Source organism: Rhamphochromis sp. 'chilingali' (genome assembly GCF_963969265.1).
Source record: "Rhamphochromis sp. 'chilingali' genome assembly, chromosome: 7".
In the NCBI taxonomy this organism is placed as follows: Eukaryota; Metazoa; Chordata; class Actinopteri; order Cichliformes; family Cichlidae; genus Rhamphochromis; species Rhamphochromis sp. 'chilingali'.
In genome coordinates this window covers 17,832,540-17,960,348 of record NC_137934.1, presented here as the reverse complement: position 1 = coordinate 17,960,348, position 127,809 = coordinate 17,832,540, and the positions used below count along the sequence as shown (strand labels likewise).

Below are 127,809 nucleotides of genomic sequence, written 5' to 3'. Positions count from 1 at the left end.
CCAAAGCTTTCAATTAGGAAGTGAACAGCACTATAGCTGCACACACTGACAGAGGCCAGAGCAGAAACCAGGACCAGCTGGACAGAGAGGCAGCTTTTCAGTCCGACTCCAGACACAACACGGATCAGGTTCTGGGCTGCTACAAAGCAGCATAAATCTCCTGGCCTTAATTGCATTACAGGGCATATAGTGGAAAGCACTGTGGAAACAATGGACCCTATCAATTCCACAAATAAGAGTTCACCAGTGTGTGTGTGTTTGTAAGCCCGGAACAGCCTTCTATCTGTATTTGCAATCAAAGCTCATTATGTAGAGTGCGTCTTGTGCTTCGGGCTTTTCATCTTCAGGTTTGTTGTGCAGGAAAATCCTAGTAAACAATTTCTTGGTGTAATATTAACAAGGGGAGGTGGCCAAGGGAGAAGTAGTGAGTGTTTTCCATGGTGACCGGACCAAACATTTACAATAGTGACACCATCAGCCACCTCTGCACAACCAGTTTCTGCTGAAATAAAATAAATAAGTACGTAAAAAGAACAGCTTTTGCACCTGTTTTAGTTCCTCATTTTGTGACATTTGTTCTTTCATTCAGGGACTAAAATGAGTGCTTTATTTAAATGCTTTCAGAATAAGGATTTTGCTGTAACATAGTCTGAGCACAACTTGTAACATGAGCTAAAGCTTCTTGAGACCGTTTGAGATCAAGACCTCTCCTTTACATTTCCCTTCATAAAGCAACGCCTCCCTGAGATCCCTCTCTGTTCAGCCCTGTGGGGAACCTGCAGTGCACTTTGGGTAATCCACATCCCACAATACCAGCTGCTAAGACACTGTAATAAAATTACTCGTGTCAGAGGAAGCTGTAAGTATTTTTGTGGAATGTGTGGCTTTTCTACTAAAAGAAACTGCACATAAAACTGGTATTCTCGTGATCTGCTGTTTCATCTCTTTTCTCTCCTACAGACTTTATACAAGATGTTTTTATGTATAATTCAATGGTGAATATGATAATCAGTTATGTAAAACTACTTGTCCACTACTGAAAATGTAAATATTCTTCCATTCATCATTCTGGCCCACTTGAAAATTCTTTGCAGTATTGTTTGAATTCAGCCACATTAGAGGGTTTTCAAACATGAACGGCCTGTTTGAGGTCATGCCAAAAGATCTTGATCTGACTTAAGTCCATTCCTTGACTAGGCCACTCCAAAACCTTTGGGTTTTTTGAGACATTCACCAGTGGACTTGCTGGTGTTTTTCAGATCGTTGTTCTGGTAGATAACCAAAGCTTAATGGCATGAACTCATGGTCGGCTGTTCACCTTAAGAATTTTCTTGTTGAGAGCAGAATTCATGGTTTCATCAATTACAGCAAGTCGTCCTAAAGCAGCAAAGCAAAAAGTTCAGCTTTTGTCTCATCAGTCCATAGACTATGTTTTTGGCAAAACTGGGACAAGCCTTTATCTTCCTTTTGCTTAGCAGTGGTTTTCGTCATGGATCGCATTTTGCAGAGTGTCTTTCTTATTGTTGAATCATGAACTCTGACCTTAGTTGAGGCAAGTGAGGCCTGAAGTTCTTTAGATGTTGTTCTGGGTTCTTTTGTGACCTCCTAGATGAGTTGTTGATGAGCTCTTGGAGTAATTTTGGTAGGCACTCCTACGAAAGTTTGCCACTGTTCCAATTTTTCTCCATTTGTGGATAAAGGCTCTCAGCGTGGTTCACTGGAGGCCCAAAGCCTTAGAAATGTCTTTATAAGCCTTTCAAGACTGATAGATGTCAATGACTTTGTTTTCCAGCTTTTGCTTGATCTGCCAATGATTTTCAGGATTCAGTAAGTGGTTTGTCTCTCTGGTGGCAACCATACAGTAGAAGGAAGCCTACTGACTTAATAAGTAAAGCATCTGACTGTCAAAAATGTATTCGTTTTCTGGTATCTGACAATTATACCAGATACCCCCCCCCCACCTCTCGGAGCTACTACAACCATATACACCTCCCCGTTCCCTTAGGTCCGCCAATCAGCAGCTCCTTAAGGTACCAAAAACTAAGTATAAATCTAAAGGTGATCGTGCTTTTGCTGTAGTTGCTCCAAAGTTGTGGAATGATCTACCCTTGCATGTTAGGCAGGCCTCTTCTCTCTCTGAATTTAAAAGTCTTCTTAAAACATATTTATTCGCTGAAGCCTTTGGCATTGATTAGAGGGGTTGACTCAATTTGTTTTGACATGTTTCAATTTATTTTAGTTTTTTAGTTATTTATTTTATCTTATCTCATTTTAATTTTCTTTACTTATGCTTTTAGCATGTACAGCACTTTGTGAACTCTGGTTTTATGTTAAAGTGCTTTATAAATAAAGGTGGTATGGTATGGTAATTAGGTGAAATATCTCACATTTTATCCAAATACTACTCTACTTCCCAGAGCTACATGGAGCTACTGTAGCTAATTATAAATGCCTGCCATGTGGTGTTTGTTAAGTATATCATACTGTAGGATTTTAGAGCTTTTGATTTGCTGAAACCAGCTGGTCCCGGTCCAAAATATATGCTCTGACAATGAAGCAAAAAACACTAAGCTGAAAAGAATAGTCATGTTTTCCACTAATAACATAAAAGTAATTTTTTTTTTCTAGTATGCTAAATAAAACTTAAAAGAAACGTGGGACTCTTAGGCTTTTAGAAGTACACACTTGACTTAACTTGGATTTTGCAGGACTGCAAAGGCATACACACACTCACACAAATAAACACATACATCAGCACACAAAGGCTGACAAAGACTCTCACAAAACACATAAAAATACCATTACAAGGGGCTTTCATGCTGTTCTAAGGAAAGCAGCCCTGCCCACTGCGTGCTGCCCTTTGTGGGCTGTGGGACCCAGAATCAAAGAGCGGTGACCTGCACAGGCTGTGGCCCGCAGGCCTGCAGGGAGTCCTGCACTGACTCCAAACCCTGGTTGCCACACCATGCTGAGATCCTCCTCTCCTCTCCCTCCCCCCTGGTTGGCTCCGTTATTTCCTCATCTCATCAATCTGTCAGCTAAGCCCTTTGACACCACAAAACAATATGGTCCCAGTATTTTTTAGTGTGTGCCCTCTCTTTCAATATGGTGCCAGTATTTCAAGATTAGTCAGCTCACCCACGAGGTCTGCTCCCCAGTGCCTCAGGATCCAGGGTGAGTCAGCATGACGGCCTGAAAAGCAGTTTGAATTTTCCAATTTTTCCTGCAAAACCAACACATTTGCAAGTTCCAAACAGATCATGGGCTCTGTCCTAACATGGAATGCATACATTTTATAGCCTTGTTTAAGCTGGCTCATGTTTGCGTTCTGAACACGGGTGTGTTTGAGGCTTTGTGCAGATATGGCACCCCTGCAAACTGATTTATGCCAATATAATTCGATTCACATAAGAAAAACTGCAATTGCAGAAAGATAAACTAAAACATAACGAGACATGTAGTGATCAAGCAGCTGGCAACAGTGGGGAGGAAGAAACCTCCAGCAGCACCAGGGAGGGTGGGCATCTGCCTCAACCAGGCGAGGTTAAACCAAAAACAGTAATAAGAGTAACCAGAAATCAGGACGGGGGAGAGGACAGACAGGAAGAAGCACAGAACCACAGAAAAAAGGTTCACATTTTTTGCACGTAAAAGATTTTAGTTGCACTTTCTTAAAAAACTTAAACAACAGCTTAAGTTTTAAACGTTCATCGTACGGGTGGGTTTAGGGATTTGACTGCTAGAAAGTTCAACTGAGTTGGTCCCAGAAATGCTAATTAGTTAAACAAATTATTAACATTTTATTAATGTACAACGGCAGTTAAATGTTCCCTCTCATAGCACCAGCATTTCCAGCTCGAGTATGTTTCCCCAGATTTCAGTAAGATTCTAGTTTTAAGCTCCCTTTTCTGACTTTGTGTTTTTGCTTTTGGGATATCTGCCTTCAGCCAAATAAACAGCCTGTTTTCCATTACCTCTACCTGCCTTTGCATCCTAGATGTGGGTCCCCAGGCTCAGCTCATAACAATCAGAGCCTATAACTACAACAACAGTACAGCACAACAAATTATATTTGAAAATTATGAAAAAAAATAAGAAAAAGACAAGAGACAAGACAAAGTAAATTACATTAAGAGACAGTTAAGTAGATAAAACTAAGAAGTAATAAGCGAGACTTCTTTTCTGGCTACTCCCTTTAGGGGTCGCCACAGCAAATCAACTTCTTCCATCTCACTCTATTCCTGGCATCCTCCTCTGTCACACCAACCCTCTGCATCGCCTTCATCACTACATCCAGTAACCTCCCCTGTGGTCTTCCGCTTTTCCTCCTGCCTGGCAGCTCGATTTTCATCCACCATCCCTGCTCTTTCACACATCCAAACCATCTCATCTTTCCTTTTCTAACTTTATCTTCAAATCAATAAGCCAAAACAATCAAAAAGAATAAAACTAAACATTAGTTTGCTCAGGAGGTAGCCTCTGATGCATCCATCAGGGTATGAATGTGTGCGAATGCGGGTTAGTAAGCACTTAAAAGCATTGAAGTATACAAGAATCAGTTAATTTACCAAATGAAAAATATGGTAAGTAATGGGCTCCAGTTCCAGGGAGCTCCTAAAATACATTCAGTGAAGAGAGGTTTCACATTTACATTTAAAACTTCTTGATCAGGGGAAGCTCAAACAAACTTCCCTGATCTCTGCTTTCTACAAACTTTATTTCTAAAAGTCTAAAGCATGAATCTGATGAGGAAAATATACAGTGGAAGACTTATTGGTCACCTGTGCATGTGGCTAACACTTCTATGAAATAAGAGAGCCCAGTTTTGAGATCACGCCTGCTGGACTATACTCACTCGAGAACAGACCATTCAGTTTATTTTCAAGTAAGGATGAAAGGACGACTCCAAACTATGCATGTCGCCTATTCACTGGTGATGCTTTTTAAAGGAAAAAGGAAAAAAAAGACAGCAGAAAGAGTTGGAAAAGGGTGGAGGGGTGGAGCGCTGCATACATTTTACATACACAAGGCAGCAGACAAAGTGATTGTTGCTTCCCTGAAACTTTTTTTTCGCCCCTTCAGAAAACACTTTCCCTGCTGAATAGGCACCTATTAGTGACTCCATTATGGGCACAGGGCTCTTGAATGGCTCCTCACTGTGTGTCTTTATCATAGTCAGGCTGTGAATACAGCTGGCCCCCTCCTCCTGCGGCCCAACCAAGCTCCTTACAGCCTGTATTGATAGGTGCTGCCGTGCTGGTGATGACGGGTGAGGCAGCCATTCTCGCCCCCGTTGTGAGCTCCAGGTGTGGTGGTTAAGCGTATTGTGCTGCAGACGTTTTTTCTTTACCACTTGCTCCAATAAAAAAAAGAGAGAAGAAAAAATGGATGCAATGTTTTACATGTATTAGCTGATCTCCATAATGCCATTCCACCGCCGGCCCCTCCCCTCCTACCGCTGCACCCCAAAACAAGTCAGGCCTCTGGCGAATCGCTGCACACCGCCTCAGAGCCCTGTATTGTTGCTGGATTATTGAGGAGTTAGCTGAAAGAAAGAGGCAGCAAGAGTGGGGTGTTTGTACTTTATCTCCAGGGGAGACAGGGGCTAAAGAAGGAGCTTCTTTAGAGGAGTGAGTTACTGCGGCAAAAAGCCCAAAAACACCTGCAGGAGACAAGCACAGGAAGGTCGAGGCAAGAAAAAATGCTTGCCTTCTTGCCTCCTCTCTGAGATACTGTAAACCAGCCCCCTCTGAATGGAGGCGCTTTCATTTATTGAGCCCTGTCACAACATTTTCACCTTGCTCGGTCTCTGCAAACGCCAACTTTGAAGTTATGTGTACGCATGTACTCGAAGGAGGGAGACGCCGAGAGTTAGCAGGACTTTATGATGAATATGGAAGCATTGTTCAGCCATGCTTACCTCCACAGGGAACCATCTGCTCCCTGTCAATGCATCACCTGCTCGTCTGAGCCGTCTCCAGGGCAACGAGGGGTGGGAGGGGGGATTAGGAGAGGTTATGGCTTTGATAGGAGGGGCCGTCGATGGGGACGAGGAGGAGGAGGTCACTGGTGAGGTGGGGGCCGATTGGAAAGAGGTTACTCGGCGAATGTCGTCCTCTGCTGGAGGTGAGTGTTAGAGCAGGGGGTTTACAGTACTGCACATGGACTGCAGAGACAAACCACGCTGAAACACTTGTTGAACGAATTATTTAAAAGACAAAAAAAGTCCTGGAGCATTTATGAAGCTGACAGAAAAGCTCAGGTCCATTAAAATGAGGAAAAAAGCAAAAGTTTATGTTTCTCAGTTTGCAGGCTTTTGCTCAGAGCAGCTCTGCATGATTTACAGCTCAAAATAATCCTTATTTATCAGTTCATCTTATGCTGAGCTGTGCTACAGCCCTCTTAGTGCACCCTCTCTGACCTCTTTTAGTTCCTTTCTTTTTATGTCAGCTTTCTTCTCATCACAAACAGAAGGTTTGAAGAGCAGGTGGGTGGGGCTTCTGTCATTATAGTTATAGCTGTGTAACCTCAGACAAACTGACATGAATTTGTGCAACAGAAGCGAACCTGTATTTATGCAAGTTAAATGTATCGAATTGGGGAAAAAGTTTTTATACACATATCGTCAGGATTCGTCTGAAAATGAAAAACAAGCTAAGTGACGCTGTGTGAGAGCAGCTGGGGCTGTAGGGTTCAACTTCTCTTATATATAAAGATAAGGAGATGTAATTGCAAATGTAGGACTTCGGTTCTCTAAAATAATGTGCAAATTTTAGTATCGATCTGATAGTTAAATACAGGGCCAGTATTGCAGACACCTATACTGATACTAGTATCAATGTGTATCGATAACCGCATCGGTATCAATACTATCGATATCACTCATCGATTTCAAGCTTATGGCTGGTTGCTTGTGGGCGTTCCAACATCAAGTTACCTAGGTAACCAACTAATATATTCACCCAACACGTCACGTTCTCCCTCCCAAAGGGTAACATATTACGCTATGTGATGAATCGTCATTATGTTACGCTTTCGGCCACCCAACACGTTCCTATGTTACGCGTTCAGAAACAGGAGAACCATTTGGACTGAATCTACACATGTACATTTATTTTACTTTCTCATCACGAGCTTTGAAAAATACTATCTAACACGATTAATGTTATGGTTAGGGTTAAGGTTAAGGTTAGGGCTCGAATACATGGCTGGAACGTGTGTTGCCGCTGGGAGCGTCATTCTATTGGATTCCATCCACAATCGCACGCGTATCACAGTTATCTTTTGCATTCCAATGGGATGCCTCAGGATGTGACAAATCGTCGGTATGTTACGCGTCGGGAATGAGAATGCTCTGCAACACTAGCTTTGCCAATAAATGGTATCCTGCACTCTCACTGGCAGTTACTTTAGTTGCAATCCTGGAAGGTAAGACAGTTTCATCTGCTCTCTGGTTGACACGTCGCTTCCACTGAGGATGCAGTGCAAGTTCTGAAAACATGTTACAGTAACTTGACTCAAGCTCTGGGTACTTCCCCTCCTCGTGCCATTGGCTGTTACTGCCAAGTATTCATATATTTCCAAAAAGACTGCCTTCAGGTATTTGATGTGAACGCACAGACTGAAAAGGGTTAAAAAGACTGAAACCGAGCATTTAGATCTAGATGAAGTCCGAGCATTTGGTTCACAGGGATTACTTGTACATATTCTGATGTCATTATTTGAAACTCAGTTAATCCGAGTACCTGTTCTACCAGTGCAACAATATAAATATATGATGAGAATTATGGAAAAGCTAAGTAGATACCATTTAATTCTTACTTTTATCGTACATTACGCTACATCACTTATTTTTTCTTTGAAAACAGAATAAATTTAGAGAAAAGTTAGTGAGATTTAGGTCAGTATGTTGGATGTCTTCAGAGCTCTTCAAGTCCCATAAAGTGAAGTTATCTCTAAAAGTCATAAATGGGCTACATAATGCATTAATTTCTGCAGCAGATAATTGCCGCTGATGACAGTTATTAATAATTTTTGTTAATTAAAAATGTCATTTTAGGATGTTTCAAGGTGAAACTGTAACTTGAATAGCTGAGCTCTTCATTGTAACGGTGACTGTGATATTCAGAGACAGCAAATAATATTTGGGTTTGCAAGTGCTTATCATTTTTATTCTTTCTTGGGGCACATGTAAAGTTGGTGGGCTGTCATGGTTTGGTTTATTTAGAGGACCGACGTGTTGATTGTTGGGGGGGAAAGCATAACTTTAAAAAGTACTGATTTGGTTAACAGAAAAACATTTCCTTTTATTTCATAAGTTTACATACATATTCTTAATATGAATAGCAAATTGTCAAATTAAAGTATCCTACATCTTGCATGATTCACATCCCACTTTCTGTTCATAAAAATCCCAGTATCAATCCACAGGAAATGTTCCATTTTAACTGATGGTTAAAGGTGCACTAGGCAGTACGGATTTAGAGTCTTGATAAAGAATATTTTGGAGTCTGAACAGCAGCCTCTTTTCCATTAAGGATTAAGGTTACAAAATCATTATCATCACAATGATCTATTAATATCAAGTGACACCAGGTCCCAAATAATCGCAAAGGTTACTGTATAGGTATTACTATTATTGGCGAAAATAAATAATTTCTGAATAATGTGGCAAATATTAGACATTTTTGCTTATAATCAACAAGTGTTTATGTTGTGATGTCTCTGAAAGAAGGCGCTCTGATACCTACATTTGTTGCTCGATTAAGTGTGGACACTTATACTTTATTTGATATGTGTAATGTAAACAACATCTTTTCACTTCCATCTCTTTAAAAAAATCATACCATACATCATACAGAGTGAGGAAATTACTTGTCATATGTGAGCCTGATTAGCAGCTGCAGAGTGACTTTCCCTTTGTGTGTGTTGATGCAGGTATTATGACAGGCTGCATGAATGCAGATCAATCACAGGTTTCTCATTTAAACCACTGTCACCCGCCAAGTACAGCACGCTGCTGGCTCTGCCCGTGACAGCTGGGTAAACACAGACCTGAGGGCACCTCGAAAGGCAAACACGTAAGAGCTGATGCCTGGCTGATGAACGCGTCAGCCAGCAGTACTTGGAAATGTTTGGGACGTCACATTTGGGACTGTAATATGAACCTTAGGTCAGATAGTGTTTTTATTACAGGAAACCTACGCCAAGGAAATCTAAAATCCCCTGACAGATATCTATTTACTCACTCCATTATTCAGGATTCATTTAAACACTATGGATTTAGCGACATCTGATTACTCCAGGGGATTAAATTACATTATGAAAACATGCCTGTTGAGACTGAGAGAACATATGTACAGACCTGTTTGAACATGAAAAAATCCACTCTTACTGTAGCTCCTCACTGTTTCATTTAACTGTCTAGCAGCATGCACACATACATAAAAATATTTAAATATTACTCCTTTTCTAACTTAAATTTGAGGTTATGTCTGAGTACCTAGCATCATTTAGACTTACATCATTAATCAGGATTTTTAATGGCTATAAAGAGGGACTATGTATGTAAGTGTGATTGGTCTGTGAGTCTGATGAACCTTACTTAAAGTCTCTGTAGTTTGTCATTTTCAAGAATTTAAAGGAATTGTGAAAAACCTCTTATTTACTTCTCAGCTATATTGTTCAGCCTGCCTTTGCACAGGTGGAGACATAATATTATCATATTTTTACTAAAAGTCATCATAAAGCTTGTGCTTGCTTTGTTGATTTGTGATGGTCATATTAAACATTTTGATGCAAACTAAGCAGAAAGCACTGTAAGTGCTGTGATGAGATTGAGAGCTGTTATTCGTCTTCCCCCCTCCTATCGGTTATGATCTGCATGTTGACCTATGGCTTCTGGTGGTATCTTCTTTGGCTTAACAAACTGAGAACCAATAAAAAGAGGAGTACAGAGGTCCACATTTGAGTGGTTTTATTGTCTGGGTCAGTGACCCAGCGTTTTGTGTTATTTTGTATTGTTGATTTCTTACGTTTCTAACGTCAAGCTTGTCCCACTTCATGCCTCTCCATGCTTCCTGTTTTATTTTGAAAGTCTTGTTTATATGTTTCTAAGTTCATTGTGCTTGGTTCTACTTTTCCCTGTGGTGTCATGATTATTTGAGCCAGCTGTTTCCCCAAGTGCTTCCACTTCCCCTGATCACCTCCTGTGTGTACTTAGTCTGTGTGTTTTCATTCAGTCTTTGTCAGGTCGTCTGTGTTCCTTTCTACCTCGTCAAGTTTCCAGGTTTTTCATGATTTTGGGCATGTTCATGTTTCTAGTTTATGTTTCTCTATCTCATAGTTGCTCTCATACTCCTGCACAAAATCAGTCCTAGTTTTTCCAGTTTTGTTTTTGTTTCGTTTTTGCCACTGTTCATGTTTCTTTGCTTTTGCATTCATGCAATCAGGATAAAGGATCACCTTTTGTTTAAACCTCAGTTCATCTCTCCTGTCTCCGCCCTTGGGTCCATTTCATAAATGCACTGTCCCGCCATGACACTTTGACAGTTTAGACAAGTTTTCATTTGGTCCAGAGGCAACTATTTACAGATTATGTACTTGGAATGACAAGGCACGCAGATGTTTTTGATGTTTTGATGTTTTTTCTCAATCTTGTGATTGTTTGCAATGCTAAGGATTTTCCTTTGGCTTCGGCTGAATCCTCTTTGGAAGACAGCAGAAATCCATGTATGGAGAAAAAACCTTCATTAGTTTTGCTGCGTGCTAATCATAAATTAAAGAGCTTGAAAAATAACAACTGCCTCATGATGTGCTAAGAAAACTTCGAGGCTCTTCATACCTGTGTGGATTGATGCACAGAGAAGCTAAAGTCTGAAATCCAGAATTTAGCTCCAACTGATCAGGTTTTGATCCACTTAAGATAACATCAGGACTCTTTGTGCAACCAACTCTCTTAATAACCTAACTACATTCTTCCAACATCATTCCAACTGCTATCGTGGCACAAATGTATAACAATAAACCACTAAGAATCAGTTTTAAGTTGATAAACCTGGGTTTGTGCCTGGGACTCCCAGGTGACGTGAGGAGAGGACAGGAGCTATTATCCACGCTTGAATGCTCACCTGGAGCCGCCCTCCCTGGACGCTGGTTCACTCAGAGAGAGTCTGAGTGACAGGTGAAAGTGACCACAACTGACAGAAGGAAACCACCTTTTGTGTTTGGTCACAGAGCCAGGGGAAGGCGGTGACCCGGGTCCCCCTCCCAACTTGCTTATCAGCCTAAGGCTAAGGAGGAAGGGTCTGGATGGATCACTCTTCACAACATCAATATGTCGAAGCCATATCTCCTCTGTTAGGCACCTCAGGTCTGCTCCTTAAAACAAACTTAATCTAATCTCAATCTTTACTATATTTGTTAAACAAGATGGCTTAAAAAGCCATTACAACACAGCAGCCACCTGTAGGTAATATTATCCCTCTCTGTTTTCTGCTGCGTGTTCTGCAGAGGTGACAAAACAGTTGTCAAGCCCATTACAAGCTTTGTCAGCACAGATATTGGTAGACTCAAGAATAAAGTGATAAAGTTTTCAATATATCTTTTAGCCTCAATTTCTCTTGGCATACACAGATGAATTGCAAAGCAGAAGATGTCACTAAAGAGAAGCAGATGAGTCAGGTTGGCATTTTGCAGCTAACACGCATACATACATTATGCAACAATACTTTCTAGTCAATATCAAAAAGATGTTCCTATTTTTTGGTCATGAGAAGACAGCACACTCAACCTGAAAATGCTGCAATGCTAATGCCAAGCAAGGGCCTGTTTTAACATTTTGCTTTAATCGCCTGTAAAGTCAGGCAGTACAAACACGTGCTCTGGATTATATTTTCATGGTTGTTCTAAACTTGGTTGCTTAGTTCTCGACTGATGTTCATCAGGGAAAGACAAACCTATACGCACTCCTGCTACCTATGCACTAAGGTCAACAGGCTTTTCCCATGAGTTTTCAGAGAACTGATTGGTCAGTATGTGTTTATCTTTTATATCTGAAACATAACCTGCTGCAAAATGGGTTAGGTTTTCCAGTATAAGTTAATATGGTGATTGACCCAAGAACTTGATAATAATGACTTCCTAGAGATAAACCTTATCTTATGGGTTATGTTACAGAAGGCAGCAGTGTGAAGCCAAGGTACGCCAATGAAACTGGATGCTGTAGACTGACAGATGTTAATGTTGTTTCTTAAAGAAAGAAGAAGAAATATTAATCACTTTATTGCAATAAAGAAAGTAATTGAAAATGTCTTTGTTATTTTTTGTTTTGTTTTCTTGTTCAAATAATCTGGTCACTAAATGGTGATCAGACACCCACATAGGAACAGGCCGCACAAGTATTTAAATAAATATAATAGTTAAGGTTTTCTTATATATAAAATCACGTTTCTGTCACTTAGATTTCTTCTTGTGCAAATTTTGCATAATTCTTTTTGTTGCACTGTGAACTTTCTTCTCTGGACCAGCATGACCTTTGATGCATTATAACCCTGTAGTGTGGTTAGCCCAGTGTCTCGATCAGTTAGCTCCCACACATGTGCATGTGCATTATACACACCAAAAATATGCCGTCTCTGACATCTCCTTTCTCTCAGGTCAAAGTCCTCCACTTAACCTATTGTGTCACCACTGCTTCCTTACTACATGGTCTTTTTTGCTCTTTGTACTACTTCTCCTGCTCACCTCATGACTTAACCAGACCTGAGATTGGCCCCATCATGGTCTAGACTTTCTAAAACACTGTGAGGTGGTACTGGAGTGAGGCCTCTTCAAGTATAATATGCTGAAGAGTTACAATGGATTTGTTTGCCCAAGATGGCGAGAAACAGGTTTCCTACCCCAGTTTCAAATGGTCACCAAACTTACAAGTCAGTCTGTCAACCATGCAAGAAGTGTCCCAAATACACAGTGATATCAGCCATTTGTTTCTACCGACTGTAACACACAAGTCCCCTTCCAAAAGGTGACAAAATCTGCATTAGGAACTAAGCTGGGTTGGAGGGAATACAGAGACTGAGTCTCACCTGAGTCTATTTTTAAATTTAGTTCATTTTAGGTACCACGCCCACTTGTTCAGAGATAGTTTGCTGAGTCTTTTCCAACATAAAACACATTAGAAAGCTCATTTTCAAAGTTTTTAGTTCTGCCTCATCTAAAGGAACTTGTTCACACTGGCACCAAGGGTCTGAAACATACACTATTAACTGTTATAACCACTTATAGTTAAGGGGCTGTTAGAAATAAGCTAAAAGTACCACCACTCAATTGACCATTTGTTTCACTTAAAACTACCAAATTTCATGGCAATCCAGCCAATAGTATTTGGGATTTTTCAGCTGTCCACTGAATCACACTGCTAACTTGCCTCTCAGTATATTCATCAGACTTTCTCATTGGATAAAAAGTTGATCCTGGGAGAGTTCCTGTCAGGGCCACGTGTAACAGGGGACATGACCAGGGAAAGGGATGACTTTCTTGGGTGTAAAATTCAATTATCCAGCGGGTGAGCGTGGCTGAGCGTGTCTGTTGTGAGCGGCGGGCGGACGGCTGCCCGTTCCCAGCATGCGACAAGGGGGTTAAGAGCCACAGAAAGGCTCCCATTATTCCGAGTGAGAACTGCCCATGTGGCTGGCTGCACGGCCCCTGCTCTCATTCACTCTCCTTTACAACAGCGCTGCCGAAAGCCTCCAAGTTTCATTCTCTTTTCCCTGCTCCCACTCCTTTTTTCCCCTCCCCTCCCTCTCTAGCTCTCCTCCTCTCAGAAAAGAGTCTCCACAATGCTGCTGGAAGGCTGAAGTGGATTCTTCAGCACCCCTGTGGACTGTGCACATGTGGACAACATTCACAGGATGTCTGTCAACTAGTCCATTAATCAGCAACGTCTTATGAAAGCACAATTAGGAGCCTCACAACTCTATAACCGATTATCATCTCTAAGCACCCCTGCTACTCCTCCTGCACAGCAATGCTCTGTGCTGAAGTCGGCCTTCCTTGTTTAACTGCACTTTTCCACTTATAAAAAAACATGGAGTTGTATAATCAGGAGAAAAACTCAAATTATTATTTTTTTAGAGTGTAGACAGCTGCAGCATGTTCAGAAGCTCATTCCTAACATGTTAAACCTATCAGACATTAACTCTGACTTGCATCTGTCTAATCATCAGTGTGAGAATGGATCTTCAGTGTGTGAATAAGGCTGAGGCCCTATGGAGAAGGCCATTGTAGACACACACTGCACCACTTCTTGTGATAAATGAGCAATTGTGTCCATCACCATTAATGACAGTAAATGACGCAGTAGGGAGCTCTCCATCTACTGTACAGTGTGAGGACAACACTGAGAAACCTTTTGGATTTCATGTGACATCACGTCCCAGATGGGTTCATGGGCAAATTGCTAACCAGAGGAGACAAGCACATACAGAGGTCCATTGTGGGTCCTAATTGGCAGAGAAACTGTATGTTGATGTGCATTTAAATGAGGCCAGTAGGGTGTGCAAAAAAAAAAAGCATATTCAAAGCCTTGTTTGGCCTTAACTGCTAAAATTGCTTGGTACATGAAGTTTAAACGTCTGCTGAAAGTTCATATTTAGTTCAATTCAATTTTATTTATATAACGCCAAATCACAACAACAGTTGCCTCAAGGCTCTTTATATTGTAAGGTAAAGACTCTACAATAATACATTTACAACATTAGCTTCTCTTAAACATTCTCTAGTGGTTTTAGCGTCTTCTGGAAATGTACTATTTACTAGGGCTGAGCCATATCATACGGTAATAGAATATGGGTAAAACGCGCATGCGCAGTGCCTTTGTTTTCATACACACATGGCGGAAAAAGCATGGCGGCAACGGAGAATGAGGAGGGCGAAAGCGGACTGTTAAATGAAACGGATGAACCCGAATTGGTTTGTAAAAATGCTGCAACTTCAGTGGTGTGCAACTGGTTTAGCTTCCGTCCGTCAGATACACAACAAAGCACTATTTTTGGTAGAGCATGCTAGCGGGCCGTCGTTATTACCGCGTTTTTTGGAAAATACGGCACACTTTGATTTTTCTGAAAATCGACAGTGTCCCTTATAATCCCGTGTGCCTTATGTATGAATTCTGGTTGTGTTTACTGACCTCGAAGCGATTTTATGTGGTACACGGTGCTCGAAAATCTGTCAAATGTTTTAGTACGACTTTGCTAAGCTACAAACCTGCACCGCTTGATGGATTGTCGGAGCATTACAGCTATCGTAGGCAGGAGCCTCGCGGAGTGATACATACTGTGCTTCAACATAATGGTCGTGTCCAAATTCATGGGCTGCATCCTCCTGAGGCCGCATTTGTAGACCGATTACGTCACAGCGACGCGCCGAAGGCTGTCCAAATTCGTAGACTCCTCCGAATGCAGCCGACAAATGCGTCCTCCTTTTCCCCGAATTTGAAAGATAGGTCGGGTGTGTCCTTTGTCGCCTACCATATCCCAGAATTCATAGCGCAGCCCAGCCAAACTCCAGTTTCCAACAATGGTAGCCGTTACTAAGTTTTAGAATTACTCTTACTAATCTTTCTGGGTCACAAAATAAACTTTTAACATATTTTCAGGCGAGAAAGTAGCTGTGTAAACATCAAATATCTGCTCGGTTTATCAAGATATCGCATATTTGCTAAAGTGCTTCGACGTTTTCGGAGACGTCTGCTACCCACCAGCTCAATAGCTAGCCGGAAGCTCGATGGTCACTGATGCCGCCGAGAACGGCACAACTCCCGGCACATCATTTTCAGATCACTGCGGAGTTTCGCTACTCAGGTTAAACGTAATATATAAGTCACTTAGACAACCTAAAAATGTTATTGTTGGGCTTTTTTCAGTGTTTTGTTTGTTCGTGAGTAAATCGGTTTGGCTGAGATTAAAGTTATTAGATTAGATTAGATAAAATAAAACTTTATTAATCCCCCTGGTGGGTTCCTCCTTGGTTTTTACACAGCTGACTAAACGTCAAACAGAAAACAGATTAAACAGAAGTATGAGACAGTCGAGAATTTACGCCAGTGTCCTGTTATGTTTTAGATAGCAAGGAGCAGACGGCTGAGTTTATTAAACTCCACCGAGATAGCAGTGACGCTAATCAGAAGGCTAGACCGTCCAATTTCCCCAGCCGTTTACTTCCGGCCTACCTGACCTTCTGAGGACCCGGCCCACGTAGACCGCGAAGGCCGGGTCCTCAGGAGGATGCAGCCTTGAATTTGGACAAAACCAATATTACCGTATAGACCCTGTGCACGAGAAAATGCTAACTTCATGGTTTGAGACCGGATGTAGGGTTGTACATTTCCAGTAGCTTTACTTTGCGGCCAATCACTACTGCGAAGATATACTCCAAAATCATGTCCAAAACTCGAAAATGAGAAAGATCGCGTTAAGTTACAAAGAGCAGAAGGTGGGAACACTCACCACTGTTGTGTCATAAAAAATCTAATGATCAATTTTGACGTTTAAAGAGTTTAGATCAATCAGTTGTTTACATCACTCAACACAAGCAGAACTGCATTACAAAATCAGAAGACACATTGTCCACATTCAGAAGCACATCTCTGTATACTGGTCTTATGATTTAAACAGGCAAATGTTCAGCATTCAAATTACAGGTGAACAATAGTCAAACCAGATGTTTCCCCGTTATGTCGATATCAGCTAGTCAAGTACACACTTACACAGCATGTTAACAAACCGTGAAAAAAAGCCACACAAAAAATGAATGATTGCTGGTAACGGTTTCTATACATTAGTATTTACGAAGGGTATGTTGTGACTTACCTTCAAAATTACAGTGGTCCCTCGCTATAACGCGAACACATCGGACTACAAACACGCACATTACCAACTCCGGAAGACGATCAAAGCAGCCAAACGTGAGTACAGGGACAGGGTGGAGCAACAGTTTGACAACCCTCGGAGTATGTGGCAGGGACTAAACACGATCACAGACTTTAGAGGGAAAACCAGCACACCGCAGACCACGGCCTCTCTGTGTGAGGATCTAAACGTATTCTACGCTATATTCGACACAGCGAACACCATGAGACCGGACAGTGTGCGCACCGCGGATGACGTCAGTGCGCACACTGTGTCTGAGGAGGATGTGCGGAAGTGCTTCAGGAAGGTGAACGCACGCAAAGCTACTGGTCCGGACGGGATTCCCGGCCGCGTCCTCAGGTCATGCGCGGCTCAGCTGGCTGGAGTGTTCACGCACATCTTCAACCTTTCCCTCTCTCTGTCTGTAGTCCCAGCCTGCTTCAAAATGGCCACCATCGTCCCTGTACCCAAATCCTCCACCATCTCCTCATTGAACGACTGGCGACCTGTAGCCCTGACCCCCATCGTAAGCAAATGCTTCGAGAAGCTGGTCAGGGACTTCATCTGCTCTGCACTACCCGACTCACTGGACCCTCTACAGTTTGCATACCGCCACAACAGGTCCACTGATGATGCCATAGCCCTGACACTACACACTGCCCTGTCACACCTGGAGAAGAGAGACACGTATGTGAGGATGCTGTTTGTAGATTACAGCTCAGCATTCAATACCATCGTTCCCTCGAAGCTGGACAGGAAACTGCAGGATCTAGGACTGAGCAGCTCCCTCTGCAGCTGGATCCTTAGCTTCCTGTCTGACAGACGCCAGGTGGTCAGACTGGGCAGCATCACCTCATCCCCCATCACACTGAACACTGGTGCTCCACAGGGGTGTGTACTGAGCCCTCTCCTGTACTCACTCTACACCTACGACTGCACAGCCACTAACAGCTCCAACATCATTGTGAAGTTTGCGGACGACACTACAGTGGTGGGTCTTATCACCAACGGTGATGAGACGGCTTACAGGGAGGAGGTCAGCGCCCTGACCCACTGGTGTCAAGACAACCATCTCACCCTCAACGTCGCAAAGACAAAGGAGTTGATAGTGGACTTCCGGAGGTGCAGAGAAGTACACACCCCCATCACCATCAACGGCGCTGCTGTGGAGAGAGTGAGCAGCTTCCGGTTCCTTGGAGTACACCTGGCTGAGGATCTTACGTGGTCAGTACACACAAACAAAACAGTGAAGAAGGCGCAGCAGCGCCTCTTCTTTCTCAGGAGACTGAAAAGATTCGGCATGAGCCCCCGCATCCTCAGGACCTTCTATCACTGTGCCATTGAGAGCATCCTCACTGGATGCATCACCACCTGGTATGGCAACAGCACCGCCTACAACTGCAAAGCTCTCCAGCGAGTAGTGCGGTGCTCTGAACGGATAATTGGAGGTGAGCTTCCCTCCCTCCAAGACATCTACAGGAAGCGCTGCCTGAGGAAAGCGGGGAGGATCATCAAGGACTCCAGTCACCCCAGCCATAAACTGTTCAGACTGCTTCCATCAGGAAGGAGGTTCTGCAGCATCCGGTCCCGTACCAGCAGACTGAGAGACAGCTTTTTCCATCAGGCCATCAGACTGCTGAACACGTCATAGACACCTCAGCTTCACTACTGGAACTTCAACATTATGCACTCCACACTGTATATAAATGCCACTTGTTTTGCACATATTCAACTCTGTATATTTTATATATTTTATTATTATTATTATTATTATTATTATTTATTTATTTTTTTACTATTTAATTTGTAAAAATGTGTATACACACACACACACACACACACACACACACACACACACACACACACACACACACACACGTAGGAAAATATTTAGTATACACATCCAGAAATGCATACACTATTATATATTGTACATATATTTATTAGTTTCAGGTTGGCCATTCTTGTATTTTGCTCGTTTGTGTTGTTGTATTTGCACATCTCTGTTCTTGTGGGGCTCGCACACAAGAATTTCACTCGCATGTGCTGTGCCAGTGTGCCTGCACATGTGATGTGACAATAAAAGTGATTTGATTTGATTTGATTTGATTTTGATTTGACCTTTCACCTCGCTGTTTCGCGGATTTTTTAGTGCAAGTTTGCATGCTTATTTTTTTTACATCACATTGTGTCCTGCGCCCTGATCACTGCAGACGATCTCCTCCATGACGTCTCTCCTGTACAGTGCAGAATCGCTGCATTGATCGCTAGCAGTGTGACTCTGAAGTGCAGTACTGTATGTCCACGATGTCCACGAAACGTTTTGCACCGTCAAAAAATAAAATTGGCTACTTGGTTATTTTTAGAACATAACACCCGCAATAAACGAGGGACCTCTGTTTACAGATACTGAGAAATATAACATTTGAATCCCTTTTCTCTTTTCCTCTGAGGCGCGGGGGAAAAATATCGACAAGTTGATGAACATCATTTACAGATATATTGGGTAAATGCTCAAGACATCTATAGAAATGTAAATCGCTGCTTGATTCATTCATTTGCTTAACTTGTTTTGGACCGTAAACAAGGCGCGAATAGGAAACCGGAAACAAAGCTCCCCACAGGAGTTTTCGCACCAGAAGTGGCATATGCTAACATGCACATAGTCTATTGTGTGTGTGTATTACCTCTTTTTAAGTTTTGTGGATATTATACATGGTTATGCTGAGGATATGTCGGCCAATTTCCACTGGAAATGCCTTTTGGTTAAACTGTCAGCAAGGATTTGCATTTGCACTGTAAAATTTTTATATAGCCTTAATGCACATAAAAAACAGCTGCTTGTTCAAGTGAAAATACATTGTTGGGGTTTTTTTGCACTAATAAAGTTATGGAGTTGTAAAGTGATCTAGTGTCAATTATATCGTCAGTTATATCGTTATCGCAAATTTTCAAATGTATATCGTGATAAATATTTTTGGTCATATCGCCCTGCTCTACTATTTACTTTTCTTAGATGTCACAGCAGAACTTCAGAAGAAAGGTTTAGGGAATATCATACAACGATCACAGCACCAGCAATGGCCCGCCGGACCATGTAAAGAACATCCAGGTCTATTTGAATCTACTGTTGAGGAGAAATCACTCAAAGGCTAAGATCTGACAGACTTGGGAAAAACCCTTCCAAGGGAAAAAAAAATGGCTTGGACTGGGAATACCTTTTTAGTCCCTACATATAAACCATATTGGTTGGACCAGGCTGGTTTCCTGCTCGCTTTCTCTGTAAGGAGTTACCGCATCAAAAAAAGAGAATATAACTATTATACAACAGAAAAAATCAGGTCTGCAGATGACCTGCAATATCTTTTGGGGGAGCGGTCACACTTACAACACCAAATCCAAGTCCTTGAGGAGGATCAATTTGAATACCATAATGATTCAATATTTTTTTAACTCCAAATTGAAATTTATTCAAAGAGGGTTTCAGAGGCAACATCAATGCTGAAAACAGAATGGAAAAAAAATTATCTGACCTTTGAGTTTTCCATATCGGTGGAGGTTGATTGCTCTTTTGTTACATTATACCGAAATTGTGGTGAAATCCCAGGCCAGCTAACGGCTCAGGATGAATATTTATCAGTTTAAACTACTTTTGGCTGTGAGATAAGACAGCCATTGAGTGGAAAAAGCTGCAGCTAACCCTCCAACAAAGGTCGACTAGATTGTAAAGGTCAATTAAATAAACTCAATGGAGAATCTGACCTTTACCTCAAGACTGCAATAAGATTAAGATATAATACTGGGCACTTTACATAGCACATGGAACTGCCAATCTCTTTTGTCCTTGAATTTAAGTGTTGCTCACGTCTCTTTTTGCTTTTATGTGTCAAAAAAAGGAAATTTCAGTTTGATTTTATGTGAACTGATGTTAGCATTTAGTTCAAAGCTCTTCTGCTGCAGTTTGGGCCTCTGATGGATAAGGAATATTTTACATAACAAATGGAGAAAGTACTGGACACGGACCAACTGTGCCCATAGTTTCCCTCCAAAGATGCAATTTAAGCCATAAAATCTCCTGAAATTTGCAATAAGTGACAATAAAATGACAGTAAAACACAATACATGCTGGCTGCAAAACATGAGAGAGCAGCTTTTTTAATTATAACTTAAACAACTGTAATGCTTTAATTTATGAGATACCCATACTGGCCGTATGGTTTGGAGGTAAAACAAAGTTTAAGACTGCACCAACCTAGGTTGAAACTTCTGGCTCATTGGAATGGGTCAAATTATGACTTGGCTTAAAGTTAATCAAATTACCCTCTGCCAATCAGGCTCAGTCAGCTGATCTATTATAGCCTACAGAATGAAGAGACCTAGTTTTGTAAAAGTTGTTTTGCCAATATTATTTGAAGGTAACTGAGAACGTAAACATTATTTGACTAAAATATATTTTGCTCAAGAAACATTTAATTTAAATATCAGAGGGTAGTTAATTAGCACCCCTTTCACACCTCCTTATTTTACTTGGTTCATGTTCTAAAATTTTGTATGTAAAGCACTGAAACAGTCACAGATTACAGTGTTGTCCCAAAACCTTTAAAGACTCAGTCACAGTTTTGGGATAGATCAGAAATTTCATTTTGAAATTACATGGAATTAGTGCTAAAACAAACACAAGACACTTTAGATGAAGATTGTGTAGCTTAGAGACTGAACTTAAATGACAACATTTAAGAGCTTCAGTTTGAAATATTACACATAAAAACCATTACTCCTTGTGTTACTGGTGTCCTGCACACATTACCAAACCTATACTGCCCTCATGTGGTACCTGTGGATCACCTCAGCATCAGGTGTGATGGTGTGACCAGCTATTCATTACAGTTTGTAGATTAGAGCGTGCAATCTATAGTGGATTACATGTAGTATCTCAGTACTAATATGTACAATTGAAAGGCTATCTGCACCAGGGCATTGGAAGCACGGGCCTGCATGTTTTGAATAGCTTCATTTATTAAAAAATAATAATAATAATAATACGTATAAAATTATTTTATCTTAAGGCATTGATTAATCTAGTCTTAAAAAGTGTATTATGATATTTACCTCTGTTCTTTAACCTGAAAGAGCATCCTTCCCTGTAAGACCTAGCTGAAGTCATTACTGTAGACAAAACTTCTTAAGATCTGATGATGTTGTTTTTCAAGCTACCAACAGCAGCTAGCATTTGTCTTCTCCTGAGTGTTCTCCTCATGACGGAACAGAAGTAAAAGAGGCTTACTTTTAATTCAGATCTAACTTAAACTAATTGCTGTAAAATAGTGCAAATGTTTACAATTTAACATTATAAAATGCAAAAGTATCAGTTATAAAGGATCACTTTTATTAAGTATCAATTGAGAGATCTCCATCTTTGGAATACTTAGAATGTACTTAGAATGTACTTAGAATCAGGAAGCACACAGCCCCACTCCCCCCCCCATCATCCTGACTGACACCCCCATCACCTCTGTGGACTCATTCCGCTTCCTGGGTACCACCATCACCCAGGACCTGAAGTGGGAGCCCACCATCACCTCCGTCATCAAGAAAGCCCAGCAGAGGATGTACTTCCTGAGGCAGCTGAAGAAATTCAACCTGCCAACACGGACGATGATGCAATTCTACACTGCAATCATCGAGTCCATCCTCACCTCCTCCATCACCGTGTGGTACGCTGGAGCCACTATCAGGGATAAACAGAGACTGCAGCGTGTTGTGCGCTCTGCTGAGAAGGTGATTGGCTGCAGACTCCCATCTCTGCAGGACCTGTACACCTCCAGGACACTGCGGCGTGCAGCCCGGATCTCAGCTGACCCTTCTCACCCTGGACACAGTCTGTTTGACCTGCTCCCCTCAGGCAGGAGGCTCTGGTCCATTCGCACCAGAACCTCTCGCCACAAGAACAGTTTCTTCCCCTCTGCTGTTGGACACATGAACAATAACCACATGATTGTCCCCGCCAATAACACATGACCCTACGCTGTGTCACTGCATCATTTCATGTTTGGCACTGATCACCACCTGCACTCATGTATATATCTTTCTACGTAGCACTCACAATTCTTATTCTCATGTATATATCTCATGTATATCTCATGCACATATCTTTCTTTCTACATAGCACTTTAATTCTTATTGTCTGCACTGAAGCACCGCAGCAATTTCCTAATGTTGTAAACCTCAACATCTGGCAATAAACCCATTCTGATTCTGATTCTGATTCTGATTCTGATAAGCAATTTGCAGTTTTGTGAAAAAGAATTTACCCCTTTCCTGATGTATTAGTTTTTCATATTTGTTATTCAAACCTACCTGGTCCTGTGTGAAAAAACAATTTCCTTCCTTGTTGAGTCAAGAATTAACTGTGATTAACCACATTGTTTTTACACTAGCCACAACCAGGTCTGATTACTGCCAGACACAGTGACTGTATGACTAATCCAGAGAGTTCCTGGATAAATCATTTTAACAATTACCTTAATTTCTTCACAATGTCCATTTATCTAAAAGCGCAGCCCCTGCATGGCAGTAGATCAGACCATCTGAGGGAGTTCTCCCCTTGCAAATGTTTGAGTTGTTTGGCCTCGAGGGTCACAAAGAGCAATATGGTAAATGGCCTGTATTTGTATAGTGCTTTTACTAGTCCCTAAGGACCCCAAAGCGCTTTACACAACCAGTCATCCACTCATTCACACTGGTGATGGCAAGCTACGTTGTATCCACAGCCACCCTGGGGCACACTGACAGAGGCGAGGCTGCCAGACACTAGCACCACCGGGCCCTCTGATCAACACCAGTAGGTAACGGGTGAAGTGTCTCACCCAAGGACACAACGATCGAGACTTTCATAAACGAACATTACACCAACAGCCAACCATGGTGGTGGTAGTGTTATGATCTAGGGCTGCTTTGTTGGACCTGATACTGGATTATCTGCCATAATTGATGGAAACAAGAATTCTGATTTCTGTCGATAAATCGTAAAGGACGATGTCCACCCACCAGTTCATGCCCTGAAACTCAATTTCAGTTATCTAGGGGGTGATCCAAAAGACACCAGCAAGTCCACCTCTGAATGCGTAAAACAAAAACAAAATTAAGGTTTTGGAGTGGCCTAGTCAAAGTCTGAGTTTCTATCACATTGGAATGAAAATTGGGATCTTAAACAGCCCATTCATGCTTGAAAACCATCCAGTGTGGCTGAGTTACCACAATTCTGAAAAGAAGAGTGGATCAAAATTCCTCCACAACGATATGAAAGATTTATAGCCAGTTATCATAAACGATTGATTACAATTCAAGTTGCCAAGGGTGGGACAACCAGTTTTTATCCTAGTTATTAGTTCATACAGTGCCATATGGCAGGAGCACTAATCCCTTATCAGTCATGAGGTTAGTTTCCACTGCAGGTCACATCCTCAGTGTTTGCACTGTGCAGTTACACAAATTACACCTTACACCAGGGGTGCCCAATCCCGGTCCTCGAGAGCTACTATCCTGCAGCTTTTAGATGCATCCCTACTCCAACACAGCTGAATCAAATGGTTTGATCTCTTCAGCATGCCATCATGTTTGGCAAATGCCTGATAACAAGCCATTCATTTGATTCAGGTGTGTGGGAACAAGGATGCATCTAAAAGCTGCAGGACGGTAGCTCTCGAGGACCGGGATTGGGCACCCCTGCCTTACACAGTCGTGTTTGTACAGATATTTCTTCTAAAAGATTATATTCAGAATTATATCTTAAGTGTGGAGGTTTGGGAACGGCCCGATTAAGACATTCACACCATGCCTTGAAAATTATATCAGCACCATTTTTCCCTTTAACATAACTATGATTACATAATGTGTCTAAATGGATAAAAACAAGTTTTTCACTGGTTATTTCTACCTGTTCTCAAAACGACCAGGCTGCGCAGAAACTGACAAAGTTGCTGCACAAAATCCAGCAAACTCTGCCCACAGGCACACAACAAGAACCAGATGTGCCACTTTAGTTCTGTTTCACAACAACCATCCCATGACATATCGATGCAGAGGGGGTGTGGTGTCACGTGGACCGGTGTTAACCAGGAATGGTTTTTAAAGGAGCGCTCACAGAGGAGCTTTCCCGAGATCTCAGCCCAGCATTAGCATACACACAACTACACACTTCCTACCTGGAGGACGGAGAGGATGGACGCTGCATACAAGAGGGTTAATGGAAACTACAGCCCAGAAGCAGAAACAGGGGACCAAGTCCCAGGGGTAAATCTGACTTATAGCTGACTTAAAAGCCATTTGTGTTTTCTTTCTTTTAGCACTACATTCAATTTTGTCTGTTTATTTGTGTTCTTTTTGTGGAGGTTATGCAAAACAAACAGCCTTAAATAGCGATTCAAACCAGTGCGTTTTTATTAAAACAACAGTATGGCTGGGCAGAGCTAGAAAATTCGGGGTACAAGAGCAAACAAAGCAGAGAATTACAGTGAATAGAGGTGAAAAACAGCTGACGATAATGGAAAAAGTCAGAGTGCTAAACAAATGCAAGAAATGTCCCTACTCTGCAGGCTTCTGTTTTTGTTTCTGAATGACAAAAGCACCCTTTAAGTTCTTTTTTATAATCAAATAATTAAAGCTACAGGTAACTTTTTGCCAGATGGACCACGAAGTTAATATCTTTAATATCAGTTTGAGCTCTGTGTATCCATTTATTTAACTGACATCAGATTTCATAAGCAACATATTAGAAATCTTTAACTGGAGCCTGAATAAAAGCCATACAAAAGATGTAGAAATTCAGTCACCTGTTGAACTCTTGCAGTCAAAACTGTCCTTTAAAAGCTTAATTTTATGTGGGTTCCTTTTAAAAAAGCATGGGACATGTTCAGTTTAATAAATAATTAACTAGGTTGTTATTTCTTCATCTGTATTTACTCATCTGTAAAACATCTGTAGAAGAAATGAGGGGATGTGTTGGGTTTTTGTTTGTGTTTATCTGAAACCCTCTTTGAATATGGCTGAGTGTGAAGCTTTGAACTTTACGCGCTGCCCTGGATGGCTTTAAACTACATAACATGCTCTCTAACAGCATATGGCAGGCAGACAAAAGGAGAGCCAAACACTATTCTAACAATTTTTAAATTCATGATTCACATCCCCGCACTAAAAGTGAATCTGTTGCATTTTTGTAATAGCTTTGCATTAACAACACTGTATGCACGACTTCATCCATGTTGTATTTTTATATAAAATCTGTATATTTATCTTAAATACGTCTCTCAGCAGAAGAGAAGGGGCTCCATGTACCTGGAGGAGGAGACCAACAATAAGTCAGAGGTGATCTCCTGCATCTTCTCCTTAAAAGAAGAGGTCGGAGCTTTAGCCAAAGCCCTGAGGCTGTTTGAGGTAAACTTTTTATATCAGTGGACAGCCCTGGGTCCTAATGGGGTTCAGTGACAAACTGAATGCTAATGATATTCATGTACCTTTCAATATCATTAGGATTTCTAACTTGTTCATTTAGTCATGGAAAGCAAAATTACAAGCAGCTCTTCCAGTAATAAACCATAGGTTGTTAAATTAATGTGTGAATGGTTCGGTATATTAATCTTTATTTATGACAGTGTCTGACTATTGTGAAATGCATTCAAGAAGAATAATTTATTTTAAAAAAATATTCCATCCATCCATCCATTCGCTTCCGCTTATCCTTTTCAGGGTCGCGGGGGGGCGCTGGAGCCTATCCCAGCTGTCATAGGGCGAAAGGCAGGGTACACCCTGGACAGGTCGCCAGTCTGTCGCAGGGCTAACACACAGGGACAGACAACCATTCACACTCACATTCACTCGCACATTCACACCTAGTGACAATTTGGATTAATCAATTAACCTATCCCCACAAGCTGCATGTCTTTGGACGGTGGGAGGAAGCCGGAGTACCCGGAGAGAACCCACGCAAACACGGGGAGAACATGCAAAATCCACACAGAAAGACCCCGGCCTGATGGTGTAATTGAACTCAGGACCTTCTTGCTGTGCGGCAACAGTGCTAACCACCATGCCACCGTGCTGAAAAATATTAAAATGTGTTTAGCATTGTCAGTACTTTGAACATTGTGCCTCTTGGCTTTCTTGCAGAAAATTAGATTCATAGGGGACCATTAAATGAAGAGCTATAGCCAGCCACTGGTTGCTGGTTAGGTTCCGAAGAGCGGTTCTGACTGGACTAGATATAAATAAAACGCTTCAAGCAGCAGCTATAACTAAATAACATTCCATCCATCTATATATCCATATTCCTCATTTCTGGTTTTTATATCTCACATTTATATCTTATTTGTTTCATCTGTGTCACCAGTGTTTCTAAGAAGCTAAGCTTCAATGTGTGCTTTAATCTTACTAATTAGCATTTTATATTTCATTTGTATTTTCTATAGCACCTTAATTCAAAGTTTTTGTGAGAAGCTAAGATAATATAATAGTATATAATATAATACAATAGTTCTGATCTCACTAAGAATTTATACTATTTGTTTAATCTATATTACTTGATTCCACTCTTTGTGGCTGTGAGCTGGCTAAGCTAAGTCTAAGCTAAGCTATAACCATAAGCTACTTACCTTGTTAGACTAACAGGAACACACCCTGGATGCAGCCCACACAGGAACACCCCCAATCTCTCTAAGCAACATTTTACCATCAAATGGGTGTCTCCTGATTCAAGGTTTTGTAAACAGCTAAATATATGGTAAGCTAAGGTACATCCAGTAGCTAGTTTGTGTTAAGTAGAAACAATTTGGCTGGTCTAACTGAAACAAACTAATAATGACACTGATTGAAATAAATTCACATTTCTATATTATATTTGTTAAATTTTTAAGTTTTATTTTTAAGCTAAGATTTATTATATAGGAAAGTACAATGCAAAGTGGGGGGAGCTAAGCTACCTTGTAAAATGCTAACTCATGCAACAGCTAAGCTAATGCTTAGCTAAACTACATTCACTATTTAGTTAGCTTATTTTAGCATTAGAGTAATCAGTTTAGCTTAATCGAACAAAGTCATGCTAGTAATACCTACAATTTCACCACATTAAAATTCTATGTCTGATATATTTAATCTATATGATTCAATTTCTACTCTTTGTAAGAATGTAAGCTAAGTGACAGGTAAACTAATCCTGCAATAAGCTACCTTGCAGGGCTCTAGACTAACTTTTTGCCATGGGCATACGGCACAAAAGTTAGGCGTACACAAATTTTATAATAATTTATATAATATAAATGTGTTTTTCTGGATACACTGTGCTTTTTCAGCATTCAAAGATTGATGACACCGTGTCAGAGCACTGGCTATGAATTTCAGAAGGATCAGGCCTTAACTTAACAGAAAAGTTAGCAATAGTTATTTTCCTATTACAGCTACATCCACGTCTGTCGTGCCTAGGCTGCTCACTAGGGCTGGGTATCATCACTGATTTCTATAATCCATTCGATTCCGGTTTTCAAAGTCCCGATTCGATTCAACTTAGCCTCAGACAGTCAGAAATATTATAATTCTGATCATTTATCAGTACTGACTACATCAGAATTGTGAACATCACAGCAGATGCCTTTGTGTGAAAGTAAGTGAGAATAAAACACAGAAAAACATGAATGAGATTTTCCTGGTCTGGCTTTTTATAGCAGATAACCTTAAAAATATTCTACAATGTTCTGCATATAAAGTTTAAATTTCTTCAGTATTGAACAACAGAAAAAATAGGCTTTCTTGTCCGAGGTCATTTAAGTGAAAAAAAGAAAAGAAAAAGACAGCAGCCGACAGCGCTGTAAACAACGGTAGACTGGTGGGTAATAAGCGAATGAATAATACAGAAAACAGAGATTGGAGACGGGAAACTGTTCTTGAAGTACAGAGTGAGAGAGTATAGAGAGTATAGAGAGAGAGAGAGCTAGCTGTGCATGAAGTGTGATTTTAATAGTCGTGGAAGCAAACAGCAAAATTCATGACCACATTGATCAAATGTGAAGCGCAGTTTGCTGCTTCTTTTGCTGCTGGCTCTGTGAATTTTGGTTGGAGAGAGACAAAACCTACAGCTCAGAATCAACGCAAAAAGACGTAATCACAGCGCAGACTGGACGCATCAGAATCGCTAAGCTCCGATAGCGTGTCCGTCTACAGGCCGTCGGGTGAGAAAGCCGAGAAAGACAAAGTTGATTCTGAGTTCTGTGATTACGTCTTTGTGTGGAATCCGTGTACCTGCTCTCATTTGCTGTTTGGTTGTTGTTTAAATGGTTTTGTGAGCTTTAATCTGAGAATCTGCCGTTTCTGGCAAAACACAGTTATATTTAAAAGTCGATTCAGGATCTAATGAATTGATATCGCTTTATTCAAGCTACCAAAGGTGGGACCAAGTCATTGTTTTGCAAGTCTCAAGTAAGTCTCAAGTCTTTATCCTCAAGTCAAGTCTCAAGTAATGTCAGGCAAGTCAGAGTCGAGTCTCAAGTCACTGGTGTAAAAGTCCAAGTAAAGTCACAAGTCTGAAATTTTGAATTTCAAGTCCTTTCGAGTCTTTAAAAAAAAACGAAAAAAGAATGTTGCAGTTATGCTAAATGTAAATATTAGACCATGTAATTTTTAAATCTGTGTTTTTCTCAACACATGACAAAATAGTGAACTTGGAAAATATACACAAATTGTGAAATTGCACCTCTTTAAAATGCAGCTCAATTAAACCTAGCTCCAAGAATAATTTTCACCGACAGTTCTGAGATAAGCTGCATGTTATTCTTGGATGCGCTTGTAGGACCGGCTTTAAAATCGCATGACAAAAATATCATACACATTAAAAAAAACTGCATCACCAACGTAGCCTGGACAACATTTGCTAGTTAGATGAAGTCAGCTATCTCATCGTAGCATATTTATATGCATATTTATAATCATACGGTTCTTGGAGTGAGTGCACACACTCATGAAGTTTAGTAACTTCAGGTCACTGCAACAAGCCCAGGTACAGTTTACCGACGGATGGGTGCAGGACCTTGAAATGCACCGTGTAGAACGAAAGACCATCGTACGTATCATAAGTTTACCAGTCTCACAAATCGTCGTCATAAATACACATTCCTTAACCGTTTATTAATATAACCTTTGAGCTCAACGGTAATTAATTAGTAGTGGAAATAATTTCTGGTACGCGTTACAGAAATGTAGCAGTGACAATAATACTGTATGCTGTAATCGTACTGGGCAATTAGTGATACAAAACAACTGTTTTATCCTGTGAATAAAAGTATGTTTTTGTCAATGTACCATAATAACAGAAGCGAAACACAATATTGTGTCAGGACAATTCACTATTTATGCACAATAAACAAAGGAGCATAGCGCGACAATTTCTGTTCAGCGTCAGACTTGCTTGTAACCTATATCACCAATTATGTTATGAAAATGACGCATTAACTACAACAGAAGACTGACCTTTGTGGAAATGCTTGGAGCAGACTAACATGTGAGCTGGAGTGTTCTGGGACGTTATATTTGGTCTTTGAATGGCTGCGATCCAGGCCATCCGTCGCGTCTTTGTTACTTCGGAAACATGGCTCGAACAATTTCTCTTCAACGACGTAATCCGATAACAACCGATTTCTTTACCCGTCGGCTTCCCGTGGCTGTCATGTGACCGGCTATTGCAGTTAATAATACAACAGCTTCTTGCCATTTTTTGTGTTTCTTTTTATCGCTGTATAACTGATTTCAATTAAAAGCCTGCGTGCGCTAGTACCTCTTGCCACGAGTTCCCAGAATCCTTTGTGGTTCTACCCCAGAATGACATCACATTTTCAATCTCTATATGCATGTTACATTTTATATTTGGGGTGAAATATCAAGTCTTTTCAAGTAAACCGGTTCAAGTCCAATTCAAGTCCCAGGTCATTGGTGTAAAAGTCTAAGTCAAGTCACAAGTCTTACAACATTTTTTCAAGTCAAGTCTAAAGTCATAAAATTAATGACTCGAGTCTGACTCGAGTCCAAGTCATGTGACTCGAGTCCACACCTCTGATAGAAGCCACTAGAAACAAACTATTCCAGCCTAATTGATGACATTTATGGCATTTGTTTTCTGTGCTGACTGATATGCTGCTCAGTGCTTTGCTGCCTGCTTTTAAATCAGGTGTCACTCTGAACATAAACACAAGCTACATGTGATATCTCTGATGTGTATCTGTTTCTACCCGTGCTGATGCTAGCATGACTAAAGCTAGCCAAGCAGCAGTAAATATGTGAAGCAAGGCAGAAGGATATACTCATCAAACAAACAGGATCATAAGAATATAAAACCACGAGCACTACAAATGTAACAGAAATATGTTGACATAAAATGGCATGTTATTTGAAATCTACACGAAACAATGACACAACTACCGTACTTTTTTTCAATTTTTTCAATTTATTTATTTTTTACCAATTGTCCAAATTAGTCTGTGATTGGCCTTAGTGTGACAGAAATCATATTTATATACAACTAAGTATGACTCAGCAAACATGTTTTAAATGGATGATTCCTCACTTGATGACGAATGATCCATTTCCATATTTGCTGAGTCTTAAATTTGATGTCAGTGAACTTTTCAGTGGTTGGTGTTAAAAAAAAAGCCCCCAAATCCCCTATGAGCAAGCACTTGGCGACAGTGGAGAGGAAAAACTCCCTCTTAATAGGGAGAAACCTCTGACAGAACCGGGCTCAGGAAGGGGTGGCCTTCTGTCTTGACCGAGAGGGGTTCAAATGTTCACTGACAATTTAGTTGTATATAAATATGATTTTTAGGACTTGATGTTGACACCAATTATGTGAAATTGGGGACGCGCACAGTTCCGCTTCTTCTTGTTCTTCTTCTTACTTGGCGGAATCTCTGGCAGGCTCTTGACTTCAGTCTTGAGTTCAGCCACCTTGACATTGAGCATTTTCTGTTTGTCTTGTAGACTTTGCAAAGATTCCTGTACAGAAAATGCAGCTGACTCTTCTTTTTCTATCTTCTGTTGTTCTGTGGTGTCTTTTTCTTTCTGAGGCTCCTGCAGAGACCTTGCAGTGGATGGCAGTGAGTCCTCTTTTTCCATCTTCTCCTGTTGTCCAGTCTCGTTTTCTTTCGGAAGCTCAAATTTGTGCATTTCATTTGCAGCAGTGGAATTTTGTTCTTTGTGCTGCTGTGGGATTTTAAGTGAGGAAGCTTTGGCCCCTTTCAGCTCTCGCTCCAGAGACTCTAGCTTCAAATCATGAAGGGCCTTGTTGGGGCAGAGCTGGGATTTCAGGTCACTGATTTCCAGGTTGAGTGTCTCCTGCTCCTGCCTATGTTTAACGGCCTGCTCTTCAAGCTGATTTTGAGCTGCTAGGAGCTGTTTCTGGAGCATCTCAATCTGCTCTTGCTGAATCCTACATTTGAGCTCAAATTCAGCCTCCTTAGAGGACTTCAGTCCTACAGAGTCAGTGTGTGAAGCCTCTGTGGTTGGAGTGGCAGACTCCACACACTGCTCTGTGGTAGGGTGGCTGATTTGGTCCTGCAGGGTAGCAATCACCTCATCCAATATGACCATAGCTTCATTGTCACTTGCGAGAGTGTCTGTCTCACTGATGTCATAGGTCTTATTACTAGAAGCCTCTTCCAGCTGCTCTATGAGGCCTTTGATCGTTTCCTCGTGATTTCGCTCGTTCTCGTGAATTTCTTCACGAAGTTTGTTCACCTGAAACTGGTGATAAGAGGCCCTCTTGTTTGCACCTACCATTTTACAGTAAAGGTCGTTCTGATGGTATTGGGAGGCTTCCAGTTGGTGTCTGAGAGCAGCAATCTCGTGCCAGGGATTAAACGGGGGTCTAAATGTGGGAATGGGTTGATATTGCCAAGTCCCTCCATTAGGCACAGGGTTTGGTCTGCTGGGGTTCTTCCCATTTCTCTCTCTCTCCATGTCCTCCTTTGCATTTGAAATGGGGAGGGATTCAGCCTTTTCTTTTTCAGGAGTGGCTCCAGTGTTTCTTTGCATTTCTTCATTTTTCGGGTTTGCTCCATCACCCGTGCTGTTTTGAGCTTCAAGAAGAGCCCGGGCATATGCCCGAGTAATTGGTCTTCTTGGTTCTTCAGCCACTCTTTTCTGTTTTTGCTTTTTTTGTTTCTTTGGTTTCACAACCGTTTCCTTTGGTGGTTGTGCCACAGGAGACTTTTTAGTATTTGGTTGTGCGGCTTTATCAACCTCAGGTTTTGGTGTGATGACCATTTCTATTTTTGCTTCTGCCATTGTAGATGCGTCAGCGTGTGCGTCTGCGTTTCTCTGCGTCCGCCTTGTCTTTGTTTTAACAACCAGGTTGCTTTGTGTTTCTGCCATCCGAGATCCACTAAAGTTGGTTGAACGTCTCCCCTATTTATAGGGTTTTCCAGTAGAATGTGCACTGTGACATCACAGGCTGTTCCTGTGATGCGCTGTTCCTTTGAAGTGCCATGATTGGAACAATTCAAAATAAAATGCCCACAAACCTAATGTAAAGGAAAGGCTTTTATTTTGTAGCACATACTGAATTAACACTATAAAAGCTACTCTACAGGAATTGCAGTAAAAAATAAAACAAAAGCAAAATATGTTTTTTAAATGGTTGTTAAAAAAACTAACCAAAGTAGAAGACAACTGTTTAGTGGAAAGTATTCGACATTCTAGAGATTCTCAGGCATAATAACTTCTTTCATAATTTAAACAAGGACAGGTAGAAAACGTTCATATTTAGTGAAAGATATTTATTAACATTATCCAATGAGAGTTACTGAATGTCTGTAGGCAGTGAGATCTTGGTGGTTGATGAGGCGACAGAATGTCATCTATGTTTTGTTTTAAATTCAGTTTCAATGCTGAATCTAAGAAACAACAGACTGCAGAGGGAGACTTTAATAGAGGTTTACTAACTCTTACTATCATATACATTGTGGAAAAATCTGTCTTTATTTAGCATAATATATTTGTTATAAGCACTAAATATGTTTTATGATTAACTGATGAACACTAACGTACCAAGCTGAAAATTCTGCTCACCAGTCAGCAGCTTATATTCACAAAAAACGGATAAATCTGCGATCCATGCAACTCTAACCAGCAGAGGTGGGACCAAGTCATTGTTTTGCAAGTCTCAAGTAAGTCTCAAGTCTTTATCCTCAAGTCTCAAGTCAAGTCTCAAGTAATGTCAGGCAAGTCAGAGTCGAGTCTCAAGTCACTGGTGTAAAAGTCCAAGTAAAGTCACAAGTCTGAAATTTTGAATTTCAAGTCCTTTCGAGTCTTTAAAAAAAAAACGAAAAAAGAATGTTGCAGTTATGCTAAATGTAAATATTAGACCATGTAATTTTTAAATCTGTGTTTTTCTCAACACATGACAAAATAGTGAACTTGGAAAATATACACAAATTGTGAAATTGCACCTCTTTAAAATGCAGCTCAATTAAACCTAGCTCCAAGAATAATTTTCACCGACAGTTCTGAGATAAGCTGCATGTTATTCTTGGATGCGCTTGTAGGACCGGCTTTAAAATCGCATGACAAAAATATCATACACATTAAAAAAAACTGCATCACCAACGTAGCCTGGACAACATTTGCTAGTTAGATGAAGTCAGCTATCTCATCGTAGCATATTTATATGCATATTTATAATCATACGGTTCTTGGAGTGAGTGCATACACTCATGAAGTTTAGTAACTTCAGGTCACTGCAACATGCCCAGGTACAGTTTACCGACGGATGGGTGCAGGACCTTGAAATGCACCGTGTAGAACGAAAGACCATCGTACGTATCATAAGTTTACCAGTCTCACAAATCGTCATCATAAATACACATTCCTTAACCGTTTATTAATATAACCTTTGAGCTCAACGGTAATTAATTAGTAGTGGAAATAATTTCTGGTACGCGTTACAGAAATGTAGCAGTGACAATAATACTGTATGCTGTAATCGTACTGGGCAATTAGTGATACAAAACAACTGTTTTATCCTGTGAATAAAAGTATGTTTTTGTCAATGTACCATAATAACAGAAGCGAAACACAATATTGTGTCAGGACAATTCACTATTTATGCACAATAAACAAAGGAGCATAGCGCGACAATTTCTGTTCAGCGTCAGACTTGCTTGTAACCTATATCACCAATTATGTTATGAAAATGACGCATTAACTACAACAGAAGACTGACCTTTGTGGAAATGCTTGGAGCAGACTAACATGTGAGCTGGAGTGTTCTGGGACGTTATATTTGGTCTTTGAATGGCTGCGATCCAGGCCATCCGTCGCCTCTTTGTTACTTCGGAAACATGGCTCGAACAATTTCTCTTCAACGACGTAATCCGATAACAACCGATTTCTTTACCCGTCGGCTTCCCGTGGCTGTCATGTGACCGGCTATAGCAGTTAATAATACAACAGCTTCTTGCCATTTTTTGTGTTTCTTTTTATCGCTGTATAACTGATTTCAATTAAAAGCCTGCGTGCGCTAGTACCTCTTGCCACGAGTTCCCAGAATCCTTTGTGGTTCTACCCCAGAATGACATCACATTTTCAATCTCTATATGCATGTTACATTTTATATTTGGGGTGAAATATCAAGTCTTTTCAAGTAAACCGGTTCAAGTCCAATTCAAGTCCCAGGTCATTGGTGTAAAAGTCTAAGTCAAGTCACAAGTCTTACAACATTTTTTCAAGTCAAGTCTAAAGTCATAAAATTAATGACTCGAGTCTGACTCGAGTCCAAGTCATGTGACTCGAGTCCACACCTCTGATAGAAGCCACTAGAAACAAACTATTCCAGCCTAATTGATGACATTTATGGCATTTGTTTTCTGTGCTGACTGATATGCTGCTCAGTGCTTTGCTGCCTGCTTTTAAATCAGGTGTCACTCTGAACATAAACACAAGCTACATGTGATGTCTCTGATGTGTATCTGTTTCTACCCGTGCTGATGCTAGCATGACTAAAGCTAGCCAAGCAGCAGTAAATATGTGAAGCAAGGCAGAAGGATATACTCATCAAACAAACAGGATCATAAGAATATAAAACCACGAGCACTACAAATGTGCACATCTTACTTAACTCTGGGCCGTGTTGCCAACTCCTCAGTATTGAAAATCGCTATTGGCTGTCCTAAAAGTCGCTAGAAGTGGCTAAATGATGTCATCGCCTAATTTGCATAATTGGTCATGCTAATGTGATTGTAACCTACATTGTTGGAGAGAGGAATAACATCGTGGAAGAGACATAAAGTGAATAAAAAAAACGTCCTAAAATCATTTAGTTTACTTAGAACTACAAATTAAATTTCTTTTAGCAATTTTTGTGCTTTTTTTAATGTCACAATTCCAACCCTGCTCCTTTACCCGGGCTTGGACCGGCAAAAGTGACCCGAAATAGGCACTCTGGTGGAGTTACTTTGTGTGTGTGTTTTCCGTAAGTTTTAAACCTTGTGATCCACAAAACAGCATAAGAGTAAAAGAAGAACTGACTGCGTTACAGTCAGTGTGGGAGCAGCGGCTTCGCTCATGCGCGATTCATTTGCACTTTGGACGCATAGGTGTGAACATCTTCTACCCTGATAGCAGCTGGGGGAGGACTATCCTCCACCCGTGAGCACTGTGGAACGGGCGAGGTGCCCACGGCAGCACCCGTTGCTTGTTGAGAGTAAAAGCGATATGCGCTTTCACGTCAAAAAGTCGTCATAAATAAGTCTCCAATAACACCAGAAAAAGTCGCCAGATTTGCTAGTCGATTTTTAGAAAAAAAGTCGCTAAGGGGGTCTGAAAACTCGCTAAATATATAAATATATCGCTAAGTTGCTAACACTGACTCTGGGGGGAGACAATTTGTCAACCTGCTCCTTTAAAAAAAATGGTTCATGACAAAGCAGTTATGTTACGATAAGTTAATGATTAACATTAAACAAAACAAGCCACATGAGGAGACACTAAAAAGTAAATCCTGGGAATGTTCCACTTTAGTACATAATTTATACTAGTCATGTCATTTAAATACAATATGGCTTTTGGCGAGGGGAAAGAAATGTACAAATAGGCTAAGCGCTTTGCGGTGTAGTTTTCATGCTCCTGGCTTTTTCTGACTCTTTAAAGGAGGAAACTAAACAAACAGAGCTTATCTCACATGTTTGTATATCAGTGGTTTGCAAACATGGCAGGTGCATCATTGATCTCAGCTGGGGGTAGTGATAAAGAACCAGGCAAATGCTGCTAGAAAATTCTCCATTCTTACACGCTGCAAACTGATTGCTGTGCTGTACCTATGTGAAAGTAAAGTAGTTTACAACATACTATGCTGATGACTAACAGCTGTTTTTATCTATAAATTCTTCTTTATGTTTTGTTAGGAAAATGGGAAAACGGTAGAGCAGTTTCTTGAAACATGTATGGAAATATAATGAGCTTAAATTTTTTATGACGATCTTTATTCTTCAAACCACCTGAAATCTCTTAGGTAAAGTCTTTACGTAGTCTTCAGGGATAGTTCTCCAGGCTTCTTGAAGGACATTCAAAGCTCTTATTTGGATGTTGGTTGCCTTTAGATGAGCTCACACTGCTCTAAATCACTGATAGTGCTCCATTGTGTTTTTCTGTCCAGGTTTGGTTTTACAGCATTGACATTTTTGGGATCATTGTCACGCTGAAAAATGAATGGATCTTGAATGGATGAGAGTTGAAAATCTGATTGTATATTTCTATATTTCTTCATAATCACATTTACAGTTTTGACAGGATCTCCACCACCAAGGCTTGAAATCTAGCCCCAAACCATGACTGAGCCTCCACCGTGTTTTACAGATGGCTGTAGACACTCATTGTTGGACCTCTCTCCTGGTGTTCTCTTTCATAATAACTACAGTTTGCATTATGACACAATTTGAACCCAAAATTTCTCCATCAGACCTGTTGCCAGTGATTTTTAGACCAGGTTTTGTTTAATATTGAATACCTCACCCTTTTTTCCCAGTTTCTCTTCCTTAAGAAGGTCTTCTTGACGGTCACCCTTCCACTGTGACCATTTCTGATGAGGCTTCAGTGAACATTAAATGATCAACTGAAAGACCAGGTGGATCTCTCAGGTCCTGTATACAGGACATCTGTTTCAGATACTGTCCTGTTGTAGATTTGTTTTAACACATTAATTTGATAAACAGTCTATGTTGTGGAATCTGTGCATACAATGGTACTTAATGGTTTGTCGTACTTTTGCACATTTACCAAGGAAAATCAGTTTGATGTGTTATTACACAACCTGTTATTGCTTAATCCTTCAAATCCCAACAACATCAGTGTGTCATTGTGTTGTTGTTTCTTCTCATATCGATCTAAATTGCCTCTGCGTAGGTGACTACGTGCTCGTGGTAAATAGCGACTGGCAGCACCTTCATTGTTTAATCTTTAAATCTGACCTTCTTTCAAGTATCAAGTTTTAATTTTTTTTAAATACATTTTGTATTAAAACACTATCATAACATATAAAACCAGCCATGAAAATTATGTTTTCAGTTCATGAAAAGCATTTTTGTGAAGAAAATGTTTTCTTTGTTTAATTTAATTTTCCACATTTTTGTGGGTGGAGATGTGGCTGTGTTGACTCTGATCAATACCAAGTATGTGCCAAATGCTTGTCTCAAATGCAGCTGTAAACATCAGGATCCCCTTTGAGCCTATGAGCTCCCACTCTGCCGATCCTCCCCCTGCTCCACCCCTCATCCTCCCACTGCCCTTAACGTTTCAGTAAAACACGCCAAACAACCCCCAAACTATCAACAGACCCCATTCTTGCCCAGCTGTGATGTAACACATGCTGAGTCCGCTCACATGCTTTAAAGTAAATGATGCTGTAAAAAACAAAGCTTCAAGAGTTTGTGCTCCAGGACTTCATTTTTCTCTCCTGTTGTGTGTGTGTGTGTGTGTGTTTTTTTTACTGATATATTGAAAACGACTGAGCCATGTGCTAACGTTTAGCCACACAGCTTGGACAACCATCACGTGTTCATTCAGAGAGCCGCTCATAAAAACTGCCGGACAGCTTATCCACCCGGGTTTCAGCGCACATGTGACACAGCGGCATGGCTTTCTTGTGACGAGTCATGCTACCAACTGACCTTGACCTCAGCTGGGGTTATTGTCACCGGCGTCACAGTGAAGGGAGGGGTACAGAAATGTGGCAGATTTGCCGCTGCACTATATTCGCTTCAGGACTTGGAATGGTTATGTTAAGCTGGACCAGGCTGCCAGTGGCACGCACATTGAATTATTTCTCTTTGTAGTCATGGACAGATTAATTATGATGACAGGGACACAGTTCTCAATCCCAAACTAATTAAAAATCAGAAACTAAATCTGTCAGCTACATATACATATCATATTTTCTGTGGTGGCCTCACGAATGATTTGATGTATCACATTTTTTTAATTTATTAACAAAAATTTAAGTAATAATATACAGTAATATTGGGTTTTTAATTGAAAAACACAGTTTTAAATCTCTTCAAACAAATGAAATTCAAAAAATGCCATCGTGGTCTCATCTTTGGTCGTGTCTGTAGTGACTCTTTGGGGGGGGATGCAGAACCACATGACCCGTAAAAAAAAGCTGAATAGGATCCAGATGGGAGAAAACGTGATGTTGGGTTGCCTACGCCCTCCTCTGCAGCCTATAGCGGACCAAACAAATAACACACTCCCTCCAAAAAGTTACATAAACGTGCACAAAAACAAAAGCTCATTTAGGTGAAAATTACCATATAAAATTCATTCACATACAAGCCAGAACTATTTTGCATGTTAAGATCAAGTACAGTTCTTGAATTTCAACCATAAAACTCTGGAAACTTCCCAAGGGTTCCACAGTTGTGTACTAACTATTACAACATGTCCCACACGTCTTTACTAAGAGAATGCATCCAGTGTCTGGCTCAGCGAGTTCCAGCCAGCTGACCTGTGGTCTTCACAAAGTCTGATAGAGTGCACTCTAGTAGTTTACTAACAGCACACCACCCTCTAGTGATAGCACAAAGGCAGTGCTGCGGGACAATTTTCCACCTTGTTTTTTATTAGAAATCCCTCTCAAACAAATTTAACATTTCCGTATACAAAATACATGCGTGGATGAGCGTAAACATAAAGACATAAACAGCTGACACCCGCATGCCAACATCTTTCTTTTTGCAGGAGAAAGGCATTAACCTGACACACATCGAGTCCCGTCCATCGCGCATGAACAATGAGCAGTATGAGTTCTTCATCAGCGTAGACTCCTCCTGCTCTCGGGCCCTGGATGAGGTCATTGACTGCCTGCGCACACAAATCAGCGGCCATGTGCACGAGCTAACACGCAGCAAAGAGAAGGACACAGGTTAGTGAGTAAGTTGTATGAGGATGTCCACTGAACAAGAGCACCTTCAATCAGCAACATGATGAAATTATTAAATGTGAATATATGTTGCATGTGAATGTCAACTTACAGATATATTCTCGTGTTTAATATGCCAGTCATTTCAGCCTTTAAGTGCTAAACAAGCAATGCAATGAAGTTTTAGACTTATAAATCAAAATCTGAGTCGCTTTTATTTTTAGCCAAAGGATGGCACTAGGTCTCCAAAATGATTACAAGAGGCACATGAATACCTGCAAATAATTAATTACAAGCCATTTGATATTAAACAAGGTCATTCATTGCAAAATAACAAAAAATGTAGCACAATGGGGATTATCTTCTGGGGATCATAAATGCTTTTTGTCAAAGAGCCTTTTTCTTCATCTATGTAATTTTTAAGTTTTTAAGAGTATACCCTGGTCAGGGTATACTCTGGAACCAGATGTACTAGATTATGTAGCAGACCATCGAGTTGACATTAAATAGTTGATATTTTAGTACAAAACACAGTAAACCTCGATGTAGATGCTTTGTCGAGCCTCTGGGGAACCTTGATGTCTGTACCAAATTTCATTGCGATAGACACCAGTGATCATCCTCTGGGGAAATGTCATTACCGTGCTTCATGTTAAGCCACCCAAGAGATGTAAATACGTTTCACTACATATACATACCTTTGAGCTGATTCTGATAAAAAAGGAAAATATGGGCGTATCCTCTGGGGACCCCTGATATCTGTACCAACCTTCATAGCAGTATATTTGAATTCAACACATAAATGAAAAGACAGCAGCAACAACCTATCCCGTAATAATAGAAGTAGTAGTGGTAATATTGTGCGATGTAGATTAAAGATTTTGGTAATAGAGGGAAATTTAGGGTATATTCTCTGAGAACCAGAAACAGCTGTGGTTAAAAAAATGAATAAATCTAAAAAGCTGACACCACTACAGCTGAAATGATCCATTTATCAACCGGGCCTGGTGCTGGGTGTTGAGCTACACCAGACTTAGTAATGGACAGCCAGTGTCGCCCATGAGAATGATGGCCCACTGCCCCTTTTATTAGTTGTTTCCAGAATGACATTAGTTTAGCTACTGAGGACCAACAGGCCCGGCAGGAACAGAAGAGTTTAGTGTCTCCGCCCCAGACTAACCCAAGGACAGAGAACATGCCAAGGTCACGGCAGGCTGAGACAGACAGGGCCACCATGGATCCCCCTCTGACCTCAGCATAGACTCTGTGGCGTACTGGTCAGGGTCAAGTGGACAAGGAGGATATTTATGGCCAGTTTTGGAGACAGCCTGCAGGGGCCTCAGGCTGGACCACACTGCCCAAATGCAGATTAATGATTGTGCCTCACTGTTTTTTGAGTGTCATAAATCCATATGAATAAGCAGATGCCCCCCTCGTGTACAGCTCTGTTGAGTGTCAAAATGCCACAGCACTGAAACAAATTTTGCAGGCAAAACGCACACAAGACTGTGTAACAATCATCAATATTAATGTGAACTGCAGCCATTTATATAAGTCAGGAATAAAAAAATATTCAGGCTTCAACTGATGATCATTTCCTTAAATGAAAGTTTTTTATTAAGCGCTTTTTACAGACAGCCACAAAGCGCTGTACACAAAAAGTAAAATAAATATGAGCATTAAGTGCCATAATAGTCAAAGAAGAAAGATACAATAAGAAACAATAAAATAAACAAGTTGTTTTAAAATAAATAAATAATCTTGGGATCAGATTTTCTGCAGAATCTCTGAAGCAGACACTCAACGCACAAAGTGTGGCGCAGATATGTTGGTTGACTCCTTTGAGCGTAGTGGGTATAATAAACACAAATACAGTCATTAAAAAAGTATTCCTGTATTAATATGACCCCACTTGGTTATTGTAGTTGTTGAAATAGCTTGGCCACTTGACTTATCTCTGCATAATATGACAATAAAAGGGCACAGAGATGACCTTTAACCCTTTACCTTACACTGAATATCCCCTTCAGACACTGCACGACTGGTCTGTTTGATCCAATGTTGACTTAAAACATAAATTATAAGTACTTAATGACTGCTGTTATCCTCTAGTGCCATGGTTCCCCAATGATATCCAGGACTTGGACCGTTTTGCCAACCAGATCCTGAGTTATGGTTCCGAGCTGGACGCCGATCACCCGGTAAGGACCGACTCATCCACCGCCACATCCTGCCTCTGCGTGTGCACGTGAATGCACGTCCACTCACGTCCACTCACGCCCACGCGCTTGCTTATGAAAAGCAGCGGAGATGACAAGGCCGCACTCCGCCATCCATTCTAATGGAAACTATCTACACACACAAATTGATGTCAGTGCTTTAATTGAGCCCCTGTAATTATAGATAATTGCTCCCTTTTGCCACTGACATTAAAGGAGAATGCATTCATCATAAGCTGAAAAACACTCTACAAAGGCTTCATTTGAATATGTATGTGAGTTTGGCCTTCCCAAAGGATTTCCACCTTTGATTTAGCTCTGCTGCAATCATGAGATCTAACATGGCTTTTATTTGTGTGTGTGTGTATGTTGTCAGGGCTTCACAGATCCAGTATACAGAGCTCGCAGGAAGGAGTTCGCAGACATCGCCTACAACTACAGACAGTAACTACTCCTACTTAATATATTTATGCTCATAGAGACGTTATGGGCTGAGTTTGAGTAATAGTGGGTTTAAAGGATCACCTAATCAGGAAGTCTTATTCACATGTTGGTCAAATGCTGCAGACAAATGATGAAGTGAACTTTCTCATTGGAATAAACCAATATGTTTTTAAAAAAGAGTTTACTGTGTAGATAATTTAAAAAAAAATTTAAGTTATACTGTAGCTTTAGGGTATAGAGAGAGTATCGAAGTCCAAAACAAAAACACAGGTGAAGTAAAAGGGAAAAAAAACCAACAAAAAATATAAACTAAAAATATTTTTTTGTCCTTTTCTTCACAAAATTCAGTCTTTCTTTGTGAGGTTTTGTTTTGTTGATTTTATTGACTTAATATGTTGTAGACCTGCAGAGTTTTCCACTTTTGTGGTAAGGACATTGAGTCTACATGTACTGAAATGTGCTATGTAAGTTAAATTGACATTGATATATTTATTCAGTGATAAATTATTTATGAGAAAGCTGTTACAAATTAAATTATTGCAATATTTCCTAAAGGAATTGCAATATTTCAATTTTTTGTTATATAATAGATTATTAATAGTATCATATTATATTTTTTCAAAATTTCTAAATGCTCATTATATCATATAATTATTTATTATTTTTATTTAATTCTAATTTTTATTTTTGTACGGGTTCTACTAATTAATTCAAGCCTTTCTATGGGCTGTTTTTATTGTCTTTTCTGCCGTGACACAGCAATTACATAAAGAATTCTATATTTATTTATTTCATTAAAAAATACTATATAATTATTTATATAATATATAATATATGATATTTATATATGATATATTACCACTATATCATATTTTAAATTATTTTTTATGTAGAAAAAATTACCACATTTATTTTTTGATGCTACCACTAAAAATCCTCCACATCAGACATTAGAAAAACTCTACATATAAAACTACAGCCATGGTGAAATTTTTATTGCCGTTGATGTAGACGCTCAAAAGCCATCAATTTATTTTTTAGTAATGTTCACATATAACCGATAAAATGTCTAAAACATGGTTTTAGCTGGGTCGTTAGTTGCTGAGTGAGACTTACAGGAGCAGCAAGTAAAATAAAACTGATATTTTTCAGGTTAGAAAACAGGAATAATGAGCTGTGGCTCAAAGGTTTGTTGGGTTCAGGGAGACTTGGGGAAACATCCACAGAAAAACTGATTCGATTTAAATCTAGAAAAATTTAAGGTAAACACAGTGTGGTGATGTTAGTGTTTATCAGGGAAACATAACTTCTGTTGTGACTGCTGTTCCAGTGGACAGTCCATTCCCAGGGTGGAGTACACAGAGGAGGAGAAGGCCACCTGGGGCACGGTGTTCAGGGAGCTGAAGACTCTGTACCCGACTCACGCCTGCCGTGAACACAACCGCGTCTTCCCCCTGTTGGAGAAATACTGCGGCTACAGGCCAGACAACATCCCACAGCTCGAGGACGTCTCCCGCTTCCTGCAGTGTAACTCCACACCTAAAAAAAACACTTGTTTTTTATCACTCCGAGGTTAAAATGCAGACATTTGAAAGACTATGTTTAATAATATAATTTATAAATGCACACTATTAAAAAGCTGCTAATTACTGCCTATAGATGGCAACAAAGCTGCTATAATATGTAAATTCTCTTCTAATGATTGATAGAAATAGACAATCTCTTTCTGTTATGAGTCACGCAACATCACACAGTCCATGAAACCCAATGCATGAGTCATCATTCAGTTCATTTGGCTGTACAGACCCCCACTTCCTCTTCCTCCCTTCCTATCAATGCATGCTCTTATTCAACTCAACAAAACGCTCACTGTCTCATCTCTTTCATCTCCCCACCACTCTCCTGCAGCATGCACAGGTTTCCGGCTTCGCCCCGTAGCCGGCCTGCTCTCGTCCCGTGACTTCCTGGCTGGACTCGCGTTCCGCGTCTTCCATTCCACGCAGTACATTCGCCACAGCTCCAAGCCCACGTACACACCTGAGCCGTGAGTGTCTCAGTGTATAAAGCTAATAAAAAATTACAGGTGAAGTAAAATCTTCCTTATTACAAGGAAGTAAAGATTTCTAAATTAAAGAGCAAATTGTGTTTCTAATCCAGGGATATCTGCCACGAGCTCCTGGGACACGTTCCTCTGTTTGCTGATCCAAGCTTTGCGCAGTTCTCACAGGTAATATTAAAGAGGAGAATTAACACTTTACTTTTTCCCTTTTCTATTATTCAGATTAGACCAAGAGTGATATGAATTCCTGTGCTGAGGCAAAAAGATGACAAATCTCAGTTTCACCAGTTTATCCTGGCCTTGTCTGACAGCGTGAGCAGCTCCTCTTAACCCATGTGCTTTGATCCCACACAGGAAATTGGCCTTGCATCTCTCGGAGCGCCGGATGAGTACATTGAGAAACTTGCTACCGTGAGTACTGTGTACAAGGCAAACAGCGGTAATAGATAAGAGCCTCTAATTACAAAAGATTGGATCAATCTAGACCACATTAAATAACCTGTTTCTTAATCTAACAGGCTATTCTGACATGTCGCTGCAGGATAAACACAGGTTTAATTAATAACATTAATTACAGTCCTCTTTGCTTTATAGAGCCTTTGGATTGTAAATATAAGAAGTGCATTTTGTCCATGACACGTGTTTACCTTGTTATGACATGGAAAAAACAGTTATTGTATCTTAATGCAGAAATTGGTCAAGACGAGCTTGAATTAGTATTAAGGCTTTCTGTTGATAAAGTAGTACATATATGTATATATATGTCTAGAAATATCAAGACATATATGCTGCTAAACACATTTATTGCAACTCTTTCAGTACCTCCAAAATCATGAATAATTTTTTTTAAAAGTTCATTATTAATATTATATCTGTATTTAATATTCCTATTTTTAAATACTCTGAGTAAAACAAGAGATAAAATGTGATCTAAATCCTAGAGTTTATTTGAGATTGTGTATATCAGAAGCAAACCTCAAGAATCTTAATGACAATTTATATTTTTGTCTTACATAAGTAAATATAAAAAGGAATAAAAAAGAGTGGAGAAATATTAAGAGAATAATAAAAAATAAATAAAAACTTACTTTACATAGTATAAAAATGCAATTTTTATGTCATCATCTTGTTTAAAATAAGATATTTTTTCCTCAGATTTCCTCTGAAACCCAAAGCTTCCTTTCCTTTTTTTTTTTTTACTGCAAGTCACATTTCATGACCCAGGTGTGTGTCCCTCAGGTGTACTGGTTCACCGTGGAGTTTGGCCTCTGTAAGCAGGGCTCTGAGATCAAAGCTTACGGAGCCGGCTTGCTGTCTTCATTTGGAGAGCTGGGGGTAAGAGGAAGCCGAGTACAGCGATGAAGCACCTCCACAAACATTTTGCTTTCTGTACATTATTTTTATAACACATTTGCCTTATTGCACAACAGCAGGCAGTGGGTTAGTGGTCCACTCGGGTTCAGGTTTAATGTGTCACTGGGGGAGTTGCTCAGCAGGGCGGTGGTAAAGTGGTTCAGTGGGTAAGCACTCAGGTGGGGGCAAAGACTTCGAGGTCATTAGCTGCTGTCAGCAGAGGATGTCCACTCAAGTCAGCAGAGTCAGCAGAGTCTTAAATCGTGCCGCACTTCCTGTTTACAGACAGGAATAGAGATGCTCATTGAGAAAATAAAGCAGTGAAAAGAAAAAAAAAATTTTCTTTCAGTACTCTCTAACAGAAAAGCCCAAACTTATGCCTTTCGACCCCGAGAAGACGAGTGTCCAGAAGTACCCTATCACAGAGTACCAGCCGGTTTACTTTGTGGCAGAGAGCTTTGAAGATGCCAAAGAGAAAGTCAGGTAGGACAATTTTTAGTTTTTTAGTTGTTCTAAAATTTACAATGCATGCGAGTCTTTAATCATTCACATCTCTCTCTGCAGGAAATTTGCAGGCACGATCCCCAAGCCTTTCTCAGTGCGCTACAACCCCTACACCCAGAGCATCGAAGTGCTGGACAACACCCAGCAGCTCAGGAACCTGGCTGACAGCATCAACAGTAAGCAGCTTTGGTCAAATTACTTATGACTAGTCGTCTGGAAATATCAAATAATAGATGTCTGAACGTGAATGAATGTTTGACTTTGAGTGCCTTAAATTTAAACACCAAGCACAGTGTGGATTTGTTATGTACAGTGACCCCAAACTCCAAAAAGCACGTGCAAACTCCAAAAGTTTGTACGTGTTTGTCTAGACCTGAACACAACCATACAATCAGCCAAAGGCCCACAGACCTGGATGTATACACTCAAAGGACTAATCATGGAAATGCATGCAGTGTGAGACACAGGTGAAAATAATCAACACAATGAAATGGGCAGGAAGTGGAACCAAAACAAGACCTGGGAGTAAACCGTCAAAATACAAGAGAAACAACCCAAATGACACAGGCTTTTCTCACCTCCAGTTTTTACCTCCTCGTCTCCTCCGTCCTACAATAGAATAAAATAGAATGTTTATAGTTAGATGTTTAGATGTTTATATAAAGATGTATTTATTTTCACGTGTACAGTGGTAATTAGGTGCAATTTGAACACTATATAAAAACACTATATAAAAACAATAAAGTATATGAAAATATATTAGACATAACAATAAGTAAAAGATAAAAAGTAATCTTTCTCCGATATTACAGCATTTATTGCTTGTACAGCTCTGGGATAGAAACTGTTTTTCAGTCAGTTTGTCTTCATTTTATTTGTTCTGTACTGTCAGCCTGACGGTAACAGCCAAACACTAGCTGACCATGGTGATCGATCCATTGTGATATTATTAACCTCTTTGAGGCAGCAGGAACTGCCTGATCTTTCAGACATAGGAGGGGGCATCCAGTGAATTATAGGACTGTGTGGATGTTGCAGCAGAAACATAGAAACAATATGTTAATATGACCTCTGTGGAGCTGTGGTAGAAGGACATTAATGGTCTTTGAGAGATGTTCTTTTTGAGGGTCCTCAGGAAGTAAAATCACCAGCTCTGTGGTGTTTTTACACACTAAGTTAGTGTTATAGCTTCAGTGTGTAAAAGTAGGCAACGTGCCACACAGTATGGTGGGATGACTCTTTAAACAGCTCATGTGTGCAATTAAAAAAATACTCCACCATATTGTGAATGTTATTAAAAGCCATAAATAAATAAAGTCCATAAATATGAAAGCATGCGATGAGCATTAACATACAGCAGTAGTTGCTCCTCTGACTCTTCTATTTTCTTCTGTTTCAGGTGAGATGGGGAAATTGTGCGAAGCCCTGCGGAAGCTGGAGTAACAGGACAGGAGATCAGACTTGGAGAACCCTCCTGACAATTTCTTCTTGGCTTCTTTAAACGTCATGCTTAGAGATTCAACTTCTTTGTATTAAAACACATACGCAAGTCAGATAGTGACCATATTCTTAGAATTCAGGTAATAGGAAACATGGGCCCGTTACTTATGGAGAATAGTAAGTTTATAACCTCATTAATGTTACGTGAAGAATAGCTTTTCAAAATAAGAGCATTGTATAATAAACATTTCTTTGTTAGCTAACTGCAATAATCAGGTTATTATGCTTTTCAAAATGACAGGAGGCTTTCTGTTATTATATTTCATTTAATCTGGATTAATTAAATGTTTTGTATATGCATGACAGTTTTTAATAAATATCTCTGTACTCTGACTGTACTTCCTGTGTCTACTGTCAGCTAATATTCCTCTAGTGAGGGGAAAAAACGAATGCCCACTTGGGGTTGGCTTCATAGACTCCAGCTCCAGCAAAGAGTAATTTTGTCCTCTTTGGATAGTTTTACTTTCTGTATTCAGAAGTCTTGATGGGGTGCATTTTTTATTACTCATTCATTTCTAGCTGGGGTCACTCATTGTGCCTTTTAAAGTGTTATTAATGGTATCATCATTCTAAAAATTAAGTCTTCATGCTCCAGTTTTGCTACTATTGTCACTTAGCGCCAGAGCAGGCTCAAAGTATAATGGGGGCCTTAAATGTTGAGACGTGCTGTGCTCCCCAAACCATTTAAAAAATTCTGTTTAACACTAATTAGCAGCTATCTGTGCCCGTGAGTCGCATCTGTACAGTTCATCGGTTTAGCTCTTAGCGCTTCACCTTTCTTCCAAATATGGTCGCTTCTGGCTATCACTTCTCCATCTTTTATATACAGTCTTTGGTCTGTCCATATTAACAGACTGCAAAGCATTCTGGGTGCTGCAGGATATTATTTTTTTGGAGGGGAACAGCTGGTACCAACACAAACATCCCCCTCTGTTGTACACCACCAGTTTAGTGAATAAAAAAGGGTAATTTACTTATAAATCCACCTTTTAGGTCAGCTGGAGCATTATTAAGGCTGATTAGTGTGCTCTTTTCCTCAATGAGGTGAGGTTATGTTCACCTCACTGATGTCTTCTTTACCTGCAGTCTAGATGTAATCTTGAATCTGTTCCTGTAGCTGCCCCAAAACACAGGGTGAATAAGAAGCGAACATAATAATCTTCATAGCATAATTTTCTATTTATATCCAAGACTGTGTAACGTTTACGTAACCTTTAATGGTTTTGTCTGAGTGCACCTGAAGCGTCTCCTCCTGATATTTGTGCCCCATAAATAGAAAAAACGCCGTGACGCAAAGCAGGCCTCCAAGCAGCTCATCTCCATACAGCCTCTAGATGAGAGGAGGCTATTTAAACCTGTCCGAGCTCTCAGCTCCAACAGAGATGAAGACGGACGGTGTGGTGCAGACCTTCAGCGGGAGGAAGCAGAGCCTGATCGAGGACGCGCGCCGGGAGCGCGGAAGTGCCGGCGGCCCGGCAGGCTCCCCGGGGCCCTCCAGGTACGGAGACGGCTTCGTGTTTGAGGAGAAGGACGGCAGGGTGACCCTGAACGTCCTGTTCGCCCTCAGCAGCGAGAAAAACGCGGGCTTCTTCAAAACAGGGAAAATATTTGAGGTGAGCCTGAGACTGAGGTGTGGAAGCACTTCATTAAATGCATAGACTCGTGTGACGATTTTATAAATTAAATGTAAACTTGAAAAAAGCATAAATTTCAATGTCAAGCATGTCTCAAACACTCTTGAATCGTGCGACAGAGGCATTTTTCAGTAAATGAAGCCAGATATCACCATTAAATTTCCTCATTTCTTTTAAGGACTGACGAGTTTGTGACGTGTAATAATGCATTAAATTTATAAATATGCATTAATTTGCACATTTACAGAACATTTTTTTGCTTTGTTGACACTTGTCCTTTGATAACCTTATAAATTAAAAAAAAAAAAAAAAAAAAACTACAGAGAGCCAGAAGCAAAGCACATTTTTCCACATTTCATGGTGTGCAGAATCCCTTACAATAAAACTTTCAGAAAATCCAGAATTACTGCAAAGTTTAAAGCTGGTGTTACTGAAGAGGGAACTTCTGGATAAAAGGATGTCAATTATCAGGCATTATTGCTGCTGTAGGAAAAAGTCCGATTTTTATTAGAGATATCACCAAAACTAATTACTAATTAATTTCATTTATGCAGTTAAATTGTACTGCTGTCTTTTTTTAACCAAGACACTCTTAAATTATATTTTTAATGTCAAGAATCTTGTTTTTTCTCCTGGGTAATGGAAAACAAACAAACAAAACAACGAATTTGTGTTTGGTAAGATTTATTTGGTGTGGGTGATTTGTCTTGAGCAGCCTGTGAAGCTCATGGAATGAGTGACAAATAAAAAGATTTTGTTATGTTTATGGGGTAAAGCTAAAGACCAGCAGAACTGAAAGAAAAACCTGAAGGAAAAGCAGGAAAATTACATCTTTGTACTTTTTAAAATCTCTTGCAGACATTTGAAGCCAAGCTTCTCCACATCGAGAGCCGAATGGGGAGGAAGTGTAAGAACAGCACGACGGACCTGGAGTTCTTCATGAAGTGTGAAGTTCACAGCTCAGACCTGGACGTGTTCGTCAACTCACTGAAGAGAGTGGCTGACGACGTTCGCTGCATGCCAGAAGAAAAGGGCAAGTGTCTGATCATTGATTCACCCCAATGCTTTTATCATGTTAGCACAGGACCCATTAACCACTGCATGCGATATCAGCCAATCAGACGGATGGCAGGAGCACTAATTAGTTTGTTTGCGCTCGACCACAGTGCCCTGGTTTCCCCGACAGATAAAAGACCTCGACAGATGCAACATGTTGATCACCAAATTTGATCCTGACATGGACCACGACCATCCAGTGAGTGATTACGCATCTGCTCCTAAATGAAAGACAAAAATAATGGCAAAATAGAGCGTAATGATCATTATTCATTTATTGCAGGGATACAATGACCCTGAATACAGAAAGAGACGGGCCGTCATCTCTGAGCTGGCCTTCAGATACAAACAGTGAGTCCCTCTACGCTGATGACGTCTGAAAAAGTCACGTTTGGCATTACCGGGTTAAAAAGTTTAATCTAAAAGAGGTGAAAAGTTTGAATTGTGCAGCTGAAATGATGCATAGGCTGGTGGAATTGTTAGCTGTTGCAGCACAAAGAAAGAAGTGATCAGAAAAACACCACATCAGATGCTGCAACCCGCAGGTGAAGCTGTGAATAAAAGCTGGATGTTTTTAACTCTATGCCGCCCCCTACTGAGCACCTGGACTGTCTCCACTTGTAATGTCTTATCTATACTGTGCAGATTATTGCTTTGACTTCAGGATATTTCATTTGAAATTTTAATGCCATAGTTTCCTTATTTTTATATATATCTTACCTTTATATCTTTCTGGGTTAACTGGTGACGTGAATGCAGTCAGATCCAGTTTAAAAATAGTTTATTGAACATATTATTGAACATGTGGGGACTGATGTTTATGAATATCCTGCAGGGGGGACCCGCTACCTGTGGTGGAGTACACAGCAGAGGAGATATCTACATGGTGAGGCAGCCCAGCCTGCACAGTCATGGCTGTAGATGCACTGTGGAGGGGGCGATTACATCACAGTGATGCTCTGGTATGGTTGTGTTTAAAGGAGGCAGGTCTACCAGCAGCTGAGGAGCGTTTACCCGAGTTTGGCCTGCAAACAGTTCCTAGACGGCCTGCAGCAGCTGGAGAAAGAGTGCGGCTACGGAGAGGACCGTATCCCTCAGCTACGAGAGGTGTCGGCCTTCTTGAAAGGTGACACACTTAAAAATTAAAATCTGAACAGAATTAAACTCAGACGAGTTTTAAAAGTCTCTAAAAGACGAAATTACACGTATAAAGAAGAGAAGTAGTGTTTAAGATATCACTCTTTTAAAATGCATTATAAAAGTTCTTCACTTCTTCAAACAGCTTTTTATTTTCTTGGCTATTTTCTCTCATTAGTTAGGTTTCATTTAGACAGATAAGCAGATGAAACGTGATTCTTCGCATGTTTTTTTGTGTCACAGGTACTGATGCATCTTTTGATGCATTACAAGTGGGGAGTCTGGGACGACAGTGCTGTGCCTTAATGCTGTTTTTGTGTTAATTAAAGCTCCTTGTTGTGACAACAAGGACTGAAATGAAGTAAAGACGCAGAAAGAGAAGATACCAAAACGGACAGTTTATTTTCTGTTCTTTTTTTCTGGTTAAATTCAGAGAGAACTGGTTTCCAGCTGCGCCCAGTAGCCGGCCTGCTGTCAGCCCGAGACTTCCTCGCCAGTTTGGCCTTCAGGGTGTTTCAGTGCACGCAGTACATCAGACACTCCTCTGCGCCCATGCACTCCCCTGAGCCGTGAGTTTTTAGTAAGACCTGAACTGTTTCTTTATGCTCTTGGCTGATTTTACTTTGATAATAAAGATCACACCGCTCCCACAGAGACTGCTGCCACGAGCTGCTCGGCCATATCCCCATGCTGGCAGATAAGGAGTTTGCCCAGTTTTCACAGGTGACTGAACTGTGAGCTTGTTTTTATTCTTTGTGTGACCTTAAATGAAGTATGAATTAATAAACTTGGATGTTTTCAGGAGATTGGACTTGCCTCACTCGGGGTTTCTGATGAGGACATTGAGAAACTGTCAACGGTACGATTCTCAGCCTCAAAAATAGAACATGTAAATGCAATGAGTGATTTTTAACACATTCATGCAGACCTACAGCTTCACTCTTTGCAGTTTAATGGCCTTCAGTGCCATCTAGTGGTAAACACCTTTCATCAACCCTCTTTTTTTTTTTTTTGCACTGCAGTTATACTGGTTCACTGTGGAGTTTGGCCTCTGCAAGCAGAACGGGGCAGTAAAGGCTTACGGCGCTGGACTTCTGTCCTCCTACGGAGAGCTTGTTGTGAGTTTCCTCACACACAGATGTCCTCTGTTTCTGCATTTACCTGCTGTGCTGTCTGACGCTGCTGGTGACCTGTGTCTCCAGTACGCCCTGTCCAACGAGCCCGAGTACAAGCCGTTTGCCCCGGAGGAGACTGCGGTCCAGCCGTACCAGGACCAAACCTACCAGCCGGTTTACTTTGTGTCTGAGAGCTTCGAGGATGCAAAGATGAAACTGAGGTACAAGAAAAATATATATAAGCACATAGAAACCCTCATCAAATGTTCATGGAGGTCCCTACTTTTTAATAGTGTATTATATATCCTATATATATTATATATTGTTGTCTTCTTTTTGGCACTTGTGATGGACATAGAAAAGATGGACATAGCTACTGTGACATCACCCTTCATTAATGCAGGTTATGAAGTCTCAACTAGAACTAACAACATTTGAATGAGAAGTTGGAGTTAGAGCTGCCGACTATCTGCCTCCACTAGTTGAACTCACAAAGTGGACCTCTCTACTGTGTCTCTGCTTCTCTAGGGAGCGTTTTTAGGGGAAATATCTGACTAATAATATGTCCTGCTGTGAGGTATAGACCATCCATATGTTTGTGCTTCAGTTTGAGTGAAATTCCAGTATTTCATTTGTTTGTCACTTGCACTGATTAGCAGATATTTGTGCCTGTGAGTGGCACCTGTACAGTTTAGCTCACTCTTGTCCAAATATGCTCCCTTCCGGCTCTAAAAAAAACCAAGCCAATGTGTCACACAGACATAGAAACTGATCTGCAACCATCTGGCAACCACCATCATGCCAGTCACACAGGGCCACAGACCAGTTACTGACCCTCTGACAACCACCAGTTGGGAGTGTGGCCCACAAAAAGGCCAGCCACTATACTGAGATTTAAGTAAACACTGCGGTCAAAAATGCAGAGCACAAGCAGTTTTATTGGTTATGTAAATATGCAGGAAATGCAAATAGATAAAGATGAAAAACTACAGGCAACCATGGCAACCTGCTAGCAATCAAAGCAATTACTAGGAGGTTTTTGGTGCAGCACCAAGTTCATCCAGTGAGTGCCAGCCATTACCACTGCTAACAACACTACAGTATACGTTTCCATAGCAACCTGTGGTTGTATCACATCTAGTATGGCAGACAATTCTACCAGTGGGCATGACATTGAGTGAAAAACCAATCAGACAGTCTTCAGTACTACAGTTGATCTCAGTAGAATCGCTGTTTATTATACCCAGTAGAAAATCTCCAAAGTGATTTCCAGACATGTCTGGTCAGTTAAACGTTGTTCTCTTTCTAATATTTGTCTTCAATTTGTTTTATGTGCACAGGAAATACTCTGCAAACATCAAGCGCCCCTTCACAGTCCGCTATGACCCCTTCACCTGCAGCGTGGAGGTCCTGGATCAACCCAGTAAAATCCAAAACGCCCTGAGCCAGATGAGGGAGGACCTCAAGACCCTGCACAGCGCCCTGGAGAAGCTCAGCTCGTCTTAAGACCGGGGGAGACATTTTTATAAGATTTCTCCTCCTTATGTAGTGAGATTTGTAAGGCTCCACTGGGCCATTTAACTGTGTGTATAAAGTAGACCATGTAAAAAGACAATAAATGTTTATTTTCATGAAAAACTCTTTGTTGTTTTACATTTCAATCTGAAAAAAATGCGCCACAGAGGTGGTTCAATGTTTGTCAGCAGGACTAATCAAAGGCAAAGGCTGAACCACTACAATACAGGGCTCCCAGACCATTTTCTAGCTTTTAATTCCAAACCGACTATTTCCATTTGGAAAATTCTTGGAAGTCATTTATCTTCACGTGTTATTAAGCAAAGGGAAGGAGCTAATTATGAATGATTTAAGTATCGTGTTCCCTCTTCTGGTCAAGGCCAGAGCCAGCACTGAGGCCCAACACGTCAGCAGGGCCAGGTCGCCGGGACCTCACAGCCGACCACAGCACGGTCCGCAGGGCTGCGCTGCTGACAGACGCTCTTCTCTCTTTATTTCTCTTTGGAGAATTTGGCCTTCGGGGTTTTTGATAGACGTCCAGCGTTTTGATCTCCACACCGGCGACAATGCATATCAAAGCCGTGCACGTCAAAGCTTCCCCTTGAGAAGACAAATCATCTCCATCTGCAGGATTCATAAAGCATCACCAGCATCAAGACGGTGGCTGGCAAAAGCCTTGCGCCAGCCACCTTGTGTTGGGAAGCTTTCCCTTCCCATAATTCCACTGTGCGGTAAATCAAGCCTCCCTGGGAAAAGCTTGTGTGTGCAGAGGAGAAAAAATTGTGTGCAAAAAGAGAGGGCTAGGGAGGGGGGGAAGAGTAATCTGCTGCTTTTGAAAGTGTGCAGCAACGCACACACTAGCACTCTCCAACCAAATGTTTCACACTTTATAATTTCTTGTAACCCGGCGACCAGCAGAAGGGATCCAATGAGATTCTTGCGCTTACTCGCCACAAATCCCAAATGCTGTGTCATCCCTGTATCATCTAACCATGAGTGTTTCCTTTATTGATGTCAGGGCCATCTCATCCCGACGCTGGCTCGGTTGCTTCTGAAATCAGGGTCAGGAGGTTCACTGCGTCCTCAGTAAGATAGTCTGTGAGGCACATTAAAAGTCCATCCCAGTCCTCATGGGTCCGTTTTGCACTAATGCACCTCACTGGACCTCACGGTAAATATGTGTACCTTTTTTCTCCCTAAAAAGGTACACAGGTCATGAACCACCCTTTATTTTGCCAGGAAAATTGGGAAATAGCTGCAGGGATTTATTGAAATCTGTGCTAACATGCAAGTAGTACAGTATACGAGGCACAAAATAGTCTTTTGTTTTGGGGTTTTTTCTTTTTTTACAATCACATGACCACCTTTATTCTTCAACACAGCCTGAACTGAAGGCAACCTTCTTTGAATTTCTTTAAGTAGTCTTCAGGAATAGTTATCCTGTGTCTTGAAGGGCATTTAAAGCTCTTCTTTGGATGCTGTATGCCTTTAGATGATCCCACACTGCTTCAGTAATGTTGAGGATGTGTGTTTTTCTATCCAGAGATGCTTTTACTGCATTGGCAGTGTTTGGGATCATTGCTGTCAATCAGAAACGTTCCAGATGGTATTGCATGTTGGATTAAAAATAAAAAAATTCATAGTTTTCCGTGACAAGATCTCCAACACCGCTGGCTGAAATGGAAACCACCTCCGCCATGTTTTACAGATGACAGATGACAATTTGAACCAACAATTTTCACATTTAAATTCATTCAATTTAATTCAATTTTATTTATACAGTGCCAAATCACAACAACAGTCTCCCCAAGGCTCTTCATCACTCCATCAGGCCAGTTCTTGTGTAAGTTTGTATACCTCGTTCTTTTCAGCCACCCTACTCTGATGAGGCATCAGGGAACAGCAGATGGATCAGATGAATGTATAATTTATATGTCTCACAAAATCCCACATCTCTCTGATCTTTTTTCCTTTTTCTTGAGGATATACCTTTCAGATACTGTTCTTCTTCTTCTTCTATACAGACATGGATAGGTTAACTGGTGATTCTAAACATGGATCCAGGAGCTCATGTCATAGTGGACAGTATTAGTAAAACACATATCTATACAAACTTGTTTGGTCTATGATGTGTACTCAAGTAGTAAAATGACATTCACTGATCAGTTATAATCTATGTGTCTCACAAAATCCCACATCTGGACGTGCCCCCAGCACTGCCCCAGCCACAAGGTGTTGTAAGAGTATTTCATGAATTAAATACTCTTAAGAATCACTTGGGAAAGCCTTATAGATAAATAGATAGATAAAAGGAATAGTTAAATATTTTAAGAGACATTTTATCTGAGTCACTATACTATACCTGTGCGTGAGGAGCTGAAGTCAGGTGAGGGAAGGCAAAGCAAAACAACACACCTCTGAAGCTGATTAGCGGTTCCTTTTTTGTTCACTTCAGTTAGTTAATATGTTAAACACAGACAAACATCTGCCAGCCATCATTAGGTGAAGCCCTGGAAGCATCTGCAACATCTGGAATTCAAACAAAGTCAACTTTAGAGAAGTGTGGTTTTTACAGCAGCTTCACTGACGCTGAAGTTAAACAGAGAGAACAAGAGACAGAACGGAAGTAAGGAAATAAGACATTCATCGGTGATTGGCTGGACTTACCTGGAAGACCAGGACTCCAGCTTATGGTAAATTTATGATGGAGAAGGAAAGTTCAGTGTGATCTCAGGCAGTCAGTTGAATTTGTCTTTCCAGCTCCAGAGCAGCAATATGCAACTACTGCATGGTATTAACTTTTTGTCCTGTGTTAAAATATCTAACTAAGCAGAATTAAAAAGCACATTTACAACCTGGCACAGCAGCTCCAGAGGCTGCTGGCACCGATTCTCAAAGCCAAAGTCATATTATTTCAAATACAGCCCAGTTGGATCCAAATATATGGATTTTCAGAACAATTAAATTAATGAGTAAGAACAGATTTAATAAATTACTTACTCATTATTAGATGATGAACAGCCAGAGGCGTCCCAGTTTTTCTGTTTGGTTTATCCATCCATCCTTCCTTTCTCTTCCACTTATCCTTATTAGGGTCATGGGTGGGCTACCCCAGCTGCCATAGAGCGAGAGGCAGGGTTCATCCTGGACAGGTCACCAATGTGAAGCAGGGCTAACACAGACAGATGACAACCATTCATACCCACATAGTTAACTCCTCCCTGCAAATGATGCTACCAAGCTAAGGGTCTAGCCGATGCCAGTGGATGGGTAGGTGGTTTTAAGTATTCCTGGGCCTCTGACAGTCAACCATCTAACCTCCCAGTGCCATTTCTGTTTCCGTTGCCTTTATTCAGGCTTTGAAGAGACCACTCCCATCATGCCAGAAATGTTTCATCAACAGTTTTTTTTTTTTTGTTTGATTTCAGATGATGAGATGTCATGGTTCAGTGAGTAAACTCAGAAGTGCAAAAGCACCCAGCTGAGTTTGCTTTTTCGTTCAAACGTGCTCATAAAACTTTAAATCGGGTGCAGGTACAATATAGACCTTATAAAAGGATAAACCGTTGACACACAGCTTCCATAAAGTGCATACTGGCTGCATCAACACTTCAGATGATCAGCCAACACCACCCTAAAGCAGTGATGGGACCCTTTTTCACTGACTCTTTCTCCTTACTCCATCAAAATCAGCATAATCGCTTCATTCTGGGAAAGCATCGCAAACAAACCAGGCCAACCACAAGATTAAATCAAACACCAGCCTCAAAGAGCTCTAATCTCTCTCTTTGTTTCCTGCCCTATCATGCTCCTCATTATTTTTATTTTGCTCTCTTTGTGTTGAGCCCCCGGCTTAAAGTTGGCAGGGCCGCAGAAGAATTATCTGGGGGCAGGAGATTAGAAAGAAGTTTGTGAAGATTTGAAGACGGCCTGATCTCGCTTTCATCGTTTCACAGTTTGTTATTAGTCCACACAGCACCGCCACCGCAAGAGATCAAGCTTCATTCAGGTTACATCAAAAGGTAACGCCGGGGTCATCTGAGTGACATCTGAGGACTGCTTTCAGCAAAGAGAAGTCCACACAGCTCATGAACAAGATTAAGCCTCCCTGCTGTTCTGTCAGGCAGCCATCAGATGGCCACCTTGAGTCACAGGATTTGTAAACCCGCTCAGGATTGAGACTCGTGTTTGTGATTGCAGCAGGCGGAATGTGCACACATGAAAGGGCATCTTAAACCACTAGTTTATCCTTCTTTACAGGACTGCTCTCGGTCTGTTACTGACTTACATATGTGACATGAGTAAAGGAAGTCAGTTCCTTTCAAAAAGAAGCCAGCACTGAATTGGAAAGAAAGGCTTCAAACTTAATTTAAAAAAAAAAAAATCCACTAAATCGTATGCACTGTCTCACTAAATGGCCTTGAAGTAATTTCAAAACATCTGGGACCCTATAACCCTAACCCTAACCCTACCCCTAACCCTTATAGGCTGTAAATGTAGACGCCTGAGCATTGCTACCCCCCGTTTGGTCCAAGACGACTGTGACAACTTTTTCTCATGCTCCGGGTGCCTGAAATGAGAGGGAGGCATTTGTGACGATGAAGATGGAAGTGAAAGCGTACGAGTGGGGAGGGGAAGAGTCCAGGCAGGGTTCAGTGATTTGTGACAGAAAGACAAGGTTCACAAGATAGTAGTGACACCTGCTACGATGTGCCTTTTGGAGACGGTGGTACTGATAAAAAGACAAGAGGCCAAGCTTTAGATGTTAAGATCTTCATTGAGAGTGATCAGAATGGACAGAGTTAGTAGATCAGAGGGAACCGTTTGCAGACAAAGTAAAAGGGGCAAGGCTGATATGTGCATAGGAGGGATGGTGGATATGCTGGACAAAGGATGCTGAAGATGCAAGGGAGGAGGAAAGGAGGAAGGCAACAGAGAAGATTTAGTGAAGGAGGACACGCAGAGGGTTGGTGTGACAGAGGATCCAGGGGATAGAGTGAGATGGAAGCAGATGATCTGTTGCTGCCATGACCACAAAAGGGAGAAGCTGAAGAAAGAAGCAGAAGTCTCTTTATTTACTTCATATTTTGCAGTATTTGTGTGTATTACTGGGTCATATTGGCCATGACATCAAAAGAGTCGCGTTTTCCTGAATAACAACAGTTAAATGAATAAAAAATTTAAGTACAAATACATTTTTCAAAGATCTGAAAATATATCCATCTTGTTAATAATGAGGTAAACATGATCGTGTATTGAAAGTGAACGTCTCAGAGAAGCTGATTTGTGGGTTGGAGTTCAAAATAATGTGACCTGATAAGTTTGCAGCAGTTTCAGAAACACCCCTGAAAACCATCACTGGTGCACACAGTTCTCCCCTGCATCTACAAACTCTGCAAACCCAGCAAATATAAACACGAATAAAATCCAGAAACGCTACTGCCCAGACTGTTTCAGAGGCCGTTAGTGAACAGGATATAGATAATGAAGGATATCACAGGGCTTGTGAGATGATGCCAAACCGCTTTGTGCACATACTCTGACAGCACGGCTCTGGACTGAGAGAGTCCGGGTGCCAAACTGGCCTGTCTCCAGTCCAAACTTGTCCTCCATTAAAGATATTTGGCACGTTATGATACAAACATATAACAAAAGGAGGCCCGAACTGCTGAGCAGCTGAATTTGTTAAAGTAAGACGTGATGCAACACAGTGGGAAGGTGACACTACTCGGCTTCGATCTTTTTATACGTTGGCTTTGCAGAATATTCAGTTTAACGCAGGCTTTAAATGATTTTCAAATCATTTTGTTTTTATTTGCATTTCACACAGCCGCTCCACTTTTTTTTGGAATCGGTCTTGTATACGCAGCTGCTCCAACACCGCTTGCACCTAAAGCACGGCAAAACCCAGAGAGCTGCGACCACATTGGACTTGTTCAAACAAAAAAAGTGGACCGGGAGAGCAGTAGCATGTTATGCTTTGTGGATGGTGGTCAGCGCCTCCTGTCCAAGAAATATAGGAGGCTGATGGACTGGTTTGAAAGAGTGGTGCTCGCTCCTGCTCTGTCACACCGGCGTCGGCGTCCAATATAACCCAGTGTTTAAGCTGACGTTTACGTTGAAATAAAGCTCGTGCATTGAGGTGGAAGCTGAAGTGATCACCTGCCACCCCGAATGATTCACGATCAGTTTAATTACACCAGCACCCGCTGCAGTTGAGCGGCCGTACAACCGCTTTGAAAACTCGCAGGCATTCCTGTGATGGTACAATGAGTCTTTGTTCTACTGCGGGCAGCTGCCAAGTCATCCCGAGTCTTCATCAAGGTCAGGTGAGGCACATCTGCTCCTCTTCCTAAATCCTCACACAACTGCTCAGTTTGAAGCTGAAGATAACCTGAAATGACCTCAGACTTGAGAGCCTCCCTGAGCTTTTCCCGTGCTTACACTTTTCGTGATATGATTCAAGGTCCGCCGTGGATAGTAAGAAAATTCAGAAGCCAAGAGGGGGAGAAAACACCTGTACGAGGACAACGTTGACTGGTGAAGTGTAGAGTTGGCACTCGGACACGTTCCTTTGAACTACGGCTCTCTTGGCAGGACATAACAGACAACTGATGTAAGTCATTCCTCTGAGAAATGAAAAACAAGTTCTCGGCATAAACCAGACAATCCTGCTGTTTATCTGTAGCTGACCTGAAGGGGTGGTCAGAAATGAGAAGAACAAAGCTCGAGCATGCAGCCAATTCCCATCAAATTCCACACAAACTGCACGAATACTTGGAAAAATATTTTATTGAGCACAAACAGAAACAGGACGCAGGTTTCCACAACAGATTTCTACATCTCAGTCATCCAAAAGCAAAGCTTCCTGTCGCCGCCGACCACACAGAGCGGCAGCGTCCGGTGCCAACTGAGGCCTGATCCGACGGTCACCGACCCGATCGCCACCGGCTGTAACGACATGAGGTGTGTGACGTGAGCTGATGGAAAGCACATTAAATTTAATTAAAAACAAAAACAAAACTCATAACAACTATGGAAAGCACACACAGACCTGCGGGTGGCCGAGATGGTGGATGATCAGCTGAGTGTTGATCTTTCCTGGACATCCCGTTGTGGCAAAGAGGTTTTCATTGGCTCGAGACCACCTGGAGAGAAGAACAAAGTCCTGAAAGCCTTCACACAATTGGAGAATTACTGTCTGAAATATAAAATCATCCTCCTGAAACTGACTTGTGTTAAGTTATGAAAGTTTCTTCTGTGATGCCAACCAATTCAGGTCTTTGTAAAAGACCAAAAAGAAAACTCCAAATCTTTCAATTTCAATAAAATTAAAATATTTTTTAGCGAATCACAGACTGACCAGATTTAAAGGAGAAACCTGAGCAGGTATGAACTGAAGCAATAAGGCTTATGGAAGAACTTTCCTCACCTAAACAGCCGTGCTTTATCGATGTGAGCTGGTCTTTTTTCTTGTGGGTAACTGCAAACAACAAAAAACGTGACTTAGACACATCCCAAATCAATACCTCGAGCAATATCAGCACCACACATCCTCTCACCTGGATCGAGTTATATCCCAGATCAGCCAGTCGCTGCCCGACACCCCGCCTACTTTGATCGTGTTGGTAAGGCACCAGTCTGCTGACATGAGCGGTTCGCTCTCCAGTGACAGGATGGCCTGCTGGGTGACCATGTCATAAAAGCGAATCGTCCCCTTCTTCTCTGCCACCATTAACTAGAGAGCACAGGACGTAATGAATGTAGCAAGGATTTCACAACACTTTGTACTTCTGCACCAAATTCATGCTTTATTCTGAAAGTGGTGCTCGTTTTGGTTGCAACAAAGGTAGCAAAGATGACACGGATGCATGGTGGGTCCTGGAGCACAACTAAACCTCTGTACCAAGGTTATATGAACAGAAAACAACTGGTATCAAATATCCTGTCGGTTCATAGAGATTTCCTAAAAATGATGGTACTTATTTTTATCATGGTTACATAAATGCCAGTGGACATATTTTACAGTATGGGCATCAAACACTGAGGCATCAAAACTCATCATTAAGGGTACCGTGAAGGTTGTGAAACGTCTTTATCAGGGAAACAATTAAGATGAGCTTTTTTTCAATTACATCTCTTCAGTGAGGTGAAGGCCAATCTCCTTCAACATGACTTTGAGAGTAATTCTCACCTTTAATACCTCTTGATTAGTGTTTTAATTCTTTGTACGTTGGCTTTGTTAAGTCGTTACTTCGTAGCCTGCAGGCTCTACAAAATGGAGCAACTCGCTTTCTGACAATAAAGAAATGGCATGACCACACCACACCTGTATTGGCCTCCCTATACTGGTTTCCAGTCCATCTCGGGATCCAGTTTAAAATTTTATTACTTGTTTTTAAGAGTCTTAGTGTTTTGGCGTAGAAGCTCTACACGCCTACCAAAGCACTGAGGTCTAGGAACCAATTGTTCTTGGATGTTACTACTTCCAGGCTCAAAGGCAGAGGCGATAGGACCTTTTCGGTGGTGGCTCCTAATCTGTGGAACAACCTATTTTTTCGCACAAGAGCTGCCCAATCATTCAGTCGTTTAATCTCACTTGCTTTCAGATCTACTTGAGCAGGACATCCTGGCGTTTGTTTTTGTGCAAACAAAGCTGACTTCTATTATTATGTGAGAGTTCTTCTTTCTAATTCAGATTTATGGTTTTTAGTGTATAATTTATTGTATTTTTATTGTTGACCCTATTAACTTTATGCAGTAGAAACCATATTTACAGAGACAGTGGTTTAGAGATGTGGAGCTTCAGTGAAATATATACTGATTTATGTATATCATGTGCAATATATCAGTTAAACTACAGATTAGAGCATGTCCCAGCATGCAACAGTATAGAAAGTAGAAATTAAGCATGATTAAACTCTGTTGGACTCTGCAACATTATGAAAGGATTTAAAAACTATATTTTTTTGTTTCTCACCCTCCTCTGTACACTTCAGCAGGCCTTTACCCACATGTGTGCTTTGGGCTCCACATCAAGATATTTCACAACAAAATCTATATTTGAATGTTGGGCAGAATCTTTTATTTGGCTTATCTAACCACCCACGTGAACTTCAAGTGTTTCTGATAACAATGAGGATGTCTCGGAGGAGTGAGGGCATCCATAAAGTTGACCTCACACCTGACCCTCCAACTGTAAACCATCTATACTACTCAGGTGTTTTACTTCAGCTTTAGAGTAGGCAACTCCTACCTTAAAGACTTCCTTTGGGTGCCAGCACACACTGATGCCAGGAGACTGAAGCCGGAAAGTAGCGCTTTCATTCCCATCCAGGTCCCACACCCTGCAGACATGAATTCACGTGGACAACAAAGATTAAAATGGACACCAACAAAATGCAGAGCGATCTCAGAGTGAGGCACCTTGTTTGACCCAGTTTGACTCACTTTGTTTCCAGAGTATTGGAACTGACACTGTGTTCGCAAGTGCTGTGAGAATTAATTGCCAAAACCTGTATAACTGTCTCATTATTGTGTAGGAGGTAAAAAAAACACAGGGCTCTAATCATTTCTAATTAGTTGTGCTACGGATTGATTCAGTTTGACACGTGAACTGTTCTTGGCCTAAAATCCAAAAACAAAATCCACTACCTCTTAATTAACAGCAAAGATGGGGCTTTAGAGCAGGCGCCTAAAAATAGCATCGGATTTTGAGCCACCCTTAGCCCTTACATAACATTAGAATGAATTGACCTTCCAAAGGTTTCTTTCTCTGTAGTGCTAAATGCAAAAGCATAATGGCACACACAGCCTTGACCTTTGCAAATATAATGCCCTGAGTTTTCTTATTCCTATTAAGGCATGCAATGATCCAATATTTGGATGAGATATGGTTCTGTGTTTGCTGCAGCTGTGTATGTTTGCAGTAGTTATCAAACTCCCTCAACTTGCACCATCATCTTGTCTTGAGTGACGGGAGGGTGGAGCATGAAACTGCATGCAGATGTTGTGTTAAAGAGAGCCTAAAGGTTAAGCTCTTGATTTATCAGTTGTCTACATTCCAGCCTTCACTTGGTCATTTATCCAGACTCATGAACACAAGTAAACAAGGTCGAAATGGGTTACTGCTGGCTGCAAGCTGTCTGGACTGATCAGAATGCCTCCCTGGAAAGTTCTCTAGACATGCCCCTGGTAGTCCCAGAATTCACTGGAGAGACTATTAGATAAACCTTGCTAGCACTGGGTTGGACTCCCTTTTACCTTAAGAACTGCCTTAATTCTTCATGGCATAGATTCATCACACAGTTGCTGCAGATTTGTCAGCTGTAGATCCATGATGTCATTCTCTCATTCCACAGCATCCCAAAGAAGCTCTTTTGGATGGAAATCTGGTGACTGTGGAGGCTATTAGAGTACAGTGAACTCACTGTCATGGACATGGTGCATTATCCCGCTGGAAGTAGCCATCGGAAGAAAGGCACACTATGGTGTTTAAACAATGCTCAATTGGTAGTAAAGAACCACAAGTGTTCCAAATAGATATACCCCCACACCATTACACAATCACCACTGGCCTGATAAGTTAATATCAGACAGGATAGAATCCAAGTTGGTTGGTTGGTAAAACCAACATGGGTCATGTTGGTTTTACCAAATTCTAACCCTTCCATCTGAATGTCAGAGCAGAATCTGGGACAGACCAACGTTTTTCTAATCTATCGTCTAATGTTGGTGAGCCTATGTGGGTTGCAGCCTCAGTTTCCTGTTTTTCGCTCAGAGGAGGGGTACCCAGTGTGGTCTTCTGCTGCAGGCCACCTGATGCGCGTGCAGTTCGTTCAGATATACTTTTCTGCATTCCATGGTTGTAGTGAGTAGTTATTTGAGTTACTGTCGGTTTTTTGTTTTGTTTTTTTGTCCTATCAGCTTGCAGCAGTCTGGCCATTGTCCTCTGACATCAGCAAGGCCGTTTTGCACAAAGACCTGCTACTTACTCATATATTTTCTCTTTTTCAGACCCATTCTCTGTAAACCCTAGAGATCGCAGATCAGCAGTTTCTTAAATACTCAGACCAACAACCATGACACGTTCCAAATCACCTTCTTCACCATCCTAATGCTTGGTCTGACCATATCTAACTAACTAAATGCACTGAGTTGCCTCCATGTGATTGGTTGATTAGATATTCATGTTAATAAGCAGTGGAACAGATTTAACCAATAAAGTGGCTGATGACCATATATCTCATCTGGGCTGATGGTGTCTCAGAATCTCTCAGAAGACACAGGGAAAAAACATCTGGGCAGAAGGACGTTCAGAATACCTCGGTCTGCCTGCCGCTACTATAACCTCTTTGGAAGTGTGAAAGGAAATGGATGGATGGATATTGTTCCTGTTGATTTGACTCTTGTTGTCTTCTGCAGTGTTGGTCAAGTTACTTGAAAAAAGTAATCAGTAACTAATTACTGATTACTTCCCCCCAAAAGTAATCCCATTACTTTACTGATTACTTATTTTCAAAAGTAATTAGTTACTTAGTTACTTTTTTAAAAAATGATTTACAACCTGAATAGGTAATAAAGCGATCGATCTTTCAGCCCAATTCTATTTTTTTCTGCATAACCCATCATATAAAATGTAATCAAATGAAAAAGTCTCTTTTTAAAACTTGTTTTATTAGTTTTAATCTTTTAACTTTACGCATGAAGCAAACATTAAATTATATGCAACATTCTCTGACTGGAAGAAATTTGTTTAACATTTAAACCTATTTTCTGCATATTCCAGCACATAAAATAAAATTTGTTTTTGTGTTTACACTCACTCTTTCAAATAAATGCAGGTAAAACACAGCAGAAAATAAATAAAATCAAGGACTCAGCGGTCCTGTTGCTCTATTTTCACCTGTATAGCAGGAGTGGGGCAGGCGGAGGTTTGCCCTGGTGCAGGTGTGTCGTAGCGGTCAGTGGAAGGATCTGGGAGTTTCATATTCCCGTGGCAGTGTACTGTCCGTGCTTGCTCGGAAGTTTAGGGTTTTTTTCGCTGTAAAAAGAATTTTTCTTCCCACGCAGTGAACAGCGGACACTAATGTTTTTGTCACTTTTTATGGAATCAAACTTAAAGGTCAGTACTTCCACGCTTTAAACGCTGCACGCTCATACTCTCTCCCGCACTCGATATATTATCCATTGTTGATCTGCACACAGCTGTTGTCACGAACGTCGCACTTGCTTACGTCACTGTCATGAGACACGCAAAAAAAAAAATCACGGTTTTAGTAACGCAGTAACGCAGCGTGCTTACGGGAAAGTAACAGTAATCTAATTACCGTTTTTGCAATAGTAATCCCTTACTTTACTCGTTACTTGAAAAAAGTAATCGGATTACAGTAACGCGTTACTGCCCATCTCTGGTCTTCAGCACAAAATTTGGTTAGCTGTATTTGTGAGTTGCTGGTTGTTGTTGCTATAAAGATCACAGCAGCAAAGATACCCACTAATGCCAGACTGGTGAATCGTGTTGGAGTGCCTTTATTTTTCAATAAATCTGCAGCTTTGTGGAAACATGCCTGGCTTTCACAGTAAAAGGCTGGTGAGTAAATAATGGGTGGCGTCTTTTCACTGAAGTTCATGGTTTCCTCTAATCTGCAGCAGGGTACAGCTGTCTTCATCCTTTTCCAGGGAAAATGGGCTCTTTTCTCAGATTTGGGCCTTCAAGCTTCGAAGACAGACAGACTTATACTGGACTCTTACAGAAAAAACGCCAGCGTCAAATTACATTGAGCTATGACAGCAGGGGCAGAGGAAGGTGGGTTGGAGTGGAATGGAGGTAGGGGGCTAAGCACCCTCGCCTGAGTTGGTGTTATGCTCCACTTGCATTACAGCAAATGTTTCGCTGTGGGCGGCCCGCTGCCATTCATTTTCTGTGGAATACAGCGTAGGGCGGCGAAACGCACGTCAGCTGGGGAAGCGTGGCGGAGAAAAGTTGAACAGCATCCTACCTTATGCAAATGAAACAGAGAGCTCTGGAGGATTAGGACCAATCTTAATTAGAGTATGGCTCCAGCAGCTAAATAAGATGTATGATCGCAAAAGCAGCTCAGCAACACCACGGATGTAATGAATCACTTGGACCGAGAGAGCTGCGGTTCCTGAGACCTGGATCTACGGTTAACCACATCTGAACTAGAAGAAAAGGTGGAGATGGGGGCACAGGGAAGGCTGCAAGTGTTTCTGGGAATATAAAACAAAGTCTTGTGAAGCATGGGAAGGCGCTGACTGATGAGGTCATGCAAAAGACATCATGTAATAAAGTACCTCCAAAGACTATCTAAATGTCAAGTGTGTTGTTGGAGAGATTGATGTCCTCAGTGGTGCGGTGTAGGGGAGGATATGCCCCGTCTCAGATGAAGACCACAGTAAACACTCAACTTTTCCTGCCTCGTCTCCCGTGCAGGCAGTAGGATAGGGTGCTGTCAAAACTCTAGGCTTCTCTCCTCTGCCCATGTGCAGCCTGGGCCTCCATTGTGGAGAACGAAGGGGGGGGGGGGGGGGGGGGGGGGGGGAAGAAAAGAGAGAGGAAAAACCCCCAGACCACATGAGGAAAACAACGACTAAACCCTATTCTTTTAGACCACTAGCCAAGCAGAGCTCAATTGCATGCTACACCACCAACAGCCAAACTGCGGTCAACCGCTCTCCCCTTCAAATGGAGAACGCCAGCTCCCCAAAAAAACATAACCTCTGCCGAATGAGGTGAAAGACATGAGACACGAAAACACGCGTCACCTCTTCTGATAAAGCACTGTTATTGCATCACACTACATCAAGCAATAACTCTCTGCTTCCATGTACAACAACAGAGATGAAAAGGACATTGGAAGTGATCTGAGTGAGCAAACAATAAGGTTGGAGCGTTGTGATTTTTTGGGGTTTCGGATAAATGAAGGAAACGGGAAATGCCGTTAGCACTGTGTGACCCGATTTGTTTTAGAGAATAGAATAAATAATCAAAGGTGAGAAATAAGAATCATATCTCAGGTACCTTGAAGGGTCACTACATGAACAGGGAACACAAATATATATGGCTAACAAACTGAAAAGTCAATATTTGGTGTGACCTCCGTTGTTCTTCCACACAACCTGAACTCAGTTACTAAGTAGTCTCCAGGAATAGTTCTCCAGGCTTCTTGAAGGACATTCAGAGCTCTTCTTTGGATGTTTCTGCCTTTTCTTCAGTTGTCTGTTAAGATGATGTTGAGGTTCAGGCTCTGGGGAGGCCGATCCATGACTGATGGTGTTCCCTTGTGTGTTTTTCTATTCAGGTATGTTTTTACTGCATTGGCAGAGTGTTTGAAATCATTCAAGCTGTTGATAACCAGAAGCTTTCCAGGTGGTTTTGTACGGTGGTTAAAAATCTGACAAGATCCCCACCATCACTGGCTGAAATCAAGCCCCAAAACCATGAAAGGGCTTTCACCATGTTCTACAATGGCTCCAGATACTCACTGTTGTACCTCTCTCCTAAAGCCGTACATATTTCAAGTTTGGATCCATTACTTCGTCAGTGCAGTGATTTTCAGTGCAGTTCTTGAATAATTTGGCATACCTCAGCCTTTCTCCCGGTTTTCCTTCCTTTAGAATGGCTTCTTGACATTCATCCTTCCAGTAACACCATTTCTGATGAGGCTAAAAGGACAGCTGGAACCATATACTGTATATAAAAGATGGACATGGCTGTTTTTTGTGTGTTTTGTTTTTGTTTTTTTCATAAAGCCCCCAGGTGGCGATAACTATAATTGCAAAAATATTTCAGTTCCTATATAAATCTATGAGAAAATATCAGTCAGGCACAACGTCTGTAATTTGACAAATCTGTTAGCAGGGAGCAACACTGAATCTTGATAATCTAGAAACATCTAGCTTCTTCTTTATAAGCTAAGACTGATCTAAAAAAACATGTGGTCCAGATTGTGAAAAGGTGGCAGGAATGCTCTCTTAAGACCCAGAAACAACTGAGAAAGGTGGAAAATGTTGGTTAACGACTTATTTAGTTGTTGACAGAGCGAGAAACAAAAAAAAAGTATTAAATGTTTTATAAAACTTACATATCTATACTATTGCTAATATATATTGTAATATATCTATATCACTAAAGCACTTCTGGATGGATGCAAACTGCATTTCGTTGCCCTGTACCTGTGCATGTGCAATGACAATAAAGTTGAATTCTATTCTATTCTATTCTAAAAATAGCATTTCTTACGCTCTACTGACTTTAAAACACATGATCACACAGGATTCACACAATTTTCCCAACTTCCAAGATTACTTATTTTTTTTAAAAAGGCAGTAGTAATGGAAGCTGCCCACATTAACAGAATATCCACCTTAATGTAACTAAAAGTGTTGAATAAGGTCAGGTTTGTAATCCATGACAACAAATTCAGAACATGTTGAGTGGGTGGGGTTACAGAGGGTTATTTGAACTAATCTTATAGGGACCCAATAAGGTTGAGAACCAGTAATCGAGGACAGGCTATCACAGTACTGTAATTTTTTCTCCCCTTACACAAGATGAGGGATTGAGGAAAAAGCAAACGGATTATCAGTGAGAACAGGATATACTGCTTTAAACCATACACATAATGCAGCAGCAGCAGGTGGGCGTTTTCCTGAGTTCAGCGGTGAACTCAGTCAGCCCCAAATCCTCTCAGAACCCTGCAGTGTGCCCTCGTGATCTCTAGGTGGCATAACCCACACCCTTTCCACCTACACTGACACCATGAGTTGTTTAGACTACATGAAGCAAGACTCCATCTCTGAGGAAGTGCAGTCTGGTTCCCCACCTTGCTGCTCCAGCGTCAGGTTGCATACTGGAAACAGCAGAGGTCCCACAGCTGCAGGGGACAGTGATGACAACAAACTTATAGTAGAGGCACTCCAGCCAAAGCTAACAGACTGATGGAGAGGTCATGAGTCTATACATGCAGATAGAAACCTCCCTCCCTTTCTTTCCTGTTCTCATATCGAGGCTCAGTTTGTGTGGGCTGACTGGAAGGTCGTCTCCTGTTAACTTGATCTATCCCTTGTTCCTCCTCTGTCTTCCTCCTGCGTCCCATATTTTCTCAACATGACAGAATTTAAATCTTTCAGCAGAGAGAGCGCACTCCTGTTTTCTCTGGACACTTGGCAGAGGGAGCGGAGGAATAGAGTTGAGGAGACTTGTTCAGATGTGAATGGACAGGGGGATCACTATGCTGCTGATAGTCAAAAACGGACCGACTAAAAGCCTGTGAAAAATTATTTGCCCCTTTATCATTTCTTACAGAGAAGCAGGGTACAAAAGAATCACTCAAAAAGTAACACATCATACACAATCTAAAGAAACAGCTGAGAGACAAAGTCATGGTTACAAACCCATTTCTAAAGCGTTGACACTCCAGCGAACCATAGTAAGAGCCATTATGCACAAATTGAGAAAACTCGAAACTAGAGCAGGGCGATATGGCCAAAAATATTTATCACGATATATATTTGAAAATTTGCGATAACAATATAACTGACGATATAATTGATGCGAGACAAAATACAACTCCACAACATTACTAGCGCAAAAAGACAACCTTCCATTTATTTTCACTTCAACAAGAAGCTGGTTTTTATGTACATTAAAGCTTTATAAAAATGTAACCGTGCAAATGCAAATTCCTTGCTGACAGTTTAACCAAAAGGCATTTCCAGTAGAAATGTGCTGACATATCCTGAGCATAACCATGTATAATATCCACTGAAGTTAAAAAGAGGTGCTTTGCAACATTAAACTGCAGTGTGCAGTACGTATTTTTCGGACCATAAGGTGCACGGGATTATAAGGCACATTAAGCGAAACAAAGCAGTCAGATAAATCAAACTTTATTAAACTCATTCTTCTTGCTTCCTCCACTTCTGTACCATTGATTCATTAATGTTGAATTCTCTGGCAGCTGCTCTATTCCCATGTTGTTGCAGTATATTAATGACTAACCTCGTATTGTGGATGGATTATCTCAGTTGTTCTCCTGACTGAAGATTGGTCCGTTTACAGCATCCTGCCATGCGATTGCATTTGTCTCTAACCATGAGGAACCTTCAAGCTAACTTTTATAAGTGGAAAAGTGTTAGTGTTCGTCCTCCAGCTTCACTGTTTATGTTATGCTAACATAGCTGTGTCGCTAGCGATCACGTAGCACATCATTATATACCAGCTAGCCCAACTTCAGTAACCCTACAAACGTCCCTGCTGTTTAGTTTCCTGTCTTCATTTATGTTGGAAGTGATAGCAGAGATGTACGTTTGAATTTTTTCAGAAATCTCTCAGTCAGAACATGCTATATCATGCTTAGGTAACTAGCGAAACTAGCAAGCTAACTTCCGCTAGCTTCCTGCTAACTTCTAACTCCGTTAAATGTAATAAATTTTGTTTTAATGGATGCCTGGAAGCTAAACTTCATAGTTACACCTGGTAAAGCAGCAATGCTGATTGTTTTACTAAAGATGAAAGAATTTAGACAGTTTTTAACTCTAAGTGATGCTGCAGTGTTGTTTGACCTGAAGTATACGGAGTTTAGGACCCAGATTACTCCCAGATTTAAGAGCATCTTAGTCCGACAAATACGACAATAACGATGGCCGCTTGCATGTTCTGCAAAAAAAATGTGCTTTGTTGTGTATCTGATGGACAAACACCAAACCAGTTCCACATCACGGAAGTTGCACCATTTTTACAAACCAATTCTGGTTCATCTGTTTCACTCAACAATCGGCCATGTGCGTATGAAAACAAAGGCACTGCGCATGCGCGTTTTACTCCCATTCTATCGCGATATTTCATTTTCCTATCGTTGCCTAACATTATACCGGTATTACCGTGAACGGTATAATATGGCCCAGCCCTACTCGAAACAGCGGTGAACCTTCCCAGGAGTGGCCAGCCGACAAAAATTACCCCAAGAGTGCATCGATGAGTCATCTAGGAGGTCACAAAAGAACCCAGAACAACAGCTAAAGAACTGCAGGCCTCAGTTGTCTCAGTTAAGGTCAGAGTTCATGATTCAACAATATGAAAGAGACTGGGCAAAAATGGCATCCATGGGAGAGTTCAAGAAGAAAAGCACTGCTGACCAATAAGAACAAAAAGGCTCATCTCAAATTTGCCAAAAAACATGTTGATGATCTCCAAGACTTCTAAGAAAATGTTCTGTGGACTGACGACACAAAAGCTGAACTTTGTGGAAGGTTTGAGTCTCGTTACATCTGACATAAAACTAACACAGCAGTTCATAAAAAGAACATCACAACAACAGTCAAACACGTTGCTGTGAGTGTGCTGGTGAAGGGCTGCTTTGCTGCTAGATTAACTTGATGAAAACATGAATTCTGCTCTCTTCCAGAACATTTCTGACCATCAGTTTATGACCTGAAGCTCAAGAGCACTCAAGTTACACAGAAGGACAATGATCTGAAACACACGAGCCAAGTCAAAGTCCAGACTTAGAACTGATTGAGATGCTTTGGCATGACCTTAAACAGGCCAAAGCATCTGGAAAACCATTCAATGCAGTTGAAAAAAAACCCAAACAACTTCTGTTGTAAACTTCTGTAAAGAAAAATCAGCTAAAATTCCTCCACGATGATCTGAAAGACTCTATGATAACTGATGTTTGATAACTAATGCTTAATTGCAGTTCTTGCTGCCAAGAGTGGAACAACCAGTTATTCGGTTTAAGAGGCAATTACTTTTTCCACACAGGGAGGTAGGTTTGGAGATCTAATATTAGTATTTGTTTGATGATGTGTAAGAAGTAAGTGTGACAAATACGGAGAAAATCTAAGAAATTATGCCATAATTATATAAAAAATATATAAATACTTTTTCAAAGCACTGTATATTTAAAAAAAAATGCTGGATTATAATGCAGTGTGACTCTCAAGACAAAATCATACAATACTAACGCAAACACACATAGTTTCACAATAAATTATTGGAAAAATATCCTCCACCTCAGAATCCACATCAACAGATATTAATAGCATTTTTTTATACTTCAGAATATGAGATTAAACTCTCTCTTAATGGCAGCATGATAAAGGACTGTCTGCGATGTGGCAGTAAATGCCAATAAGGTATTGTGGTTAGCTGCATGCCTGGGCTTTCATATCTTCCATTCACCATCCATCCATTCACTTCCGCTTATCCTTTTCAGGGTCGCGGGGGGCGCTGGAGCCTATCCCAGCTGTCATAGGGCGAGAGGCGGGGTACACCCTGGACAGGTCGCCAGTCTGTCGCAGGGCCAACACACAGAGACAGACAACCATTCGCACTCACTTTCACTCACACATTCACACCTAGTGGCAATTTGGATTATCCAATTAACCTATCCCCACAAGTTGCATGTCTTTGGACAGTGGAAGGAAGCTGGAGTACCTGGAGGGAACCCACGCAAACACGGGGAGAACATGCAAACTCCACACAGAAAGACCCCGGCCTGATGGTGGAATTGAACTCAGGACCTTCTTGCTGTGCGGCAACAGTGCTAACCACCGTGCCACCGTGCTGCTTTCATATCTTGGTGTTTTGAAACCAGACACGAAAAGCAAGGCATGGCTCTACAACAAGACAGGAAGGACTTAGATAATGCTCTTAAAATTATGATAATCTTCACTTTTTATTTGATAAGGCCTGAAACTAGCAACTGAGATCATAAAGCCATGTGGAAAGTGTTTACTGAGGTCACAGAGCAAGGGAAATGAGTTTCAAATATACTTCTATAACACTTGAAGTCTTTCAGCAACCAGACTAGCCAGTAAAAAAAAAATGCATGTTGAAGGTATTTCTGCTTTGGATTCACTGCCTGGAAGATATCAAAATCTGGATGTCAACCAACTTTCTCTAACTGAACAACAATAAGGTTCCATTGCTCTGGAAAGTTCTTTGCACCAAGTCCTGCTAACCCATCACCCTCACCAGCTCCCAGTCAAGGTAAGTCTCCTGTAAAATCCTTCTTCTCAGCTACAAATCCAGTAATTATCAGAACCTTCTCCTCCCCTACACCCCATCCCGGACACTGGATTCCTCAGTTAAAGGTCTACTCTCCATTCCCACACCAGACTCCCTTCTGAGATCTACAAGGCCTCGCGGAGGTCTTCATAGAGAAACATAGCTACATATGCAGTCTACAGTCAGGTCCGAAAAACGAAACTTTTTCTTCTTTCTATTAGCCAGAAGGTGTCGACTCAATCAGGTCCAACTGTATAAAAAGACAAGCCTACTCCTAACCCAATTTATGACTTGATTGACGTTTCTCATGTGATGTTGTGCGCATATTATATATATATAGCTGTATATCTCAGATTTCTGTAAAGTTATTTATTTCGTATAGTTTTTCATATTTATATCCTGTTCATATCCTGTACATAGCTTGTACTCACTACAGCCTGTACATACCTATAGTTATAGAATATTCACAACATACTTCATACCGTGTACATTATAACATACCATAATAGACCCATTTCTGTAATATACTCACATATCTATATTATTGCTAATATATATTGTAATATATCTATATCACTAAAGCACTTCTGGATGGATGCAAACTGCATTTCGTTGCCCTGTACCTGCGCATGTGCAATGACAATAAAGTTGAATTCTATTCTATTCTATTCTATTCTATTCTATTCTATTCTATTCTATTCTATATTATTCAAGATATTCCCCAACTGGTTGACATAAAGAAGAGTATGATTTGGTGCATGAAGTTGTTACTATGTGTCCACAGTCTTGATTTACATAGTCACCCCTTATTCCATGACAGGTGGTGTAAGTGTAGCTATTTTCATCTTTATATCCAGTCCGTTATCTCCAACTACCTGCATTTTTTTGTTTGAATCTAAAAATATTAGAGTTTCTACACTGCTGCTGCCATTTGAAACAAAAAGCAACACTAGCTGAAATAACTAGCTAAAAGTATATGACTTAACTACCTCCAGGACAGCTAATACTAACGGCTATGTGGCTGAAGTGGGCATCCAGAAGTAAAAGCTAAATGACGTGCTTGTAGTTTGCAGCAGAACCAGCCTCACAATGTTACAGGGGTTGTCCCCGTGGTGACCCCAGCTACTGATACACTTTTTCCCCTCCTCTCGCCTTAATTGAAAAGGAAATTTTGGGGACCCTGTTACGGGACACCCACCCCCCTTTAGAGAGAGGAAAATCTTTCTGCAGCTAATTGGATTTCCATATTTAACCAATTAGCTAGAAAAGCTACAAAGCAGCTCTGTGCTTACGCACAGTCACACTGGAGCATGTTGTGCTTAGCATCGTGTTTCACTGTGGAAACACTGTCAGAACTTTCTGCACCATTAACAGAGAACAGAACTGAAAATCAGAAGCTGGGAACACACACACACACGCACACACACACACATGGAAATAAAACGGGTTCGACCTGCAAGTGTGGTCATCACTGACGGAAGCAATTTGTTTCCCCTCCATGGGCTCGAACACCAAATGGTTAATGTAGCTGGTGTGACCCTCCATTACCTAGTGACAGCATTGGAAAAACAAACGTGTGAACAAAAACAGAAAATATACCAATCAATAAGTTGTTAAATGAATGTTTTGTAGCAGTTTAACTACTTCCTCTATCGCTAAGCACTGAACGTCAGCACTAAGCAGCGCAAGTTTGATGCCTAATGACAAGCGCAGTTGTGGCCAATGTGCTCCAGATGTTGCATTACCTTGACTTCATGCCTATCCTGAAGATCAGAAGTCAGCAGGCGTAGCTTTCTGTCAGCTGCAGCCGTGCACAACCTGCAAAGAGAGGACATAAAAACACAGAGTGAGCATCAAAACAGTCAGACCGATGACAAACGACATCATGCAACCACCTACACTGACACCTCTGGATGAGACTGTGTGTGTGTGGTAAAAACTTGGACGCCGATCAGTAGAAACACTGCCAGGGAGATTCTGATTGCAAGCTAAGATAAACATGTAGAAAAATAAGAATCCTCACGCCATTTGTGCACGCTTCTGTTCAAAAAAACCTGTGCAGAGCCAGGCAGAGGACTTTCCCCTCTAATCAGTCCTCGTATACCAGCGCCTGCAATTATTCACACAATTACACTAACTCACTTATGACAAGAAAAACACACACATATCACCAGAATAAACAGACAGCAGTTCACACATTTTCGAGCACAGGCACAGATGGATTTGGCATGATGTCACTACAAACAGCCTTAACGTGCTCCAGGGTTTTACTGCTACAGTAGATTAGATTATATTAGGACAGGCCCTCTCAACCTGCGTATTAGTGTTTGTTGTAAAACATGGAACACACGCTGGCGTTTTGCCTTTTTTTAAATTAAATGTCAAAGCCATTCCCATTGAATAAAAAGGGGAAATTCCAGTGAATTTTTGTTTTGTTGACATAAACTCACTCTACCTCGTGCCATCATTTTAACCCCACAGAGGCTGAAACAGGATAGGTTTTTGAAAGTGAGAACATCTTTGAAAGGTCTGCTTGACCAAAATTAGCAGAATCTTGGCTTAATGTTTTACATTAAAAAAAGAAGCTACATTTAGAGTCTATATACTGTATGCATATGTGAATGTTTTCCCCTTTCATCTTGTAATGACATTTATGAATCCCTGCTTTATTGTGGTGGGGAGGTCTGTGCCCCACTGATCCCAGGAGCTATGTTGAGGGGGCATTTGCTCCTAGTTGGGTTTTGCAAGGCAAATTGGTCCTGGGCAAGAGACCAGACAAAGAGTGATTCAGACGACCCTTATGAACAAGAGAACAAGGAGCCAGTTTGCTTTGCTCAGGATAGGGTTACCAGGGCCCCCTGGAATCAAGCCCGGGGAGAGGGGTCCAAGAAAGAGTGCCTGGTAGCCGGGCCTTAGCCTATGAGGGCCAGTTGGATGCAGGCCAAAGACAAAATATGGACCTGGCCTTCTGTGGGTCTGCAACGCACAAGAAGCACCACATGGGTCCAGTAAGTCAGACAGTAGTTATGGGTGCAAGCCCAGTGGTCTGACCCGAGCGTCCCAGTGATTCCAGGAGCTATGTCGTCAGAGAGAGAGAGAGATCGCATCTCCTGGCTGGCTTGAGAACACCTTGGTGTTCCCCCAGAAGAGCTGAAAGACGTGGTCAGGGAGGTCTGGGCTTCTCTGCCTTGGGTGTATTTGATATCCCCCATGTTGGCGTTCTTCCTGAATCATCACAATTAATCTTGGTCAATCACAATGTTATTAGTTCTGTGACATGGAAAAAAAATTGCCAATGTCCACTCAGGAAAAAGAAAATGTAAAAAAAAAACAAAAAAACAAAAAATAAAAACATGGCTGTTAGGGACATGGTTAGGGTTTGGTGTGCGGTGTGATGGTGTGTCAATAACACCAAAACAATACATCGCAAAGTGATAACATCATATCACAATGTTAACCTTGGTGTTCGAGGAACAAAACCAACGCAGGATATCAGACCATGCCTCTTCTTAGACTCCCCCCATTTTAATGCTATTGAGTCTCTTCTTACATTACCAACACTGCAACTTATCCTGCCTAACCTGGTTCAGGTCGTTTGGGCAGCAGCGATGTCCAAACCTCACTCTTCCCAACCACCTCCTCCAACGTTTCCATAGGAACACCGAGCCATTCCAAGATCAGAGATAAAATCTCTCCAGCGTGTCATGTGTCTGCCCCCTGACCTCCTTCTGGTAAGATATGTTTGAACCACCTTAGCTGCCTACTTTTGATGTGGAGGAGTAAGAACTGTGGTTTAGTTTTTTTATCTGACAAAGCGAGGCTGAATTAAACCAAACGTAAATAAAATGTCAGGATAAAATACTAATAAAAACCAATCACAAAATACAAAACTATAATAACTCTTTGTGAAACAATGAAAGCTCCTGAGTAGAAGATTACCAGATAGACCCCAAGATAGTAGAGTTGGAATTAGAGCAGGGCAATATGACCAAAAATATCTATCACGATATACATTTGAAAATTTGCGATAACGATATAACTGATGATATAATTGACACTAGATAAAATACTTTACAACTCCTCAACTTTATTAGTGCAAAAAACCCCAAAAAACATCAATGTATTTTGCACTTACACAAGCAGCTTTTTAAATGCATTAAAGTTATATAAAAAATTTAAAGTGCAAATGCAAATCCTTGCTGACAGTTTAACCAAAAGGCATTTCCAGTGGAAATTGGCCGACATATCCTCAGCATAACCATGTATAATATCCACAAAACTTAAAAGAGGTTATAAACACATACAATATGGTAATATTGTATGTGTTTCACTCAGCGAGGCACCTGCCTACTATAGCCATAATGCTCCGACAATACATCAAGCGGTGCGGGTTCGTAGCTTAGCAAAGTCGTACTGAAACATTTGACAGATTTTCGAGCGCCGTGTACCACATAAAATCGTTTCGAGGTCAGTAAACACAACCAGAATTCATACATAAGGCACACGGGATTAAAAGGGACACTGTCGACTTTCAGAAAGATCAAAGGATTGATTTTAAGTGCGCCGTATCTCCCAAAAAACACGGTAATAACGACGGCCCGCTAGCATGCGCTACCAAAAATAGTGCTTTGTTGTATATCTGACGGATGAAAGCTAAACCAGTTCTACACCACTGAAGTTGCAGCATTTTTACAAACCAATTCTGGTTCATCCGTTTCATTTAATGATCCACTTTCGCTCTTCTCATTCTGCGTCGCAGCCATGTGCGTATGCAAACAAAGGCACTGCGCATGCGCGTTTTACCCATATCCTATCGCGATATTTCATTTTCTTATCATTGCCCAACATTACACCGGTATTACCGTGAACGGTATGATATAGCCCAGCCCTAGTTGGAATTATAGGATAATACAATATCCATCAGTTATTTATTTGTCAAAGTACTTCTATTATTTGCTGAAAAGAAATTTAGAAAATACATTTAATAAAAAGAATACATCCTTGCAAATATACCCATGCATGCAGCAAACTAGGATGCCAAGCTGAAGTTTTAAAATATGTTCTGTGCAAACTACAGAATATATTAGCATGTAATTTACTGATGCATGTCTGTTTCTGGTTGCCTAGTGATCCAAGCTGCAATCATCCCTGAGGGCATCTGAGGGTAAAATGCCACAAACATGAACTTTAGCTTCTCTGGTTTGAGCCTGGTTGGGGGTCTTTGTTGTCATGTCATTCTCATGTCCCTCTGCCCATCTTCTCTTTGTGCCTTTAACTCTCTGATAAAGGCCAGCATGTTGTCCACTGTATATAGTAAATGACAGGCAAGGCTGAAAAATGTGTGTGTTCAGTTGAAGTCTGTGGTTTTAATAGTCTCCAGGCTTGTTCTCATTATAAGCTGCTGTGGTGGCAGCTTGAGGCCCCTCTTCTCCCCTCTCTGTTACTCTCTCTGGGCCCCCACTTGAGGCAAACCCGTGAGAACGTTGTACTTTTCCTGGAAGGCACAGCTACGTGCAGCCTGAAGGGAGGGATGGAACCTGAGTGGGTAGTCATCAGCGCAATAACAAGTGCGCACGTCACAGGGCTGGCTCAAGGGTCCTGTGGAGTAAACCACAGAAGGCCAGCTGCTTTTCCTTTTCAATTACAGAAAGGCTAAACACCTCCAGGGGGACCACGAAACCTTCCCATCCACCGCCTCAGGCGAAAACTCTTGCTTTCTAACAATCTTTGCTTGGGCTACTTCCCTCCTGTCCAAAGCCACCTGAAACAACTTTGCTCACATCCTGGCATCTGCAGTGTGACAGCAAGAGGCAGTGATGACTACTTTCACTGGCTGGTGTGCTTTCTCTGCAAATGTCTCTTCTCTGGTCCCAAAAACTGTGTTTACAACAGTGACCCTGTTATGTTAAAAGACGTAAATGTCTAATGTGGAAGTGAAAGTTGGCTGGAGACCTTCTAATCCTGCCTCATCATGACCTCTCACGTAACAAGAGGCCCATGACCTACAGATGAGCTACAAATGTCCAACCAAATGCCTTTTGCTAATAAGGCATCAGTTACATTGGCTTAGACACTGTCAACCATCTGTTGCTTGGGTAAGATTGTGTATATATTCCAACCGGTTAATAAATAACATTGCTGAACTTTTTCTATTTCCAGTTTGCATTACATTTTGTTTAATTTTACAGTCACTCACCTAGTAGTTGGCAAGCATTCGCAGACCTATATGGAAAACTACAGGCAACTGTGGCAACCTAAACAACCTAAGGAACCACTGGAGCTGGTGGTCATATCACATGAAAACCTACAGGCAACTGCAGGAATCTGCTAGCACACCGGTCCCCAACCCCCGGGCCTCGGACCGGTACCGGTCCGTGAGTTGTTTGGTACCGGGCCGCGAAAGTTGAGGCTCAGGTGTGAAATGTATAGTTTTCAGGGTTTTTATCGGTTTTCAGCGTTATTTTGTTATCGTTTGTATCGTTAACTCGGTTTTCCTTGGTGTTTTCACGTGTGTTATGAATAAATCTTCTTTATTTTGGTACCGGTACTAGTTTTATTTTGTTGTATTTATCCGTGACACCTTAAAGGCCGGTCCGTGAAAATATTGTCGGGCATAAACCGGTCCGTGGTGCAAAAAAGGTTGGAGACCGCTGTGCTAGCATACACAGCATACACAAAAAGGGTTACGCTGGGGGTAGGGGTGGGAGATATAAACGATATATGATGGAAACGATATAAATTTGGCTTTGACTATATGCGCTATTGCGATAGCGCATGATGATGATGTCATCAAGCTGCGCCTGTTTTGGTAGAAAGCATCGTAGCGGCTACAACCATGTCACAGCAAAGAGATGAAGCACTTTTGAAATATGGGGAAAGCCAAAAACTGCCCTTCCTCCACTTCCGTAACATTGATTCATTAATGTTGAATTCGGAAGCAGATTTGTGTCGTGAAAAGGCCAAAACGCCTGAAACGCGCGTCAGTGTAGCGCGTTTCAGGCGTTTGACTTGCGAAAAAAAACACGCGCCTGAGTTTTTGTGTTGCATTTTGTGCATACGCGCGTTTCGCATCTACCGCTGGAGTTGGAAAAATCTGAACTCCAGCGTCAAGTTGCGCCGCGACAACCAATCAGGAGCCTGGTGACGTGGCTGTGACCTAGGTCAAAGGGGCAGATCCAGCCAAAGCCCTTCATTCTTCAGTGGAGGGGAAGGCTAATCAATGCTGTTGCAAACAACCCAGAGCTGTACGACACCAGCTGCTTTCTGTACCGAGACAGGAATATAAAGGACAGAGCTTGGAGGAAGATATGTGAAGAGATCGGGCAACCTGGTAAGTTCATTCATTTCTCTTTTGAAAGTTTTCACTGACCTGGCAAGCTAGCAAGCCACCGCTATTTTCCCATGGACGTACAAATACCGTTCTGCTTTTATGCATGTTGTCATATAGGAATATATTTTGTTTATTAATAAACAGCACACAGTGGTCCCGCTGTTCATCCGTCACTGCCTCGCTTTTTCGCTGATTTTTTTTTTATTGCACAGTACAGCATTGCATTCTGCAGCCTGATTGACAAATCTCCTGCGCGTGGCAAATTTATCATGTTTGGTTTTGATAACCATCACGTCCAATAGAAAAAAAAAAACCGCACAAAAACACCCATAACTATGAGCCTCATTCGGAAATAGACACCTGCACCGCAAGGGAAAAAGGCGCACGAAAGTGGCAGGCAGATGAAGACAAAACGCGGCATAATAATACTTTTACGTTTTGCAATCTACAAAGGTTTGCACTTTGAGAATCAATTGTGAGAACTGTGACCAATGTTCATGTGTGTGGGGAAAACAGTGTACGAAGTGCGTGGCCAGGGCCTAGTGTTTCTGAGAACCCCTGCTGCAATAAATGATGGACCACTGTATATACTTTCTCTGATTATTATATTCAACCTGTTAACATTTAATACTGTATTGATAGAGACAACTGATTCTGCAGCAGAGCATCCCCTGTTGCTTCTCCTGGCTCCCCAGTCCCTGAGCTCCTGCTGCTGCACCCACAGGTATGTACAGCAAGCACTGATAGCTTTTTACTCGGTTGGATTCCCTTGTGATCACCTTTACTAAATATCTACAACTAATCTGATTATATCCTGTTTTTTGTTTTTGTTTTCAATGTTGAAATTAAAATCTAGTAGCAGCCTTCTCATTTCTTTGTGTTTTGTGCTGTTTTACAGGCCCACAGAGGAGGACGGCTCCGAGGCAGATGAGGGACGGTCCATCGGCGGTGGAGCTGGCCATCCTGGAGTCCCTGAAGAGGCCACACCAGTCTCCAATGGAGCATTTCCTCCTCAGCCTTGTTCCTGCTCTGGAGAGCAGCTGGGTCCTTTTTATTCCTGTCTCTCTGTAAATACTTATATTTTATATATTTATGTTTAATGTTTTTCTGTTCGAGAATTTTAATATTGTTTCAAATAAATTTTTATAATGACAAATGTCTCTAGTTCTACTACACAGCAAACGTTGGCACATGACTTGACACATGTAGAATTTATTTCATATTATACTAATGACAAAATATACTGATACAGTGGGATGCAGAAGTTTGGGCAACCTTGTTAATAGCCATTATTTTCCTGTATAAATCGTTGGTTGTTACAATAAAAAATGTCAGTTAAATATCATACAGGAGACTCACACAGTGATATTTGAGAAGTGAAAAGAAGTTTACTGGATTTACAAAAAGTGTGCAATTTTTTAAACAAAATCAAGCAGGTGCATAAATTTGGGCACCACAAAAAAAGAAATGAAATAAATATTTAGTGTATATCAATGTCTGTGTCTCCTATATGATATATGGGGTGCCTTTGTCTGGACGTGCTTCCCATCCAGAGCTGCACAGCACAGAGGGAAGTTTCAGCACTCCTGGAATCCCTCTGTGATGGAGCGCCAGTCTCCAGGTGAAGGCACAGCCATGAAGTTGTCCACTAGACAGTCCCAGATGGCCGTCGCTACCTGGGGGGTGATCTGACACACCGACTCTGTAACTGAACGCTTGGAAGGAGTCCCCGGTGACAAGGAACCTGGACAAAATTGTTCAAAATCAGTATTATGTGTACTGCAGTTACAAAATACATTATTCAAATTCCAAAATACTTTTGTGATGTCAGATTTAAATCACAAAACTTGAATCTTACATAAAACATTTTGTAATTATAAGGATAATTACAAAATGTATATTAGATAATATCTAAAACAGTTGTTTTGTTTTAACTTTAACATATCATAATTTGATTGGTAGCAACTTTCACAACTACAGTGAGCCAATCACTCATGACACCACAGCCATGCTATCAATGCAAACACTGATAACAGCATAAATTGAATTAAATCAGGACTTGATAAGAACTGAGTATCACTAAAAATATTATAAACAGTCGTCTCCATACCACAGTTTGCTATCAGTAAACACCAACGGCATTCATTGATAGCATAGCACATCCATGTTAGCAGTCTATAAACGATAGTTTAGCATATTAGCACAGGTATCAATAAAGGACTACCGTATTAAACACTTTTACTAACCTCAGGCAGACGGACAGGCGCTCTGCAGGTGGGATTGAGCGCCTGTAGTTGGTGTCTAGGCGGGCGATGCTTGGACCAGCGCGGGCCGCAGGTCCTCAAACTGGGCGAGGGAAAGACGGCGATATCGCTGTCATCGCCTCATCCAGGCGCAGCTCCTGAAGCAAGTGGTGAAACTCACCAAACTGCTCACGCGTCTGGAGGACCTGATTGACCCAGGTACGGCGAGGACGTCCTTAACGCCGCTGCTCTGCTCTCCACAGTAAATAGAGAAGGGAGACTCTCTCTTCAAGCGCTAGCTCGACAGCTGCCATCTAGCAAAGATACCGGTCTGGCACAACTTCCTCCCACATTTCCGGTTCACGCGCGTCAAAGTATGCAATTTTGAGGCGCGATGGATTTTTCTTGGACACGCGTCGAGGTGCGAATGTGCACGCGTCAAATTAGGGGCGTTTGGGGCGTTTTCGTTCGCGTCTATCGCGTTTGGTGTGAACACACCGTTAGTGTTCGTTTGACTTTGGGACCTGAAGTGGATGGAGTTTTGGACCCAGATTACTCCGCGAAGCTCCTCACTACGGCAGCCATAATGCTCTGACAATCCATCAAGCAGTGCGGCTTACCAAAGTTGTACTAAACATTTTTTAACAGATTTCTGCACGCAGAAATCGGTTCGAGGTCAGTAAGCACAACCAGAATTCATACATAAGGCACGCTCTCGATTTTTGAGAAAATTAAAGGATTTTAAGTGTGCCTTATAGTGTGGAAAATACGTTATACAGAAGAAAAGAATATATCGTGATATATATCGTTACCGCACATGCTTGAAATTATATCGCGATATAAATTTTAGGCCATATCGCCCAGCCCTAGCAGGGGGCAGTTGATTTAACCCAGCGAAAACCAGAAACATCAGATGAGAAACTTCAATCAAGCTCAAAAGTGACCACCCATGTTTTGAATGTCTTCAGCTCCCGAAGCTGAACATGGGTGTCTTCATTCATGTTTCAGAAAGCGCTTACATGAAGAGTTTTAAACAAGCCACCGAGCTACAAAGTGAACGATGTTAATAAAAAGACTTGATTTGGATATAAAAAAACAAAACAAAAAAAAAAAAACAGAAGAAGGCCAAAGCACGTGGAATGCAAGTGGCCTAGTACCTGATAGTGGGTATCCTGTCCAGCCGAGACTCGGGGCTCCAGGCTAGAGCGTCGACACGCAGTTCATGGTGAAAAGCTCGAAGAACATTGAATTCAACTCCCTCGACCTCCACATCCTCCTCCTGTAGGAGCAAAGTTGCATTCAGAGAAGGAAACAGATGTGCACTCAGTGAACCAAAACACGTGAGACTGTATCTCTAACCTGGAAGAGGCAGGTGCCCACCACCACGTACTGGTTTCCACCATAGGCCAGGAGAGATGCCGGGGTACCGGAGCTGAAGGGACTGAACTCCACCACATGAACAAAGTCGTCACATGGCACGGTGTAGCTGGGACTGTGGCTTGAGTCCTCCTGCATGTCGCGCGTACTTCCACTGAAAGAATCAGAAGGATAACCGATAGGAAATGATTAGGATGATCATCAATACCTGTTGTTTAAAACCACTTTTAAACAAGAACATCAGTTCATTGATCAGATTATTATCGGTAAATGTACCAGTAGTCATGATAAATGTGATAATTAAAAGTCTCAACACTACATATATGATGATATTAAGCTATTTTGTTAAAGGTTGTGTTTAACTTGATTTTTAACTGATTAACTAAACAGGTTCCCAACTTTTAGGATAAATAACATTAGGTTTGTCTTAACGCTTAAAGGTAAATCAATGGGCTTCTAATGAAAAGGCACAAAATACTCAGGCACAAAATAAATGTTGTGTTAATTGTAATGTCTTAAAATCAGTCAGTTCTGTTAAGTGTTTGAGCACCTTAGATGTGGTAAATGGAGTTGTTATTATATAGCGTTTTTCTACTCTACTAGAGCAGTCAAAGCTCTTTATACAACATGCATCATTCACCCATTCAAACAAGCACTTGTTTCTACATCTATCTTTCTAACATTCACACACATTCATACATCATACCTACATACTCTACCACCTGAGCTACAACCACTTGTTGTAGCTGTACATCATGGAGGTACAACACACAAATCTGCTGCAACTGATGCCATTATATCAAGAAAATTTCCAGGAACTTATTGAATGTATATTTTTAAAAAGTCTAGACTGGATTTTATTTCAGTCAACTAAAATTGTTTTCAGGCCTACTTTTATCTTAGTTTTTGTTAACTACACTAGTTGGGGATTTATAAACCCTCTTTTGTATCTTGCAGATAAAAAATAAAGTTAAACTTAACTAAACTAAATCAGTATTTTTGCTTATGTTCAATAAAAAAAAGGAAAAAAAGTCTGCAGGGTTACAGTTGCTAAGGATCCTAAAAACCAAACGTCAATCAAAGACTTTCTTGTTTTTCATATCCCAGTAGTTACAGACTCATGCACAGCAAGTAGGACGCAGCTGGACTATGTTTTACCAAACTACATTGATCAACATTAGATTCGGCGCAGTTAATATACACACAGAGTCCCCCCCCCCCCCCCCCCCCCCCCCCTTTTTAAACTTAGTACAAATGCAGACAGTGCTTAAAATTGTATTACTGCTTATGAGTTAAGTTTTTTCTCGCTAAGTTGCAACAAGGTCGTTTATTTTCATGTTATTTCTGTAAAGGAAAACTAGGTGAATATGATATCTCAGCTAAACTAGTGTGGCTTTTGTGGAAGAATAATAATAATGGTAGCATGTCACCAGTCTAGAAGCAAAACGTGCTGCTGGTTTAAATGCGGAAGCACTGCTTGTCGTTTTTACCAGTCAAACCGCAGCCTGGCAATGTCGTAGCTAACCCTTACTGGTGAGGGTCTATCTAAACTCAGAACACAGCAGTAACTGATAGACTTTACTACCTTATTTTCAATGAATCCCTTGAACGAAACGCTGCCCGCGTTTGAGATGTTTTCAATCTTCTTCCGATTACGACACGGAACGTACCATCGAGTAGAAATGTCAGAGGGTGGTTGGGTATTAGTTATGGCGACAGAAATTTTTGGGGAGAAAGTCTAAACCACTTTAGAAAATCCATAAGCGTTACTGAAAGATTTTATTTGAAACACGTCTAATGACACGAACTTATAGCTAGCTGTCGAGTTTTAGAATTGAATATCTCTACGAAAAGAAAAATCTCACCCCCGCTATTTGCTGAGAGGTGATTGGAAAAAAAGGAACAACGTCATCGGCAATTTAAAATTTCAAAACAGCTGCTTTGTGTCGTGGCTGTGTGCTCTTGGAAGACTGCAGCAATTTAAGAGGTTTGCGTTGTTTAATCAGTCTTTTTTAATGTAAAGTGAATAAACGCTGTGTTGTATATATGTATGTAGTTGTAGATGTAAAATGTGGACACATTTTTGCTGTGAAATACTTACAAGTTATCGAAGGTGTTACATGCCACTGAGACCCTGTATGAAAATTAAGTCTTTAAATTAATTTCAGGTATGTCTTTCTGTATTTAAAGAACTATATGTATAAATTGGTTTTGAGGGTTTCTTTTTTTTTTTTGCCAGTGACTTTTTCCTTTCTTGAAGGAAGCAATCAGTAACTTAAGGCCTTCGAATTCCCCTCAAGATATTCTTCCTTCTCGCCTTTTCAAGGAAGCTCTGTCGACTAAGGTTGTTCTGTTGCTTTAGTCACTTTACATTTGACTGCCGCCTTTGACACAGTTATTCATAACATTATTTTTATCCGACTTGACCATGTCGTTGGTCTTAAAGGCACAGTTTTATCTTTAAAGAGAGGTCTTTTTCTGTTGCTATTGGGGAAATACTCCCCCTATTTGTTGTGGTGTGCCACCGGGGTCTGTTTTGTGTCTGTTTTGGATCCAACTCTCTGCTTTTTTTTTATACATGATACCTTTGGGATCCATTTTCAGGAAATACACATTCCCTTTCACTGTTATACTGATGACATCCAAATTTACTTCCCCTTGAAATTGTATGTCTCTGTCCCCCTTCACCTTCTGCTTAACTGCCTACATGATGTTAAAGAGTGGTTAAAACACAATTTTCTCGCCCTAAATGGAAATAGGACTGAAGTTATTGTTTTTGGAAGTCATGGCCCTTTTGGATAACTGATGCCCTTGGTCCTCTTGCTTGTCATCATTTCCACACTGTAAGAAATCTCGGCATGTTTTTAGATGGCTCTTTTAAATTAGAGAAGCAAGTGTCCACAGTTGTGAAATCGGTTTTTAATCAGTTACGTGAAATTGCGAAGCATCATCTTCCTCCTAAAGACCTAGAAAAATTTATTCATGCCTTCATCACCTCTAAACTGGACTACCGCAGTTTTCTCTATTTGGGTCGTCAACACTCATCTCTCCATTGCAGCAGCATTTTAGTCCAAAATGCTGCTGCATGTCTTTTAACAGGTGTTAGAATGTAGGTACACATCACTTCACATCACTTGCCATATGATATTCGTACTTCAGAATCTACACAGTCCTTCAAATCACACTTAAAACACATCTTTTATGTTGGCTTTTAAATCAAGTTCAGTTTAACATCAGGCTTGTTTTATGTTTTGTTTTTATGTTAATACATTGTCATTGCCTCATCTTATCTCTCTCTCTCTCTCGCTCTCTCTCTCTCTCGCTCTCTCTCTCTCTCGCTCTCTCTCTCTCTCGCGCTCTCGCTCTCTCTCGCTCTCTCTCTCTCTCGCGCTCTCTCTCTCGCGCTCTCTCTCTCTCGCTCTCTCTCTCGCTCTCGCTCTCTCGCGCTCTCTCTCTCTCGCGCTCTCTCTCTCTCTCTCTCTCTCTCTCTCTCTCTCTCTCTTTTTTATATATATATATATATATATATATATATATATATATATATATATAAAAAAAAAAATTTATTAATGTTTTCTCTTGTTCTTATTTAATTGTGAAGCACGTTGGTCAACTTTGTTGCATTTAAATGTGCGATAGAATTTTTTTGTTGCTTTTGTTTAAGGGAATAATGGAGGGTATAGGAGACCAACTCAAGCTGATGGTGAAAACCTTCAGGAGGGAGCGTCACCGGGTCTTACAGTCTGAGAGGACCACCATTCATGGAGCTGATGGCATGCTTATGGTGCTGCAGGTGGCCATGGCAGAAGTGAATAAAAAGGTAACCCTAACACCCTGAAAATACCACAGATTATTTGTATCTGTCCTCTCTCACCACCTCCATCAACCTCATCTGTGGCATTCCAGTTTCCCCCCTGCCTGCCAGCTCCATCTTTAGCAGCATCCTCTAATTTGCGCAGAGCTCAAAGGATATGAAAAGACAACACCAGGCACAGCCTGTAAGCCAGGCTGCCATCTGGCGAGTGATACAGGAGTATCAGCTGCCGAACTTCCAGGCATCAGAGCAGTTTATCTCCTCAGGCTGTCATACTTCTGAATTCATCCTCTACACTCTACCACAAATAGTAGCTTTATTTTTATGTGCTTATTATTTATTAATTTGTGTATTTTTGTGAGCAACATAAGAGGCTGGTGTTGGATAATGATTGAAAACATGGAGATCTTAAATAACCCACCTTTCTGCACTCTTCCCTAACAGTCCCACTCAATCACAATCGTAGCATCTTTAACTCAGCTGCATCCAGCTGAGTGACTGTCTAAGCCACATGACATCTTCTAACCCTTCTCCTTATATTCTCATCCATCTCCTCCACCCTGCTGCTGCTTTGAACAGTTGACCACAAATATTCAAATTCATCTTCACCAACTCGTTCTCTGCTGTGCTCCTTTTTCTTTCACCTGCATGCACTTACTCTCAGTCTTACTGATTTGAACGCCTCTTCCCTAGATGAGATCTCCCATCAGCCTGCTCCTTATTTTCACAAGCCACAAAAGTCACGCTTTGACCCAAAGTACCAGTCGAAAGGTTTTCAGACTGCGTAGCTGATGGGCTTTTTTCATGATTGCATCATTTTTGCACAAATAATACACAACATGTATCTTGATTTCTTCCACAGTTTTGTTGTTAGACCACAAGGAATACACAGAAACTACAAAAAAAGATTGGATGTAAAATGCAGTTTAAAATAGGTTTATTAAAATGCTGCAACACCACCTCAAAGTTACTCAGTTTTAAGTAATACGGTTCTGGACTTGATTCATTTATTCATACACTTTAAAATACTTTTACTGATCTGATTCATATCTATAAAGGACAGGTCACACAGATGACCCTTGATGCAGTCTCACCTCTACCTTGAAACCACCTATCCCACCTCATTGCCCTCATGTGTGCCATTTGCTGCTACTTAGTTCCTCATGCAGTAACTCACCTCCTCCCTCGCCACATGCTTTGACTAAATCCACAAAGTCTCAATGGGTCTACGTCTGACTTTCAAAGTGCTCTTTCCTGGCACGAGAACCTACTGCCACTCGCAAATCATCACCTCCATTCTTAATCGAGCTTCCACTACACTTTCCCATAATTTCATGCTGTGGCTGATCAGCTTTATTCCTCTGTAGTTTGGTCCCTTTATGCTTAAAAATGCCTATATATATATATATATATATATATACACACACACACAGATTTAAAAAAAATCCATCTAAAAGTAAAGTTAAAGTAGCTGAAATGCAGCAATTCTGATAGCCCAAGGTTTTCTGAAGTTATCAAACTTTGTCTAATGGTAAACCAATAACTTGCATTTTAGGCCCTTTATTTAACAAAAGGGTCAGGCTATCCAGTAACACTCTGAGAAATCTTAGAGCCATTTTATAACAGGATATATCCGTCGCTGCACATATTAAACAAATATGTAAGACTGTTTTCTTTAATCTGCACAATATTTGTTAAAAATAGAAACATCCTGTCTCAGACTGACGCTGAAAAATTAGTTCATTTATTGTCAAAGGAGCTTGCAAAGAAAAGCATCTGGACTTCTTTAAGTTGCTTGAAGACATTTCACCTCTCATCCGAGAAGCTTCTTCAGTTCTAAGGTCAAATGGTGCAGAGTCCCAGATTTAAACCTAGTGGGAGTGTCCCCCCACAGAGGGACAAAAGGACCCCCTGATGAGCCAAGGTGTGAAATTGGGTGTGGGTCCCAATCAGCCAGGGTTTCAGGTGAGCTCATTGTGAAACCTGGCCCCACCTTATCATACGAATTCCTGAGGTCAGATGGCCCAGGATGTGAGTCAGGGGGTCCTTTTGTCCCTCTGTGGGGGGACACTCCCACTAGGTTTAAATCTGGGACTCCCCACCATTTGACCTTAGAACTGAAGAAGCTTCTCGGATGAGAGGTGAAACGTCTTCAAGCAACTTAAAGAAGTCCAGACGCTTTTCTTTGCAAGCTCCTTTGACTACGATGACCTGGATGACTGAGAACCTTCACAGACACAGTTCATTTATTTAGTACTTCCAGACTGGAGTGTTGTATTCCTTCAATCTCATGCAGAGCCTTCAGCTTTCAGGCCCCTCCACTATGGAACCAGTTCTCAGTTTGGGTTCAGGAGACGGGCTCTGTTTTAAGAATAGGCTTCAAACTCTTACTTTTGATAATGATTTGGTAAAGCATGGTTATGGCTGCATCAGGTGAACCTGAATCAGTTGTTAGTTGAGCTGGTGTAGGCTCAGGCTTGTGTGGGACTTCCCATGATGCACTCTGCTGCATGGCATTAACTTTTGTCTTCTCTTTTTCTTAATTTTTTTTCTGCCTCCCCAATTCATGGCAGATGGCTGCCCCTTTGTTAGCCTGGCTCAGCTGGAGTTTTCTTCCTGTTAAAAGGGAGTTCTTCCTTCCCACTGTCACAAATGCTTGCTTGCTTACGGGCAATCTCGTCTTTTTGGACGTTTCTGACACTTGCCAATATAAAGAGCTTTGAGTTGATTTATTGTGAGTTGGTGCTGGAAAATTAAAACTGAATTGAAACGTACTATGACAGCAACCATGTTGTAAACCCAGCCTTTCACGCTTCACTCTCAGTCGCTCTGAGGATACTCTTTTTTTTTTTTTTTAAATGTTAATGTTTCTGGACTCATTTAGGATAAAGTTGAATTTTGAAGGTGAGGCTAACGGCAGTTTCGAGCAACTGATGAATTTCCTCTTTCGCAAAATGGAAAATAAATGGAATTAAGGAGGAAAAATATACAGTGTGTCTGTTATCCGGTGTCGTAAAAGCGAGGCTGTGTGAGCCCATTTCACATCATCATCACGGCATAGTTCAATTGAACCATCAGGCCGACTGTCATCACGTCTATAACTGATGACATTACTGCAGGTTTCCGGGTGAGACCACTCATGGCTTATTTTTGGACGGCTGCAGAAGGTCTCTTTGCTTTTGAACTGATTGTTTCCAGGCTGTTTGTAATTGCACATGCTGCTTTCTCTCTTCCTGTGACAGCATGGCGGAGAGTTCAGAGTGGCTCTGAGTGATGTCCTGATGGCCTGGAAACACTTATTGTTAGACAAACTTCACCTGCTGCCCCCCAGCCCTGCACGCCTGGAGAACTATGATCTCATTGTGGAGGCATACGAGTCGTTCCTGAAACGCTCCAACACCATCGACCTGATTGATCTCCTCTTCATGTACAAACAGCTGAGGCTGGTGGACTCTGATCCAGAGGAGCCTGTGAGCCTGGTGAGCTGGTTGAAATCAGGCTGATGATGTTGATTGTGGATGATCACACTGGCTACACAGTTGGAGATAAGGCCAATCTGTTTATCCCCTCTCTCTCTCTGCTTTTGTAAATTCTTTTGCCAAGATCCAGCTGTTTGAGTTCCTATCGGGCAACGTGGAAGTCCCAGAGTTGCCAGTTTCCTCAGTCCCGTCAACCCCATCTGGTAAAGGCAGGTCCTGCAGCTCACAGGTAGGCCCAACTGTGTTTTTTCTGCTTCAGTGAAAGGTGCAACTTGTTTCATAAACTCCCACAAGAAATCCTTTATTTCCACTTTGCCTTCTGCCTTTGAATATTGTGTTTTAGTAATATGAAATGCTTCTCTCCTGCAGGCAGTAATCCATGCTTTTGCTTTCCCAGCCTTCAGTGTAATTTCTGTCTGGAATCCATCCTGCTCTTATTGACAGGAGCTCTATATCACATCACTCAGATTTAAGGGTGCAATGTGAATTCAATTACCAGGCAGATGTTTAAAACACGACACAGGAGCTTCTGTAACAGTCTCTTTGCTGGTCTCTTCTGCCTCTTGCAAATTTATGGGGTTTTAGAGAGGAGGCTTGCTGTGCTGATGTAATTTTTTACTGGAGCGATGACAGCTGCTGTTTGTAGCCGTTTTACTCGGGAACTAAAGCTACTTTCCAGTTTGGGCATTTCAGACCGAAGGTTTTTACTGAAGTAAATGTTGTTGCTGGTTTGCTTAGCAGAAGTAAAAACAGACACGGAGAGATTATCTGCTGTTTTAATATAAATAGGGAAATAAAAATAATTTGCCGCTGTCTTGTCTGGTTCCAGTAACTTCCTGGAGTCTCTGCTTTGTTTGGCTGCAGAATGGCAAACTAATACAGCAGATAACTCTCCATCAAATCCGTACATTTTTGTTTCAGTGATATCTCTAGACCCTTACCCCTAAACTAGTCATGGGAGGTGGTCTATTCCTGTTGAAAGAGAGTTCTTTCTCCTCGTTGTTGCCAAAATCATGTTCATAGGAGACCATCTGGTTGTTGGGATTTTCTGTCTATCACCTTACAATATAACTGATGGATGGTTTGTTTGGTCTTAAAACAATAAAAATAAAAAAATAAAAAAACTGAGGTACTAATATAAGTTTTTGTTTTATTTCATTTTGCGTTTAAAATATTTCCTCCAGGTAGGTTTTTTTTTTTTTTGTTTGTTTGTTTGTTTTGTTTTTTTCAGCTTTAGTTTTTAATGTTAATTGTAGCCTTTCTTCTTAAACTATTGTAAGGTCAAGACAGGGGAGAGATTTATAAACATGATACCTAGCTGCCATCTATGATGTGGTGATTAACACAGTCACCTTACACCTAGAACATCCCCAGTTTGAAACAATGAGGAGACACAACTCTATGTGGCTCTATCTGGTATGGTCACTAATTGGGGAAACAAGGGAGCTGAAGGTTTAACTGTATCTATTAGGTGCCTGGTTTATTGATCGGGCTTGTTTCCAGTCTCCTTGGCACCAGCAGTCAGTAACCTTTTGAGGTTATTTAATTCAAAGGAAAGGATAAATATACATTGTGTAGTTATGTCTTCCAACAAACTACACTTATAATCTATTATAAATGCATAGGAGCGGGTGTGCAGCCACTGTCTTCCACCACCATATTTAAATACAGTGGCCAAGAAGGACACCTCCCTTCTGACCAATTGAGAAAAGTATGAATATAATATGAAACAGTATTCATATTTGTTCCTACTGTACCTCTGTTGCTTTTCAATTCTGCTACCAAATCACTAGAATGCGCTGATTTTTCTCTCTTCAAATTGACCCCAAACCCTTCCAATCTATTTGAAGTAGAAGTTGCAGGAAATGTACTTGAGGAAACAATGGTACTGAGTTGGCTAATCACAGTTGTTTGAGGAGGGTTGACACAATGTGTAGTTACATCATGAGTTTTTCATCTGAAAAATGAAAGTAAACAAAACCCAAAATTTCCAAAGTGCTGGTTAAGCACTTGCATTAATGCCATGACGTTAACCGTTCATCCATCCATTCGCTTCCGCTTATCCTTTTCAGGGTCGCGGGGGGCGCTGGAGCCTATCCCAGCTGTCATAGGGCGAAAGGCGGGGTGCACCCTGGACAGGTCGCCAGTCTGTCGCAGGGCTAACACATAGGGACAGACAACCATTCACAATAGACTTTCTGTTAGTTTCCCTTATAATCTTGGGGAACCGTTGACAGTTTATTAAAATGTAAAAATCTTTGGTCTTGTGTGTTTTCTATTTGTCTGTAGGTGAAAATGGCTGTGAGACGCGTTTTCTGCTCCTATCTGAATTTGCTGGTAAACACCAAGAACGACATTGCCATGGCGCTAATCCTCGACGTTCCCAGTCGCACTCTTGGACGACAGGCGTTTACTGACATCAAGCATGCTGCGCACAACAGCAACACTTCTCTGTTCTTGGTAAGAACACCCCCAGTCATTATGTGCTCAAGTAAATGAGAGTAATCCTCTCTGGTGCAACATCTGGGTCGTTCTCATGCTTTTGCTTTTTTTTTTTTTTTTTTTTTTTTTTTTTTTTTTTTTTTTGCAGGCCGTGACGTCTTTTGTTAGGGCTCTCCAGCTTGGAGGGAAGGGCTATGCTCCAGCTGAATCTGACCCACTGAGAAAGCATGTCAAAGGCCTGTCTGACTTTGTCCAGTTTGTAGACAACCTGGAAGAAATACTGGGGGAGATCCCCGACCCAAGGTACACAGAACTGTTTGATCCAGGCTTCCACTTGCTCCCTGTCTTGCTGCTTAGTTTGACATACGCCTCCACCGTAGAGACAGAACTAAATGTAAATGTCGGGAAGTTGAGATGCACTCTATCACCTGAACTGGAAATTCTTTGTTTTCTAAAGAATTGAAGTCAAATTGCAATAGAAGTTATAAATACATCAGGCATCACTTAGATTTTCAACAACAGAAAAAACAAAATTGTTCGCTTTTTTTTTTCTCAACCATATAACTTTTTTTTCAATTTTTTTTTTAACTTGTAGCTAGCAGCTTCGCTTAGTTTCACATAATATCTAAATTCCAACAGAACACGCTACTCTAGCTTTATCAAAACGCTGGAGTCTGAATAACATAGTTTTTAGTGCCTCTTAACCTATAAATTATCACACATTGGCTATCATCTCACACAAGATGAATTATGTTTCCTACTTTATGTTTACAGCTTGTAAGCTTAGCATAAGCATCTGCTTAGTTTAATGTTAATTACATTGTGAGGCTAGCTATATCACTTCATGTCATTCACACATATATAGTATATTTTTATGTAAGTAGCAGTTAATTAATAGTCTTCTTAATCAACATATTAACAACAAATGTTTTTGAAATCTAAATCTTTTGTACAAAGTGGGCATTGAAGTAAATGGGGGTTTTTTTTTGTTTTTTTTTTGTTTTTTTGTTGTTGTTTTTTTTGTCAAAAAGCTGTCTTTAATTATTTTTTCAGGTAATCATTTCTAGAACACCTTAAAAATCATGTAAAAGAATCTGTCATTTTTTCCTAGTTTACTGTAACACACATACTGTTGCGTGTTACTGTGTTAATGTTTAAGCATGACTAAAAATGTTTGAATCATGCAATATAAGTAACAGATTTCTTTACTTTTATTGACCTGAGGGAACCCCGAAAAGGTTTTCAGTTTCAGATAAATACCTAATAATTTCAAATTGTTCTACAGTATTTAATAACTTGTGCTTTTATAGTACACACACATGTATTTCATATCCAGAGTCATCCTAAGCTGATGAGGAGAATGCAGAGATTCCAAGAAAAGCTGAGCACCTGGCGGCAGCTGAAGTCAAGCACAGTGAAACTTGTGATTTATAATTGGATTGGATTTTTCTTTGAATTTCTCCACTTCAGTTCAGGTTAAATCCCGCTTCCTTTCTGGAGGAGCTGACTCAGTTCTTGTGAATTCAAGGATTTGGCAGTGCGCTGCTACGACTGGTGGGAATATTTGTAGCAGGGCGGATCAGACTGTGCTGAAATCACACCTGTGATCATAAAATCCACCTGTCCCCCCACTGCTTCTTATTATTTCCTCACAAATCCCTGTAATGACTCCCATCTAAGCATGATAACATTTGGATTGCTAAAGCATGTTCATCTTTGCTACATCAAAGCCCATCTTTGTTAAATAACTTGTTCCCCGTGTGTTTGCTTCGCTCACTTTGATGAACTATCATCAAACCTAGAGCTCCACAGATCACTCTCTATACTGTTACAGATTATTTTAGATGTCAAAGCATCTGGCACCACAACAGAAGTGGCTATCACAAATAATTTAGCAGTTCAATCATGTGAGCTTTGAGCTGAAGCTGCAGAAGGAGCCTTTTGTAAGCAGTCCCAGTAGCAACGGCGGATTCGCTCGAGCCATAACAACACATGATGTTTGTGCAGTGCCGTGTTCAACTCTCGCTGCTCTTCTGAGGGTTCTCAGTTCACGCGGGTCGTTGAGAACTCCCGTCTGATGAGATGCTGATGAGCATGGCCAACGTGTCTTTCAGCAGGCAGTGCCTTTACGCTCTCAGTGGAGTACCGTATTTCCTCATACAAACACCTTCTGTGGCGAGTTCAGGGCCCCTTGTTCAGCGAACATCTGTTTTCCCAAATGATTCTGTTACTGAGGCGCGCTCGCTCCCTCGCATCAGAGCCGGGTCAGGTTTGGACCACCGCCTCGCCACCAAAACATTTTGGTGCACTTGACTGTTTGAAACTTACATAAGTGATATGTTGCTATGATTTTTGGACATACTGTGGAGACAAACACGGATCAACACCCCCCCTCCCAACTGCGACATAAAGAGGAAAATCAGACCGGAGTGCAGTGACCATGTAACTGTTATAACTGTTAACATTGGCAAAACTCTGCTATAGTGAAATAAAGCTCTACTGGATGTTAATGCTGAAACAATTACTCTGAGCCCTGAAATTCAGTGTCCAATTAATTGAAAGTGAAGAAGCAGTATATCTTTTAAAGACATTCAGACTAAAGCCCCGGCTTTTCTGCGAGAGCGTTATTCATGCTGGCAAATGTTGGCTGAACTCTTGAAGACTGTTTACTCCATCCAGATGAAAACCACTGTGTGTCCCGCATAAGAAAGAATCTGCTCCTTTCCAAAGTTATTCAGCGTTTCTTCTCTTCCTGTAGCTCATTTCTTGTTCCCTTGTCACTTTGTTGACTTCCCAGTGTATGTGGAGCCAGGCTGGTGACCGCCATCAGGGCGGTGTTGGTGAAGGGTCGCAGCAGCGGAGATGCCGTGTACGCTGCTGCTGAGGAGACTGCACAGGAGCTAAAGGAGAGGATCTGCCAGCTACACCAGATCCAGAAGCAGTCTGCTAATGGAAGCGGGACAGGGATAAGTCCTGCAAGGGTAATGTATAACCTCTGCTTTCAGCCAGCTGGCTCCACTCTGGGCTTTTCCTTCTCGCCACAAGTCCATACATTGAACCCACTTCATGTTTCACTGTCTGTTCACCATCTGGCAGAGCTGTGACTGTAGTTATGTTGGTCTTCACCCCCAGCCAAAAGTGTATGCAGTCAATCACGCTACAGCATACGGAGGTCGTGACACTGTGAAGGTGCTGATGGCGCTGCTGGATGAAGAAGCCCTGACTCCTCCGTGTCAAAGCAAAGCCGACCTGCTGTCCGAGGATCAGCCCGTCCTCGGTGGAGCAGAGGGGACCTGCGTCCTCACGCTGTTCAGGTTGGTTCCTGTTAATTCTGCAGTTCACTCAAAATCTGATATCTGCATTTTCAGTTGGTTAAAATAAATATTAAGGCTACATTTGGCAAAATTAAGAATTAAAGCAGGCCTGACTTACTGCATTATGTGATGACCTCTAGAAGAAAGGTTATAATAGTAAAATAAAAGTAAATTTAGGGGAGTTTGACTAATAGTGGGTTTTAAGGTCAACCAAAAAATTGCTTTTAAAGAAGTGAAACAAAAATACAATATCAATTTATCTAGTTTTAATTTTTAATATTTGATTATCTTATCCAAATATTAGATTTCTAGTGGTGCAGTACCCAAATTTCATGAAGTGACTGTTACCATTTCCTTCAGTGCCATGTGCAAACACAGTAAAGAGCGCTTACATTATATAACACTGTAATAGAGCAAAATCACTACTTTGTATTTATTAATTTTTCTATGTTAAACTGGAACTTCATCGTGTTCACAGCCTCGTCGGATTAATTTGAGTTAAATGAGCTTGTAGTTTACTGTCTGCCTTAATATGATGGGCAAGTTCTTGAAAGATGTTGCTGGTCTTCTTATAATATTTTGTATGGGTTATTGATCCCAAGAGTCCAAATATGTGAGTTTCTTTCCAAAGCAATACCATCACTTGAGTTCTTTTTCCTCAGTTCTTTGTCAGTGACACAATAATGCCAAAGGAGAGAATAATTATATTTGTGATTAGTTTGTTGCAGTAAACTCTGAATCTGAGTCTGAAACCAGTAAAGACTTTTTTCACTACCACAGGGTTCAGTGAGAGTGGGAATCCCCCTGAAATATAAAATAGGCCAACATGGATCTGTGCGACTTTCCTCTGAAACCGTATGGAGGAAAATCCTCCCACATCACAATGGAACAATTTATCTGCTCTGAAATAAAAATAATACAGCCACTGGTTGTGTTTGTGGCTACAGGGGCGGGTGACACTGTACGGCTAATGCTAGTGAAAACATCTTTACATGGTGAGAGTTTTAAAGGGAGAACGTTGTTTGAAGAAATAGCAGGCAGATTTCTCGGTTACTGTGGCCATGTAAGCTTGTAGCTTTTTTAATTTATTGAAAAATTTTCTTTGCTTCTCGCTGTGGCTCTCTCTCCTCAGATCCCCTGAAGTGTCTACTGGATGTTCTCCAGAACCCCTAAAGAACAGAGTCCAGAGCCGACTAGACCTGCTCAAACCCAAGGTAACGTGGGCCCCTTTGTCCAAGAGCCCCAAATCCTAAATATGAACCTCTCCAAACTGAATCAGATGTCCAAACATTGAAAATAATGTCTTTATATCCTGTAATTTCTTCCTGGTTTTATATTATTTATTTGCTTAGCTGAAGCTCTCATCTTAACTGACTTCCACTCTTCCCGTTTGCACAGCTGGGTTTTAGCTCTTAGTGTTGGTTCGAGCGTGCTGAAAAAGTTATGTATGGGGCATTCAAACCAGTAACCTGTTAACAGTGCCTGTTTTCTTGGAAAATCCTCTTTTCTGGCACCTACCTAGCATCACTAAAATTTACAAAAATTTTTATCCCGTATAAACTGAAACGGGTCAGTGAGACCATAAATTCACAAGGAAAGTGTTTAGAGACTTTGGCAAAGGGCAGTTGTCCCACAGAATGTCCCATCTGAAGTCTTTTATGGCGATAAGAGTCGAATTTGAGTGTTTACGTTAAACGTTTCTCTGGTTCACTCGCTTCAGTCACACAAGCATTACATTATGACCACCTGCCTAATATCGCGTTGGCCCCTTTTTGCTGCCAAAACGGCCCTGAACTGTCAAGGTATGGACTCCACTAGACTCCTGAAGGTGTGCTCTGGTATCTAGCATGGATGGCAAGATGTTGTACGTTAGCTGTTAACTACAGATCCTTTAAGTCCTGTAAGTTGGATCAGGTGGTGGGGGAGGACGCTGGACAGACCCGGTGCACCTAAACGCGTAGTGACGGTGTGCTGGGAACGTCTAGCAGAGGCCCCAGTCCATGAGATCTTCAACGCACACCTCCGGCAGAGCTTCATTGCATTCTGAGGCAGAGTGGGGACATTGAGTCTGAATGGACCATGTTCAGCATCTCCATTGCCGAAGCTGCTGCATTGAGCTGCGGCCGCAAGGTGGTTGGTGTGTGTCATGGTGGTAACCCCCGAACCAAATGGTGGACACCAGAGGTGAAGGGAGCCACCAGGCTCAAGAAGGAGTCCTATCGGGCTTGGTTAGCCTGTGGGACTTCGGAGGCAGCTGACAGGTACCGACAGGCCAAGCGGAATGCAGCTCGGACAGTGGCTGAAGCAAAAACTCGGGTGTGGGAGGAGTTCGGAGAGGCCATGGAAAAAGACTTTCGGACTGCCTCGAAGAGATTCTGGCAAACTGTCAGGCGTCTCAGGAGGGGAAAGCGGTGCTCTACCTGCACTGTGTATAGTGCTGGCGGAGCGCTGCTGACTTCGACTGAGAAAATTGTCAGGTGGTGGAAGGAATACTTCGAGGACTTCCTTAATCCCACTGACACGTCTTCCGAGGAGGAAGCAGAGTCTGGGGATGAGGGGAATGACCCGCCAATTTCCGGGGGCGAGGTCAGTAAGGCAGTTAAACAACTCCTTGGTGGCAGAGCCCCTGGTGTGGATGAGGTCCGCCCAGAGTTCCTGAAGGCTCTGGACGTTGTAGGGCTGTTCTGGTTGACACGGCTCTACAATGCTGCGTGGAGATCAGGGGCAGTACCTGTGGACTGGCAGACCGGGGTGGTGGTCCCCATCTTTAAGAAGGGGGACCAGAGGGTGTGTTCCAACTACAGGGGGATCACACTCCTCAGCCTCCCTGGGAACGTCTATGCCAGGGTGCTGGAAAGGAGAGTTCGTCCGCTAGTCGAACCTCGGATACAGGAGGAACAATGCGGTTTTTGTCCTGATTCGCGGAACACTGGACCAGCTCTTTATCCTCTCCAGGATACTTGAGGGTGCATGGGAGTTTGCCCAACCAGTCTACATGTGTTTTGTGGACTTGGAGAAGGCATTCGACCGTGTCCCTCGGGGTGTCCTGTGGGAGGTGCGCCGGGAGTATGGGGTGTCTGGCCCATTGCTACGGGCCATTCGATCACTATACAACTGTTGCAAGAGCTTGGTTCACACGCCGGTTCGATCCCCGGGCTCTCTGTCCTGATTGTTGTGTCCTTGGGCAAGACACTTTACCTACCGCCTACTGGCGTTGGCCAGAGGGGCCGATGGCGCGATATGGCAGCCTCACTTCTGTCAGTCTGCCCCAGGGCAGCTGTGGCTACAACTGTAGCTGCCTCCACCAGTGTGTGAATGTGAGAGTGAATGAATAGTAGCATTGTAAAGCGCTTTGGGTGCCTTGAAAAGCGCTATATAAATCCAATCCATTATTATTATTATTATTATTATTATTATTATTGCCGGCAATAAGTCTGACTCATTCCCGGTGGGTGATGGGCTCCGCCAGGGCTGCCCTTTGTCACAGATTCTGTTCATAATTTTTATGGACAGGATTTCTAGGTGCAGCCAAGTGGCGGAGGGCTTTCACTTCGGTGGCCTCAGAATCTCATCTCTGCTTTTCGTGGATGATGTGGTTCTGTTGGCTTCATCGGGTGATGGCCTCCAGCTCGCACTGGAACGGTTCGCAGCCGAGTGTGAAGCAGCGAGAATGAGGATCAGCACCTCCAAATCTGAGGCCATGGTTCTCAACCGGAAAAGGGTGGATTGCCCACTCCGGGTCAGGGATGAGTTCCTGCCCCAAGTAGAGGAGTTCAAGTATCTCGAGGTCTTGTTCGCCAGTGATGAGAGATGCAGATGCTGCACCAGTCTGTCTTGGTGAAGAGAGAGCTGAGTGTAAAAGCAAAGCTCTCAATTTACCGGTCGATCTACGTCCCTACCCTCACCTATGGCCACGAGCTGTGGGTAGTGACTGAAAGAACGAGATTGTGGATACAAGCGGCAGAAATGAGCTGGTCTCTCCCTTAGAGATAGGACACTTTACATCTTAAATTCTAGTGTGTTGTTTGTCCTTCTTTCTGGTCTCAATTAGGGCTGCACCTCCATGAGCCTGATTCTGCCTGAGGTTTCTTCCTGTCAAAAGGGAGTTTTTCCTTCCCACTGTGGCCAAAGTGCTTGCTCATAGGGAATCAAGATTGTTGGTGGTTTTCTGTTTTGTTTGTATTATTGTCTTTCCCTTAAAATATTGCTTTATATTTTAAGGGTAAAGAGTGTGACTGTTGTTATGAGTTACACTGAATGAAATGTAATACTTGGATCAAATTGCTAAGATATGCTATTTTCTGAAACTGAAAATTAATTGTAGCAACAAAAAAAAGACAACTTATTTCTCAGAATATACCAGTAATGCCATTTTATTTTTCTTGTGGTGGTAAGAGGTATTTTTAGGGTAGTGCTGCTGCATCACCCAGCTCTAGATTGCAAGCTATTATCCTTTAAGCAAACATGAAGTGTGAAGCACTTATTAGAAGATGTATGCTAGACACATTTTGTGAAATAGCTCCTTTATTTGATTGTGCTACCAGATGTCATTTTAGCTCCCCACAATCTGGCTGCCTTCCTGTTTGAGTGCGCTGTAATGGTCCCTGGGCAGCTCACCGCTTCCTGAACTCGGTGAGCGGAAGCTTTCTGCATCAATTTCACTTTGAAGATGCCATATCAGTCGCGTAACTCGACTAGCAAGGGAAACTTGAAAGGTTATTGTTTCCTGTTGTCTGCTAAATGACTTTATCCTAGACTTCTCCAGCGGTTTCATCATGCACTGACGTCAACCGGCACACACAGAGATGGACAGATTTAGCTTCTGCTTTTGGGTTGTTTCCAGGTCTTTTTCTTTTCTTTTCCTCCTCTTTCTTCCTTCCACTATTACCACAGATGATCAAAACATTGAAAAACACGAGAAAAACTCCTGCTTCCTCTGTGACACAAGTAACGATGTTCAAATGAGGTGCATTCACCTTTAGCTATATATTCATTTTATTTTATATATAGCTCTGGTTCCGCTGCACCTGCTACTGCTTTGTTCTCACTTCTACAAAAGCAGATGTCAGAACACAAAGCTGCAGAAATGGCTTGCACCTGCTTTTTAAAATGCTATCAGGAATGTCTCGGTCAGGTGTCGGGTCAGACGTAGGTTATTTCAGGACAGTTGTGTTCGGAGGAATGAGGGCTATGTGACCACAAGGTGCCATGTCAGGCTTCCACCTGTTGTAATTGGATTAGTTGTTCTCTGTGGGTCATAGTTTGGCCGTGCAGCTCTTCCATCCCCTTCCATCTTCTTTAGGTTTTATTAGCATGCAACCAGTAGCTCCGTTACTGAAGTGTGCCTCGGTGCTGGGGTTTCTGTTGTTTTAGGTCCTCTTTAAAGAAGTTCTTTTGAGAAGCACAAAGGCTTTGATCCCCTTTGTGCTCCGCGGACCCACCAAGCTTTGCTCTCTCACATTTCTTCTCCTTACTGTGGCCCATTGGCCTGAAGGGTGAAATCCCTGGATTGTGATAATCCCAAGCAGGCGTACATCAAACAGTGGATGAAAAGCTGTGGATCTGTGTGTGCCCCTGGGCTGGGATTGTAGGCTTCAATATCATTCACTTTGTTATAGAAACTTGGCTGTTGGGTTTTTTGTTTTGTTTTTTTGTTTTTTAAAGGATGTGGTAATTGATAGGAGCAATGCACAGTATATCAGTTGGCTAGAAAAGAAAATCTCATCTTTCTCATTTCTGGGATTTCAGCAACATATTAAACTTTTAGTTGTTCAAAAAAACCCAACATAAAACATGCTTTAAAAGCCAGGAATCTTATCCCCTAATTAAAAACCATACCCTTTTATTGTTTTTGTTATTGAAAGATCTGAGCAACTATTGGATGGATTACAATGACCTAATAATGGTAATTGATGCTAATGACTTTAGTGATCCCCATACTTTTCACACATTGTGTTTTTTCTGGCTCTGAGTCACGTTTTTCGGGGCTACTTCAGACGTAAGCATGACTGTTTTGTGGTACCTTATTTGACAGAAATTTACGCATTTTCTTGATGATAAAAAGAAAAGTCTATTACACTTGAGTACATGAAACCCCACTCAACAAAAGTGGTTTAAAAAAATAAAACTTTATTGCAGCGCTGGTAATTTTCCTTTAGCTCCAGAGAAAACCTTTTTGAGATGTGCCAAAAATTCTTCTGATTTAACACCACAGAAGTTGTGCTTTCTGTGAAATGTCTTGACTGCCGTTGGTTGGATTTCCACGAATTTTAGTGCAGATATGCATGTTCCCTTTTAGGTTTGGCCTATAATACATTTGATTACAATATCAGAGCAAGGAAAGAAAGTAGTTTGTGTACTTCAGTGCTAATTAGCAGATCCAGCTGCTGAAACTGGCTGAGCAGGAGTGGAAAAGTACTTAAAAGGGTCTTTGTTTCAAAACGCCAAAAGAAAGAGCCAGAAAAATCTCGGCCACCTGCCCTCAGTTGTTGATACTGATCACCAGTCGCCATATCAGCTGGATTTCAGTTGTTTTGCATTTATTCCAGGTCCGAGAGAGAGTCATCCGATCCCAGTTCGCCTGCACTTACAATGACGAAGAGCTCCCTCTCAACCGTGTGCTGGACTTCCCGAGCACTAGCCAGGTTCCCACTTGCGTGCACCCACCCAAAGCTAAAACCACCACATCTGTGAATGATGGGTGCAGCTCTGATGTGGAAGACTCAACAAAAGGTAAAAGTTTATGTTATTTTTCTTTACAAGCTACACCCCCTACCCCACCACCATCTTTTATTTTTTTGTACTCAGCAACATGTCAAATGTCAGAACAAGACGTGCTGCATTTTATCTGCTGGAACAGACTTCTGTTTCCTCTGACGGCACACAGCTGGACCGAGGCCCAGGCTCACCTTCTCAGCTCCGGCCTTGGAGCCTTCTCAGTCCCAGTTGTGGGACTGGTACTTACAACTTGCTGTCAAATTAATTCCCATTCTATAAAACCTCCTCACCCCCACATCTGTCGTAAAAAAACAAAACACACACACACACAGTCTTGTACAGACTTTTTGCCCATTTCCCCCTTCTGCTTTTTGTTCCGTGGGAATTCAGGCTCTGCTCCATCAGGTTAACATGACAAATGTTGAAATTCAGGTTCAGAGAATAAACACACAGCCTGCTTCAACTAGCAGCTAACGTAAGCAATTTCGTCACAACATTTTTCCCTTTACCCCCTACCAACTTGTCACACTTACTTTTGCTTTTTAATTATTTATTTCATTTTTGTTTTTCTTTTACATTTGCAGCCAAGTCCTCTGAATGTACAAATAAGGCACGGGGTGAAATACAGCGGGGGGCTGCTCTCGAGCAAAGAAGTGGAAATGCCCCAAAACAAGGTGCAAGCCTGGTTAATGGAAAGGGAACTGGCTTTCAGATGCAAAGCAGGGGTAACAAGAGAAAGCAGCTGGACCAACACGGTGGATCTGAAAATGAGCCTCCGGAGAAGAAACAGCCAACTCGCACATCAGTCAAAATGCCTGGCAAAAATGGCAGCAAGGCCTTGAGTAAGAAGAAGCTCATAGCTGGACAAGGGAAGCTGACCAGTTTCTTCAGAGTCTAACCAGTGTTTGCACTAACGATGACACAATAAGGACTTTTCTATCAGATATTTATATGAAGCAGCTGAAGCTTGTGTACTACGAGTATACTCCAGCTTGGGCTGCCATTTAGAATCATTTGTCATCTTGTTTAACCTCGAGTATTTTATATATACACACACGGTAAAATATCACGTGATCTTTAGTGACTTAGTGATTGCTGTTAAGAGTTAAATATTTTTATGCTAAGCTACACTGAGGCTTCGTATGAAATGTGCACAACAGTGTTATTTAACTCTTTCTGAAAATGTCACTAAAATGTCCAACATTGTTAGGCGAAAAGCAAGCTGGTCATTGCACTTTATCACTAATCAATTTTAAAATGAGTCTAATAACGCCTTCTTGGAAATAAAATGTATATCGTCACTGCTAGTATGTAAATTTTACCTTTCAATTATTTTCAAGATTCTACCATTTACATCCACTCTTTAAACACACAGCTTGCAATTGTTAATAAACTTTTATTTTGTTTTCCATGTTTGTCTGCTTTATTTCCTACAAGTAAATTAATCTTCTTATACCATACAGGAGGAAACATTCATTGACGTCGCTCATGCTTCCCAGCAGGGCCGGTACACTCTTCCAATCATACATCGCAGCACTAGGTTAGGAAAGGAAACCACATAGAGCAGTTGAGTTTATATGGCATTTTTTTTTTTTTTAAGTTTATTTTCCAAGAAATGCTGGTTTTCCATATGCTTACCGTCAAGGTCGGTATCTCTGCGATCTATCTTCACGCTGTACTCGGCAGGAGTGTGGCTCAGGCTTCGATCTGCGAGGAGAGGAAGGCTCCGAGTGAAGGCCGGGTTCAGCCCTCGAACACTGTGCCCTTTCAGCCTTGCATCCTGAAAAACATCATATTGATCAGTGATTACATGTGACACCCGGAGCCCACACACACACATTCCCGTACTGTAGGATGTGAACTCTGGATGGTCAGGTTGCAGGAACAGCTTTTAAAGATTATCCTTTTTACTTGTAGTACAGGTGTTGGATCTGCTTTTACCAGCTGATCCAAGCCACAAGAACCCCAAATGGAAGAAATGTGTTCCCTCATTTTTTACTATATCACAGTGGCCCGTTTTCTTCCACAGCTCCGGTTCGCCCAGATGTCTTTGTCTCCATCATGGCTGCCTGTTTCCCATTACCACAGAGATAACCACCCTGTTCATAACACACAAGACGCAGTCTGCAGATAAACCTTTTACACATCGCAGCTAAACATTTGGGGGAAACACTGATATATCGTCATTCTTCCCACTGAGAGTCCAATAAATCTTTATAGGCTTGTGATCATTTGACCTTTTCGCTTAATAGTATTTCCCAGTTTTCCAGCGTTGCCGTAAAATATTTTTATAGATTTATGTGAAGTATTGACTTAACAGTAGAAGCAAGGACGGTGGCCAATTGAAAGGGGTCAAGTATTCAGTCACAGGATGGAGATAATGTGCTCTTTGTTGTTGAACTATGGTTAGCTGAGGTTGTTATGAAAAAAAATCTCATACAATGAAGATTTATGAGGCATGACCGTCACTGGCAGAACAGTGTTAGGCTGAATGACAGTGGATAGTTTGCTGTTAAGTTAATTTGATCCAAAAAAGAATCAAAATCGCTGGTTATAATTTTCTTTAAGCACTAATTATAGTGCTTACCCTAGGGGTGTCAAACATAAGGCCTGGGCGCCAGAATATATCCAGCCCACTGTGAATGAATGAAAACGTTATATTTTCTATTTACAGGACAGTCTGTGCAATGAACTTCCATAACTTTTTTTTTGTCATTTTACACATTTAGCACAGTTTCACAGGTCCACTCTACTTTATATCAAAGTGGGCTCGGTATGTGGCCCCCAATGTCAAGTGAGCTTGACATCCCTGTTCAGGAGAGTGTAAGACTATGTTTAGGTGGGGATTCGAAGCAGGGTTGGTCTTTGGTTAAATAGCCTTTTAGTATTGTGAAAAGTGGACCTTTAATTGTTTTTTCCATATTTTCTGTGGGTGTTTGTAAAAAAATAAAAAAAAATAAAAAAAAATAAAAATGAGGGGCAGCAATCAAAAGAAAGCTAGCTTAAACAGTTGGGGAAAAGGGCTGCAATGGATGTACGTAGTATGTACATGGGTATTTTGGCCTTTTGTCAACAACGAAAATTTAGATTTTTTTCTTGCAACATCAATGGTGTGGAACTTTACCTCCTTTTCTAATGTCAGACAGTGTAGTGCATTGTTATTTATTGACTTTTGACTGGCCAACTTTTCTTCTCGGTTAGTGTTATATGCCTACCTCTTGCTTTTCCATATTCTTGACAGACCTTGAGGTAATATTTTTCATTTTCATTTCAAAGGAGCTATTCCCTTGTGTGGATATAGCCTCACGTGCGCAGCTTTTTAAGCAGTATTTTGAACTGTGAGCAACTCTAGTCAACTTCAAGAATAAAAATGAACTATACCTAATAATAATAATAATACGTTATATTTGAGGGCGCATTTCTAATACCCAAGGTCACCTTACAAAGAGAAGAAAATATCAATTCATTATTTCCAAACCAAAAATCAGCATATATCAGTCTCTTGTCCATAGATTCACTCAGAAATACTGTCTCAGATGAACATAAAACAACACTGATTTTGCAATATTAGTAATTACATTCCAGGAAGAGTGTGTTTTTGTTACAAGCTCCTTTGTTTTGTGGGGACTTTTGGGAAAATTAGAATCCTTTATGGGAACAGTGTGGAAGCAGGGGTGTCAAACTTTTTTTTTTTTTTTTTTTTTTTTTTAATAGGACAGGGGGAAAGAATGAAAGAAAGAGGGGGAGAGGAAGAAAGAAAACCAAAGGGGAGAAGAGACGGTGAGAAGGGGGGGAAGAGAGAAAAACAAACAAACAAAAAAAAAAAAAACTCCTGGGTCACCTGTATGGAGAGAAAGAAAAACAAAAAAAACAGGGGAGACAGCAAACAACAAAGAGCAACATAATAAAAAAAAAAAAAAAAAAGCACCATCACAATAAACTAGCTAGTCATAGATATCAATAGTTACTAAATAATAAACGATATTGTGCAGCACGCAAGATAGACAGCACACAGTGTGCTTTGAGGCAGCAGCCAAGATATATATATATATATATATATATATATATATATATATATATATATATATATATATATATATATATATATATATATATATATATAGTGAGAGAGAGATAAGATTTTAAGTTTTAAAGCATTTCTTATTCAACAGGGCCACCTGTACAGGCTTTTATTCTACATCAAAGTACTTGACAATTACCTACACAGTTATAGTTTTATATAAGTTTTTTCATAATCCAATATAAAAATTTCTGGATATTTTTTACAAGAATTAATGAACGCTTTCTCCTTTATAATTACAGAACAGTCTGGTAATTTTAGCTACCAGAACTTTTGCTGTAATTTTACACATTTATTTTTTACAATACAAGCACAAAGAGTCAGGCTGCCACAACAGCTTTTATTTTCCATGTAGAAAAACTAAGACGTGTAGTTGAAATTGCACTTCTTTTCCTTAAATTAAGGTATCTCGGGCATAAAACATGTAGTTAAAACTATATGAAATTTCACTGGTCTCCCCCACTTCAGATCAAACTGGACTGTATTTGGCCCACACTGTAAAATTAGTTTGTTACTTCAAAGGCGCATGGACATCTGCTCAGGTTTAAGTTCCAGCAACACTTGTACTACAAAGAACTACTTTAATACTTCTTAATAAGAGTTACTGGACCTTCAACCAATTCAGAATCCTTTATAACATAACCATAATGACTGACACCTGATTATTATCAGGATCAGCGTAGTAAAAATTATTGTATATATTGTATATTGAGTACAATTCAAATATATTACTGTAAGAAAAATGTTCTTTCTTCAGTTTAAATCAATTTTGTTTATATAGTGCAAAATCCCTTCAAGGCATTATATACTTTATATTCAAAGGCATAGACCCCTACAATAATACAATCAAACGAACCCCTTTGAAGCCAAGCAGTTGACAACAATGAGGAGGAAAAACACTCTTTTCATACAGAAAGAAGCCTCCAGTAGAACCAGGTTCTGGGAGGGGCAGCCATCCGCCCACACCATTTGGGGTTCAGGGGAAAAGGAAAAGAAATGGGAGATCTTGTCTCCACTGTGCGATAACAATAAAGGCTAAAAAGTCGCAACAAAAAGGAATAACGTTAATGCATGATGAAAGTTGCAACACTTACCGAGATGATGATTGTTGGGTTCCCATCTTCATCCCTGATTCGGCGCTGCCTGAACACCGGTGGGATCACAGCGGGCTCAGAGATCGACTCGTCACCCAGTATCAAACCCAGGCTGTCTTCTTCTGTTGTACCATCCTCTGCATTAGTTGCAGGCATGGCTACGGTGACTGAGTGGCTGCTCAGCTCAGTGAAAAGCAGCAGAGTTAAGAAGACAGAGTAGACAGAGATCATGGTATCTACAATGTTTATTTCTTAAGACTTTCGCCAGTTGAGCCTTGCCTTAACAACTGGTATGATTGGACTTTAAGCTGCTTTATATATTGAGGGAGAGAGCATTTTGCTGCCAGCTCACAATTGTTTAATGTACAAAATCATCATCATGTCTCCCACAGGGACACATCAACGTATAAGATCAAAGGTCACAGGAGATGTGGTATAAGTCCATTAACAGGGAAGCAAAAGGTGACAAACTTCATTTAGTACATTTAAAGATTTGGCGAATTAAGGTTATTAAAGATGGGGAAACATGGTGTGCTATAATTTTAACCACATTAAAGAACTCGGGGAAAGAAGGCTCATAGAGGGTCAAAGGGTAGGAACTGATTCAAATCTGTCCCTTCAAAATCCGCATGTTGAAATTAACCCAGCAGGTGATAAGATGGAGACTTGCTGCAGTAAGAAACACAACTCACACAGGGAGTCTTTCAGAGGTATCAGTGACTTAACAAGATCCCCATCAACAAGGTGCTGTCGCCTCCAGACTCAGGTAAAAAGGCACCTACTTAGATTATTTGTCTGGTATCGCCAATCACTATTATACCTTCTTGCCAAGACTTTGAATAGAAGAAGTCTGTTAGTTGAACTTGGCTCAAAGACGGAAAATAGGCTGAAATGGCTAGCATATTCTGTTTGATGAAAACAAAAGTCATGTCAGCTTATCTAAAAGTCACAAATTTAACAATATATCTCTTTTGTAAATTCTGGAGGAGGGGTTCGTCTTATTTATAAGGAGACTAAACCCACAGGTTGCTTGTGCAAGCTCTTATTACAAGTTTTATTTAAAATTATGTTTTTGTGGCCTCGTTAACTGGTGCGAGTACAGTGTGTTCTGATGTGGTCACTTTTACATGGTTTTGAGCCAGGTTGGTCATTTTATCTTACAATTTAAAAGGAGAACATTTTTAGGCAAACCACATAGTTTATGTTCCTTAATCTAACCAAAAAAGTCCAATTAAATGGCAAGTGAAAGTTTATCTTAAAAGAGGTTGAGCTCAAGCCTCCTAGTTAAGCAATTCTCTTTGTTGTTTAAAGAATGTTTATATTGGTTGTTTTGAAGCTATATTTAAAAAAAAAAAACCCACCCCAATCTGATTGTTTTGCTTGAAGACGGGTTTTTTAATCAATGCTTTTCCAGTAGTTCTGGGAATCGGGAGTACACCTCTTAAATCAAGATTGCAAGTGCCTCAAGAACTATTTGCTGGGTTTCCATGTAATCTTGTGCAGGCATGTGGCTTCTGGAAAACTGATTCTTCTGATTTTGGTGACATTTGACAGAGCAAGCATGCAAACAGCTCTCTGCGACCGTGGCTCAGGGGGTTGGGAAGCGTATCTGTAACTGGAAGGTCGCCGGTTCGGTCCCTGGGCTCTCTGTCCTGGTCGTTGTGTCCTTGGGCAAGACACTTCACTTACCGCCTACTGGTGTTGGCCAGAGGGGCCGATGGCGCGACATGGCAGCCTCGCTTCTGTCAGTCTGCCCCAGGGCAGCTGTGGCTACAACCGTAGCTTGCCTCCACCAGTGTGTGAATGCGAGAGTGAATGAATAGTGGCATTGTAAAGCGCTTTGGGTGCCTTGAAAAGCGCTATATAAATCCAATCCATTATTATTATTGTAGAAGTCACTAAAGGGGTCCTTTCACACCTTATTGTTTACTTGTTGCCTTCAAGGTTTCCAGTTGATGCAAACCAAAATTACAGATGTGAGGCACCCCTACGAACAAAGACCTTAACCTTGGTCCAACAAAAAATGGTGGTTGTGGTATAAAATATGGTGTTCAGAAGGTTTTGATGTTCACACAAATCAGAGAAAGTTAAAATAGTTAAAGTAGTCTGTGGTTTGAAAATGTTGTCATGGTCCTGTACTGTTCAGGGGATTTTCCCCATGCTTTTTACTGACTTAGCTCTTTAGGTAAAGGATGGGTTTAACCTGTAGATGGAGTCTCCTGTTCATGCCCATTCCTTGACCTGTTCCTCATCTCCTATCTTGAACTTAAAGACCAACTAAAACATCCGATCTCTGCCATATTTTTGTCAATAGTAGAGCAGCATTCAGGCTTCTCTATGGCTCCTGTAATTTCCAAAGTTCCCCCCTGTGCTAACGTCTTTGATATCTTGTTCCGTAGTTGCCCCTGAAAAGCTGAAGAGTTCACTTTCTGCCTGTATCACTTACCTCTTTCTTTCATGCTGATCTGGCTCATTTGGAAAGTCTTAGTTAAGTACTCACCTCTCAAACCCACCTGCTCGTCCATCCTCCAGTCGTTCCACCCTGTTGCTCTCACTTTGGACTCTTGAAGTAAAAACTCACTCTTCCAAAGTCATAAAAATCATTAACTGTTGTGTTTTGGGTCATGCTTTATAATCCGCCAGTTACTGTTGCCTATAAAGATCATGGTACATGTAAATAGTCCATCCATCCATCCATCCATCCATCCATTTTCTTTACCTTATCTGTACTGTAGTGACAGCTGGCTAAGTAGTGTCCTTTTGACAAACAACATTTTCCAGTCTTCTGGTAGTTCCCAAAGGAAATCCCAGACTTTTTTAAGATATATAACTCCATGGAGTTCTGTGTCTGCCCTGGATGTCCCCCTATGTGGGTGAAACAACTCAACCTATTTTAATTAATGCTAGGTTTTCTCCAGGGTAAAAAAGGAGCCAAGGTATTAAAATACATTCCTACAATATGATAAAAAGTAAGCCGAATGATAAAGAAAGAACAGTGCTATACAAAAGGCCAAGAAAAGGAATCCTTTGCTTCACTTGTTGCCGTTCATTCAAACGCCAATCCGGTCGTTAAGTCTGACGTCACTAGCCGTGTCTGGGCCTAAACTCCACTGCAGGTCCATATATCAGACGATCACTATGGCATTACTGAGAGTTGAAACACTGTCTAAAGTCTTTCATCTTTAATAAAATGATCAGCGTTCTGCTCTACCAGGTGTAACAATTGTGTTTAACATCCAGGCATCCACGAAAATGGAATTTATGACATTTAACGGAGTTAGAAGTTAGCAGGAAGTTAGCTCGCTAGCTTCTATCGAAATACAATATAGCATGTCCTGACTGCGGGGTTTTGGAAACAAATTAAAACAGCTGTTATCACTTCCAACATAAATGAAGACAGAAAACTAAACAGCAGTGACGTTTGTAGGTTTACTGAAGTTTGGCTAGCTGGTATATAATGATGTGCTACGTGACCGCTAGCGACACAGCTATGTTAGCATAATATAAACAAGCTAACTTTTTTCCACTCGATAAAAGTTAACATGAGTGTTCTCGGTGGTCAGGAACAAATGTAATCGCATGGCAGGATGCTGTAAAAGGACCAAACTTCAGCCAGGAGAACAACTGAGATAATCCATCCACAATACAAGGTTAGTCATTCATATACTGCTGCATGGGCTGGGCTGTAGTTACATCCTAAGGTTTTAAATACTGAGCAGGGATGATGAGACAGAGTACCGGGCTGTGGTCGACTCCTTTGTCACGTGGTGTGAGCAGAATCATCTGCAGCTCAACGTGGCAAAGACCAAGGAACTGATCGTGGACTTCAGGAAGACCAGGAAACACTTGACCCCTGTTTCAATCCAGGGGGTCAGTGTTGACATTGTGGAGGACTATAAATACCTTGGAGTACACATTGACAATAAACTGGACTGGGCTAAAAACACCACAGCACTTTACAGGAAGGGCCAGAGTCGTCTCTATTTTTTGAGGCGACTGAGGTCCTTCAACATCTGCCAGAAAATGCTGAGGATTTTCTATGAGTCTGTTGTGGCCAGTGCGATCCTCTATGCTGTTGCATGCTGGGGGAGCAGGCTGAGGGTCGCAGATGCCAACAGACTTAATAAACTGATCCGTAAGGCCAGCAATGTTGTGGGGATGGAGCTGGACTCCCTCAAGGTGGTGTCGGAGAGGCGGATGCTGTCCAAGATAAAGACAATGTTGGATAACACCTCCCACCCACTCCATGACATGTTGGTCAGTCACAGGAGCTCGTTCAGTGAGAGACTGAGATTACCGAAAAGCACCACTGAACGACACAGGAAATCGTTCCTGCCTGTGGCCATCTCCCTGTACAACGCATCCACTTAACACACTGTTTGCTGCTACAGCTACACATGTTTCTTTTCCAAATATTTATTTATAAGTGACTTATGTATGTATGTATGTATATATATGTATATATTGTACTATTCTTAGTTAGCGTATTGTCTGTCTTGTCTTAATGTTGGTTTAAAATGGAGTACTGTAACAAAAAATAATTTCCCCCAGGGATCAATAAAGTATTCTGATTCTGATTCTGATTCTGATAAATAAATGATTAGCGGTAATAAAAGCCGAGGGAGGTCAACAGTGATCACTGACTGTTTTAGGAGCTTTTTGAGATTAAATAGAAGAAAATACAAAACATTAAACATGTTAACAACACAAAAGCCATATTAAACACAGGCTACTTTAGGCCCGGAAGTAGGATTCGTCATGTCATCACTTAACGACCGGATAGAAGGCAAGTGGCCAAATTGACAAAACGCTGATGTCATACTTTAAGGTGTAAATAGGTCATTTGTGAGAATGAAAACAGCTGGGTTAGCTGTTTTCACTCTTTATGCTAAGCTAAGCTAACCAGCTGCTGGCGGTAGCTTTGTATTTACCATACTAATCAGAGTAGTGTCAGGTGTTAGTGGGGTCTTCTCATCTAACTCTCATCAAGAACGCAAATAAGCGACCTGTCAAACTTTTTGTTTAAAGGAGAATTTGATCTGCAATAGCCCTGTGATCAAGCCTCCAGGCCGTTTGATCACGAGCTCTCACACCAAGGTGCTGACCATCAGCTGACAATAAAGGCGGAGGCAAGCAAAAATGTTGACATAACGCCTGGTAGGCTTCTTCTCAGCTCAAAGGGCTTACCTTATTATTATCACAGGAGCCGTGGAGCAGGGAATGGAGAACCAGGACATGAATAATAGCGATTGAACTCAGCTGAAGTGATTTTACTTGGAGCGGTCAGCCTTTATTTTGTAAGTATTATTGTTGGAGGGCGAGGACTTCTACTGAAGGACTGAACTTGTCCACAGGGGCACGGCCGTTCCAGCAGAAGCACAACTGAACTTGTGAGCTTCGTGCTCTGTTGTTGTAACCTTTCCCGCTCTTTCTTTCTGATAATGTATCCCTCCCTTTTCCCATATTTATTCTTATAGAGGGTGCATTCATGGACAGGGGATGGACTGGGAATTCAAAGCAAGTCCACCTGATTCATGAGCCTCTGGGCTCTGTCAGCTCCCCTGGCACTTGCCGAGAGGAATCAACGAACTCTGAGCTGTGGTGAAGGTCTCTCTATCTGGTAACTGCGTTTTTCACCCAGTCCGAATTTCTAAGAAATCATTACCATAATTCTGTAACAAAGAACATTAGTAGAAAAGCCAAGAGTCAAATAATCTTATGAAGACCAGATGTGATTCAGTGGGTATCCATGAACATTATTTACTAAATCTTTATGTTTCCACAACACCGCTTGTCAAATCTTCAACTCATGCCAACAAAGTTTATTCAACTACTGACTGCAGTTGGTCTTGTTTGTATGCGCTTGTAATTGCATCCAGATCTGATTCGGTCTGTGCGTCTTTTAAATTTTGAGCTCGGTTAAGCTGCAGAGTGTTTTTATCAACGGCTTTGTCAGCTGCTTGCATCACCTGTCAGTTGCCGGTGCTGTATTTCAATCACACCACCTACATCTTTGTGCGTAAACGAGACCTCATAATAAGACTGGGCTCTATGACATCAGTAGCAGCATTGTTTAATAGTCCTTCAGGGTACAGCATGTTATTTCCTCGTCCTGTATTAACACGCTGCCTTTCATCACCGACACTCATCTTCTAATGAAAAACAAAAAAGAAAGTAAAAGGCAAACACTGTTGCAGTGCAGGGGAAGCTCTGGTTCCAAGGAAATGTGATGCTTCGTCCAGGATGCTTCACATCTATGTGTGTGTCTTGAGCTGTGCCAGAGGCCGGCGTGCTGCATTCAGCAGAGATGCGGGTGCAGAAGAGGGGGGATCGCATTTTGGGCAGGATTTTTTTTTTTTTTTTTGCCCAGAGAACAGACCATGGTTTCCTGGAACAATGCAGCTGATGAGAGCCTCTCCAAGGAAAATAAGGCTCTGACATCATGGGTTCTTAAAGCACACAGCTGAGCCAACACTCTCCTGCTATAATCAAGTCTCAGTGAATTTCCACTGTTGACTGAAATTGAGAGAAAGAGAATCTCCAATTCTGAAGCTTTACATGGTTTTTTTGAATACATTCTTTAATCTAGCGGCTAATATTCTTGAGTTAGCACCGTGCTCTTGCACTTTGCACTGCATTTGGCTTACAGTAGCAATCAAATTACACACAGGGCTACTTGTAAATTTCTCATAGTAAACTCATCATTTTCCAAGACTGGATTTTTACCTCCAAAATGTAAAAACATTTAAGATTAAAGACAAAAAATGCTGACAACAGCAAGGAGCAAAAGTTAGAACTCGGTGAAGTGAAATCCTGGGTGTCCTTTTGGAAAAAAATGGATGGTGGGAGACTGATGAGGCCTTACAACTTCTTTTTCTTTTCTTTTTTGTAAAACAACCAGCAGAATAAGTAGTAAAATTGGTGAGGGTAGTAAAACAGACCACAAGGTCATTCAAAAGACAATTGTGTGCTTAAGATGAGGAGTTGAAGAGTGTGGAGAGATTGTGTTTCAGAGCCCAGTCCAAAATCTGTGTCCTCAGATGCACTGGATCCCGAGTGCACGTAGATCAATGGGAAGAGATTGTTCTTTCCACAACCATCCTGGTTCCTGAGGTTATTCAAACATGTTTGTGTGTTGCACTCTTTTGACTCACCATGTAATGCAAAATTAGCCCATATAAGAGTATAAAATGAGCATTTTAAAGACATCCTAACCTTGATATTCACTCCGATAACTGGCTTTCTTTCTCTCCACTGCACACGATCTCTCCAATTTATTTGAACTCTAAATCTTGCAAGCTTGCAACCTGCAATTGTCCCATTAGGGTAAGATAATTGATTCAGTATTAGTCATGGAGAGGGATGAAATAACATCCAGGATGGTCAGGATGACCGGGACCTTGCCGGCGTTCCTGCTGTTTCACATTTTGATCTCCGCTGTCTGCTGAGCGTCAGCCAGAGAGTCAGTTTATCAGGGTTTTATTGTTGCCCCATATACATCAGTTCTTTAAAAAAAAATAAAAAAATAAAAATTTAAGTGCTGACAACGAGCAGAGCTCAGCGCTGTCACTGTTAGCATCCCCCAATAGAGCTGAGACATGCAGGAAGCGCCACGCCCCTTCTCTGTTTGCTTTGGCAGATCCTGCTGCCTCTTAGGAAGTATTACTTTGTCATTTAGCCCAACCAGATTCATATGCATGGTGCACAAAGCCTCAGCTTGAGTTATGGCTTTATCCATGACCAAAATGTCTTTAAAGATTTAAGAGGGACGAACTTCTACTTTGTAATTATCTGCTGTTTATGTGTCTGACTCCACTGGGTTCCTAATAAAAGCCATATAGATGCTACCAGTGTGATGTTATGTGGCAGGGAGAGTAATGTCTTTACAGGGTTATGTTTCCCCAGAGATTTTTATAAGTTAATACACATGCAGTATGAAAGAACGCTCCAGCCATTTCTGTGATGTTGACAAGTGGTTTATTCAGCAGGAATGGTGAACAGTTTGTCAGTATTTTTTTTTTTTTTTTGTCTACAGAAGGCAATCAAGCACCATGAATAACAGCGCTCCAATCAGACAGTTGTTTTGGACAGTGACCTTCAGGAAATTGTATCATCTCGTATAACACCTCATATAATCATTAATGACTCACACGCTCCCATGATCCAGGCTTTATTGATCATTGCATACCACTGACAAACTGGAATGTTTCATTCATTGTGTGAAGATGGTTGCTGCAGCTTCTGTTTTTTAATGCACAAACTGTATTTCAGGTACCAGAAACATAGTGTGACGGGTGTACTGTTGTTGTAGTGAAATTGAGACAGTGATACCATCATTTGATATTTAATGAACAGCTCATTGGTTTCATTCATGATACAATAATGGTGAGTGAGGCTTCACTTTAATCAAAAAGTCTTTGGTTTATACCATTTATCTGAAGATCTGGGAGGACCAGAGCTGTTCTCCAGCCAGCTTCCTATTTCATTTCTGCTGCCAGGTTGACTAATAAGACAGTTTGCTTAGAATAAACACTAAAGAATATAGCAAATCCACATTATACAACCTTTTTAGAAACAAAAACACACTTTTAAATTAATCTGTGAAAATAAGTTTTAATTGAGAATTGATAACGAATGTTTTGGACAAGATAAATTAAACTCCTGGGTTACTCTTAAAGCCAGACAATGCAATCTTAGTTCAGTTCTCAACATGGGCTAATTTCATTTTTAACTGTAGCTTAAATATGAAGCCAGGTTCAGTAGCCCGTTAAGCTGGGCTTACACTGTGCGATTTTTGGCCCATTTTGAGCCGATTTTTGAGTCGTGCGCCCGTTTTGGTGATCGGCCCGATTTTGGCCTTTATCGTCCGTCGTGGATCGTGTAGTATACGTTGGGTAACGAGAAGCGATTAACACCTCACGACCAGCTCCCGATCATCAATCGCTTGGTCGTGAGGATTTCAAACCGATTTGAAATCCTCCCGACCGTCGTGAGGGTATCACCGCAGCCGCTCACACTGCGCACACGCAAACACATAAATGTCGGTGAAAAAGACGGAGCAGCACGGCAGTGCAGCGTGTGAGCTGAACACAAGCGATGGAGGCACATCTTGTAGAACTTTGGAAAGCTCATCCGAGCCTTTTTGATGTGGCCTCACAAAATTATCACGACCACAACAACCGTGAAAATAGTTGGCTCTACACTGCTGCTCAATCACAGCTGATCAATGTTTTTCATTAGCAATTTAGCAAAGTTGATGGTGGTGGTGCATGTCTGTGTGAGTGAAAGACAGAGGGAGAGCGAGCGACAGAATTTCTGTTATAACCTTCATTTTATGGACGCACAGTGTGAGCACTCAGGTCGCATCAGAGCATCGGGCCGTATAGTGTGAGACCCTGCATCGTGACCGAAGAACTTCTAACCTCTACGAGTCAATCGTGCAGTTTGAGCAGGAGCTGAATAACGCGACTGAAAAAAATCGCACAACGTAAGCCCAGTTTTAGTTTAGCTTAGCAATGTTAGCTAGGAACAGGGAACAGCTGCCTTGGCTCTGCCCAGAGGGTTTTATTTATTTATTTTTTAAAGCTCCTCTAAAGCTCAGAATCTTGTTTATCTAATCTTTAAAAATTGAGGTGAAATAACACACAGGATTCACTTCCTGTGTTAATCTGTGAGCTTTAGGATTGCTAGTGGGCGGATTACATTGAGTACACGTAGTCAGCAAGCTAAGCTAACTGGCTAAATAAAAAATGTAGAGACAAAGCACAAGTAATAATTCAGCCCTACATTTATTTTGTGGGAAGATCACTTCTTTTCTGTCGCGACTGTTAGCACCAACAGACTAAATAATGGAGAAGTGTGTTAAAGGCAATTAGCCAGGAGTGGGAACGGGAAGAATGGGAAAACTGCAATTATGGCTGTATTTTTCTAAGCTCTGCTGAACCACTGTGTTAAAGTTATAAAGTTAATATATCTGCAAATGGCTTTGCTAGTTTTCTAATAGCTAAAAAAAACAAAAAACAAAAAAACAAAGATAAAAATAATCCTCTGGGGTTTTTTAAAAAATCTGGAGTTTTGAGATAGCAGCAGGAATTTTATTAACATTTCAAGTACAACTTGTGATTGTTTCCCCATGCCAATGGAGTAGTTTTCAGAAGAGCTCACAATCTCTGTGAAGCAGCTCTTTAATTTTAGTTAAATAGAATAAAATATTGAACTTTATGCCATTATATTCCATGTTGACAGGCACAGGTCCGACTCAAAGATATTTTTTTTCAATGACCCTAATCCTTCACTGTATGTCATACCCATTTTAGTCTTATCTGCTGAAGCCAGTGAAGCTGTATCTGGATAAATCTGCAGGTGTAAGTTATTATCAGAAAATTTTTTTTTAAATATACTAAGGCAGACATGTTGTCTTACAATTTTTAGATGATGTGGTTTGTTGGTAGTTGAACTGTGATTTTCAAAATGCTGCGAACTTTAAATGTTGTCAGTTACTTTGGAACCGACTCTGAGTAATAGTTAATTAAATCTATAAATAATAATTACATTGGCTAACCAACACTCATAGGCATAGGCAACCAGATGCCAAAGCAGAAGAGGTTTAAACCTGCATTCTTTTCAAATGCTACCAGAGGGTGACTCCTGCAGATTCAAAATTACTTTCTGTCCTATATAAATTTGTGTGGTTTCAAAGTTCATCTTTTCTGGTTTCAAAGCATCAAGAATGGTAAAAAAAAAAAAAAAGAAAGAAAAGGGAAAAAAAAGGAATAAATAAATCAGCTCAAGACCTCAACAGGATTTCTCAAACTAGTGGCTGACTTCACAGTGCCCATCTTATATACTGTCAATGTACTCAGGTTTGGGTGAGTCCTTAGTTGTGAGCCCAGTAAGACTGAGGACCATATAATCAATAAAAATGTTATTAGGTAAGAGCGTGTCAACTAAACTATCGACCAGTCAACTCTGAGTCCACAGCCCTACTTTCGTAGGGTTCGTCACCCCGTCTCTATGAGAGTAGCAACGACCTCTTTTTATTTATGTCATTAAATTAAAGATCCAGATTCTAAATATGTTACTGAAATGGGTACATTTGGGATTTTTGTTGGATGTATGCTGATTGTCTACTGTTTGACAAAGGTTGCATTGTCTTGTTTTAAGTAATTTCAATAGCTGGTACTTTGACTTCCAGTTAGGTGAATTATCACCAACACACACATCTGGACAGACAAAAGTACACGATGACTTTTTACAATCTTAATACAATTGGAAGAATCATTGTTCACAGTTATTTTGTCAAGTTATTTGGCATAAGGGATCTATATTGAGAAAATAATTTAAAACAGTAGAAAAAATAGCATTTTGCCTTCTTGGGAACACAACATGGTATATTCATTTCCTTTTTTTTTTTTTTTTTTTAAATTCTTCATGCATTCACAGATTTCACACAGATACATTTACTCGCTTAGACTACTACCTTATTGAAACAGCTTACAAATAAAAACACTATTAAAATGGTGGCCACAAGGCTGTGCAAAAGGGAAGACCTCCAATGTAAGCCCTGCCATCAGTCTCTTAGCCATCTCTTGCAAGTAACAAACTACAAAATAGCACCATTATACAGTGGATAGGATTCTTAATACAGTTTTGTTATATGAAACCATCATGTACAATGAATGATAGTAATGCATAGGTTAACATAATGGGAATACTGTTTGATTATACACAGGCAGAGGAGACAGAGCCAGAGATGAGTCGTCTTGGGCAATTATTATTTTTTTCTTATCGTTTTTTTTTTTTTTTTTTTATTGGGTTTTTTTTTTTTTTTTTTTTTTTTGGAGGCTTAAACAAACAGCCGTTTTTGTTAGTCCTCATGCAAGGACTTCTCAGAACTGGCTTTTCATCAAAGTTGGTGTATGTCTGCATGACCTTTGCTTGTAGTTGCATAACTCTAATTTACCTTGTGAGTGCTTTTGTATGTGTATTTGTATTCTGATATGCGAACATCACATCACCAGAAAGATTTGTCCTTGTGGTTTTGCCAACGTTCACCAAATATGTGTGTTTCTTGGGTGCACTCTGCAATGAATGCAGTGGAGGTTTATTCTACTCTTGCCATCAGATAAAGTTGCAAAATTCTCAGCCTTCCTAAGCTAATAAAATATCCAGGTCAAGATCAATCACTTAAATTCATACGTGTGAAGGCTCTGCTTTTTTTTTTAGAGCACTTGCTTTGACTAAACTTTCATAACATCGTGTTTACCCTTGAACACGGGTTGTGAGTGGAAACCTGTGTTCAAGGTTAAACACAGGTTTCCACTCAAACGGAAATGTTGACTGAACTGTTGTCAAAAATCAAATTTGGCTGGGGTGTTGACACGTGAAAGGATGCAGACGACAAACATTTTGCCTGATTGTCATTATTTGACTTTTTCCGCTTCAGTTTGCCAAATGCACTTTGACTTCACCGAAGGACACGCTTCTGAGGGCCAAACGAGAACTCAGTTTTAGCTTCTGGTTAATTTGTTTTTCTGTTTTGGAAAATGTGAAAAATCCCAGTCTTGTTTTTGTAGTACCTTCTGTACTACCTACTTTCTTTAAAATCCCCTCTAATAGTGCTTGAGCTCTTTTTATAATGTTTGGATTGTAGACTCAGTCCTCAGGTTTTGAACACTTCCTGGGGCTTAAGAGAGATTTGGACTGATCTCAAACCTTCCAGCGACTCCTCGTAGTAAGGTTTAGACTTAGGCTCAAGTTAAAATACCTACAACAATGTTCAAACTCTGATGAACCACCTGGTCTTTGTCCTTAAAGCAAACCTTTTTTATTTATTTTTTTTACATAATAAAAATATCCACAGTAATGGATGGTGCATAAAAACAAACTCTGAAGGTAATATATCAGCTTTGAACTGGGGTACTAACTGTTAAATGTGACCGAGCCACAGTCATGCTGCTCTCTGATTGGCTGAGGCCCAGATACGTTCCCATCTTTCCTGGAGCCTGGGGAGGCTGCAGCTCCCACATGGAGGTATAATAAGCTCTTGTTCGTGTCTTAGCAGCTAAACTAGTCTGTTACATTGCATTAACAAAGAATTCCTCCCAGTATGGAATGGTGCAGTGTATAAAATAATCACAACTTTCCACATCAGACCCTTACACACCACCTAGCTCTCTGTTTTCAATCATTTTGAAGAGCTTTTCAGGTCATTATTAGCATCTTCTTTCTTTTGTTTTACAGTGAACCATTCCACAGGGGTACCAGGTAAGGCCACTCCCTTCTCTCCTCCCAAGTTGCTGGGCATTTGTCCATTTGCTCCTTCCCTACATTCTGTAATTCCTGCCCCCCGAACTTCCTCGACTTGAGTTTTTCTGGTGGACTTCCTGCAACAAAAAAGAAACACTTTTTTTTTTTTTTTTTTTAGATGTACAGCAGAGATATAGAAGATACCGGATGGCCTGGTCTTCTGTACTTATTTGGTCAAAATTCATCTACCCGGCAGTTTTCATATTGCTTTATCCAACTTGGGGGTCACAAGGGGTTGGAACACATCCCAACTGATATTAGGTAAAAAGTGCAATACACTCTGTGTGGTTACCCATGCATCTTGGGGCTAATTTAGAGAAACTTAGAAATACACACTTTCACATCTATGGCCAGTTCAGAATGACCACTTTACTTAACAACCGCATCTTTGGTCAGTGGAAAGAAATGAAATCAGATATGTAATCTCCAAACAGAAAGACCCTAGCCAACCAGGATGCTCAAACTTAGAACCTAAAACAGCTGCTAACCACAGCAACATGATGGTGATGGTGATAAACAATAATGAAACAAAACAAATTTTTCATTTTTTATTTCTGGTAACTTCAAATAGGAATCAATTTTAGTACCTAACTTCCAAATCCCAAAAAGTTGTTTTCATTCATCTGTACATTAGGAGAAAGGTTTTGTTAATGATCCAACTGTCCTTTTCAGTCCACAATGAACCGAATCAACGTTCTGGTATGATGGAACATGCATCAAGACATTCCAACATCCAAATGTTGGTCTAAAAGTGATCTTGTCTAAGGTCAGTCATATGCCATAAGGATTCTTACACTGGTTAGGGTAACACTAGAGCAGATGGGGTATCCTGGTCTTGTATTCAAGCAACTGACAGCAAGGGGAAATCAGGGGGAAATTGCTTTGGACTGTACTCTGGAAGAGTCCAGAATCTAGTAATAGTAAAAGCCCTTAAAATTACCTGACCTGACTGCTGATCACTTTCTTCACTCTCAGTGTTTAAATAACTTCTTCTTCCACTAACATCTGCACATCCTAGCCTCTAAACAGGGTTTTTATGTGCCTGAGCCATGCAAGACCTAAGTAAGGGAAAGTACATAAGTAGTTCTGCCTGTACTTATTACAGTACTTATTCTAGTAGATTCTAGGAGTAGTTATCTACTTAGTTCTTAACTCCTTACCTCCCTGCCAAGGAGGTCTGCATATTTTAAATCAACGATATGTTCTTTATATAATTGATTTTTGGACTCTAAATGAATTCAAACAAATGCAGCTCACTGAATTTTTCTTCAACATCCTTCCCTCTACAATGCTTGATTTTACACTCTGCCTCTTCTGAGTGTGGTTATTCTGATCAGACGTGGGCACTCGGATTTCAAATGCATTCAGTCAGAAAACATGCTATATTCGGACAGAGTATGATCTCAACCTTCGAACAGATCTAAAATTGTTCACCACCAACTGCCAGTGATGTACGAACAGCTGCAAACATAAAATCACTAAACATGATATGTATGCTTTGGCTCCTTCCCTTGCATGTGTTGTATTGTAAGCTATCTGAATTTTAGGACATAATGTAAAGTAGCAGAGTGGAGATTGTGCCTGGGGAGTGCCACTGCAGGTCTACCACAAAAACCACTTAGTTTCTTCTTCCGATTCTAATGGTGTTTTTTTTTTGAGAAAAGAGTAAAAAGCACATGGTTGAATTTTAAAATGCTCACACTATGACACCGAATCCATATTTAGAAATTACACGTTCTTTAGTTGCCCCCTGATGTTCTAGAACTAGGATTTATATAAAGTTTTCATTTCTTGTAAAAAGATTGCCCTGCTTTTGAAACTCTTACGTCATTGGCGAGATTGCGTGTTTGATAAAGCTTAGATGACAAAAGGACAATGAAGCATGAGATCATTTTGCATGCATACCTTGAAGGATGAACTATGTCCAGGTGAAGGTCTCTGTGGAAGAAAAAATAGGTCACTTTAGTTTCTGCTAATTAAGCTATATTACCTTAATTAATCAGGATATTATGCACGTATGTTCTGAGTATGTAACAAAATGTAAATTCAATCCAATCAACAATTTTTAAAATTTATCTGTTTTGATGCTTTGCTCACCTTCTTGTTTTTTGTCTTGTCTGGCTGAGGCGCTGTCCTACGCTCTGTCCCCTTGCTCGCTCTGCTACTAACCTTGGGTGTTCTTGGCATGTCTGTGTGCCGCTGTGAACGCACAGAGCGAGAAATCTTGGGAGTCTTGACAGGTGCACAGTACATCTCAAGGCGCTGGAGCTCACAGCTTTGGAAGCAGCACTCATCCACGATGCCACGTGACCGCCTTGCACTGGGGCCATAGCCTGTTGGTTTATCTGTTTGAGAAGAACGGCAGCAGGTTTTAGACAATGGAGAGACAGAACCAGTTCCATTGCTTAGTTCTAATTTTCTACCCAACATAATTGGTGGCTAGTGCGCTGAAATAAAGGACTCATTGATCCAAACTTTACTACTTCAGAAAGAAATCTGCACTTGTTTACACGAGCTGGTATAAAAAGGCTAGGTAGCAATATTTTGGCTCTTGAGTGGACTTGAAGAAAAACCATAGATTTGTTTAATGATTTCATATGACTGGATATATTCTAAAAGTATATTTATATAAAAAGTCAGCCAGAGACAACATTTTAAATCGGTTAACAAAACTATTGCTAGCTTAATTTGCTATCATCCTATAGGAAAAAAAAAAATCTGTTAATGGTAAATGTCTGTTCAGCCAGTAAAATCAGTGTTGTCCGCATTTGTTTACCTGCTTCTAAATTAAGGGAACTTTGATTTGAAATTTAGTACATAATTTAAGTGGTAAATTTGTCCTCATGCTTATGGCCAGTACAGGTTTAGCTGAACCAGCCAAACTCAACAACAAAAATATTGATGTTAGCTAGGAAGCAAAAAGGAACAATGTTGTTTCATGATTTCCGTGCTTTCTACATATAATTGCATATATTTTTTAATTTGTACAAATATAAAGCATAGGCCAGAAAAAACACTTTACATGTGTACAGCTGACAAAACATTTTTATATTAGCCAACAAAATCCGTGCCTTTGTCTATTTTTTCCCAAAATACCCATTGATTTAAAGTTTACTACGCATTTTCAGTTGAAATTGTCACTTTTGAGTCTTTAAATTATGACATTATTATTTTCCCTTTCCTATGCTTCTTATTTTTTTAATAGAATTAATCAAAGACATTCTGGCGATGGCTGGACGCCGACGCCACGCTCGTAATAAAGCTGTGATAACAGCCGTACGGTCTCAGTGACACTGATTTCTTACATGTAAAATTTACAACATATCACATTGCACACTGTGGACTCATTTTGGCAGCTGCATCAATGTAAAAAAAAAAAAACTTTAAAAAAAAGGAGGGAAAGGGGTGGGGGAAGGGGGGCAGTCACCCAAATGGTGAGAATATCCTGCTCAGCCATTTTGGCCCAGGTGTCTTTTACATAGTCCAGCGAGGCCAAGCCACAAGTCCCCTGGGCCCGATCCACCTGCAGAAACATCCAGGCAGGCTTTTAGGACCACACCACCATTGGCTATGTCCCACTGTTCATTCACATTTTTATTTGGCAGAAGCACCCTGGAGGCTCGTTCAAATAACACAGATTTTGAGGATGGAGACATGATGCATGCTCACTGCATGAAGTAAAGAAG

At 41.0% G+C, this 127,809-nt stretch overlaps 6 protein-coding genes and 1 long non-coding RNA gene across 8 annotated transcripts in view; 4 read left to right on the top strand and 3 right to left on the bottom strand.

The window, feature by feature from the left end:
* Positions 1-25,127: 25,127 nt before the first annotated feature.
* On the top strand, positions 25,128-48,501 carry pah (phenylalanine hydroxylase; the record flags this gene model as incomplete). The annotated part of the gene is made up of 13 exons (XM_080887599.1): positions 25,128-25,199; positions 26,217-26,339; positions 40,170-40,353; positions 42,463-42,551; positions 42,946-43,013; positions 44,344-44,540; positions 44,922-45,057; positions 45,171-45,240; positions 45,427-45,483; positions 46,312-46,407; positions 46,775-46,908; positions 46,990-47,105; positions 48,329-48,501. 13 exons carry the CDS (start codon positions 25,128-25,130, stop codon positions 48,370-48,372), a joined length of 1,386 nt encoding a protein of 461 aa, XP_080743725.1. The 3' UTR covers positions 48,373-48,501.
* Positions 48,502-49,811: 1,310 nt separating this feature from the next.
* Positions 49,812-54,877, top strand: th2 (tyrosine hydroxylase 2; the record flags this gene model as incomplete). The annotated part of the gene is made up of 12 exons (XM_080887598.1): positions 49,812-50,042; positions 50,922-51,096; positions 51,230-51,318; positions 51,403-51,470; positions 51,955-52,005; positions 52,100-52,245; positions 52,690-52,825; positions 52,910-52,979; positions 53,059-53,115; positions 53,279-53,374; positions 53,459-53,592; positions 54,712-54,877. The coding sequence occupies 12 exons, from the start codon at positions 49,812-49,814 to the stop codon at positions 54,875-54,877; spliced, it is 1,419 nt and encodes a 472-aa protein (XP_080743724.1).
* Positions 54,878-61,660: 6,783 nt separating this feature from the next.
* On the bottom strand, positions 61,661-87,610 carry nup37 (nucleoporin 37). Its single transcript, XM_080887391.1, has 10 exons — positions 87,460-87,610; positions 85,857-86,028; positions 85,655-85,776; positions 76,670-76,742; positions 76,378-76,472; positions 64,143-64,233; positions 62,449-62,624; positions 62,319-62,369; positions 61,941-62,034; positions 61,661-61,837 (listed from the first exon to the last, which is right to left on the bottom strand). The coding sequence occupies exons 2-10, from the start codon at positions 86,010-86,012 to the stop codon at positions 61,724-61,726; spliced, it is 972 nt and encodes a 323-aa protein (XP_080743517.1). The 5' UTR covers positions 86,013-86,028; positions 87,460-87,610; the 3' UTR covers positions 61,661-61,723.
* LOC308399949 lies at positions 82,103-83,822 on the top strand. 2 transcript variants are annotated; one of them, XR_013972276.1, is made up of 4 exons: positions 82,103-82,254; positions 82,897-82,978; positions 83,153-83,321; positions 83,808-83,822. It is a non-coding gene; the product is annotated as an uncharacterized lncRNA (long non-coding RNA). The 2 variants fall into 2 exon arrangements; XR_013972277.1 differs by lacking the exon at positions 83,808-83,822 and having other exon boundaries at positions 82,106-82,254; positions 83,153-83,325.
* Positions 87,611-87,721: 111 nt separating the features above from the next.
* Positions 87,722-107,051, top strand: parpbp (PARP1 binding protein). Its single transcript, XM_080887390.1, has 11 exons — positions 87,722-87,861; positions 89,539-89,694; positions 92,931-93,167; positions 93,292-93,396; positions 95,457-95,627; positions 95,758-95,912; positions 98,407-98,590; positions 98,742-98,923; positions 100,056-100,137; positions 105,472-105,655; positions 106,225-107,051. The coding sequence occupies exons 2-11, from the start codon at positions 89,545-89,547 to the stop codon at positions 106,536-106,538; spliced, it is 1,764 nt and encodes a 587-aa protein (XP_080743516.1). The 5' UTR covers positions 87,722-87,861; positions 89,539-89,544; the 3' UTR covers positions 106,539-107,051.
* Positions 107,052-107,126: 75 nt separating this feature from the next.
* pmch (pro-melanin-concentrating hormone) lies at positions 107,127-111,046 on the bottom strand (the record flags this gene model as incomplete). The annotated part of the gene is made up of 3 exons (XM_080886981.1): positions 107,127-107,176; positions 107,279-107,420; positions 110,816-111,046. 3 exons carry the CDS (start codon positions 111,044-111,046, stop codon positions 107,127-107,129), a joined length of 423 nt encoding a protein of 140 aa, XP_080743107.1.
* Positions 111,047-123,436: 12,390 nt separating this feature from the next.
* igf1 (insulin-like growth factor 1) overlaps positions 123,437-127,809 on the bottom strand; it is a 14,327-nt gene continuing 9,954 nt past the window's right edge. The window contains exons 3-5 of the mRNA XM_080887322.1: positions 126,221-126,468; positions 126,029-126,061; positions 123,437-124,200 (exon numbers count right to left, since the gene is read on the bottom strand). Of these exons, the coding sequence (XP_080743448.1) occupies positions 124,141-124,200; positions 126,029-126,061; positions 126,221-126,468 (341 nt within the window). The 3' untranslated portion in view covers positions 123,437-124,140. The remainder of the gene's footprint in view (positions 124,201-126,028; positions 126,062-126,220; positions 126,469-127,809) is intronic.

Bases quoted from the DNA above. Each gene is read 5' to 3' on its own strand.
- nup37 (XM_080887391.1), bottom strand. From the start codon at position 86,012: ATGCAGGAGGACTCAAGCCACAGTCCCAGCTACACCGTGCCATGTGAC. The intron at 64,234-76,377 runs GTCGAACCCGTT...TCATGTCTGCAG, and splicing joins AGTGATGACCACACTTGCAG to GGTGTGGGACCTGGATGGGA. The intron at 62,625-64,142 runs GTAGGAGTTGCC...TGTGCTCTCTAG, and splicing joins ACCCAAAGGAAGTCTTTAAG to TTAATGGTGGCAGAGAAGAA.
- parpbp (XM_080887390.1), top strand. From the start codon at position 89,545: ATGGAGGGTATAGGAGACCAACTCAAGCTGATGGTGAAAACCTTCAGG. The intron at 93,397-95,456 runs GTAGGCCCAACT...ATTTGTCTGTAG, and splicing joins GCAGGTCCTGCAGCTCACAG to GTGAAAATGGCTGTGAGACG. The intron at 95,913-98,406 runs GTACACAGAACT...TTGACTTCCCAG, and splicing joins GGGGAGATCCCCGACCCAAG to TGTATGTGGAGCCAGGCTGG.